At 40.7% G+C, this 115,580-nt stretch overlaps 2 protein-coding genes and 1 long non-coding RNA gene across 6 annotated transcripts; all 3 read left to right on the forward strand.

Moving 5' to 3' along the window:
• Positions 1 to 1,382: 1,382 nt before the first annotated feature.
• LOC116336521 (nuclear GTPase SLIP-GC-like) lies at positions 1,383 to 21,118 on the forward strand. Of its 4 annotated transcripts, none has more exons than XM_039608522.1 (20): positions 1,383 to 1,561; positions 1,677 to 1,721; positions 3,109 to 3,133; positions 3,347 to 3,433; positions 4,621 to 4,708; positions 7,774 to 7,993; positions 8,137 to 8,382; positions 10,115 to 10,327; positions 10,435 to 10,610; positions 11,307 to 11,391; positions 11,471 to 11,558; positions 11,701 to 11,822; positions 12,081 to 12,251; positions 12,344 to 12,492; positions 13,048 to 13,098; positions 13,414 to 13,531; positions 13,678 to 13,786; positions 18,504 to 18,634; positions 18,780 to 18,861; positions 18,992 to 21,118. In XM_039608522.1, the coding sequence occupies exons 1-20, from the start codon at positions 1,559 to 1,561 to the stop codon at positions 19,054 to 19,056; spliced, it is 2,274 nt and encodes a 757-aa protein (XP_039464456.1). In that variant the 5' UTR covers positions 1,383 to 1,558; the 3' UTR covers positions 19,057 to 21,118. The 4 variants fall into 4 exon arrangements, with proteins under 4 accessions (XP_039464456.1, XP_039464457.1, XP_031616287.2 ...); XM_039608523.1 differs by having other exon boundaries at positions 19,324 to 21,118; XM_031760427.2 differs by having other exon boundaries at positions 13,432 to 13,531.
• Positions 21,119 to 57,983: 36,865 nt separating this feature from the next.
• Positions 57,984 to 63,950, forward strand: LOC116326671. The gene is made up of 3 exons (XR_005611661.1): positions 57,984 to 58,046; positions 58,179 to 58,580; positions 63,588 to 63,950. It is a non-coding gene; the product is annotated as an uncharacterized LOC116326671 (long non-coding RNA).
• A 958-nt stretch (positions 63,951 to 64,908) lies between these two features.
• Positions 64,909 to 106,438, forward strand: LOC116333338. The gene is made up of 15 exons (XM_039608521.1): positions 64,909 to 64,963; positions 85,821 to 86,258; positions 94,169 to 94,612; positions 95,345 to 95,794; positions 96,286 to 96,518; positions 96,597 to 96,726; positions 100,169 to 100,612; positions 101,805 to 102,068; positions 102,177 to 102,431; positions 102,515 to 102,763; positions 102,895 to 103,152; positions 104,735 to 105,037; positions 105,132 to 105,401; positions 105,523 to 105,606; positions 105,731 to 106,438. The coding sequence occupies exons 2-15, from the start codon at positions 85,858 to 85,860 to the stop codon at positions 105,795 to 105,797; spliced, it is 3,852 nt and encodes a 1,283-aa protein (XP_039464455.1). The 5' UTR covers positions 64,909 to 64,963; positions 85,821 to 85,857; the 3' UTR covers positions 105,798 to 106,438.
• The last annotated feature ends 9,142 nt before the right edge of the window (positions 106,439 to 115,580 follow it).

The following is a 115,580-nucleotide window of genomic DNA, read 5'->3' on the forward strand; positions in this document are numbered from 1 at the left end:
GGTTTCTGTTCATCATCCAGGCATTCCTGTTGCAACCTTTCTGACCTTGCTTTATGTGTGACATAATTGTGATCTTATACTTGGGGTTTTTTTGTTCTTTGTTTTTTTTTTTCTTTTTGTAGCACATGAGCTACATTTATTCTTCACAAAGTTTATTATACCTATTTTTTTGGACCAACCAGCAAGTCTGTCTGTGTAAACACAGATTTTGAAGAGGGCACTCTGATTTAGCTTTATTGTCAACTTAACAAAAATAATACACAAAAAGAATCTCAATAAATCTTAAGAGCAACTCTGTTAGTTGGAAATTGGAAAAACAAAATAATAAAAAGGTTAAAAAAACAAAACAAATCAAAATCCTGAAAACATACATTAGATTTTTTGTTTAAATGTGCTTCAACTTGATCAACAGCAACTCTTTCTGCTGTTTAAAAGATAATAATGATTCAGTGGCTATAGCAGGTGAAGTTGTCTCATGCTTTCCAACTTTTTCATTGAAAGCCATTGTTTTTCCACCAGTTTATTCTTAGGGAGAGCTATTATGTTCTCTTTTAAATGTTGCAGTTGCTGATGAATAGTTGGAGAACAGGAAATACTAACAATGACAAAGTTACCTACCCAGAATTAGCTTTACTTAATTAGTTACAATTCAGTTATGCACAAATAATGTTACAGTTGCACATACCTGCATTGTAATTACATGATACACCACACGAGGGCAGAAGAAACTGCCTCTGTTTTTTATCTCTTAAGTTTTTTTTTTCTGGTGCCACTGCAGTATGTTGAAACTGAGTGCAAAATGCTGATGTAATTTACTAATAAAAGGAAACCAAGAGCTTACAAGTGTTGACAAGAGCAACAACATGCATCCATAAGAAATGATTAAAAGGTTAAAATACAAATCAAAATGCTAAATACATACATCAGATTTACTTATTCTAACATGGCTTTAGTTTTGCATGTGTTATTACTCATGTCCATACAAAGATGATTGTCTTAAAGTAAATTTAAGCCTGAGTTCAGGTAAGCTTTACTTTCAGGAAGCTTACAATGGTTACCAGTCTTTGGAACTGCTAAAACATAAAACAAAATAACATATGTATTTTGAGCTTAGCTTCACATTTGAAATTTTTCATCAGCTATTAAAGCTTCCTTTCAGTTGTAAACTCTGCCTCTTCAGCCTTATAATTAATACAGCCTGCTGACTGGGACATATGCAGAATAGAAATTACATAGTTTCATTAGTTTCATTCATTAGAAATTCTGTTTCTATTTCTCAAAGGCATTTTTTCTTTGTCTTTTTGCAGCCTGTGAGCCACTCCCATCCGCCCTGCAATAAAACCAGCCCTTCCTACTTTTCTCGACACTTGATTCTCAACACATACAAATCCCCTCATCGGCCGTGACAACTCCTTTGGGCTTCATCCAAAATATACATTTCCAGTTTCTTTTTTAAAAATTTCTGCTTTTGCACTCCAGCTTGAATTTGGACTTTGCCTTATTTTTGCTTTTACTACGTGTTACTGATTGGCACCTTGCTGCTGACTTCAAAGTTATCATGGTATTCACACACTAAAAACTATGTGTTACTGAAAACTATAATTTTGAAAAAATAATTTACTAGAATTTATACATTTTATACAGTTATGGATTTGAAACTGTCTCCATTTTTCTAGGAAGAACAAAACACAAGTCAGGAAATGGACAGTCTTGCAACTCAAGTAAGTTCAATGCAGTTTTATTCTGATGTCATATTATCTGTAACATAGATTACACATTCAAAATCTGAACATTTTACATGGTCTTGCCCTGAAGAGTTTTTTAAAGGAAACAGGACAAGGTAAGGCATGTTCAATTTAATTTGTCAGATGAGTGTGAGATTCCCCGGTATAACTCCATGGGTGGTAAAACCAAGAATAATGACTCTGTGTCATAAGAATAATGACACAGAGTCATAAGAATAATGTATTTGCCACTGAGCTAAAAGTAAATCATATATTGAAAATGAATCGGAGTTAAAAAGAAATACATCCTGAGAAATGATTTTGTCTGAATTTTTAATCTCAGTGTTTAAGTGATTACGTAATGAGGAAATTAGACCGTGACCGTTTGGGTATGATAAAAAGAGGAACTGTCAGAAAAGAACACAACAGGAAATGTATAAATTGGATGATAGAATTTGGATTGCCTGCTCATTGTTTTCTGACCTAAACTGGAATCGAGAAGAGGAAGTCAATGAGCCCTGTACAGTGTTGCGCAATTTCTTAAAGTTGGATTCCTTCCAGCCCAGGGGGAAGACGATTTTATCCGTGGCCAGGATGGTCTTTCTTCCTTTCCAAAACCCACTGCAAACAAGGTCGTAGATATTTAGCAACAGGATAGAGTACAGTATTGTAGGATGGTTAAGTATGAGGTGATTTTAAGTGTTGTAATTGAGCTGACCCTGCTAAAATCTTGCTTAAATAAAATTCCTATCTGTAGTTAAATTTGTGGACATTCGCTGTATGGTTCTCATACAAGATTAAAAGGTTATACTTTGATAACAGTTTAGAGTTCTTATGGGTTATTCTAGTCAATTAATAAATAACACACCCTTGGGACCTGCTGTCTGGGTCTCTAAAATATACTTAGCAAATAACAAGTGCCATAGATCTAGATGACAGCTGCCTTCAACATGTGGCTGTCAACTGGGTCTCACTAAGGGTTTCTGGTGGGTACCCAGAGTCAGAGGATGTGCGGGGGCGCCTGGATTAAAGCAGTTAGAAGTTAAGCGAGTCCTCCTCACTGCCGGCTTAAACCAGTCTCAGTTCACCTAATAAAATACCCATAGTGACATAAAGACTCTGACCCGTTAGATGGAGAGTGGGTCCAGACCTCCTGTACAGGGGTAACTGAAGTTTAACAAATTTTAATACAGTTTTTACTGAAAAGCAAAAAGCTGATTTTATAAATTGAAAATCAGAATTTTGACAATTTCATCACAGATTGGACTGAAATTTTACATTTCAGAGCATGAGGTAGGGATTTATTAAAAGCCTTACAATTTTTTAAAGACTAATGTGTTTTTTCTGTACTGTTTAAAAGTCAAATGTTTATGTTTGTCCTCAGGTTGTCCCATCCACATCTAATAAAGGTGAGATACATGTACAATGTTAATTAATTTTGTTGATCTAAAATTCATCCAAGTTTTCAAGGCAGTAATATTTTTGTGTGGACTAAATAAATCTGCTGAGAACATGTTTCATTACTGAAAGTTTCAATGCCTTCTTCTTTTTTTTTGTATTTTTAATATTTATTTATTATTTGTTGTCATCGTTCTCCTCGTTGTTGTTTTAAATCCACATAGGAAAGAGGAAGTCCAATCCTCAGGGCAAATCTAGCAAGCAGCCAGCAGCTAAACAAAAACGTGTGTCTACACCAGGAAAAAACTCAGGTATTTTAGTTTTTCTCTAAACCAGGGGTCTCAAACGCACGGCCCACGGGCCATTTGCGGCCCACGTCACCTCTACTTGCATATTGATGTGAAGAAATATATTTTTTTAAATTATTATACGAAAAATGATTTAACACGACGGCAGAGTGTTACAGGCTTGGCCCTTTAAGACTGTAGCCTCATGGGCGGTGTAGTCCTTGCTGCAGGGAGAATGTGTGGGACCGCCCCTCCCGCAGTGTGAGCGTGAGGGAGGGAGGAAAAGGAAAGTCAAAAAGTACGAGGTGCTACCGAGCAGAAACGGGAGATAGAAGCATGTAAATATAAAAATAACCACTGCAACCAAAAAGAGTGCCTGATGAGCCCAGTAAGCTATTAAGACTCGACTGTACACTGTTTTCGTGTTTTCCTCCGAAACAATAAAGTTCTGCTGGAGCAGCCTTTCAGTGCCTCTTTCTGTCTCTCGCTAGCAAAGTTGACCCAGACAGTAAAGCTAGTTCCCGGCTACGAGCCCGACATGGAACCCAAAGTATAAGTCAGAGGTCTCCTCACCACGGTTCGGAGCCGCGGACCTGGCCGAGGTAACAAGAGAGTGCAAACATGGTGAGGGCTGTGTTAGTTCAGTGAGAGATTTATTTGGAAAGAAAACAATTTTCACTGGCAGTCAAAAACTAATGTGTATGCTTATACCTGCATTTTTATTTTGTTAAATAGAAACAAAATTGTAGCAAAAGTGCTTCCACGTGTCTGGCCAGAAAGAGCTGTTTATTTGGTAGTTCAATGAAACTACTGTACTATACTGTACTATACTGCTGAGTGACTATCTTCTGCTCGTCAAATACATTTCATTGCAGTGTTGACCCTGTGCTAACTTGCATATGACAAATGAAACTTAACTGCAAGGCTTCAGATAGTTAAGAGTGAGAAAAAAAATGTGTTCATGTTTGCAATTTTGTCTTGTTACACAATATTTGGAATTAAATAAAACAAACAAAACACTCAATTTTAGGAAATATTAGAGGGTGTTTTCTTGTTTGGTTTTTGTTACTACTTGGACACTAAAGTGGCCCTCCAATGAGATGACGGTATCAGAAGTGGCCCGCGGCTCATTTGAGTTTGAGACCCCTGCTCTAAACAATGGCACCTCACATCTTCCACTGGTTTCTAATCTTTTACTTTTACATTGACAGAAGCAATGATACTGCCTGATATTAAAGCCATTATGGAAGAGGTCACGGCAAGACTACAAGTTCAAAATGAACTAAGTGCTTTCCTAAAGTGAGTATAAACTTGTATATATTCTATGTTAGATGAATCATAACCTAAGAGGTTGCTGTTACTTTGTTCAAAAGTTTCCCTGAAATTGGCAACAAAACAAAATAAAAAAAACTAAAAAAAACAATAGAATAGCTGTAACACTTTATGTTTTAGTGGTAATCAAGTTTTATTTAACGACACCAGCATCTAGACTTTTCCCTTATAAAATAGTGATAAAATAAAAGATTTGAATTTATGTAACTTAATAAAAGCAAAGACTAGTAAGTGGAAAAACATTTCCCAAAACCCATGAGGCAAAAGTAACTGAAATAGTGTAGAAATATTTAACAATACTGTGTGCAGTATTTGAAATTAAACATTTTAATATAGGGACATTAATTTGTAATGCAATAATAAGTTAACAGTGAATGTTTTCACATATGCTATGATACTATTTTTTTTACAATGCTGAGCTCATACTACTGTATATCTCATTATTTTTGTAGTATAGTGAATCTAATGTTTATTTTTGTGTTTGTTGTAGTTTTTCCAGTTGTCATTAAATCTAAACAGTTGAACATTGCAATAGGTGACTTACCCAGTGAGTTAAAACTGGATTTCACATGATTACATTCTGAATAATTTTATGTAAGATATTTGTACATTAACAGTGATTTTACATTAATATGTTTTTGCATTTAAACAAAGAATGTCTATAAGTTAATTCAAGTAGAATGTTATATTCAATATCAACTTTAATTCGTTTGAAGAAAAATATCATTAGTTCAAAAATTTCACTTCCAGAGCATGTTTATGGAGCCACAGCATTTTATATTTGCCCACCAGTAAATAGTTTTTTAACTATAGTTCGAAAGTTTGACCATCATTCATTTTGTATAGCTGTACACCAACTAATGGAATAAAGTCTAATTTTCTCAGTGTTGTACAGCAAAATAGCTATGACTGTCATATAGTACTGTGTGGCAGGGAGAGGCAGGACCCAAGATTGACAAAACCCAGACAGATTGCGAAGAAGAAAGGATCTTCTACTTTTTCATAAATATAAACCAGTTTATAAGCAATTCTAACCCCAGGTCTGACACCTGCATAAGAATTATGCTACACATATAGATATAATTATATAAGTTGTAGTATAGTAATATATAAATGTACCTGTCCACTGTTAATTACATTTCACGTGAAGGAAAGGGATCTCAAAGGAAAAGCATTCTCCAAACCTAATATAAAAGTGTGTTGTGTTGGGTTTAAGTCAACCCTGCTGGTAAACAGAAGCTGTTACTGAAAGCAGCCACACAGACACTAGTGTCCATTTCACTTGCAAGGGGAGCCTCACGGAGGGCAGTGTTGCCACTCGCCTGTCCAAGCAACTCACACTCCTCTCCGTCCGCTCAGTGTTTTATTGACAACAGAGGTTAAACACAATTCAGTTAACCATGTGACAGTTTTAAGCAGGCGTGTGTGTGAGCAAAGCATACACCTGTGTGTGTGTGTGTGTGTGTGTGTGTGTGTGTGTGTGTGTGTGTGTGTGTGTGTGTGACATCCTGACACCATACAAGGCATGATATTAATCTCTCCAGTTGCCCTCATACAGAGTGTGTCATGCAGGAACAGCAGAAGTGAGCATCTCGCTAAATTATAAAAACAGGAACTTGCAACAGGTCATATCTCAAATGAACATTTAAAGGTGTGAAATCTTGCACTTTAATAGAAGAGAACAGTCTGGTTTCTAAAGCTATAATGGAAAATTATAGCGTTGAGACTGATCCTCAGTCTGCACAAAGCTACATTAGTATTTTAATCAGCACACATACAAGCAATGGAACTAAAGCTGATCTAGCTCTTTTTACATAATGACAACCATATTAAGACACATAAAAGTATGGTTGTATATATCTAAGCACAAATGACAATCTTAAATTATTAATTCTGTCAGTTGTATAATATATATAGTGTATTCTTTTATCTATAGATAAAAAAAAAACATCAAGTAAAAACATCAAGAAGTCACAAGAAAAAGTTTAAACAAGGAACGTTTGTCCATCAAAATTATTTATTAATCAAATAGACAAAACACACCTTTAAAGTGGGAGTCACAAGTTTGTTTCCCACCTGGTATCCAGTAAGGGTCCTGGCTAGACCCCCTATGCTAAAAAACCAAGCCCCGAAATGGCTACATTCGCAGCCTGTCCGCAGATCGGACATGAGCATTTAACTACATGTTGTACTCTCTACAATTATGTGACAAATAAAGTTTGTTTGTGTGTGTTTAAGTCCTGTTCTAACAAAAATGACCACAAGTTGGTGGATACATTTTATTTCAGTCTAATGCCTCTTTGGTTAAACCTGAAGCTATCATCAGTAAAACTGACAATGTTTTTTTTTTAATTTTAAAAACTGTTACATAGAAACAGTTTCATTTCATATTTGCAGCCCTGTTTTATGGGAAAGAAACTACTACAGACAAACCACAGCACATAATATTTACATCACAGGTGTCGAACTCCAGGCCCCGAGGGCTGGTGTCCTGCAGGTTAGAGATGTGTCCTTGGTCCGACACAACTCTCCAGAGGCCTGGTAATGAACTAATCAGGTGATTCAGGTGTGTTGAGCCAGGTTGAGATCTAAAACCTGCAGGACACCGGCCCTCGAGGCCTAGAGTTTGAAACCCCCGATTTACATCATTACAGTTAATTACTATTTTTTTGCCATTATTACCAAATACAAATGAATTATTAATATGATTATTTCAGCATTATAATGTGCTTATAGTATCCAAATAAAAAATTAAACATATAAATTTAATTACCTTATTGTTAACAGGCTACTAAGGCACTATTCCAAATTCTAAATACTGCACAGCTAATGCTATTTTACTTGCAGCAGTTTTTCATACTGTTACCAAAATATTTCTATACTATTACAATTTGTTTTTTTTCTCATGAACGTTGTTGCAATTGTTTTCACATTATAAGTATATACATTTTAAAATTAGTTATTACATTGATATTTACATTTTTGATGTATTTATTTGATTTGATTAACCCATGTTTATTCTTGTTATTTAGGAAAAAAATAACAGAATTGGACAAAGACAAGAGGGTACAAATCGGTGTTTTTGGTGAAACCGGGGCAGGAAAATCCTCTTTGATAAATGCAATCATTGATGAGGAAAATCTTTTGCCCTCTTCTGATGAATGTACCAGTGCATGCACCTCAGTCATCATAAAGGTGGAGGCTTCAGTGGACGACAAGTATCAGGCACTCATTGAGTTTCTTAAAACAGAGGTAAAGTCATATGTTTATTGTTACTTGGAGCTAATTAATATGCTAATCCAAGAGCCTCATTACGACTACAAAAAGACAGTTTGTAGTTGCAATAAATTCTATATAATAAAACCAGTGTTATTATTATTGTTGTTATATTTTAGGAGTGGAACGATGAGTTGTGGTATTTGCTTCAGTCAGCTGGAGATAAAAACAATGAAGAAACAGCTGATGATGATGATGATGATGATGATGATGATGACAGTAATGATTACATTGAGAACAAACTGTCAGCACTGTACGGAGAAGAATGGAAAAAAAATTCATTTAAAGACCTAACGGAGAAAAAATGTTTCAGTGATATTCATGAACTTCTTAAGTCTGGGACGAAGACTTTCACATGTAAAACTGTAAGTCAAAAACTCTCTCTGTCTCACTTTATCTCTCTCTATCTATCTCTCTCCCTATAGTCAGATAACTGGAGGAATCACAGATAAAAAGTCATTTATAACATAGAACTCAGTTAGGAGGCTAATAAGCTAATAATCAGGTGAGGAAGTGCCCCACCGACTACCTCTGAGGTATGCTGTCTTATTGAGGGGGATCCAATGCAACTGGGTGTATACCTCACCTCTGCCCTGAGAGCACCTACCCACAGAGAAAATAAACCAGCAAACAAAAAATCCAAAAACAAACAAAAAACAACAGAGTCAGTTTCTATCTGCCCAAACCCTCAAAGTTAGTTATTAGATAATATTTATATATTTATTGTTCTTAAAGTAATTATTTTACCTTGTGCTTTAACTTGATTTTGTTTGGCTAGTACTAGCAATTTCATTTTCTGTTTTATTTTCTGTGACTTTTCATATATCTAATTTATTTTACTCCATTAATGTTCAGTGTTTTTTGACAGCTTTTTTTAAAAATCACTTTTAAACGTCACTTAATTTTACTTTACTTTTGACTTCTAGAGTCTTGTGGATTAAACGGTTTAGAAAATATACTAAAAGTGTATATGAACATAAGAACCTATTTTTAAATATCTACTGTAATCAGACTGGTCAACCTCCCACAATAATCCTGATTTACCACACTGGCATTTGTTGAGTCTGTGTTTCCACAGGCCCCACTAGTTTAGAGACTTATTCCTCATGAAGAACGAAAACAACACAAAACATCTTCAACCGGTCCTTTACTCGCTAACGAGGGAAGCTTGGTCAGTCCTTCTTGGTCCAAGTCCTTCAAAGAGCAGCCCTCCTCGTAGCCTTTTTATTTCCATTACAATTTACACAACATAACACAACACAAGCACCTCCCACCGTAAAACCCCACTTGGTTACAAAGATAAGGCACTATGTGTGTGTGTGTGTGTATGTGTGTGTACGTGTAAGCACGTGTGCAAGAGTGTGTGTGTGTGTGTGTGTGCACGCACGTGTGTGTGTCTTCCTGATCACAACTGTTTTTAACAACATCCTTGGTCATAAAGAGGGTAATCTCCCCCACACCCAATATGTGGCTCAATTCCTGTATTGGTTCACCATACACAACACAAGTGAAGCCATAAAAGGGCAGGAAGCTTACCAAACATCAAACAGAACCTTCACATGGGATGTATCTGTGATAAAACACTACAGCTTCCCCCCCCCAAACCCTTAACAGGCTGGGGAGGGGGACAAACGAATGTCTTTGATCACACAGTTTAAACTTTACAAATTTAAGAAACACAATGACAACATTCAACAATTTCACTCTAACAGCATTAGAAAAGGAATGTTTATTAAGTGAAGATTTTTGTTTGACTGTTTTATTATTGTAAATTATCACTATGACGTTATCTTGACGATACCATTGGCTGTGCAAAATCTGGTTTACTTCCTAGACAGGATATTTAAACAATTCAAGGTGATAAGTGTTGGGTTAAGTTACAGTAGTGCTCTGCATTTGGAAACTCATACTCAATTTCAGAAACAAAATCTTCATTACAATTAGTGCAGTACTTGATTATAGACATAGTTTCAGGACCTGTTTTTGAAAAATACTAACACTGACATTCTCTGGGATTTCTACAGGATTTCTAACCAGTTAGCCTGGTTAGTGTGATGTTGAAGTGCCACTATACATTCATGTTTTTTTTTATTGCAGGCTATGGACTTATCTGGCAAACTTACCCCATACACAATGAATAGCCCTTTACCTTCTCAGAGCAAAACAAGGAAAGGAAAGAGGTACTATTGGCCAATAGTGAAGTGTGTGACTGTCAAGGTGCCAAACAAGGATCTTCTCCAGCATGTCACACTTGTGGACCTTCCTGGAAGTGGTGACTGTAACAAGAGCAGAGATGAAATGTGGAAAAGGGTCATTTATTCACTTTTACTGCTTTGTTATCTTGAACCAGAAATGACATCTTGTCAAGAATTGATGATTAACTATTAATTGTTAATATGACTATTATTCCATTTCAGATTGTTGGTGATTGTTGCGTTGTGTGGATTGTGACTGAGATTAAAAGAGCAGCATCTAAAGAGACAGCCTGGAAAATCTTGAGCCGTGTCAGTAGGTTCATTGGAAATGGTGGCGAGTGTCAGCTTATTTGTTTTATTTGCTCCAAGTCTGATACAACTGGAATTTCACATGGCCGGTAAGTAAATTAAGATGTAAAGAATTTTAAAAAAAAAAAGAAGAAGAAAAGAAATTAGATAGTAAAGCATGTTGTATCTAGGTGCAGTGCAATTCCTTAAAGATGAGACAAATCTCAAAAACATGAATATTAATACTGAGCAGACTCAGAGGCAGGTACAAGTTTAGCACGTTTATTGAACCAGTGGGTGGCAAGAAGAGAGTTAAGTTAGCAATGGCAGTGCAGGGAAACATTTCCTTAAAAAAAATCTCAGAGAATGGATTACAAAGGGAAAGTTTGATTCAAAGAGAGTGACAGAGATATGCAACAGACTGTCTGGCTAACTGAGGGGAGCCCAGGACATGGAAAACAGAGATTTTTGAGTTTGACTAACTGCAACAGACAGTCCACAGTACATAGATTGGAGGCAGGTGTACCAGCCAAGAGCTGACTGGGGTCATGCCACCAAAACCTAATAGTGGCCTTCCCATTACACTCAGTGAGAGAAAGAAAGACAAGGGTGAGGAACAGCTGGAGAGCAATGAGGGGATAAAGAGAAAAAAGTGAAGAAAGAGGCATGGAGGCAGACAGTGGCATGATAGCCTTTGTACAGGGTCTATAAAGTTTTAGGAAAAATAGTATATCAATAACCAACAAGAATGTGCTGGTATTTCTCTCAGTGATTTAATGCTGGGTAACACACATGTATTCTTATAGTTTGCCAGGTGAAGTCCATAAACTCATAGTTAACAGAAACACACAAGCCAAGGAACAAGTAAAGCAAAAAATAAAAAATAAGAAGGTGAGTTTTATAGACGGAGTGAAAATCTAACCCAAAAACAATAGCAAGAAAGCTTAAAAATGTATTCAATTTTCTCCAGAAACCCTTCAGTGATAACTGTTTCGAAGTGTTCACAGTGAGCTCCCGTGAGTTCCTACAAAAGGAGCATCTAGATCCAGAAGAAACTGGTAGGTGAAGTTCCCTGATATGAGCATATACTAGACCTAAAGCAGATATCAAATGCTGCCGTTGTAGTCTAGCTTAATTTCAAATAATGGATATTTTTATTACAATTAATGTTAAAATGAATTATTCAATTATTATCAACAGAAATACCTAAACTTCAAAGACTTCTGAAAAATCTCAACAACCTTCACTCAGAGACAAAAAATTATGTGTCTGGAGCTTTTACGATTCTGTCTCTGATTCAAGATGCCAAACACAAAAAAGCAGTAAGATACTCAAGTAATAAAATTCTTCTATTTGTATTACCTTTCAAAAGCAAAGGTTAATAACTAATAAAAGATATATATATATATATATATATATATATATCTCAATTTTCACTGAAAGGTTTTGTATTTTTTATTTACTTTTTTCTTAAAAAAAATAAAAATAAAATAAGTTTACTGACAATGAATCTAGAACCGCATTTTCCATCAGGTATTGGCATTTATAATTTTGTTTTTCTATTATGTTTTGATTTTCAGGGTGATAAAAATGAAAATGTGTGTGCAGAACTTAAAAACACCCTGGGATGCAAATATGAACAAATCAAGAAAGAAATAGAAGAGGTCTACAAGACTTTTGAAAAATGCCTTAGCAAGGGGGTTGAAAACTCCAAAAAAGAAGATGAAAACAAATTGAAGAAGTTATTGGACGTATGTATTTATTTTAAAGATTGCATTAAAACTACTGATTTTGCCTTTCAAATGGCCTTATGTTCAGGAATTTGTTTTCTGTTTTGTTTCAGAAAGAGGATGGCCGTGGTTTTCACAGGACATTAAAGTCTGTTGTTGAGGGAGGTGGCGTCCACAAAACAAGGAAAGAAATAAACTTCAACGTGGAATTAGCTTCATGCCTGACTAACAGTATTGATGAAAAATTCAGCAAGATCTTCCCGTAAGAATCCTGTATATTTATACCTTCTTCAATTTCTTTTTATTAATGGAAAAGATGATCATAGTGTTAACAATGGTACTATAAATGGTAGATAATAATATGGTTTATTAAACTCTTACCCCTAATCCTAATTTTGAAGGGATCAACCCTTTTGAGGAAGCTCCCTACAGGGATAGTGGGAAGACTCATAAAGAAACCAAAATTAAACAAAGGAAAACATCTACAGACAATAAGAATTAAGACAACAACTCAAAATTTGGTTTAAAACTGGGCACAAAATTTATACCTACTGTGATGTACATTTATTCTTGATTCAAAGAAAATTAAAAAAATATATACATGTACATATTTATATATTGTTCAAGTGCAATGACTAACCTTGCCACCCATCCAACATGTGTTCTCTCCTCACTATACTGTTGTGCGTGACAGTACTTTTCCAGCCTGATTTATTTGGAGTTGTGATGATGATGATGGAAAGAATAATGCCAGTAACAACAATATGATTATTTTGGCACTTTTTTTTAATTTTCCCCTTGTTTTCTCTCCCATCAGGTGCGCCTCCTGGTCTGACACTATACGAATCAATCCTGCAGTTACATACAAGTAAATATACACTACACACAAACACACATTTTAAGTTAAATTATTCTTATTTGTCTAGTCTTATTTGCATTTAGTTTTGTTTAACCTCAAAGTCTTTGTCCATTTCTCTGGTGTTTAACATACAAGTACTATACAAAAAACAGAAAAAAGAAGGACCTAATATGGGCTTAAAACTTGTCCATCTTTCAAGCATGGAGAAAAAAACAAAATACTTACTAGTACTATTATTACTTAATTAATTACACAAAATATACATATACATTTGTATAAGTTACATCTTTTTTTAATAAACATCTCAATACTGTCATTATGAAGTGATTTAACATATTTCAGACCATTCAATGGATCCATTAGTGCATTTTCGCTTGGAACCGATTTACTGACTACTGAGTACAAAGATCTAAAACTACAACTGGATTTTCTCAAGATGGAGGTAAAAGTCTAAACTCTCCTTTTAAACAGAATAGTCAACAGATGAACCTAAATACTCCCAAAATAGCCTTGATTTGTTTTTGGTTTTTTTTGTTTTTATTTTAATGATTTTTTAAACTCATTTTAATCCATATTTATGTTTTTAAGGAAGAAAAAATTAAGGAGAAACTCAACGAAACCATCCGGATAGAAAAGAAAATGATCTACAACAGTCTGTTGGAGACAATTGAGACAAAGATGAAAGAATGCTATGAAGGTAAGAAAGGAGGTCAATGTATCACTACTTAAACATTTCATAATATAATCTGGGAAGTAATTATTTGACTTTTTACTTGTAAGTTTTTTTTTTCAATTACAATAAAATGAACTACCTATATTTTATATCAGTTTCATTATAATGTAGAGTGACAGAATATCAACCAAAAATCCATGAAAAAATAAAATAACATAAAATTTGTAAATTGATTTGCATGTCATTCAATGAAATATGTGTTTAATCCCCAAGCAAAACATCACTTAGTAAGGAGCCTTTGTTGGCAAGCACAGCGGTAAGACATCTTCTCAACTCACCTTTAATGAAACTCCTTAAATCCTCTATATTTCTTGACTGCAGCTTGGGAACTCCAAGCTTCAGGTTTTTTCTGTACATTATCCCATCTGTTCATTGCCGTCTTAGTGTAGTGAAGCTCTACTGTACCCTTAGCAGAAAAACAGCCCCAAAGTACAATGTTTCTACTGCCATGCCTGACAGTGGGCCATACTCAGCGCTTCTCTTCCTCCAAACATGATAGGTTGAATTTAATGCCAACGAGCTCTATTTTGGTTTTATCTGACCACAGCATATTCTCCCAAGTATTCTCTGATTCATTTAGATGTTCACTGGCAAATTTGAGATGGGCCTGTGCATATGTCTTCTAGAGCTGGAGGGCCTTGTGAGCACTGCAAGACTTCAGTCCATTACACCTTAGTGTGTTACTAATGCTGTTCTTGGTGACTATGGTCCCAAAAGCTTCCATCAACATGTGCCTCTGCAGTTTTGGGCTGGTGCACCAGGCAAGATTTTGCATGGAGCTTCACAGTGAGCGTGGTTAATGGCAGTTTTATATTTCTTTCATTTCTGAAAAACTTCAGCAGGGCAGCCAGGATCCAAGTGGTCCCAAATGCAGATACAGACAGAGGCACTGAGTTAGACTTAATGACAAAGCTTTAATAACAATCAGAACATTTTTACTTAAGAGTTCTGGACATGAACCGCGAACTATGGTGGGAGTCAGGTGCTTGATGTTGTGAACATGAAGTGGGAGCTATAGAGGGCTTCAGAGAGAGGGTCATGGTTCGAAAGGTGATGATCTAAATCACTGCAACAGAGGGACAATGAGTTTTCAAGAAACATTACCGGCCCAACACTAATGCAGGTTGGCAGCCGATCTGGCAAACACTTGTTGAGTGCGCTGGTCTTAAGTAATTCTCAACTAAATCTCAACTAATTCACCATCAGGTGTGGACAATAGGCAGGATGATGAGGTGGAGACTAGAGATGGCACGATACCACTTTTTTATGTCCAATACCAATATCATAAATTTGGATATCTACCGATATAAATCCGATGTAGTGTATTTTATAATCAATAAAACTGTACTTTTAAATATTTTGCTGCATTTTGTAAAAGTTCATACTTAAGTTTTAAAAAACAAAACACTTAAGCTATTCTGTTATACCTGTATGCAAAAAATACACTGCACCCAAAATATTTCATAGTCCAGCAATACTGATCAATCTAATAAACTTAAACCTGCACTCCCTATTGTGGTATTCTAAAGATTACTTAGCAGAAATATTAAACAACCCAACTAACAGGGTTGCCAACTCCCATAGGGGAAAACATAGGGAACCACCCCCCACCCTCCACCGCATGATGTTAAGCTACGTAGAAAATTATCCTGGTGTAGAAAGTAATATTAAATAAATTCTAACAACAGTTTATCAAGCTTAAACATGCTGCTGTTGTTTGTCCGCTGGTTTCCTTTCTGCTGCAAAGTGGGCGATATACAAACAAGAAAGACAGGACTTGCGACAGAATTGCCAATCAGCTGATCATTGATCAGTTTCATGATTGAAGTAGCAGCAGGAGAGGGGAGGGGGAGAGAAAAAAAGACAGTCGCTCTTGATATTGGTTGTTAAGCTTTACAAACATTCAGAGATAAACTTACACACTTGCTTTACTTCTCCAGGATAGTTTTCTCTGAGATGAAATGCCATGATTTGGAATCACATAGTGAGGCTCCAAATGCTCCACCAGACCGCCGACAGGTCTCGCACGCCACAGGTGCTCTGTCATGTGATGCATACTGCTCCGACCTGCTAAGGTCATGAGCTGGGTTACGCCATGTCGCAAGTTTTGTGATTGTTAATGGATCGGATTAAATTTTTTATTTCTGTCTGATATTCAATCCAGTAATTTAAGTCTGTATCGGACCAATACTGATACGTAATATCGGATTGGTCCATCCATAGTGGGGACCACAGCTTACTGAAAAAACACATCCTCTCACTCGAACCATGATAGTCACCTTCCCACCGAGCTTCTCGCTGACCTCCTTGTAGCTCGTTCTAGCTGTGTGCAAGCCTACAATATTGTCCCAGATGTCCTTTGTCAGCTCTTTGGTCTTGTCCATAGTAACGGAGAAAGTGGAATAGAAAAAATTGATTCTGTGGACAGGTGTGCTTAACAGAGGTTGAAAGAGTACTAAAATATTTTACTCAAGTAAAAGTACTATTACTTTGCTGAAATTTTACTCAAGTACAAGTAAAATTACCTGTCTAAAAATTTACTCAAGTAAAAGTAAAAAGTAGCTCATTTAAAATGTACTCAGAGTAAAAGTTACATAGTTACTTTTTTGTCAGCAGGAGGACAGCCTCTTCTGAGTAGTGCAAAACAGACAATGAGATAAATCTCAAAGTAGTTGTTTTTTAATTAAAAGAAAAACTTTACAAATTAAAGTGCAGTGGCAGTTAAACTGCAAGTCTATACATCAAAATGGATAATGGTCACCAAACCAACCAACCAAACTGTCAAAACCATATAATTCTTTTACATGAGAATGTGTTCTAAACTGTCAAATAAGAGAACAAGTACTGAATTGAGCTGTACGGCAGCTGCTATAAAAATGTGTTTTAATTTTTTAAACTTGGCCATGCTCTGTTAATTTTGAGGAGCAATTCAATTCAATAAAACTTTATTGATCCTGAAGGTTGACCCCGAAGGAAATTGGGTTAAGGCTGCCGACCTTTGCCAGCGCCATCTTACCCTTCTGACCATACATACATTACACAAACATCACATGGGGAAGACAGGTCAGAGAGGTATAACAATGGTGTGAAATGCACTTCACACACGTACACACACGCACAGTTCTTTGTCGCCAGATGCCACGTTTATTTTTAGTTTTTGTTTGTTGTGACAGTCCACAGTCTGACAGCTCCGGGCTCCGCTGATTCCCAGCTTCCCCCCCCTGCTCCTCTCCCGTCTCACTAAAGAAAGGGAAGGAAAACCGTCATCAGTCCAAACGCCATCAGCTGTTCTCACCTGCCTCTCCAGCACCGCCCCGTTGAGCTCACTGCGCCACTCCTCCCCTGCAGCCGCGCCCGGGATCACACCTCCGCCACACATGGAAAATGCACAACATGAGGAAAGATAAGGAGAAAAAAATAACTCCCCCCAGACTGAGCTCCAACAGGGAGATCAGTTTGAGAACAGAAAAAAACCACCTCTCTTCACATAGCACATGTTATTCTTTTGCCTGCAGTGTGAACATGTGTGGGTTAAGTAAGAAAGTAGCCGCTTCTGTCTTCTGTCTAATTTAACTATTTTTTCAAAATAAATTATTATTATTAACAAACAGGAAAAATGTAAGTAAACACATTTTCTTTTGGCAATTTACCAACCCAGTAAAAAAAATTTAAGTTGCGTGGACAACAACATGCCCAATAACAGCTTATGTCTTAACTTAATGTGATTAACTGGAGAACAGCCTTTTTGCTACCATAACAGTACAATTTTTAAAAGCTGCAAACTCGGTCTCTCTGGGCAAACACAGCTTATACTGCATAATAAAGCTGTTGCCTTTCTTGCACTTGAAGCCGAAATGGTCCCTTAAATACGGCCAGGGGTTCACATCGGTTTCTTCGAGTTCAGGATCAGCAGAATTCGACGGGGTTTCTTTTTTCGCTGGATCCGTACCACCGATGTCAGACTCCATCTTTATCGTGACCAGTTTGTTCTACTACCCATCATTCCCTGCAGTATTTCCGAAGCGCAATGTTGGGGTTTTTTTTTGTTTGTTTATAATTTACTCAGTAATGGGTGAAAATGTAGCGAAGTACAATACTTTTTAAAAAATATACTTAAGTAAAAGTAAAATTACTTGAAAAATGACTTTAAAAGTACAAATACACAAAAAAACTACTTAATTACAGTAACGCAAGTAAATGTAATTCGTTACTTTCCACCTTTGGTGCTTAATATACATAATGAGTTAAGATCAAAAGTATTTGCAATTAATTGATTAATTATAATCCGTATGCAACATGCACCAGATCTGGCTGGGTTTTAGGGAATCAAATACCCATTTCACTCGATGGCATGCAAATCAATTTAGATGTTTTATGTAATGTGGGTTTTTTTTTTCTAGATTTTTGATTGATATTCTGTCTTTCCACTAAAATTAAACAGTCATACAATTAGAGACTGTTAATTTCTTTTATTCATTCAGCAGAGGATGAAATAATTATTTCTTCTTAATGTATTCACCTTGATTGTGTGTAGACATTTTACTTGATTTTTTCTCTCTTTGTAGAAGCATCAAGATTTAGCAAAAAAGACAATGAATATTTACAATAAACAAATAAATAAATAAATAAACAATCATGATGATTCCTATAGTTATTCTGGCCCAATTTTATATCATTGTAGAGGCAGCAAAATGTGGTGGAAATGGCAAATTACAAGATATGAAGACCATTATCAAGAGCCATGTACGCTCAAATAAGGAAATGTATGAGGAAGCAAAAAATGCCATGTTGGAGAAGGTGGATGCTTTAAAGGTTTGTCACATTTTAAAATATATGTTTTGTAGTCGTTGCTATTGTTTCGTGTTCTTTTTTTGTCTTGTTTTAATTTGTTTCTGGCTGTTTTTGACCTCAGTATTAGTCTCTGCTGAAAGCAATAATGTTTTTGATGTTCAATTAGAGAACCATCCTGGAGGATCTGGAGAACGCCATGACAGAATCCATTGAATTTTCTCTCAGGACTGACAACAACTCACTCCCAGGTAAACAGAATATGTTAAAGTAAATAATTATTACTGAGCATTAAGTATTCTCCACATCGTTAACGATAAATATATATACAGAATGATAATGCTTTATTTTGTTTTAACCTTTATCTATTGATATTTTTAGATGTTTCAGAAGAGCTAGAGAGAGTGACAAAACATCATGATGAACTTTTAAGCAGTCAACATTAAAAAATGTAACTGGGTAAATACTGATAAAATGTTTTTGTGCTAAATAATGTGAACTGATCCACCCAGCAGTTGCTCTAAATCCATGGTGTATATACAGCTCCATTTTAGTGAAGCTGACTTTTTGTGAAGAACACAAAAACAACACTAGTGTGAACATTTTTTATGAACACTTCTTAGGCAAATTTTAGGGGGATTTTACTGTTTTTCCTCAATGGCTGAGCATTTATCTCTCTGATTATTTCAAAAAAAATATTTCTGATATTTCAGGTCACCCGTGATATCTTCAGTCACATTTTTCAAGTTGTTTTGTGTTCTCTCTTTGAATGTTATGCTGATGCTTACTTTTGACTTTCAGTCAAGTCTTTACATCTGAAGTCATTAGCCGTTTCTGGATACAAACTCTGCTTCAGGTCCAATTCATTAAGGCACTTGTGTTTTACCATGTTTTCATGCTTTGTATCCTGTTGTATTTAATCTGAACAAACCCCTGAAAAAAGTCGATGGTCATTGTTGCCATCTCTGGGTTTTATTAGCCCTATTCATCGGCAGCACTTTTTAAAAACTTATGATATAACTACAGCCCAACCCATGCAGCAGTGCAGTGCATTAATGACTAACCTCATATTGTGGATGGATTATCTCAGCTGTTCTCCTGACTGAAGTTTGGTCGGTTTACAACATCCTGCCATGCAATTGCATTTGTCCCGAACCATTGGGAACCCTCGCGTTAATTTTTAGCGAGTGGAAGAAGGTTAGCGTTCATCCTCCAGCTTCACTGTGCTAATGTTTTTATAGTATGCTAACCATAGCTGTGTAGCTAGCCACCACGTATCACATCATCATATACCAGCTATCCCAACTTCAGTAACCCTATAAAGGTCACTAATGTTTAGTTTTCTGTCTTGATTTATGTCGGAAGTGGTAGCAGAGCTCTACGTTTTAATTTTTCAGAAATCCCTCAGTCAGAATATGGTATAACTTCTTTAGGTTGAAACTAGTGAGCTAACTTCCTGCTAACTTCGAACTCTGTTAAACTTCATAAATGCTGTTTTCATGGATGCCTGGATATTAAACTGCTTTGTTATACTTAGTAGAGCAGCCACACTGATAATTTTAGTAAAGATAAAAGAATATAGACAGTTTTAACTCTCATTATTGCCTCAGTGTTTGTTTGGACCCAGAAGCAGGGTTCATATGCCATCGCTTAACAACACAGTTTCATATAAAGAGATATTTAGATAGTAATTCAAACCAGCAGTGGCAAGGTTTTAATCATAAAAGACTAAAACAAAATGGAAATACTATATCTAAAATCGGATTGCTTTTTTGCTTTTGTAGTGGTAGTAGCTTTTTAATTAGTTGTGGACTTGAGGTAGATAGAAAATTAGAGAGAAATAAAAAGGTAAAAGGATTACGATGCAAACATTCTTGGTTCATGTCAACCAGGGATATTTGCATTGTATTTCTGTTGTGGTTTTAATTTTAAGGGTCTAAACCAAAAGAAGATCCAGAGCTTCATGATTTTAATTATTTCATTTACTTCCTATGCTGTGTTTAAATATGTTATGTTTAGTTTTGCTTCATTAGGTGGGTACTTTATTTTTTTTAGGTATTTGGATTTAACCTTGTGCCTCATAGAACAAAGAATGACAATTTCAATTTGTAATACAAATATATGTTTTCTGCAATACAGACTTTGAGTATCATATGATTAATAAAACGGTAGCAAATAACTACTATCAACTTTTACTTAAGCTACAATATCATTTTGAATTTTGTTGTTATTAATCTATACTAATTCTAAATGTATGCATGTGCTTCGTTTTTGTATTGCTGTTATAATAAAATATAACTTGAGTTTAAAAGCATGTGTAGTCGCAAGAACAGTTTTTTCTAATCCCATGAACATGAAAAAGACATGTTTTATATTCATGGTCTCTGAGTACTGCTATTTATTAATTTCATGCAAAAACATCCTTGTTGTAATGTAGTGGAAAGTGGCATGGTGGAATAATAGAGAGAATCTCCCAATAAACATTGGATGCATTATTTTCTATTTTAATTATTGCAAGCTTTTGTTTTTTGTGTGAGATGTAGGCTACACCCATGTGGGAGTGGACATTTCCCTCTAGTCTAGCTGCCAGCTATTTGAAGATGAATACAGGGAGTAGTTGATTGGTGATGATTTCAGCTCTTCTATTTAAAGGGGAGAGAAAAGAAGTTTCAAGAGAGAGAAAATGGGAAGAAAGGAGGTTGCGGCACACAGTTGCAGTAGGTTGAAGCCGGTTAAAATTGGAGACTCAGGTGAGTAAAAAGGACATTTTAAAGAAAATGGCCTTTAAAATGTCCCGGACTGGTTTTACATTTAAAATAATCAGATAATACCACAAGGACAATTTGTTTTAATTACGATTTTTTGTGGATTTGTTTTGATAAAAGACTGTATTTGTTTAATTCAAGAGAACAGATGAACCTGTCTTGATGCTGACTTATCAGACTAAAGCTAGCTAACTCATTATAATCCGGAGAAAGGCTGAGCTTTAGGAACAAGCTAAAGAAAGCCTACACTTTTACACATCCCAGAGATATTTTCTCGCCTTAACAGTTTAATATGAGAGATTATGTGTTTGTGTTTGTACTGTGAAATATTCCCTATTGATTTGTGATAACCTTATTCATATTTATTTTAAATGAAAAAGCTTAGAGATAGGATGAGGAATTCAGCCATCAGGGAGGGGCTCAGAGTAGAGCCACTTAGTGATGGGAAGTTCAGCTCTTTTCAGAGAGCTGGCTCTTTTGCCACGGCTCCCAAAAAAGAGCTGGCTCTTTTGGCTCCCAAATGGCTCCTAATTTATTATCATCCATAGCCTCATATTTTAGCTTTACTTGGCAAATATGAAAGCTTTGTGTTTTACATGAGAAGGCTTATTATTGCCTAATTTTGTGTATTTGTTTTGTTACCAAAGCAGGCATTCTTACTTTTGTTTAATATTTTAATCAAACTTTTCATTTTAATTTAACACAAAAACAAAACACTGCAAAGAAATTCAGAGAACTGAAACAGAATCAAGCTCATTAGCCAAACAGCATGTCCTCAGTGCAGGTTGATATTCAGAAAAATCAAATGCCTCAGCTTATCCGTTTTTTCCTCTTAGCTAGTATCTGCTTCTTTTTTAAAACTACAGCCAGATGCTGCTTCGTTTACGGGTAACGGGTTATGTTTTTGCAATGCACTCACACTCTCCTCCTCACGGCTATCTATCGTCTCACTCACAGACTGAGGGGTAGTGATGTGCAGTAGCAGTGTGCGATACTGCATATTTTGGTGTCGATCCGATACCAAGTAAATATGGGTCAGTATCGCAGATACCCATACTTTTCAATAAATAAGCTGTATGCGTCATTGAATTACTAAATCTCAGTTAATTTTCATGACCTTAAGTTTTTTTTGTGATGTTTCCTTTTTTATTATTAAATAGTTAAAAATGAGGACATAATTAGGAGGTTATAATTTTAAAAGATTATAATAAAATAGAAAATTCTTTTTTATTGTGCCTGTGCACCTGCTCACCTGCACAGCATCTGCAATCATGCATCGCCGGCTTAAAAACTGTGCTCTGCTTGTGGTGTTGTTGTTGGTGGTGGTGGTGTCGTGTACGGCTTTAGCCGTTGAATATACTGTTACAGCAACCGTGTGATTATTGTAAGAATAAATGATGCTGCAAAACATGAAAGTGCCATTGGGTCTGCCGTGTGTGTGTGGGGGGGGTTAGACAAATCTTAAATAAAAAGTGCATGCAAACCAGTAAACAAATTAAAACAAACAAGTACTGTTGAGACACTATAATACAAAAATTACAATTAAAATTCTCAGCAACAAAAATAATTGCTTTAAAATATACACCGTCCATTAGTTGACCTTAATCCTACAGAGAATGTGATGATTTTATGGATAATTAAAGTCAGTCAAATATCCACAAACACAAGCTGAAAGTCAGTGATGCTGCTCGGTTTGCAGTCCTGAATATGACGGCACAAGCAGGATTCACTGCACTGTTAATGTTAGCTATGTTATATTGCTGCCTCTGTTCGGTGGTGTCGAGTAGTGGTGCAACGGATCAAAAATCTCACGGTTCGGATCGGATCACGGTTTTAAGTCACGAATCGGATCAATTTTTGGATCAATAGAAAAAAAAGACAAAACTTCGACTCGCCATTTACTTATTTAAGTATTTTTTGCCTATTAAAAAACATTCAACTGAAGACTCATTCCACGCACTTATAGAAAAAACAAATTAAGGTGCATATGGACATTATGGGCCATGCTGGGCAGCCTCTGCATCCTCTGCACACGGCCATAAACAACCAGAGGAGTCTGTTCAGTGACAGGTTGCTTCTCCCAAAGTCAAGGTCCAGCAAACTTAAAAAGTCCTTTGTCCCACACGCCATCAAACTGTTTAACTCCTCGCTGGAGGAGAAACAGGGACAAAGGAGGGGGGAACAAGTAGCTGTAGTGCCTTTTCACTGTGCAATAGTTTTTGTTAATAACCAACGGTGTAATACAGCGGTCCCCAACCCCCGGGCCTCGGACCGGTACCGGTCCGTGAGTCGTTTGGTACCGGGCCGCGAGAGTTGAGGCTCAGGCGTGAAATGTATGGTTTTCAGCGTTATTTTGTTATCGTTTTTATTGTTTTATTGTTACTGGGTCTTTTCACGTGTGTTATGAATAAATCTTCTTTTTTTTGGTACCGGCACTAGTTTTATTTTGTTGTTTTTATCCGCAACACCTTAAAGGCCGGTCTGTGAAAATATTGTTGGGCATAAACCGGTCCGTGGCGCAAAAACGGTTGGGGACCGCTGGTGTAATAGACTCACAATACTTGAAATGTGCCGTTCCCTTGTATATTCTTATTCCTATTTATTCTATTTATCCCTTTTGTATTTTCTGTATTTATATATGTGTATATTTGGTATATTTCTGCTCACATTCTGTGGGTGCTGTGCAACTGGAAACTGAATTTCCCGGAGGAACCCACCCAAGGGATAAATAAAGTTTCATCTAATCTAATGTAATCTATAGGGCAGTGCAGGGCTTTGTATCTACCGCTCCGCTGTGATATAATGAGCGGTCACGGTCACGTGGCTTTCCGTTGCCCTGAAGCTCCACCCATTTGTAGTTAGAGCAACAGAAGATGCCTGGGACAGTTCAGCCATAACTTTAAACTTCTCCTGCTCATACATGCTTGGAACGATCTTGTCACACTGAAGTGGACGCGCAACGAGATATCATAGCGTGGCTCAAGCACGTTCATCACAGTTTAAACCTTGTTTTGCACAACAGACGACGGCCTCCCGTCTGCAGCTAAACACCCCATTAGCCTTTAGCTTTAGCCCGGTCGGACTGGGCAGCAAATGGCTGCTTAAATGCCGCAAACTCCTCTACTCTGCTACTTGGATCGCTAGTGCTGACCATAACTAGCGCTTGACAGACTGACGACGCGCACCATACATATACTTTTTTTTGTTTTTCGAATCTTCGGATCACGTGCGTACCGAACCGTGGAGTGGGATCGGTTCGGATTTCGGATCAACCGTGATCCGTTGCACCACTAACTACGTATATATATCTATATATATATAGATATATATATATATATATATATATATATATATGTGTGTGTGTGTGTGTGTGTGTATATATATATATTATGTAGCAGTATTTCAGTAAGTGTCATAGTAATCCAGAAGTTAATAAATGTGCAAATCATAGGGTATTAAAAAAAGTTTTTTGCTTGTAACTACATATGGTAAAGTTGGTACAGCATGTGAAACTCAAGATCATAACTGGAAACAGCTCAGGGTGTAGTGAGATGTATAGATAGATACATACATACATACATACACACACACACAAAAACATGGTATGCAGGGTGCTCAGCTGCAGACAGGAAAGCACTGCAGAGGGTCATCAACACAGCCCAGAAGATCACTGGCTGCTCTCTGCCCAGCCTGGAGGTCATTGCAAACTCTCGGTACCTCAGCAGAGCTGGCAATATCATCAAGGACCATTCTCACCCCAGCAATCATCTGTTTGAACTATTACCGTCAGGCCGACGGTACAGGTCACATAAAACCAGGACAAACAGATTCAGGGATAGCTTCTTTCCCAGAGCTATCACCGTAGTAAAAAAGCACAAAAACAATTGAACCTGCTTAGCTATACCATACTGTCACTGTCATTATATTATGCTGCTATTCATACTGTCATTATATTAATGCTGCTATCCTGTATATATCATACTTACTATTGTTGAGTACTTACGATTGTTTTATTGTACTTTTTATATTTTACATTTATATTTATTATTTCATTTTGCACCAAGGGAGTGGCACTGCAATTTCGTTGTACCTTGTACAATGACAATAAAGGCTATTCTATTCTATTCTATTCTATTCTATTCTATTCTAACAAGAAAAAAAAACAAGATCCAACACTGACAACCAACCACCATTCAAAAAAGTAAAAAAAACCCAAAACATATATCAAGTAAAATATAATTAATCTGATAGCCTTGGTAATCTTCAAATCACAGGTTGCAGTTTGTAGTTTGCTTATTCAAACTGATCCAAAATTAGACAGTAAGTGACTCCTTTTCTGCAACAAACATAAAATAAGAGTTAATATGTTGACCTTTCAACATGACAAGTAAAAGTTTTTGTTGTACTGACCTTTCACTTGCATTTGATTCTAAAGACCTTGAAATGGCTTCTTGGAGCTTGGGGTCATCTCACAGGTATTCTTCCTCAAACATGCCAAGATATTTACTGCAAAGCCAGAATGTTTTGTAAATTATTTAGTTAAATTACATATAAATGATGTTGACATAATTACATTATCACAATGCATAGATTGGCCTCGGCATTATTAAAGTTGTGTGGGATCATCTTGACAGAGAACAGAACAAAAAGCCCGGTGAACTATTCCTGAACCATGCTTAAAGAAATTCAATAAAAAGAAGACATCACCATCCAGAAAGCTTGGTTAAGAGAGTTCAAGCTGTGTTGAAGACTAAAGTAGCTCATATGACATTTTTAATTTTAAGCTCATTAAAATTCTGTTATATCTTTGCAGGTGGTATCCTCTCTACAGGAGCTCACTCTGCAGGTGGGGGAGAGATATAGGAGAGGTAGAGAATGAACTCAACCTGGGTGTCTATTGTGTAGTTTGGGAGATGATTGGATGACGGGGTGGGTGCAGTTTTCTCTGCAGTGGAGTCGGGTGGGCTGCCCCGGACTCTGTAGGGCTGGGCGGTGCTACTGCTGTGGGCCCCGGTCCGGATGGGCCTGGGCCTCCTTGCCCTTGTGGGTTCCAGAGTGTGGGGGTGCCTACTGGGGTCAGCGGGGGAGTTGGCCCCAGGGAGGGGCCGCTTGCCCCTCCCTTTCTTCCCTCCCCATCCTCAGCTGCCTCCCTCTTCCCGCTCTACCACACCCACCCACACACGCAGGGCTTGGGGTGCAGGTATGTCACCAGGGTGCAGGGGAGGCACTCTCCCTCTGTCCCCTTCTGGCTGCCTGTGCCTCAATTTTATTCTGCAACCTAGACATCCACATTACTCACACTTTCACATAACACATACATATAGGGCCTTGGGGGCGGGCACGTTGTACAGCATCAAGAGGATGGTCGGTGTATTCCAACCCACCTCTGGCGCTGGTGCCCTACCCTCAATTTTAAATGCATATAGACACTAAGGGTTTTTTGGGAGGAGCCGTGCTGCTCTCTGGCAGGAAGCACCATGCCCTCCTGTGTTTTAAATAGAGATGGCACGATACCACTTTTTTATGTCCGATACCGATATCATAAATTTGGATATCTACCGATACCGATATTAATCCGACATAGTGTGTTTTTTAATCAATAAAGCTGTTTTTTTTAATATCTTGCTGCATTTTGTATAAGTTCATACTCAAGTTTAAATAAACGACAACACTAAAGCTATTCTGTTATACCTGTATGTAAAAAATACACTGCACCCAAAATATTTCATAGTTCAGCAACACTGATCAATCTAATAAACTTAAACCTGCTCCATCCTTCCTATTCTGGTATTTTAAAGAGTACTTAGCAGAAATATTAAGCAACCTAACTAATAGGGTTGCAAACTCCCAGCAAAAAAAAAGGGAACCACCCTCCACCTCATGACGCTTAATCAACGTAATCAACTTTAATTTGATGCAGTGTGAAAAAAAATGCACAGAAATAAATCATTTTTCAAGAATAATTAAATAGATTCAACATCTTTCTTCAACAGAATTGCAGACTGCACAGATGGTATCTTCCCAAAGGAAAAAGTAGTATAGCTTACTAGGGTATATTAGACTTAACAGTTACTATATACAGTAATGGACTTCTATACATTTTACATCAGATTAAAACTTTGGGTGTAAGATTCAGATAATTATTTATTAAAAGCTAGACATTTTAAATGAGAATAAGAAAGAAAAGTATGTCTTTGTGCCCCTTTTCCTGTTAATGGCCTATGGCCCCTGGCTACACTTTGCTAGATCCGCCCTGCACAGTTACCAGCCGTCAGCTACGTGAAAAAGGATCCTGGTGTAGAAAGTAATATTAAATAAATTCTAACGACAGCTTATCAAGGTTAAACGTGCTGCTGTTGTTCAGCAGCTGGTTTCCTCTTTCTGGTGCAAAGTGGACCAAAAACAAAGAAGAGAGACGGATTCGCGACAGAAAAGCCGATCAGCTGATCATTAAGCAGTTTCATGAAGTAGCGGCAGGAGAGGGAGAGAGAGGCAGTCGCTCCATATATCGGTTGTTAAGCTTAACGTAGGTACGCTTTACAAACATTCAGAGATGAACTTACACACTTGCTTTACTTCTCTCTGGGATAACTTCCTCGGAGATGAAATGCTGGTTTGCTAGCCAGGCTACAAATACACACAGCCACTCTATCAGGTGAGCACACTGCTCCGACGTGATACGGTTCTGAGCCGAGTTACGCCGTGTCGCAAGTTTTGTGAGGTGATTTTTTGATATTTAATGGATCGGATCACATTTTTTATTTCTCGCCGATATCCGATCCAGTAATTTACGTCAGTATCGGACCGATACCGATACCTAATATCGGATCGGTCCATCTCTACTGCAAACCTCTTGTAACTGATATAAAAAGCTCAGTTGATGTTTAAATGGTTTGACAGAGTGGGATATTCACATGGTTTTGGAGGATGCATGTTCCCTTACCAAGAAGCTGGAAAGCATTTGAAACACTTTTTGCCTTTCCTGGTTATAATCACCAATTTCCTTGTTATAACACCAGACATTCATAGAAATTCTATCAGGATAAGATAGAAGATCTTTATTGTCACTGTTACCAGAACAATGAGGAGTTTCTCTCCATTGGCAGCTTGTATCTGATTACATTCAGATTCTTAGGATAATAGAAGAAGATAAATAAAGATAAAAACAAGTTTCAGAGGTACCTACACAGGGAATGTGTGTAATGCACAATAAATGAAGTAAACAAAAGGATCTGCACAAGTTCTATACAGAAACAAATCTATAGATATATCTGCAGGTACAGTGTAAAGAGGAGGATCAGGTCAGTATCAGGTGCTCTGTGATTGGTGGGATTGCACATTGAGTAAGCGGTAGGAATGCTGGTTGCTGCTGTAAAAGAATACAGTTCTATAAATAGAGGCAGGAATTCTACTGTAATGAATACTGGTTAGAAATAAATCTAGTGCAAGTGTCCATGAGTGTTAACAGCACAGTTAACCTTCAATCAGGGTGGAGGTAGAAACTTCTACTGAGTCTGTTTGTCTTTGTTGGACCTGTAGAGTTTACCAGAGGGAAGGTGGGAAGTGAGTGTCCAGGGTGGAGGGGTCCTTGATGATGATGCTTCCTGCTGAAGGCTGCCAGTATAGATGTCTCTGAGGGGGGTCAGTGAAGTGCCGATTGACCGCTCTGCTGCCCTCACCACGCGCTGCAGTTTCCTCTTGTCCTCCACGGTGCAGCAGTTGAAGCAGAGGGTGCAGCAGGAGGTCAGAAGGCTCTCGATGGTGGAGCAGGAGAAATTAATTAGCAGGCTTTGGGGCTTGACATTGCTTCCTGAGGAAGTGCAGCCTTTGTTGTGCTTTCCCTACCTGGTGGGAGATGTTTGTGGACCAGGTGAGGTCGGCCGAGATGTGGACTCCGAGGAACTTGAAGCTCTCTACCCTTTCTACCTCCTCCATCAATGTAGAGGGTGGAGTGCTCAGATGGCTTTGTTCTGCTGAAGTCGATTATCATGTCCTTGGTCTTGGCTGTGTTCAGATGCAGGTTGTTGTGGTCACACCATTGCTTCAGATGCTGAACCTCCTCTCTGTAGCTGAATCATCGTTGTTGTCCATCAGTCCTATGATGGTGGTGTCATCAGCACATTTATAATGGTGTTACTGGTGTGGAGAACAGTCATGGGTGAAACGTGAGTATAAGAGGGGACTGAGGACACACGTTCAGAGTGAGGGTGGAGGAGGTGTGGCTCCCATCCTGACGTTCTGGGGTGTGTTGCTCAGGAAGTCCAGTATCCAGCTGCACAGTGAGCTGCTGGGTCCTAAGTTGCTGAGTTTATGAACCAGTTTGTGGGCTTGAACTGTGTTGAAGGTAAAGTCCACAAACAGCATTCTCACGTACGTGTTTCCTACTGTCCAGATGTGTGAGGGTTGTGTGAAGAGCTGTAATCATGGCGTCCTCTGTCCACCTGTTTGCCTTCTACAGACTGTAGCAGTGAGAGGTTGAAGATGGTGCTGAAAACCTCTGCTAGTTGGTCTGCACATGCTTTAAGCGCTCCACCGGCTGCACCGTCAGCACCAGCTGCTTTCCTCGCATAGACTCTGCGCAGTGTGGCTCTGACCTGATGCTGCTCCAGCTGGATGGGGGCGTCGTCCCTCTCTGTAACGCAGGATAGGTGTTGGTGTCACTGTTTTGTTGGTCAAAGCGGGCGAAGAACTGCTTCATGGTGTCAGGTGATGTGATGTGCGGGGAGTTTGTTTGTGTGCGATTGTCCTTGTAGCCAGTGAGTGTCTTGATCCCTGCCACATGTTTCTGGAGTGGTTTGTGTTAAAGTGTTCCTCGATGCGCTGTTTGAATCTGCGTTTGGATTCTTTGATGCCTTTAGATCAGACGCCTCTTTGTAGGTTTGTTGGTCTCCTGATCTGAAGGCGCTGCTCTCAGTAGAGCTGCACCTCACTGTTGAGCCATGGCTTCTGCTTTGGGAACACTTTGTCTTTGTTGTTGTTACACTCTCAGTGCAGATGTATGAGAGTACAGCAGATGTGTGGCCCTCCAAGTCTGTTCCTTCTGTGAATACACTCCAGACCATATTGTCCAAACAGTCCTGCAGGGCTGTGGTGGATCCACAGTCTAGTGTGGACTGTGTTACTTCTGGGTCTTAGAGACAAGGTTTGGATTTCTGAGGATGTTTCTGGGGGATCTAGTTTTGGTTAAATTATAGTTCTGCATTCTTCATCATCATTTCACTTATTTCTTGGTGTTCACATCTCATTTATTTCCCTTTCCTGATACAACTGTTAGTTCATGCTGGTTTAAATGAGTCCTAAACTTCATTGTATGTGACATTAAACATCTTAAATGTAACTTTCTGTAGCAAAGAAAGCTGCAGGAGCCCAGGTTTCATCTTCACACACATCAGGAGCAGCTGCTCCATCACAAACACCACAGAAGAAGAACAACACTGGATCAGATTTAATGTAACCGGCTGTTTTTATCTGGATTTATCTGACAGGGACAGAGTTCATGTTCATGGACATCAGGATAAAAACAGAAGATGGAAACCTGCCAGATTTGAGCTGCTCATGTGTCGTCCCTGGGCAGGTCACATGACTCTATCCAACATACAAAGACACACAGACACACAAGAAAAGCCAGAGAAACAAAGACAAATCCAACAATCCATCATACTGAGTTAAAGTGATCACAGGTCTGCTTTGTTGGAGCCTTCAAAGTGTCACATGTGGACTGTTCCTTTATTACTACCACTGAAGGCCACGCCCCTCTGGTCATGTGATCATGTGGTTCGTAGGAACACGCGTCTTCCTCAGAGGATCCACCTGTGCTTCCTCTCCTCCACCTGTTACAGTGAGGGAACGTCCTCCATGATGAAGGAGCTGCTGGAAAGTGCTGAGAGTTTCCTCCAGAGTGAGACCTCTGTCACAATTCAGAGGATCTACGGCAGCAGAGACCTTCATGGACACTAAAAGTCTCAAACACACAACAACAACATCACACGGACTCCACTCTGACATCACTGATCAATAATCAAACAGATCAAACTGATTGATCAGCCATCAGAGGAGTCGGATCAATGGAGCTGCTTCTGTTCCTGATGTTTGATCCTGGACCTGAAGCGTCCCTGCAGAGGAGACACGACAGCTTCACACAGAAACACAATAAAATAATAAGTGAAAGAGAACCAAGTGAAAGTGAACAAACAGCTGTAACTGTGAGCAGCACGATTCTCCATCCATGATGTTTCGCTGGCTCCAGGCCACACAGCTGTATCTGTCTGTGGGGCGTTTAAGGGTCAGGCTGAACTGTCCGCTTTTCACACGCTCGTCTTTCTTTCACTCTGTGATGCTGCTCCTGTTTGTCAGGCTTCTCAGGACGGTGCCACCACTCCACCTGAGTGTCCTCAGGCAGCCGGACAGACTCCGCCCCCTCCTCCACCTGACTCTCTGAGAGAGCAGCAAACACAGCATGAGGTGTACAGACAGCAGCAGGTTTCAGAGGTGTAGAGAAAGCTGAAGCCGATCAGAGCAGAGGACAGAGGCCACGTCCACACTGATACGTTTTCCTTCTAAAAGCTTCTTTTTCTCTCCGTTTTGGCCTCCACACTGAGACGGCGTTTTTGGTCAAGGAAAACTGAGCTTTTTGAAAAGGCAGTTTTCATGTTGCAATCTGGACTGCAGAAACTGAGCCCTTTGAAAACAACGACGCATTTTAGTCATATGATGCAGTCATGTGACCAATTAAACTAAGTGGGTGGACGGCATTATACAGCAGTTCTTTTGTTTGCTCTCAGTTTTGACAGCCCTGTTAAAGACACACGCGGGCAGATGTTCCTTATCTGAGACAGGAGAGGAATTTCTCTTCCAGGATGGAAACCACGCCGGCCAGAAGAACAAGGGGGAGGGGCTCCTGTCGCAGACCTGTCTCCTCCTGACAGCGCGTCACAGTCCCGCCCCACTCCACACCTGAACACGGCCTCCGTCGTAGCACCGCCAGATGCAGGCAGAGGGACACCCCTGCCCTGCTGTGGATTGCATCGCCTCCCACTATGCTGGCTTGTACGCGTTTCTTTTCCTCCTGCTCGCCTTTCATGCGTCGCCTTCCCATCTCTGCGCTCACCATCCCCTTTAACAGGTCAGCCTGGCGGCTGATAGGCTGCCTCGGGGAACGCCCCCACCTCCACAGGTGCTACTATTGTCCTCTTAGTCCACAGTGGATTAAAAGAATATTGTGCAACAACACTAAAACACACAATATCAGGATAAAACCTGATATTTAAATAAACAAACATAAATATGACAATAAAATCATGCAGGTAAAACCAACACTATGTACCAATGCACAGTCTGATCAAACTGTGTGACATCAGCATGTTTCAGCTGTGACATTAAAGATCTAATCAAACTAATAATGAATCACTTTGTTTGTGCAGCAGGAAATGTTCAGGAGCTCGTCTCTTCCTTCCAGCTGCTCTGATGGATCAATAAACCTGTGATCATGTTGTAAAGTGAAGGCTGTTTGTTTCTGCACTGTGTGAACTTGACACACACACTGAGTCAGTTTCTGGAGCATCCAGCACACAGTCTGACTGCAGCTCTGCTGGACCTGAGCGATCCCTCCGATCTTCTTTCTAATCCTGTCCATCCTGCTCACCTCCAACCAAACTCTCAGCATCTTCAGCTCTGCCACCTGCAGCTCCTCCTGTCTGTGTGCCACCGTCTCCATCACAGCAGGTCTCACTGCCATCTCCTCCTCTTCACTCTTACTGCTCTCCTCCTGTCATAAATCAGCCCTGACCTCCTCCTCATCTCTCCTTGTTTGTACTTTCTCTTCTCTCCAGACTCTCCTCCTCACTCTCACTACAGATCATAACTTTGTCTGCAAACATCAGAGTGTTCATCAGCACTGCAAACGGGCTCAGAGCCACCTCTTTGTGAGCCCACTGCCTGAGCCTGTGAGTATTTAGAAAGTAGAAGGACAGAAACTCCAGTCACTACACAAGACACAAATCTCTCACATCTCAAAACTCTCTCTCTCTCGCGTCACCCCTAAAACTACCCGGGTTTTTTTGGGGGGTTTTTTTTGCTTTTTTTTTCTTGCTATCACAGATCTGACCTAGTAAAGTGTAACTGAACATTAGTAACGTTATTAACACTCTCATGGCGTGCTTTGATGTTAGCATCAGCTAAAGTAAGATAATAAGTAATTGACTAAGTAATAAATATACTAAAGGTTTAGGGTTAATTTGATCTGAATCAGAATCCAGTGTTTGATGGAAATCGTGCCGGAAATGAAATAAAAGACCTCCAGAGATGATGAGAATGAGAACCAGGAGAACCAGCAGAACCAGCAGAACCAGCAGAACCAGGAGAACCAGGAGAACCAGGAGAACCAGCAGAGCTGTGGCCCAGGATGGAAATGGTTCTGTAGAGAAACACAAATTGTCAGCTGACCTTTGACTGAATATAATGAATTAAAGAATCTGCTCAGATTTAAAATGGTGAAACAAGCATGCTTATTGTGACAATATTAAAAGTTCAGTTTGAGTGATTGTGATCGTCTACAGCAGGGTTTTGGTTTGATGTTGACCTTTGACCTGCAGTGGGACATTTCTCAGTCTAAATGATGTGACGGAGCAGGTGTAGGTGGCGCTGTCAGACAGGTGGAGGTTGGTCAGGTTCAGGCTGAGGTCTCCAGTTTCCAGAGCGTCAGTCTTCATGGATGTTCGGCCGCTGTAACGCTGGTTTGGATCTTTCAGTTCGTCTCCTTGAAGACTTCCTTTTATTGATGAGGCGGCTGTGGGAACAGGTAGGAGGCTCCTGATTGGTTCATAAGGTGTGAATAAATGTGTCATGTAGCAGGAAGCAAAGCCACATCAGGCTTTCATGAATTCATGAAAGTGTGAAGTCTGTCTGCAGTGCAGTGGAGTGATCTCCTCCCTATGAATGAAGTTAGAAGTCTGGAAATTTAGGAAGCACAAATGTGATGAGGAGAAGGCGTGGAGCGCTGTGTCAGGCTCTGCTGTGGAAACCAGTGAACTTTTGCATGTTTTGAACTGGAAGAAGAAGCAGGATGTGAACTTTGTAGGTCAAAACAAAGCTCAGGGTCAAATTTGATCCAGTACTCATGTCATGATACTGACGTCCTGACTGCTGATCAGCTGATCGGTCCTTTCATGGTTTATCAGAGGACAAAGAAACTTGATTTAGTTTGGACAATCCACCAATCACAGAGCTCCATCAGAGACCTTACAGTAACTGCATTCACCAGCAGAGCTTTGATGGCGCTACTCTCCACGACCACTAGATGTCTCCACACTCTGTGCTGATCCAATGAATGATCAGAGCTGCTGAGCCTGTTTGCAGACCGAGGAGGAGCTCCTGGTGATCCGTGTGGGACTAAAAAGCTCTGATAACGTCCATCCAGCAGCTGATAACAGGGACATTTGGTGCCATGTCAGAGCTGCACAGTCAATCATCAGTTTGGCTCTTTAGTTTGAAGAGTTCAAAGCAGCAGCAGAGAATCTAAAGTGTGTCACACAGCACCAAGTTTCCTTTGGTCACATATGAAATGTGAGTCAAAGCTTAAGCTACACAACAACAACACACACAGCAGCTGATTGTAACATGAGCTCATCTGAAAGCCACCAAGAAGAATCCAGTGATTTGAAAGTCGCTGCTTTGGATTGTTAGTTTGATCTGAATCAGAATCCAGAGTTTGATGGAAATCTCCTCCTGAAACAATGAACCAGGTTAAAATACTTTAAATGAGTGCAGATGTATAATGTAATTTAACATGTTGATAATGGTTGTAGTGGGCTTGTAATGTAAATGTGTCTGATTAAATGTGACATTAATGGTGACGCTGCATAAACCTGATAAAACAGTTCTATTAGTGGGTCTGTGTGATCAGCATCAGTGGGTTAAGCTGAGGCCTTGACTAGTAGAACGTCATGTTGGTGTATGACAACACATGAGCCAACATCAGACTCCGAGCGCTACGATGCTAAAGATCAGAAGATCCAGTGTGACATCATCGTTACCTGGCAACAGCAGCCCTCATCTGACTTTATTGGAGGATATTTACACCAGCAACACTGTTTAGTTTGATATGACGGATTAACAACATGCTGTGATATCCAGTTCATCTGTAATAGATACTGGATCTAATCAGTCAGCAGATATTTGATCAGCTTATTTATAACTATACTAGAAACAAACACAACTGTGCTGGTGATTCATGCAAACTTGCATATCAGCCTTTGAAGGTTTTGTAGTATTGAGAACAAAGAGGTTGTGTTAGGGCTGAAAAGCCCGACTTGTTCTCCTCTGCAGGTCATCAAATGCACTACAGAAGTTACAAACAAAGCACGTGTAGTTGGGACAATTCTTCATTTACAAACAACAGTCACACAAACTACACAATTATTTTCCTCCAATTAGGACTTTTCACTTGCAGAAATGGTCCTGTGTGATTTCTAGGCTGTGATATAAAAACTAGTTCCTAATGGCAGCGATTCACTCAGTAAACATGTGTTTCCTTCACCAACCTCACACACAGATCCAATAAGATCAGGAAGTGGGCAGTATAGTACAATATGTGTTATTTTGTACTGTGCTGCCCAAACTAAAGATCTGCTGAAGTGTTGGAAATGATTCAGATGTTTATTTTGGACGATACAGCAGAAGATCAGACATGAAAGTGGAGATAACACAGAAGACCTGCAGCAAAGGGTCAGAGGTCAGACTGGGCCACGTGATTCAACAATGAGCCAATGATCATCAAGTAGTGACTAAAGCAGAGCCCTGACGTTCTGACATTTATCACACAGTTAGAACAAATGTCTGCTGATGACTTCATCTCATGAAATGACTGATAGATGTCAATTCATTGATCAGCTGAGCTGCTGATCTTCATCGTGCACAGAAACATTCAGCTTGTTTCAATCAGTAAATAACTCCCACTACTCTCAGTTTGAACTGTTCCCACTCAAAATGCTGTCAGAACAATGATCATTGTAGAACTTCACAAACATCACGTGTTGTTTTCCACATGTAAGATCAGCAAACATACAGAAACTTCCTGTTGCCACACACGGCCTCTAAAATCTCTTCCACGCTTTCTGTCTGAAGTCCACTCTCTGTGTCGGATCCACAGGAAACAACAAGATCTTATTAACATGGTTTTCAATGTGTCTCCTTCCAAAAGTCCAACCAATGAACAAATGTGTATATTTGTGGAGGCCGAACAAAAGCATGACACATTTGTCTGTTTCTATAAACTGGTGTCAAACACAAATATGAAGAGTTTCATTGACAGACTCCAAAATGCCCCCGCAGTGAATCACAGGAAATCCTACAGTGTGCAGAGAATCTTAATGGCTCCAACATCAACACATCCACAATGTTGGATCCAGTTCTACCTCACAGAGTTACTAAGACACACCCTCTGCCAGCATTACAACAGCTCCACCTGCTTCACCTGCCTCCTCAGCCTCTGTACACCTGAAGAGAAAAAAGAAAGGCTCCAAAAGCTCAAATCTACAAAGGATTCATGAAGTTTCATCCAACAAGAACATGTTTGCCTTCCACAGTGTGCTGTTAGACACCACTGTACCTCTGCCATTTCAAAAGAGCAGCTTGGGAACATTTTGGCTCCAAATACTTTGTGTTTAAGTTCCTAATCTTTGTTTTCTTTGTGAACAACATCTGGAGCTTTTTGACTCATAGAAACATCATTTTGTTCTTTAGATGACAGCAGATTGGGACTGAATAATCAGTCACTATCAAACCAATAAAGATGCTGATTTTACAGGAACTTTGTTGGAGAAGCTGGAAAGACATGAAACTGATCCCAAACCAGTTGATAGTGCTGATTATTCCAAATAAAGCTGTTTTCCATTTGAGATGAAATGACTTTCTGTCCTGATATATAATAAAGATGTTAGTTGTTTTTGAGCCCCTGTATTAAAAGTAGATCCAGTTTAAGTTTGATGTCTTTATGTCAAAGCTGCTCATGATGTTGAGCTGCTGATGGAATAAAAACAGGTAAAAATCTGCCTCAATATAAAAGCATGTAGTCCAGACTTAAATGTAGCCTATTGTTAGCTGAGGTCCACACACAGTGTTTGACAGTGTAAACTGCGTGAAAGGGCTGCTGGTGGAGCTCACTAGGATGAGCAGGTGACCATGTGCCACGAGGTGGAGAGCAGCTGGCCTGGCTTTGATTCTGACCACGCCCCTTTCTCTCTCCCTCTGCTTTGCTGTCACTTATCTTCACTGCTCTGTCCAATAAAGCTGAAAAAGGCCCCAAATCAAAGAAATCTGCTGCAGCCTCTGAAATGTCTTCTGTTTCCTTCCCGACGGCTTTTTCACCGTCAGCCCATCAGACAGTCCAGCAGCATTTATGATGATGTCATGATGTTGAAGAGACTGCTATGGTGGCCTCCCATGACCCCAGCCTCATCTACACTGAGATGCAGACATTTGAAAAGCAGACGACTGAATAATAGTCCAACACAACAGTCTGTGTACAGACACACACTGAGCTTTCATAGAGTCAAAGGAGTCAATCAAACACAGCTAGTTGAGTCATTTCTTGTGTGAGTCTAAAGTGAATCTAGTATTTGAAAGTCCACTTCCTGTATTTGTTGTTGAAGACTTCTTCAGCTTCTTCTCAAGGACATCAGCTGCTTGTTTGGCAGCAGAGGCAGTTAAGAAGCTTCCTGAAAACACTGAACAGTGAGTTCACTGTGGCATATGACAAATTCAGCTTTCTATGTGCAAATGTGTCTGTGTCAACCTTTCAAATGCTGTTGAATCCAAAACATCAGCGGCTCCTTGGCTGCTCACTTCATGCACTTCTGTCTTTGTGACAGTCCAATGACATCACAGCTGTTTCCACCCCAGTGTCTCAGGACTGGACACCTTTAAACATGTGGAGGATCAAACAGCCGTCCAGCTAAACATACATGAAACTATCAAAGCTGACAATCATTCCAATAACATCTAATGGTACATATATATAGACACAGGACTACAAGGAAATGGCTCTCAGCATCTGGCTGTGGGAACAAATGATCCCTGTTTGTCTTCAAATTGTGTGCATGTTTTAGACGTGTGTCACATGTAGAAACACAAAATGACACAAAGATGTGTTTGACACAACTGTGCAGCTGTAAGTTGTTTCTAATGATTCATTGAAGCTCTTCTAACATTCTGGAGACAATCAGTCCATGAATCTGTTCAACACCACAACAATTTGACTTCAATGTGAACGTTTGCCATTAAATAACCTTCTTCATCCAGCTGACAGCATCCTTCATTCTATGATATGAACAGTTCCTCCTGTTGATGACAAACCTCTGACATGATCTGCTTGAGGAGCTTTTTCATGTGAAGCTCTCTGAGCTCAGGGCTAAGTTGCTGTGTTTCATCTTTAAGAGCTGCTGCCTCCTCGCCGTTCTTCTTCTCCTAATGACACCATTTCTGCTTCAGATCTTTCACTGGGCCTAAAACAGATGAAGAGTAGATCTACTGCTGTTCACTGTTTGTGTCAATATGGAGAAATATGAAAGACAAACACAGCACATACAGAGAAATGTAGACAGAATGTGCAGCCAGTGCAGTAAATGGTCTAAATATCAGCTCTTTAGAAAATGATCCTGATGAACATGAAACTAACATCCAATGAGAAACACAGCTTCCTTGTTTCATGTCCAATAACAATAAATGAAGAGCTAATAAAGAGCTATTCTATTGGAAAATGCTGAGATGATTATTAGACAGAACCCAGCGGCTCACCAAAAGCCTGCATTGCAAATCTATATGAAAGTAATCTATGCTCATATATGGCAAAATCCTTTAAGTGTCACTGTGTTTTTCATCTGTGCTCTTGTTGGTTGGACAAGTTTGTAAATGACAAAGAGCTCAGTGGACTTTGCATCCATCAAATCCTGTTAGATGTTTGTTTTTCCTTCACAGCTTTGTGATGAAGGCTAAAGAACAGAGATATGAACTATTGCCAATATGAATCCTGATGCATGACGTGGGCACAGACCCACCAAAGCAACACTCAGCTCACCTCATTCCAGGCGCTTGTCTGCTGGAGACCATGAGCCTTGTTAGTCACACATTAGCACCGTGGTAGGAAACAGCCTCCATCATTTCATTAGATCTGAATTTGGACTGTTTCCCTCTGGATGAGAACCAAGTCTGTCAAATCTATTGATCCAACACAAACTATCAAACACATTGGCTCACAGTCAGATTGGCTTTGTATGGATGGTGTAACAGGGGCTGGGAAAGGATGCTGAAAGCTGAATATAATACAGAACAATAACAGGACATATAATCATGTAGAAACATGATCTTCAACAGGCACACTTCTATTATTCATGATCACAAAGAACTTGTGCAGCCCTGATATCAGCCCTAATATATGAGTGTGTTTGCCCAAAGATTGAAACAGCATCAACATGACAGCTGGAAGAAATCTTCTCTCAGCTTGTTTGGCAGAAGATCCCTGCAACAAAGATTGTAGCTGAAAGATGACGTGTGTAAAGTTTGTCTTTGGGAGGGTTGAGGCTGTTTTAGACCTTTGATAGTTTCAATCCAGTTCTGAAAGACAGAAATAAAAACAACATCATTAAGATCAGATCATGGAGCTGTTTCCTGCCTTGTTTCTAGCTTCACGTTACAAGACTTTACTACAATAAAGATGCTAACATGTATCTGTAGGAACAACATCATTGAATCTAGAACAACTGGAGCCAAACCAGTGGCTCTGCTGGGATCACTGGTGAGCCAACACTTCCTTGTTGATGCAGATTTCAGGGCTTCCTGTTGCTCCTCCGTTATAACTGTTCTCTCTTCTCAACACATGATGACACAAAGGAATCAGCAGTGATGAAGATGATGCTGAAGCACACATTTCACACATATAACAGAGCAGTGCAGTTACACACACCTCTGCTTGACATTAGGCCTCAAACAAAGACACAAAACACTAACTTGACTCTAAATAGAAGAAACTGGCAGCTTTTTCTGTTCTGTGCTTATTTATATTTGACACACATGCTTCTCTTTGTGCAAACACACATCGCACTATAAGGGTAACCTAGCACACAATGATTGGACAGCACAGTGATGATGCTGGGAGATCCTATACTGAAGCAACACAGAAACACTGAGAACTTTAAACATTGATTATATTGAGATAAGCAGCCGACCCAGTCTAGATAAAGGCGAGCAGCTGGGACCGCTGCTGCACCAAAAACAGGTTTCAGTGTTTCCATGTGTGTGTGTGATGTCTTTACTTATACTGGTCAATAGACTTTAGTCAACACATGATTGAAAGGTGTTACACATGAAATAAAAACAGTGTTTCATCTTTATTCCTCTGAAGCAGCTGCATTATAACCAATCTGCTCCTTTGTGGCCTTTAAAACAGCTTAAATAACTGTTGTTATATTTGTTTCTGCTCCTCTTGGACAGACGACTCTTGAAAAGACATTTTTGAATTTCAATGTGACTTTAACTGGATAAATATGGGATATATAAACATCCCTCTGCAACAAACTGATTCCAGCTTCTACCTCATGATAGGAATGTTTTTGTGGCTCAAGATGACCTGATATCTTTCATGATGGAGACATTTGACACATGTTTCACATATTAGAGACCAACAAGTTATTCATAGCAGTTTAAATACGGGAGTCACTTTTGGGCCCAGCAGATAAAACAGAGCCAATATTTCCTTCTTTATTTAAGTGACGTGTGTCACAGATGTGACCTAGTAAAGTGTAGCTGAACATTAGTAACGTTATTAACACTCTCAGCTCGTCCTTGTTCCAGACCTGAAGATCCTCTTCTTTCATTCAGCAGCAGCTTCAGGTCTCTGATGGTCCAGGCTTGTTGTTGGGAAACAGCCCTGCTGGGATGATGGTGTCCTCACAGAAACAGTCAGTGATGCTGTTGATCTCCATCACAGAGCACGTCCCAGTCTGCAGTCTCAGTCCTGCAGGGCCTCGCTGGCTTCCTGACTCCACCCAGTCAACAACAGGAAGTGTTTGCAGGAACAAACTGAGGCTGTGGTCAAACAGGAGTTTTATCTCCTGGCTCTGACTCTCACTGCGGCCCCGCTGCTGTGTCAACATGTGTTTGTGCTAAACAATGATGGAAAGTGTTATAAATGACTTGTTGGCCTCTGATCTGTCACAAACAGCTGAAACGTGTCTCTCATGAGTCACATGAAGGTTTCTGACAGAAAGGACAAAAAGTAGCTGCAGTCAGTTTGTGTCATTTTTATATTTATTCATCTGGGAGAAAAATCTGAGGGACATTAAAATGTGTTTTCAACAGAGACAAGAACATTAATATAACGTCACAGGTAAATGAACATATTTCAAGTAAACAGCTGGACTGATCAGGTCCAAACACAGAGTGATCAACAAACAGCTGTCATATCTTTATATATAAGCTCTTTATAAATCCAGTTCACTGCAGTCTGTTTACTAATAATGTCAAACTGTTAGAAACACAGAAACATCAGAATCGTCTTTGTTGACATAAACCTGTCTGGGATCCTTTGTTGTTCTTTTGATGCAGAGTTACATTATAAATATAAAGAGTTATTTCAGAGTCTCATCAGTTTTCCTGCATGTCTTTATTGAACACATCAGCAGGGCTGAAGCTCTCATGTTAAACACACACTGATCTATGGACACGTTCATGTGTTTCTAACAGCATCATAACCAGGCTGTTATCAGCTGCACTAACATGATGTCACACACACTGAATGTAACAGTGACATCATCACACAATCAGCTGTGATTGTTTCACTGTCATCAAACTAGTCAACAGGAAGTAGAATCAATAGAAACCAATCATTTACTGACAGCATGTCTGATGGAAATAAGTGCAGATTATGTATGAAGTATAACTGCACACAGTAACTGTGTTACAATAAGGACTTAACAGCGCCCTCTGCTGGAGTGTTTCAGTACTGCGTTAACTAGAATACACCACCTCCTCCTCCTCCTCACACCACCTGCTACAGCTCTACTCTTCTATGACTACAGTCATCCACAGCACTGATGTGAGGTCACATGGTTCATATGTAAGGAGCACAGAGACGTGCTAGCAGCTGACCTCAGGTCAGTTTAATGACTGTGAGCAGCAGCTGTGTTATTGTCACTGTGACAGGGAGACACTCTCAGACACAGCGCTCATGTCAGCTTGTTCTCATGCAGGAGGATCAGGAGCTCCATGTTTGTCTTCATGTTTGAATCATGATGTGTTTGTGCCATCAGAGTCTGTCATGAGTACTCAGGGTTTCACAGCAGCTCTTCTGGATGCTGACGAGGACTCCAACCTCATGTTTCACCTCTCTGAGCTTCTGATGTCTGTGAACACTCGTGTTTCTTCTCTGGGCTCATCTGGACAAAAACACCTTTCTGTGTTTGGCTCCAGCCTCATTCTGACTGACAGGAAGTGTGTTATCCATGAGCTTCTTTGTTTCCTGCTGTGTTTCCTGTCTGTGGACAAACACGAGTGTTTCAGCTGAGGACTTGGTTCCTTCCACCTGTCCATACAGGACATCACGCTGTCTTTTCTCTTTAAATGCAGCTCCAGGTCCTTCCACGTGCTGCTCTGTATTTGTGCAGTTTGTAGTGTGTCCTGGGAAACGTAGCACACATGGTGTTCTTCTGGTGTTTCCTCCTTTCACTGAGTGTGAAACACTGACGCTGTGCTGTTGTTGACAGAGGGAGCTGATTCTAGCTGCAGCTGGACTCTGTCATCTAACTGAATGTGTTGGTGCTGATCACGGGGCTCTGAGGGGGAGCAGCAGGAGGACTCTGGATGCTGACGTCAGTGTATCTGTGGAAGCTCACACAGCGTGTCTGTCATTCAATATTGTGCTATATATTGTATCTATGCAAAGATGAACAGACTGTGTGTTCACTGGTCTCTGTGCTGCTGACTGCTGCAGCTCTGATGTCATCATCACTCCCTCCTCCACCCTCAGCAGTCCCAGCATGCTGCTGTGGTGCACCCCACCCTCACTCTACACCTGAGCCATAGACCACACCCTCCACCTCAATATGCACCACAGTTTTCTCTGCTATGGAAATGAGATCAGGAGGAAATCATCATTATTATTATTTAATAAATGTTCACATTAATGTGGGCTTATTTGTTTCATATTAGAAACATTAGTCGAGTGTTTTTAGTATAAAATGGTGAAAGTCCCTCTTTTTGCTCCTCCCCTCACCTGTGGATGGACGGTGCTGTTACCGTGGTGACAGCTTGGATGTGTTTCAGTCCTGCCTGGTTATCACTGCAGGAATCTTTCACATTTATTACAGGTAATAACTCTGATTTTTCTGTGTATTATGAACTAAATGTATCCTGATACACACAGAGATGGATGAGCAGAGGTCACATGATGAAAGAACAAACATGGAGTCTTTGATTTATTTAGATATTTATTGATGAATGCAAACAAACCCTGACACTGAACCATCGTCCAGCTTTCACAGAACAAACCTGATCACATGACCTGCTGAGCCAAACAGTGAAAAGCTCCATGGCAACAACAACAAACAGCCTCACATATGTTAACAGAGGCTGTTAGAAGCACAGAGTCTTTACAGTCTTTCTCCTGTTTGTACACAGATCTCTGCACATCTTCATCACAGTTACTCACAGACGTGCAGAGTGTGTGGATATCAAAGCTAAGTTTCCACCATGTTTGTAGTCTGTACTGGGACTCATGGAGCATCTCTCTATGAGCACTCAGTGCTTTAAACAGTGAGTCCCAGTTTAACCAGCAGCCTTCACACCACACATCACACAGACATGGAAACTTCAAACCCTCAGACTGAAGACACCATCATAAATAAATAGATTGTGATGAAGATGAATAACTGGAACAGTTTGCTGTGGTTTCTTCTGTTCCTGTCAGAAATAAGAGTCTGGCAGCACTTTGCTCTCCTTCCACATGTTTAAGGAGGAAGTGAAGAAGAGTGAGTGAGTCGTCTTCCTCTGTGGGCCCAACATCAGGCAGCAGCCACGGATTTTTAAAAACCCAGCACACTGATTCAGAAACACTGAGTCCAGGTGACCAGAGTCATGTGATCAGTGAGGTCTTCACTCAGTACGTCACTGCTTCAGGACCTGATTCAGAGGTTTATAAGGATGTGGATCATTGGTGCTGATGTTGTGTGAGAGCTGGTGAACCATGGGGAACATAAATAACAACCAGGCCATCAGCAATTCTACCCCCAGCTCTAAAACCTACATAATACACTATACATACAGTTATATAGGTTATAGTATGTTATATATAAATGTAGTTCATTTTAATTTGTAGCTTCACGCTTCATATGTTTGTCCACCAGATGGCAGCACAGAGGCCTGTGTTGGAAAGCTTTGAGTAATGAAGCGTTTTCAATCCAAGCTTCAGAAAGCTTCATGTGGTCATCAAGGAACCAACCAGGAAACATCTGCTGTGTGTAAAAACACCAACACAAGAATTCAGAATGAAGACAAGAAACTCAAAGCTCACACACAAAACAGGTGGAGCTAATTTTGTGACGTGTTTCTGTAAAAACACCACAGAAGTGTATCATCAAAGTTTCCATGTGAGCTGATGATGCTGCTGCAGAGTTTCTGTTAACCTCCTGTGACCCCGCCTCCTCATACAGAGACATCTTATTGGTTTATTCATTCTGCTCAGCACAGACCTGCTGCACCCTGGATCCCAACAAGAGCTCCAGTTGGATCCAGTTTGATCCAGTTTCTGCAGTAAATCTAATGACAGAGCTCCAGGTGCACCTGCAGAGTCTTCTTGTTGTTTCAACCATGAACTCTGTTAAATGCAGTAATCAAACCATCATAGATCACAGATCCTGTTTGACAGATGAAGCTGTCCCTCTGAGTGTCTCTAACACAGCTTATTAAACTCACTGCAGTCTGTCCTACCTGGACATCAGGACAGACATCAGGTAGTTTTAATGATCAGTGATAGAGTGTATAAGAAGATGGATGATGACATGTTTGTTACTGTGTCTAACTGTGAGGAACTGAAGCAAAGGCTGAGGACAGACCCTGGATTAATCTGAGGACTTTGGTGGTCCTGCTGATGTGTTCAGTCTGTGATTGGACAGAGAGCCGGGGTCCAGGACCTGATGGGATTCAAACCATCAACTGTGTTTATATCACAGCTTCACATTTCTTTTCTCTTAAACGAGCTTCATGGTGTTGTTCTTGGCTGGTTTTGTTTCTACACATCCTTCCACAGACGACACCATCATGAACACCAAAGGTGGTTCAATAAGTCCAAACTCCTCTGACTGAATCAAACACTTCCTGTGTCTCTTTGGTGTCAGGCAGAACATCAGTCTAACACCTCATTATTTCACTCTGACCTCCATGTTGGTAGAATGTGTTAGTAGAAACATATTGAGCTGTGTGGATGGACTCAAACGTGCTGATATGTATTAGAAACAGTTCTCTGTGTGAGTCTGTAGAGATGAAGAAAGAAGACACAAAGACACCAGCTGGGTGAAGTCCAGGTGTTTGACTTGTTCAGTGTAGAGCACTGTGACCTGGATGACTGAGAACCTATGAACCACTATGATGTTCTAGATCATAGACGATGGTTTCATCATGTTAGAGACTGTCTCCCAGTTTAACCTACCAGTGATGGACACAGTGATCTTGGTCCTGCTGATGTTACAGATTGATGTCAGGCTGATCTTTATTATCACTGATGGACAGATTCATTTGCTTTTTGTGTCGTTCAGACTTCAGTATCACTGCTGCGGGTTGGATGAACTCTTATACTGCGAAACAGGTTTGTGTTTCTTTGATTTGACATGATTCACCAGGAAGTTCTGATCAGTTTGTCTTTCCTGTCTCCTTTTAGTCTGAAAGAACTTGATTTAAAGGTGCTTTTATTTTGGAGTCCCCTCTGACTATAATCATGTATTTAATGTTATTGTTTGAGTGGAGCCTTTGAGTGGTTTATCTACACGGATCTATATTCATGAGGAGAGGAAAAATCCTGTTTTTATGACATTATTGTTCTTACTGATCAAACCGACAGAGTAAAGATGTTTAAAGGGTTTAGTGTGAAGACTGTGATCCAGGTCTGAAGGAGATCCACGTCAGCGTCCTGTCAAACCTGTCGCTCACTCAGGACCAAAACTCTTTTTATTTTCTGACATCACTTCCTGTGCTGTAAGTCCCGCCTCCCTCAGTTTGAGCAGCTCTGAGGTTAATAACACACATATAAGAGTCAGAGTTCAGCATCAGCCCACAGTCATGTTACAGGTGACTCCAGGCTGCCAGCACAGCTGAGACACTGACAGAGGAGCTGTGAGTGTGAATGTGATGAAGCATCACTCAGTGTTTCACATCCATCATGTTAAAAACACTCAGAAAGTGTGACTGTGACGTTTACAACAGTCTGACATGTGCTGTCAACCACATCATTTCATGTTTCTATGGTAACTAAATCATTAGGATTGAATCTGTTCTTGTTGAGGTGACCTGTTAGTGTTTGGACTCATGATCACGTCTCGAGATCACGTGAGATTTCAAACCACAGGAGAATCACTGTGGTTATAAGAGGCAGACACCTGCACACACACCACGTGTCTGCTGTTGTTGTCAGGGAAATGAATGGCCTCAAAATGTGGCCTTTAAGGCTGCAGACCCTTAATTGGGACACAGCCAGGGTCTGCATCCTTTGGAGGCTCCAATTGAAGGCTGCAGGATGAGTCGGATGTATCTTTCATGGCCCACTATATTTCAGAATTATAGTGTTAAATCATATTCTATAAGGATGTTATGTGTTTGTATACTTTCTGCCCAGTTTGACCCATTTAGCAGAAGTCAGAGCTTTTCTTGGTGGACAGACTTCCAGAGCGGAGACAGCAGCTTTTTCTGCTTCCTGATTGGGAGTCTGGAAAGATGTGCAGGGCTTGAATTTGGGGCGCATCATGTTGAGAACACACAAACAAAGGCAGCCGACACACAAAAGGCAACTTCTAAGTTAACCAGCTCACTGACAAAAACTGACAAAAACAAAAAGATGAAGAGCTGAAGAGACAAAACAGCAGACAGCAACAGAGAGACAGACCAATGAAGATGCAGTAAGAACAGATACAAACAGACTGACGTGGCTCTTAAACGGCCTTTGGGAGGTTTTCAAAAAGCAGATGTAGGAAGCAATAATAACAGGCTGATTGTTTTCTCAGCAGGTTCTCCATCAAAGTATTGTGAATTCAGAAGCACCTTATACACCAGTGTTTATCTGTGCTGCCACACTGGGAGATATTTGTAGGACTGGCTTAGACTGGTGGAGAGGATTTTAGTTGTGTTGATGCAAGTTTGACTTGTTTTAAATACAACAAGTAGTACAGTATATTAATAACATGTCAAAATAAATCTATACATTAAATCCTTCGTGATGTGAAGACATTCAGACATGCAGCTGCAAACTGTCGGTGCAGTGTAACGACTGAGTAATGTGAGTGAGCAATGATATTTTGCTGGTACTTGTTTTGCGTCTGCTCGATCTTTGTATTGGTGAAACCTGACAGTGTAAAGCTTTTGACTGCACATTTTCACTCTTTATATTTGTGCCCTTGTGTATATCACGCTATTTATTGTTGTTAGTGTATTTATAGAATTATCTTTCTATTTCAATCATTTATTGTTTTCCGTTTCTCAATTAAAACATTTTCACAGTCCATTAAAACAAGTCCACAGAAGTGGTTTGTGTCATCTGTCTGCTACTACAATGGCGCCATCGTGTGGACAGCAGCAGGACCTACACAGCTGAGGAGGAACTACAGGAAGTGTTTCTTTTAAGAATGAAAGTAGCTTCAGCTGGGAGGCTCTGCTTCACTGCTTCGCTGCTCAGGTATGTTTTCACTTTAGTTTTAAAGATGTTTGGAGGTCAGACTCCCGCCGTTTCATAACATCGTCACATTCAGTTATTTACGGTATATATACGGTAAACGTTTTTTTTTTTTTTTGTTTGTTTTCTATATGGCTGCCTTTATGTGTCAGCCATACCGGGCTACTCAGGGGAAGGATTATTGTAACATTACAGCAGACAGTGTAACACCGAGAAATGTATAATGTTAATAACAATAATCAATTAATACATCCATAAACCATTCTAACAGTACTGCAGGGACTCTGACAGACACAGCTGTTCGAGTTCCTGTTTTTCCCGTCACGGTTACAGGAAGTGACCAAATCAAAGGCCAGCGATGTTTTTGACTTCCTAGTTCAAACTTTGTGCAGAAAAGTTTAAGTAGTGAAGTAATACCATTTAAAATCAGTAATTAAAAACTACAGACATTACAAAACAATAAAGAAAGTTTATGTTGTTTAATGTTTTTTGTGAAATCCTGGAGATCAACCAGTAATTATTCAGCTCTTATCCCAGAGTGTTTTTAATAGTGAGAAATAAAACAGATTGTCACGCCCGAAACGAGGGAGTGGACTCAGGAGCAGACAAAACTCGAAAGCACTTAAAATAAGATGGCTAAAAACATTTATATTTTGGGTAAGGTTAGAGATTTGTTAGACTACAAGGCGATGCACACTTTATACTTTTTCCTGTATCTTAGTTACTGTGTAGAAATTTGGGGGGAATGCATATGTAAATACCATAAAACCTCCATACTTATTACAGAAGAAAGTGACACAAAGGATTCATATTCATGTTAAATACAGAGGACAAACGCCGAGGTGAGTAGCGGCGAAAAACCATGAAAAATGGCAGCACTCATCCATGACCATGACATAGATCTGTTCACATAGTCTTCATCACTAACAGCACATCCACATCACTGTCTTATAAATGACAGGGAACATAGAAACCATTTTAAAGTGAACGGGGGGGCTTTAAACATGAAAATTAACTTTTAATACAAACATTTACACCATATTCAAAGAAACCTGGGAAATTATTGCATTAAGAAATTAGAGGAGCATCTGGATCCTTAGAAGGAAAATATAAAGATGTGATGGGTGGCTCAAGACTTTCGCACTGTGCGGTGTAATCAATGCTAATTTCTGTGGCTTATTTTACACGATGAGTTAGTGACTGTAATATACATTAAAATACTGTTGTTTAATACACATATGTAATATTATTTTTTCTTTACATGACATGAGAACCACAGATGATTTCTTCTTCCTATTCAAAGTAATTTATGAATGTTTAAAGTAGTAATTTTCAGTCTGCTCTAAAGCTCACAGATATGATGATTACCTGCTCTCCTCCCTCTGGCCTATGTCCCTCACTGACACGATGGACTGAAAACTACTTAACAATAAACATTTAGTAAAAAACAATAAGAGGAAATGATGAAACATGCAGATCAGCTGAGTCTTTTCAGCTGTTATAAGGTGCATTAAGCGAAAGAAAACAGTCAGGTAACTCAAACTTTACTCAACTCATTCTTCTTGCTTCCTCCACTTCTGTACCATTGATTCATTAATGTTGAATTCTCTCGCAGCTGCTCTATTCCCATGTTGTAATAGTCTGAAATATCTATCATGACTGATAGAGAAATCCGCTTCATAAGCATGTCTCTTAACAGAAGCCATTTTGGGGTCTTTATACAAACACAATACAGTAATATTATGTTAAGGCACAGTACGTATCACTCCACGAGGCTCCTGAGTACGGTAGCCATAATGCTCCAACAGTGCATCAAGCGGTGCAGCTTCGTAGCTTACCAAAGTCGTACTAAAACATTTTGACAGATGTTTGAGCACCGAGTACCATATAAAATCGGTTCGTGTAAGCACAACCAGAATTCATACATAAGGCACGTTAAAGATTTTAAGAGCACCTTATAATCTGAAAAATACGGTACTGAAAAAGTTTTTGTCCTTAAAGTGCTTCACTGAGCTGAAGTTTAAGTTGGTGTGTTTTTTTATCAGCCACAATAAAGGCTCGATTTTCTTTTAAACTTCAGTCTTTTTCTCCCGTGTCTGCCTTTGGGTCTCTTCTATTTATGCACCAGCATTCCCCACCGTGACACATTTCTTTTTTGTGTTGTTGATGTTTGGGTTTTTCTTTAAAGAGATTTGTGATGTGGAATCCTGCTGTGTGGCCTGCTGCACAGTCATGACCCCTGAATGACTCCCTGCATGTGCTGACCTACATGAAAAGTGAAAAATGATTTAATTATTGGTGGGATAAAACAAGGACACATTCAAACCTGTCACTTTAAACTTGGTAAAAAATATTTTTGCTAATAATAATGATAATGCATTTTATTAATAGGTGCCTCTCAAAGCAAACACAGGGATATTACATTACTGCATCAACTGAAAATATATACACAGTTAAAAAGGAATAATATAACCAAATAAAACCATAAAACAAAGCTATAAAAATTCACTATGGCCATAGTTGGAATAAAGTGTTTGCAAGTGTGAACAAACGTGTTTTGACTTGTAATTAAAAAGCAGAGCAGAATCTGGAACAAGGTTAAGGAAAGTGAAAGTCGTTCATCTGTTCATGTTTGTGTAATAGTGCAAACCCACAAAAAACATGGAAGAAACATTTGTGTCAGCAGATCCCTTAATGGCCGTGGGTCTGATTAATGACAATGGTTTTTGGATGTTAACTGTAAAATATTTCAAAGCTGGGGGAAGAAAGAAAATGAAAATACTTAGAGGGGAATAAACAGCAGTCTTTCCACATATCAACCAATCTGAACTTCTGTCATTATAGAAGGTATATAACAGTAAATGATGCGATACTATGTATTGTATACCATGGTGCTACATGGCAACCTGTTCTGTAAATGCTTGATTTGACCATTTTGCAGGTGACACAACAAAACCAGTCATTTATAACCGTGTCTTTGCACTAAAGCTTATCTACTGTTTGGCTTTTGGTCAATTTTGGCTCATGTACAGGTTGAACAAGGATGTGTGTTACACGGTGGAAGCTGTGCATCATGATGTTTGTCTTTAACTTTTGTTATATTTGTTTATGCAGAAAAAAATGTCATGTGCAAATATGAGGACCTGGGAGCCTTCTGGTTGGACACAACCATCTTTACTTTTACTTGGTCAATGGTAAGCTGAAGAAGCTTTGAGTACAGCGTTTCAAATGGTTTTTAGATTTGTCTAATCTAAAACCTATTTTATAACATTTTCTAGTTTTTAGATCAAAATGTCAGGATTACAAATTCCTGCCTACAATGTCGAGCACCAAGAACATGGTTGTATATAACACATATATATTACTTACTTATTTTTCTATGTCTAGAGTAGACCTACATAAAAAATAGTGCATATATGATATTGTATTTAATTCAGCTCAGTGAAACGGTGAATCAATGAAACAACACAACTTTGCTAAAATATGCAATTCAGTAAAGCCTGTTTTTGGATCAGTAGTCTGTAGGTAGAGAACATGCCCTCTCCTCTGGAAACATGCACATGCTGACAGATTAATAACCATGAAGAAGCAGGACAAAGAACAAGGAAGAGCAGCTCCACTGTTTTACGTTAAAATCTCCAAGATGTGAGTTACAGTGTTTGGAGTTTATATAAACTCAGCTTAAAGCTGAGTAAGGAGTAAGTTTCAGATGTGTGGATACTAAAGAATGCTAAAGAATAGCTGAGCTATTAACAGTCCAGAAAAAATAAATGAACATATTAATAAATAATCATTAACATGAGAATGTGACACATGCACATAAAAAGAGATTATTTGTTCTATTTTTTTACTATTTATTTATTTTATTTTATTCTACTTTAAGTTATTACGTACTGGAAAGACATAACTGGGGGATAGGAAAGGGAGGGAAAGAAAAACAGAGGGGAAGAGGGACAGTGAGAAAAGACAAAAAATCAGCTGGATCACCTGCTGAAAGGAAAAAGAAAAAGGAAAACAAGTAAAAAGAGAACAACAGGACAGGGAGACCACAGCAACAAGTTTAAGTAACTCCTTAATCATAATTATGCAAATTCTCATGACCATTGATCAATGTGACCTCCCAGCCCATTGTTCCTTCAGTGGGCTGGTTTCAGTCATTATGCAAATGTACTGTTTATAAGATTGGGGAAACCTGCAGTCAGCTGAGACTGAAGAAGTCACTTGGATGAGTGACGAAACGTTTCTCCCACTGAAAACGCGACGTCCAGATGAACAGATTCAACTTTTGGAGATTTACTTACCTGGATGATAGAGCATGCATCCAAGTAACAATCTGCTAGAGAGTGTGGGGAGTGATAGCCCCTCCAGAGGCCACTCAGAGTGTGAAAGCTCAAAGAGGACCACCAGAATGGCAGCTGCACCACCCTCCTGGAAAGAGCTGAGGAGATGTGTGTGTGTGTTATAAGAGTGTGAGTAATGTGGATGTCCAGTTTGTGGAATAAAATTGAGGCACAAAAAAATGAAATTGGAATTAAGGCCACCTGTGCCTCAAAAAAAATCGAGGCACAGGCAGCCAGAAGCGGACAGAGGGAGAATGCCTCCCCTGCACCCTGGTGACACACCTGCACCCCAAGGCCCTGCATGTGTGGGTGGGTGTGGTGGAGCAGGAAGAGGCAAGTAGCCCCTCTCTGGGGCCAGCTTCCCTGCTGACGCCAGTAGGCACCCCCGTTCCCTGGAATCCATCAAGGCTAGGGGGCCCAGGCCCATCCAGACCAGGGCCCACAGCAGCAGCACCACCAAGCCCCACAGAGCCCGGGGCGGTCCACATGACCCCACTGCAGAGGAAATTACACCCACCCCATCATTCAGTCATCTACAGTACATAAGACAATAGACATCCAGGCTGAGTTTCTTCTCCACCTCTGATATATCTCTCCCCCACCTGCAGTTTAGATTTAGATTATTATGCGAGCAACTAAGAGACACTGTGTGTCGAGTAAGCAGTGAGGATGCAAAATGAGAAAATACACAGTAATTATCAAAACTAGAGTTACAAGTTTCTTTGCAAAATAATAAAGAAAAAACATTTAAAGAAGAAAATAAAATCAAAAACCAGAATGCTGAAAAAACTAAAAGTCAGAGACTGAGGATAAATTATAAACACTTGACACATCAATTTAAAACAAAGCCTAGCAATGCTAGGATCAGATCAGGAGCAACATCAACATCAAAAATATATATTAGTCTGAATCTTTGAAATAAATTCAATTTTGTTTAAATTCTTATTTTTTCAACAGAAATCCAGGAAATAAAGGAAACATGGCTTGTACATCTCAGTCCGCTGTGGAGTACGTCAGGGGGGCCAGACTCAAACTGGTGAGAGCATTAAAGGGGCTCACTGTGATTGTGGAGAACCTCTACCAGAAAGAAGTTTTCTCAGAGGAAGAAGTCAGTAAAATAAAGACAGCAAGTGACGACTTTGACAAAACCAGAGAAATTGTGGACTCTGTCATAAAAAAGGGGGAAGCAGCCTGCTATGAGTTCCTCAGGATTATTGACATAACAAGAAAGAGATCTACAGAAAGGCCGCCATCTTTTCTGGAAATTACACAGTCAGATTCCTCTTCAGGAGACAAATTTGACCTGAACTACTGGATCAGCTGCTTTTCCTTCAAGGACGACACCAACATGGATGTAACATATTTACAAGGTATTTTTAAACAAACTGAAGTCTGATTTCTCGTGATCACACTCATTTATAATGCAGTGTTGTTCAGTGACACATGAAATTACTTTTTAATTAATTTCTCCTACACCTCTTTTCTTTCAGGCCCTAAACCGTGTCACAGATACCAGCAAAAGTTGAAATTCAAAGCTCAGAAGATTTCAGAAAGATCATGGACCCGAAGTAAAGCAGTCCTGTTCAACAAGCAGACATCTTTGTCCTACACTTCACTTGTGTTGGACACACAAGGACAGGCTTCAGCATCCAAAATAAAAAAGTCAAAGATCAAGAAAAGCAGGAAGCTTCGCACTAAAAAACTCAAGGCCTACATACCCGAGGACAAACCGGGAGCCTCTCCCAGTGAACTGCTGAAAACATATGAAAGAAAAATCCTTTTAGTGGGAAAACCTGGAACTGGGAAAACAGCTGTGGTCCATCAGATGTTGAAACTGTGGTCAGAGAAAGATAACAGAGATCTAGATTACATGTTCTACTTTGATATGAGAGAAACACCCAACATCACAGAGGTCCATAAACTGGAGGATCTTCTCTTCACAGTGTTCTGTGAACCAGATGAAGGCAAAGATGAGGTCTTAGAGGACATAAAGAATAATGCTGACAGTGTTACCATCATTTTTGATGGAGTACCAGATGTCCCCTCTACATCAACCCAGTCTGCAGTGATGGAGCTCATACAGAAGACCCTTCTACTTGAAGCAAAGATCATCATCACCTGCAGACCAGAGGTGGAGTCAGCAGACTTCCTGTTGGATTGGGACTGTCTCAGAGTGGAAGTGAAAGGCTTCAGTGAGCAGGGCATCAGAGAGTACTTATCCAAGAATCTGAGTGAGGATCACTTCAACAAAGTCTTGTGTAACCTGGAGTTATTCTCTCTTTGCCACGTCCCCATGTACGCCCTGATGGTGGTCGCCTGCTTTAGCTTTGAGGGCTCAGATTTCTCTCCACATCCCTGCACAGTTACCGAAATATACCTCAATATTCTCCATGTCTGCAATCAGAGAAATGTATGCCAGACAACAAATAATGACTCCAGCCAGTGCAATGCAATACTGTCTTTAGCTGAAACTGCTTTTTTGGCAACAGAAGGAAAAAATGTGAACCTGATGTCTCCACCCCAGATTGACAGATGTGCTAATTTGGGCTTTTTGAACAGACTTCTAATTCAAGCCGGTCCAGTTCTAAAGAAACCCTTGTTTGCCTTTCTTCACTACACCATTCAGGAGTTTTTTGCAGCACTATGGCTCCTGAAGGATCCAGAAAGAACCAGAAGTGTTGTCCAACAGTGTCCCAATGACAACATCAAACACATGAAACATTTGGTCCCTTTCCTGTGTGGACTGTTGAATGAGAAGAACACTGATTTGTTACAATGTCTGTTTACTTCTCAGCAGCTCAGAGAGACGTCTGGCTGGTTCTTCAAACACTTGGTGACCACCTTTGTAGATTGTAGTGACACTGAGGACTGTGAAATAGACTTGCTGTTCTTATGTCAGTGTCTCTATGAGTCTCAGTCTGCTGAAGCCTGCATTTTTCTTCTGGATAAACTGGACTACTGTCTTGATCTGAGCGGGGAGACTCTTGATCCTCAGCAATGCTTTGCCCTGTCCTATGTAATCAGCCAGAGTAAGGAGAGGAAAATACAGCTGGACCTGGAGAATACAACAGTATCAAAACAGGGAATGAAACCATTACTAGGATGTCTGAGCAAATTCCAAAGGTAAGTAAGAATATGTAGTTTGCATGTTTACTCATAACTTACAAAGTACACTTTGAATTACTCTCCATTTAAAAGTTACATGTGTATCTGAGCCTTTCCCTTTTGTCTCGATAAATTTACACATTCTTTTTTTTTAACTACACAATTCTCACTTGTAGCGATCATACTACCACCTTGCTTCACTCTTGAGCTGATGTTATCAAAACAAGGCTGTGGTCAAACTCCTGTTGTGATTTTGGATGGACCAAAACATAACAGGCCAGAGGTATTCTGTTGGATGTTACACGAGCTCGGGGATTGCTGTGCAGCAGGAGCAACCCAGGGCTCAGCGTAGGAACTGACATGGGTTTCATCCTGATACCTAATGCCAGTCAGGGTGCTGTGGCCTAGCCTGTAGAGATCTGTGCATGTCTCCATGGATGTGCCTTCCCTGACCATCAATGACCCACCACCAACCTTGATGTTACAGGCAGCATAGCCTTCTCCACAGCTTCTCCAGACCCTTTCATGTCTGTCACATATGCTCAGAGTGAACCTGCTCTCATCTGTGAGAAGCACAGTGCACCAGTGGTGAACTGGTTGATTCTGGTAATCTATGGCAAATGCCACTCTGGTCCTTGGTGCCAGGCAGTGAGGCCCACTAGATGATGTTCGTTTGGTCAGAGACATTCACTCCAGTGGCCTGCTGGAGGTCATTTTTCTATTGCTCTGGCAGTAATACCCTGCTCCTCCTTACATAAAGGAGCTACTGGTCCTGCAGATGGGTTAAGGACCTTCTGCAGGCCCGTCTATCTCTGCTACAGTATCTACCTGACACCTTGAATCTTCTCTGTGGACTTGAGACTGTTCGGGGAGACAGACAACCATCTGGCAATGGCACATAATAATGTGCAATCCTGGAAAAGTTAGACTACCTGTGCAACCTCTGTAGGGTCCGGGTATCACCTAATGCTACCAGTAGTGACACTGACCCTAGGCAAATGCAAAACTAGTGAAAAAATAGACAGAAAGATGAGGAGGAAAAAAAGAAAGTGGCCTGTAAAACTATTCCTTTTTCAGGGGTTGCCTCATTGTTACCCCTCCAGTGCACCTCTTGTCAGTCACTAAGATCAAACCAGCTGAAACTGATAACAGCCCCCTCTGCTACTTAATTTATTGGAATCTAATGAAAACTAAGCTGAGCAGAAAAAAATGGGAAAACTTTGAAATTATTACAGAAGTAAGAATCTTTTTTTCAAACTCAGTGGAACAGTAATTATCAATTGATCGATTAAACATACTTGTGATGAGTCTGAGTTGTCAATACAGACTCTTGCTGTTGTTGCGATGCAGAATCTAGAATGAAAAGAACAAACATTTTAAATTTGTTTCTGGATTAATAAACAAAATACACACCGTGGCTGTTAAGATCTGATAACTAATACATTTCCAACTGTAGGACTCACTCCTTATCATGGCAGCTGTGGACCATTTGTCTTCTCAGTGAGGCGGAGGTGGATTACATCAGCTTACTTCACTTTGCTGAAAACCAGCTGCACCTTTCAGTAAACAGTCAAACACAACTCTATGACCGAGCTCGAAAAGTCCTGCAGAAAAGTGCTAAGAAGGTTAAAGTCTGCCTCCACTGGGATCACAGAACTTCTGTTTACCAATCTGTGCAGGATTTTCTCTTACAGTGCTTACCCAACATCCACTCACTCAGGTATACTGCTCATATGCATAATAATCTATTTATAAGCACATGTATGTTTCATCTGTCTTTGATTTCAAATGTGTTGTGTTGTGCTTACGGAAATTATTGGATTGAATTAAAATACTGACTATAAATATTTTTGTCCTCTTGGAATCTGCAGTTTCTTTCAGTCATCAGAAAATCTCTCTGATCAAACCAAGTTCTTGATGAATCTCATTACTGGAGCAGCAGAGAGAGAACAGCAGACGGGAGAGAAGACACTACAACGGCTATCATCAGTGTGCAGATATCAAACATTTATTTTTAATGACAGTTACAAGGACAAGAGATACAAATCTAACATACTGCTGGATCTGTGCTCCCATGTGAAGGAGTATCAGACTAAAACAGGTCTGAGTGTCCTTCCATCATTACAGTCAGTATTTTCAGCTCCTGCAGTCTGGTTCATAGATCTCTCAGAGAGAAAGACCTCCATCCTCCTGGAGGTGCTGAAACTCCAACCAGAGAAGAAACAAGTGGAGCTGACAGACTGCTCACATGAAGAGAGTGAAGTGAGGAGTTTGCTGCAATGTCTGCCTTATATCTCACAGCTCAGGTAAATGAAACATTCATTGATTAAGGAAATTATATCTGTCTACCTTAATTTGAATTTCAAATCACAGGATTTGCTTTTTTATTTTTAAATAAAAAAATTGTACTTAATAATTTTTAATCTGTACAATTTCAGTTCTGTGCCTGACTTACCAGAACCTTCAGAAGAAACCAGGTTCTTTAGAAATCTGTTCTGTGCAGCAGCAGAGAGTGAAATGCAGAAAGGAGAGACAATACTGGAGCTGTTATCAGTGTGCAGATATAAAGCATTTCCTCTGAAACAAAATTGGGGCAATTTCCTAATGGATCTGTACTCATATCAGACTGAAGTAGAATTTAGTCTTCTTCCATTATTACAGTCAGTATTTTCAGCTCCTGCCTTCTGGTCCATAAACCTCTCAGAGAGAAAGACCTCCATCCTCCTGGAAGTGCTGAAACTCCAATCAGAGAAGAAACGAGTGGAGCTGACAGGCTGCTCACATGAAGAGAGTGAAGTGAGGAGTTTGCTGCAGTGTCTGCCTTATATCTCACAGCTCAGGTAAATCACATGATGTAAATATCTAAACATTATAAGCAGCACAGTGAATGGTTTTTGCAGATAATGAATTTAAATTTTAGAAGGTTGTTCTTTCAAGGGGGTTTCTTTGGAAACACAGGTCAAACAAGCTCTTTGAAATGTATATTAGACTTTCATAGCCCCTGCGGGCAGTATATCCTTCAACCTCTCACATCCTGTGAAGTATCTTTGTAGTTTCTAGGACTGCGCTCTTCTGGACAGAGATCTCCGATGTTGTTATTGTGATCTGCTTGAGCCACTCGCCTAGCTTGGGGGTCACTGCACCACGTGCTCTGATTACTACTGCGACCACTGTAACTCACACCCTTCACATCTTCTCAAGCATTTTGTATTCCTTCTTCCTCATGTTGCTGTCATTCTGTATCGCCACATCTATCAATATGGCTGTCTTCCTCTGTTTGTCCATGCTATGATGTCTGGTTGGTTACCCATCACCAGTTTGTCCATCTGTATCTGGAAGTCACACAGGATCTTAGCTCGGTCATTCTTGACGACCATAGGGGACGTCTCCCATTTTGACCTCGGGACTTCCAGGCCATAGTCAGCACATAATGCGCCCTGCTGTTATGTGCTGGATTGTCTCAGGGGCATCTTTACACAGCCTGCACCTGGGGTCTTGCCTGGTGTGATAGACCCCAGCCTCTGTGGATCTTGTTCCTGTGCTGCCATGATTAGTGCCTCTGTGCTGTCTTTTAGTCTAGCTTTGTCCAGCCACTTCCTCTATCTGCCAGTGGTACATACCGTGCAGGGGTCTGTCCTTCCATAGTGGTTACTCCTCTTGCTCTTCTTTCTTGGACTTGTGCTGCTTCAGATATTCGCTGAGCATGCAGGGTGTTGTTGCCATCTTTCTGATGTACTCGTGAATGTTCAGTGTGTCATCGTGGACTTCAGCCAGCTTATTATCTCAGCAGGGTACCTGATTACGGGCAGGGTGTAGGTGTTGATAGCCCAGATCTTTTCTTTCCATTCAGGTAACTCCTCAGGACTTCCCTGACTTTCTGTAGGTACTTGGTAGTTGCTGCTTTCCAGGCAGCCTCTTTGTAGTTCCCATTTGCCTGTGGGATTCCCAGGAATTTGTAGCTGCCCTCGACGTCTGCAATGTTGCCCTCTAATAGTTTGCCCTTGTTACCATCCGACGACACTTCTCCAATCACAACAACATTCTGATGTCATTGCTGTATATCCTGGTTGTGTGGATCAGTGAACTGATATCTCGTTCACTCTTGGCATACAGCTTGATGTCATCCACGTACTGGAGGTGGCTGATGATCTGTTCCAGCTCTACTCTGTAGTTGGTATCTGTAGCTAGTCTTGTCAATGATCTGACTGAGGGCATTCAGGCCTATAAAGAAAAGCAGTGTGGACAGAGCCTCTTCTTGGTAGATCCCACACTTGATGGTGACATGCACTATGGGCTTGAAGTTGGCCTCCAGTGTTGTTCGCCACATCCCCATTGTGGAGCATTGAGTCATAGGCCTTCTTGTAGTCAATCCAGGCAGTTCACAGGTCTTGGGCGACTGGTCTGTCTGCCAATAACTGGTGTTTCGCTCCCTATTCTTGCCAATTCCTTTCTGTGCCCTGGTTATGTATCAAGCAATGTGCGTATTCACCTTATAGTCAATTTATATATTCAATTTTATTTATACAAGGCAAAATCACAACAATAGTTGCCTCTAGGCACTTTATATTGTAAAGTCAGCCCTACAATAATACATACAGAGAAAAACCCAACAATGATTAGCCACTATGATGCCGGACAGGAGCTTCCATATGGTAATGAGGCAGGCTATTGGCCAGTAGTTGGATGGAAACCTATCCCTTCTGGGAGTCGTTTGGGATCAGGATGTCCAGCTTTTGTTAGCCATTCTGGTTGTTCTAATCAACCTGTTGGCTTATCTGTGCTGCTAGATGCTTATGGAGTGCAGTCAGCTTCTTCAGCTGGTGGTTCTTCACAGCCTGGTGCTGTCCAACTCTTGACACTGGAGACCCTTTCTTGGATGTCTGCCACTGTGATGGTTAATGGACCCTGTTCAGGAAGGTTGCTGTCGTCTGCTCTTAGATCCACTAGTCACTGACCATTGCCATTATGATGTGACCAACTCAGATCCTTGTTGATGTTAATGCTCAGGAATCTGAAGCAGCGACTCTCTCTCCACCTCTGCTCCTTTGATGTGGATCGGGGTGTAGCCAGCTCTCTGCAGTCTCCTGTAATCCACGATGAGATCCTTGGTTTTGCTGACGTTAAGCAGCAGGTTGATGCGGCACCATGATGTCAGGGCTCTCACCTCTGCCCTGTATGCTGTCTCATCTCCATCAGAAATGCAGCCGATGATGGTGGTGTCATCTGCAAATTTGAATATGGTGTTGGAGCTGTGTGCTGATGTACTGTCGTGGGTGAACAGGGTATACAGCAGGGGGCTGAGCACACATCCCTGGGGGGCACCTGTGCTGAGTGTGTGTGTGGATGAGTTGATGCTGCCGATCCAAACCACCTTAAATCTGTCTGTCAGGAAGTCCAGGATCCAGCTGCACATGGAGGAGCTGATGTTCAGGTTACAGAGTTTTCATGACGAGTCCAGATGATTGATGCTGTTGAAGGCGTAGGTATAGTCTATCAATTCAATTCAATTTTATTTATATAGCGCCAAATCACAACAACAGTCACCTCAAGGCGCTTTATATTGTATAGTACATCGTACAATAATAGATACAGAGGAAAAACCCAACAATCATATGACCCCATATGAACAAGCACTTTGGCAACAGTGGGAAGTAAAAACTCCCTTTTAACAGGAAGAAACCTCCGGCAGAACCAGGCTCAGGGAGGGGCGGGGCCATCTGCTGTGATTGGTTGGGGTGAGAGAAGGAAAACAGGATAAAGACATGCTGTGGAAGAGAGACAGAGATTAATAACAGATATGATTCGATGCAGAGAGGTCTATTAACACATAGTGAGTGAGAAAGGTGACTGGAAGGGAAAAACTCAATGCATCATGGGAATCCCCGGCAGCCTACGTCTATTGCAGCATAACTAAGGGAGGATTCAGGGTCACCTGGTCCAGCCCTAACTATATGCTTTAGCAAAAAGGAAAGTTTTAAGCCTAATCTTGAAAGTAGAGATAGTGTCTGTCTCCTGAATCCAAACTGGAAGCTGGTTCCACAGAAGAGGGGCCTGAAAACTGAAGGCTCTGCCTCCCATTCTACTTTTAAATACTCTAGGAACAACAAGTAGGCCTGCAGAGCGAGAGCGAAGTGCTCTAATAGGGTGATATGGCACTACAAGGTCATTAAGATAAGATGGGGCCTGATTATTTAAGACCTTGTATGTGAGGAGCAGGATTTTGAATTCAATTCTGGATTTAACAGGAAGCCACTCAAAGGAAGCCAAAACAGGAGAATTTATTTAGTTTCCTACAGTTTATTTTCAGTCTATTCACTGCAACTGAGAAATAATGCTTACCTCTTTAGCATTATGGAGCCTAACTTCTTCAAAGGGATAGAAAAGGTGATAGAGAGAAGAGACAAGAGAGAAGACAAAAGGGACAAGATAGGAGAGAGCAGAGAGAATCTAATCTGTTTTTTTCGCGGATGATGTGGTTCTGTTGGCTTCATCGGGTGATGGCCTCCAGCTTGCCTTGGAACAGCCCGCAGCTGAATGTGAAGCACAGCTAGAAAAGCGTCGAGTGCCCACTCCGGGTCGTGGACGAGTTTCTGTCCCAACTGCATGAGTTTAAGTATCTCGGGGTCTTGTTCACGAGTGATGGGAGAAGGGAGCCGGAGATCGACAGACGGATTGGTGCTGTGGCTGCAGTGATGCAGACGCTGCACCGGTCCAACCTGGTGAAAAGAGACTGAGCATAAAAGCGAAGCTCATAATTTTCCGGTCGATCTACGTCCCTACCCTCACCTAGGGTCACGAGCTATGGGTAGTGACCAAAAGAACGAGATCATGGATACAAGAGGCGGGATTGAGCTTCCTCCAAAGGGTGGCTGGCCTCTCCCTTAGAGATAGGGTGAGAAGTTCAGCTATCCGGAAGGGGCTCAGAGTAGAGCCGCTGCTCCTCCACATTGAAAGGAGCCAGTTGAGGTGGTTCAGGAATCGGTAATACAGACCGGTGCTCTCTCTCTTTCTCTCTCTCACTCTCTTTGGAGCAGCGGGCCACAATTTTGATTCCCGCCTAGGGGCGTCTGTATCCAATAAGGGTCACGAGGCTGGAGGTTAAGCGAGCCTACTGCAGACATGAGCACTAGACAGAAATATGAAGGCATACCGGCTGGGACGTCGCCCTGATCAACAAGGTCCGTGTCAGGTGTTGAGGAACCAGGGCAACCTGATGAGAAGTGGTAATAACAAGGCATCAGTGGGCAAGAGACGAAAGTAGGACGCTGTTGGAATGCTACTATGCAAGTAACCCTGTCAGAAGGGGTTACATGAGTAGGATGAGGGACCTATGGAATCTGCGATACCCAATATCCACATTGACAGAGAAACAACTAGGAGCTCAATGTTCCAACATTTGAAAGAAGGGACTGCTCTCACAGCTAGAGACTGACTAACCAATCGGACATAGTGGTGGTAGACAAACAGAAGAAGACGGCCCTAGTGATAGATGTAGTGGTTCCGAATGACACGAGAAGCTTGAGAAACACCAAGGGCTCAGAGAAGAGCTCGAGAAGATGTGGAGGCTGAAGGTAATAATGGTCCCAGTGGTAATTGGAGCACTAGGTGCAGTGACTGCCAAGCTAGGCGAGTGGATCCAGCAGATCCCAGGAACACCATCGGAGATCTCTGTCCAGAAGAGCGCAGTCCTAGGAAAACCTAAGATACTGCACAGAACCCTCAAGCTCCCAGGCCTCTGGTAGAGGACCGGAGCTTGAAGGATAGACCTCCTGCAGGGGTAAATACATTGATGTATTTACATAGATGTAATCAAATAATTACTGAAGGTTTGCTTCTGTTTATTCCAGTATTTATCCTCGGAAGTCAGATCTTACTGATCAAATCCGGTTCTTTGTGAATCTGTTCTGTGCGGCAGCAGAGAGAGAACAGCAGACAGGAGAGAAGATACTGGAGCTGGTAGCATCAGTGTGCACATATCAAACATTCCCTTACAATGTCATGTACATGAATAATAATAAGAAGAACAGTGAGTGTAATTTCCTGCTGGATCTGTACTCCCATGTGAAGGACTATCAGACTAAAACAGGTCTGAGTGTCCTTCCATCATTACAGTCAGTTTTCCAGTCAGCTCCTGCAGTCTGGTCCATAAAGCTCTCAGAGAGAAAGACCTCCATCCTCCTGGAAGTGTTGAAACTCCAACCAGAGAAGAAACAAGTGGAGCTGACAGACTGCTCACATGAAGAGAGTGAAGTGAGGAGTTTCCTGCAGTGTCTGCCTTATATCTCACAGCTCAGGTAAATGAAATGCTCTTCACATAAGGGAAGGGATTCTCCGTCTCCGTTTTGTTTATACATAAAAGTAAAATATTAATGTAAAGAAAGCAAGAACCCTGTGGCTCAGATGCAACACCTCAGACACAATAATACACAATGAATGAGTTACTTGAAGCTGCACTTTATTCACTGACTTTGTTGAACTTTACTGAGCATGATGATGATGATGGTAGCAGCTCTATAGTGAGCAGCAGGTGAAGATTTCAGACAGCAGAGAGTCTTCATCACTTTGTGTGTCCACCTGCAGATGTAGAAGATGTGTTAGAGCAGGATGAGTGTTTGTGTTGTAAGAGTGTGAAACAGTGTTGAGCTGCTCTGATGGAAGATGTGTTTAACATGGAGCTTCATGTACATTTAGGACATGGAAGAGATGGAGTCCATCTGCAGTGTGTGGCTGTTTTTATGCAGCTCACATCAAATCATCACTAAATATTTCCTTCTTATTGTTCCAGTGTTGATGCTTGGTGGTTACATGAAGCAGTCAGGTTGTTTGTGAGTCTGTTCTGTGCAGCAGCAGAGAGAGAGCAGCAGACAGGAGAGAAGATCCTGGAGCTGTTAGCATCAGTGTGCACATATCAGACATTCTCTGTTCATGACAGATACATGGATGATGAAGATAGGAAACATCAGTGTGACTTCCTGTTGGATCTGTGCTCCCATCTAAAGGACTATGAGACTAAAACAGGTCTGAGTGTCCTTCCATCATTACAGTCAGTATTTTCAGCTCCTGCAGTCTGGTTCATAAAGCTCTCAGAGAGAAAGACCTCCATCCTCCTGGAAGTGCTGAAACTCCAACCAGAGAAGAAACAAGTGGAGCTGACAGACTGCTCACATGAGGAGAGTGAAGTGAGGAGTTTGCTGCAGTGCCTGCCTTATATCTCACAGCTCAGGTATATTATTACATTTTCTCAAACTAATTTTACGTTTTAAGTTTGTCTAATTGGAATATAATGTAAATTAATGTAATTTGCAGGGAATAATACATTTACTTAATACAAGAAGGATAAGATGTCTTTTTTTCTATTCTCTCGCTTATTGAATTTTGAGAACCTCTGCAAATGACAACATCACCAGAATACTGTGCAGGGATTGAATATTTTAAACCACCTTACTGTCAGTTACAGACTTCAGTAAGCACTTAACTTCAAAAATAGAAAACTAATTTCAAATTTTCTTTGTTCCAGGTTTCTTTGTGTTTTCGATCTCTTCTGACAAAATCCTTATTGCAGAACAAAATAAAGAAATCAAAAACAAAACAATCAAAAATATCCCTAAAAGTAACATTTAACTAACTATATACAGTCTGTAGCACTAAACCAGTACCAGACACTCTTACTTTACAAATTCCGATCTCAGTGGTGAAACAAAGTCAACCAAAAAAAATAATAAAAAAAGATTTACATTTTCCTGATTCTGTGGGAGAATTTAACCTTTCCATCATATACATATTATGCATCAATGTAAATTAAATGTAAAGCCTTCTCTATACTCTCCTTTAAGTCCTGCCAATTTGGAACAACACAGGGACATTCCAAAGGATGTAGTGATGATTGGCTTCATCTTCTCCAGACTGTCCCCAACATCTTGTATCCTGATATTTCTTTTGTGCTGGTGTAATAAAATATCTTATAATTTTCTTCCAGCCAAACTCTCTCCATGAAAGGAAACATGACGTTTTCCATTGTGGCCCACAGACCTAAATTGCTAACCTCCCTCCAGCATCTTTTTGTCGTTTCTCTTTTGTATATGCTGCACTGCTCCCTTTTAAATTTTCCAATGCTATGTACAATTTAAAATTTTATTTTTTCCCAATTTCTATCTGTTCTAACCTCAGGATAACGATGCTCAGAGCCTTTATCAGAAGGTTTAATGACCACTTTCTGTAACGTCGACAGTCAGCCACATCACATACAGGAACCTGTTCCCAACATAACACTCTGACGGGAATAACCCCGAGAAACTCTGAAGGTTCAGGCGTGCAATACCCCCAAGCATACATTAACACTAACACCCTCTACAACACTATCCTATCCTAAAATAAACATCGTGGTGATCCCTGACTCATGGCCATCAAAGTTAGTCTTCATTAATTGTTCCACATATTTTCTTACTTGTAGGTATCTGAAGAAATCCTTTTTATTTAAACCACACTGGTTCTTTATGTCCTCAAAACCTCGCACAGCTTTCTTCCAACTCCCAAAATATTTTTGAACCCTTTCACACTAACTGAATGTTTTTCCAGTTGCATTAGGTGTAAAATCTGAGTGGAGTGCAATCCATCTCAACGATCTACGCTACTCTGACAAACCATTTTTGACAACTATCTTATTCCATATGTTGAAGGATACTCCCAGCTAAGGATTTAACTCCCAGCTTAAATGTATTCTGGTTTGTTATCATTTATTGTGGCTTGTGATGGTATTGTGGGTGATGTAGCGCATTCTGTGTCTTTCCATCTTACCACATATTGAGGATTGCATCAGTTCAACAGAGTTTTTATCTGAGCAGTGTAATAATAGCTCTTAAACAACATAGGGCTAAATCCCCTGAATCTTGGGTAACTGTACAGTCATAAATCTAATCAGTGCTCTTCTCCCTTCCCGTATAAATCTTTGTGGCAAAGACCTGACATACACACAGGGTGCACACACAGAACTCTTTATTGTGACTTTACTCAGCAGTTTCACTTTTAGGTCTAACAGGTAACTCGAGGAGGGGCTCTCGCCACTCCTCTCTCTCGTCTCCGCCATCACTGTTACATAAGCAGAGCAGAGAGAGTGATTAATTCCAGCCCACACCTGTTTCCCCTCCCACCTCGACCTGAGAGCTCACTGTACCGCCCCTCCACGGCAGCAGGCCAGAGACCACACCCCCGCCACAATCCTGAGTTTTCCCATTCTGTGAAGTAAATGGCCTGTATTTGTATAGTGCTTAGTCCATATGGACCCCAAAGCGCTTTACACATCCAGTCAACCATTCACACACACTGGTGACACTGGTGATGGCAGCTACATTGTAGCCGCAGCTGCCCTGGGGCGCACTGACAGAGGTGAGGTTGCCAGACACTGGCGCCACCGGGCCCTCTGACCACCACCAGTAGGCAACGGGTGAGTGTCTTGCCCAAGGACACAACGACCGAGACTGTCCGAGCCGGGGCTCAAACCGGCAACCTTCCAATTACAAGACGAACTTCCAACTCTTGAGCCATGATCGCCCAAGTCTTTGTCTGTCACTTGAACTGCGAGAAGTATAAATTCAACAGTCTTGGAAGCACAATCATTTTAATAATTTCTGCTCCTGTAGCTAAACTTGTGAATGTGATTAACTGATTCTATTTTAGTAATTAAAGAGCCATAATTTATAGATTTTAATTCAGATAAGTGTCGAGGCAGATTTACTCCCAAGTATGTCAGAAACTTCAGGTCCCAGTCCAAGCTCAAACTTTTGTAATGGTCTGATTTGGAGGATAGTTGAAGATGGGAACCTGTTTTTCTCACGTTTAATTTGTAACCCGATGATGGTCCAAAATCATTCAGTGTATTCATTAGTGCTGGGAGCAACAGGTCTGGTTGTAACAGATATATTATGACATCATCCACAAATAATGCTCATTTTTGTTCCCCTCCCTCCAAGTGTATAAGCTTTATATTTTCTTTTTGTTTTATCCACTGACTTAGAGGTGGCAAATATACTGCAAATAGTAGTGGACTAATCAAGCAGCACCCATGTTCTAGTATGAAATCATTTGAAAGATTCTCACTGATTTTGATCCTAGCTGTGTGTTTACAGTGTAGTGTTGTGTACTTTTAATGGATGTTTTGTGGAAGCCAAAATACTCTAGCACCCTGTATGAGACGTCCCACCTGACAGAATCAAAGGTTTCTCTGTGTCTAGCCCCAATATTGCACCTTCTATTCTTTTTATCAATAATATCACATGTAACGTGCACCTAATATTATCCTGTGACTGTCTCTGTTTTATAAACCCAGTTTGGTCTAAACCAGTTATATCTGCAAAATTGTTTCTAGTGGTCTGGCCATGATATCAGTAAACAGTTTATAGTCTGGATTAAGGACCGTAATTGGTCTGTAATTTGTGCAGTCCAGGTTATCCTTTCCTTCTTTAGGGATAACTGAAATGAAGGCCTCCCTCCAGGAACTTGGAGCTTCTTCTTTCCTCAGTACCCAGTTAAATGTATTTTTAAGGAGAGGGATCAATCCTAAAATGCCAAAGCGTATCCATCCGTCCCAGAAGCCTCATTAGTTGTCAACTTTGAGATTTCTGAATTGATTTCTCCTTCTGTAATTTCCTTCGTTGATCCACAATTTTGATCCTCAGTAACTTTAGCGGTAAATTTAGTGATTCTAATAATGTATTAATCTGTTCATTTTTTTTTATTTAACCTTTATTTAACCAGGAATGTCCCATTGAGATTAAAAACCTCTTTTTCAAGGGAGTCCTGGCCAAGAGGCAGCAAATTTCCAAACAAATACATACAAACAAACAAGATTAAAAATTACACAAAACAATTACACATTATTGAGGCAGTCTGTAGGGCTTTGAGTTTAGTTTTAAAAACATTTAAAGACAACAGTTCAGTCAGTTTCCAGTCTTTCTGTAACAGGTTCCACGAAAAAGGCGCAGAGTGGACAAAGGCTTTCTTACCCAACTCTGTGCGGACAAGGGGAACAGACAGCAGCAGCTGATCATTTGAACGCAAGGAGTAAGAACCACTATTTTTCCTTGTGACCAAAGTACAAATATAAGGAGGCAGCAATCCAAGCATAGCTTTGTAAATAAAAGTGTACCAATGCCCCTGTCTTCTAATGGCCAAAGAAGGCCAATTTACTCTTAAGTACAAGTCACAATGATGGGTCAGATATCTACAATTGGTGATAAACCTCAAGGAAGCATGATACACCGTGTCCAACATTAGAAGGCATGAAGAAGAAGCATTCATATACAGAATGTCACCATAATCTAACACAGATAAAAAGGTTGCAGTGACAAGACGTTTTTTACTGCAAAAGAAAAACACTGTTTATTACGGAAAAAGAAACGAAGTTTCAGCCTCAGTTTCTTTACAAGTCTCTCTATATGTGGTTTAAAGGTAAAGGAGTCATCTATCCAGACACCAAGGTATTTATATTCATGAACTATCTCTATGACATTTCCTTCAAGGGTGGACACCACTGGAATAGGCTCTGGGACCTTCTTTGCCTTAGAAAACAACATTAGCTTAGTCTTATCAGCATTGAGAACTAATTTTAGCTGGATAAGTGAATGCTGGAAAGCAACAAAGGCTTTCTGTAAGGTTTCAATGGCCTGAGTAAGAGATGAACCATAACAGTAAATAACTGTATCGTCAGCATAAAAATGCAAATTTGTGTCTGAGACATTTTGACCCAAGTCATTGATATATAAAAGAAACAGAAGGGGACCCAAAACTGAGCCCTGTGGCACCCCTTGTGGACAGCAACAAATTCAGAACAAAGACCTTCAAGTTTAATGCACTGGGTTCTATTATTCAGATAATTTGAGAACCACGCTATTGCATGTTCTGACAATCCAAGGCTGAGCAGTCTGTTTTTAGGACAGCATGATCAACAGTGTCAAAAGCTTTTGAGAGGTCAATAAAGAGTGACGCACAGTACAATTTCTTATCAAGTGCCATAATAATATCATTTATCACTTTCATAGTGGCAGTGTTAGTACTGTGTTTTTCCTGAAGCCTGACTGAAATTTAGAAACAATATCATTAGAGTACAAAAACTCCTTCAACTGGTCACAAACTAGAGATTCCATGATTTTGGATAAAACACACAAATTTGATATTGGCCTATAATTAGTCAACACTGATGGATCACCTCCTTTCAACAAAGGCAAGACAAAAGCTGATTTCCAAACCGATGGAATTTCTTTGGTTTTAATTGAAAAATTAAATAGAATTGAAAGTGGTTCTGCAATATAATCCGCTGCCAACTTCAGAAAATAAGGTTCCATCAAGTCTGGACCAGGAGGTTTTCTGTGATCCAAAGCCTTTAAAGCTTTATGCACTTCATAAACACTAAAAGGTACAAAGTTAAAACGGTCTCCAGAAAACATAGAGAATTCTGGGCAAGAATTTGTTAAAAAGTTTCTGCAGAATCAAACAAGGAACCCACTGATAAAAAGTGCTCATTAAAGCAATTCAAAATTTCAGTTTTATCATTAATTGAGACTGAATCTTTTACAACAAATTTAGGAAAGGTTTGAGTCATTTTGTTGGCAGAAAAAGACTTGATTACTTTCCAAAATTTCTGTGGATCGTTGAGATTCTCAGTGGTGACAGACAAAAAGTATTCGGATTTGGCCTTTTTAAATAAAGAGAAGTGCATTTATTTCTAAGCTGTTTGAAAACAGACCAATCAGTGGTAGTATCTGTTTGCCTCGCCTTGTCCCATGCTCTATTACGCTTGTGTATGTTATCTGCAGTGTGTCTGCGAGAACCAGGGATTTTCTCGGCCTTTAATTCTAACTTTCCGTAAGGGGCATGTTTATTAACAATTTCCATAAAACTTTCCTTAAAATATGTCCAGGCTAACTCTACATCTGGTAATAGTCCGATTTTTCCCAGTTAACTACTGACAAATCATGATGAAAAGCCTGTTCATTGAATTGTTTAAGATTCCTTTTACACACTATGCGCGGCTTACATTTTGGAATTTTAGCATTTCTACAAACAGCAACAACACAGTGATCACTTAGGTCATTACAGAAGACACCAAGCGAAGAGAATTTATGAGGTACATTTGTTAAAACCAAATCAATTAATGTGGACTTTTCAGGGCATTTAAGATTTGGCCTGGTAGGAAGATAGACTAGCTGGGTAAGATTAATTGAATCGCAAAATTCTTTAAATTCACCAGAAGTTGCATTTAGCCAGTCCCAGTTCAAATCTCCAGCCATTAGTAGTTCAGTGTAATTTAATTTAGCCAAAAGATGCTTTAGTGAAGATAATGCCTCTTTTGAAGCAGATGGGGGCCTGTAACACCCAACAATGGTTATCGAAAGAGTATTAGCAATATCTACATTCAAAGCCAAAAACTCCATTTGTTTGCATATCGATTGGGACAGAACAATCGAGGCATTAAATCTTGATTTGACATAAATAGCTACACCGCCTCCTTTTTGGCCTATCAGTACGATATACATTGTATCCATATATGTTAATGTCTTCATTGGTAATAGATTTAGTTAACCAAGTTTCAGAAATTATAACAACATCTGCATCTGTAGATTTAACCCAAATTTTGACCATGTCCATCTTCGGTAGTAAGCTGCGCACATTAAGATGAATATATTTGACACCAGACATTATTTTAAAATCAGAAGGAGTCTGGGAATATTGCAGTTCAGGGCCAGGATTTGGTTGCACATTTCCTGACAAAAATAGAAGCAAGACAATCAACAACCTCTGTTTCACCTTTGATTTGGGTTCAGAACTTTGATATGTTGAACCCGAGCTGAAGCCTCCATTAAATGGGCAAATGAAATAAGTATGCAAGACCAGAGTAGACTGAAGTTTAGGGAAGTCTCTGGGCAAAACAGGCATGAAACTAATGTCATGATCCAACTGAGTTGGTAACTGCTCTATTTTTTGCAACATTATAGAGCATGTGCCTTTTTCAGAGTTCTCTTGCAGATAAAGATCATTTTCAGAGATTCCCCTGCTATGTGTCCATATGCAATTGCTTATCCGAGGGTCCAAAAAGGCCAAGAGGAATATATATATAGTAAATACTGCCATCATCCACAATTTTAGTACTTAACAAATTGAACAGTACAGACCTGTGGGTGAAGCAAACCAGTTAGCTCCAGGAAAATGGCACAAGGCCAGACCTAAGCCAGTTAACTCCAGAAGGACAGCGCTTGGCCAGGCCTGAGCCAGTTAACTCCTGGAGGACAGTGCAGGGCCAGATCTTGGCCAGTTTGCTCCTGTGGGAAGATGCTGGACCGGGCCTAAGCCAATTAGCTCCTGAAGGACGGTGCAGGGCCAGGCCTAAGCCAGTTAACTCATGGGAGATGGTACAAGGCCGGACCTAAGCCAGTTAGCTCCACAAGGATGGCAAAGGGCCAGGCCTAAGCCACTTGGCTCCTGGAGGATGGTGCAGGGCCAGACCTTAGCCAGTTAGCTCCTGGAAGATGGTGTAGAGCCGGGTCTAGGCCAGTTAACTCCAGGAGGACGGTACAGGGCCAGGCTAGGCCTGTTAGCTCCAGGAAGAGGCATCCATCAAATTCCAGAGCATCTACCAACCACACATTTTCCAACAATCCATGCAATATTAACTGTCAGGTTAAGAAATACGTTAAAAAATTGTTAAGAAATACGTTAAGAGATACGAAAAAATACGAAAAAAATCTTTTAAGAACAACTAATTACAGACAACTGATTTCAGACAGACACGTAACAAACAAAGAGCATGCTGCCATCTTGGATTCATACATCTCCATTTTTTCCTGGGAATATCATTTCTTGTAATATTTTTTAAAACACTGGTCGGTCTTGAAGCGAGATCGATCAACTGTAGACCAGACAACAAACGACGGAGGCCCAGAAAAGTACAATCAAACGATGAGTTTATTGACAACGGAGAACAACCGTCAGCATATGGCTTATTTGCTCTGACCAAAATACACTGAGTTCTGGTTTTATAGCATAGAGGATCACACCCCCACATACACGTCAATACAGGTCAAAAATACATTATGTCCAGTCATTGTTTACAGACAAGGGTACATCTTGTACATCTCTAATAACTATGAACAGACATATAACTTCTCTTTTTGATAACACCTTCCTTTTAAGGTAATAACTTCAAGCTTCAGGGCCTCTAAGGGCTAATAATGGACCCTCGTCCTCAATCACTAAGTAGACTGAATTGGCGCAGGTCTCAAATAAGAAGCAGAAGACACTTGGGCCTTCGCTCAGGCCTGTTGCTAGATTTATGTGTATTGTAAGCATGCATGAAATTAACCTGCTATGTTCTCATCTTCCCTCAACATGTATCACCTGGACACTCTCACCAGTGAAGCTTAAAACCCTCTTGGATAGAACATCAACTCTAAACAAGCACAGTTATGCATTGTGTATAGAATGAACTAAACCTGTGAATAGAATGAATGTGACGACAAACATATTCAATCCAATATGAACCCTGTAAACAATATTACTGATAAAATAATACTGTAGAACATGTTATTAATGCATTTATCATAAGGCAGAGTATATGGCAGCAATAAAAGAATCTCTAAATCCCAACATTCCCTCTTTTGACATTCCAACAAGGAATGTCACCACACTCATGTTGTATCACTCCCTGCCCCACTCTATGGGTTCTAAGTTCATCTGGTAGATGCCTCAACCCAGCCAGGGTTAGGAACCCTCGCCATTACTTTTACCAACAATCCTCTGACACAAGGAATGATACAACAACTAGCGATGACCAGTATTCCCAAAAGTACAGTCAAAGAAAACATTACTGACATAGCCACACCTTTCCATTGTCCAAACACAGATGTCATCCAGGACGCCAGCAGATTTTCGATACCTGAGTGTTCATGCATAGTTTTAGACAAAGTTTTCAAGCTCTCCAGAGCTCGGGTTACTGAGCCATCTGGGGCAGTATTATTAGGGATAAAGTGCAGCACATGTCTCCGAATATGGCGCACACGCCTCCCTTCTCATGTTAAGGGCCATTCGATTTCCCATCAGCAAACTCGGACCCAATTGTTCTGCGAACCCCATCATGGCATCCCTGGTTAGGTTAGAGAATCTCAGCAGATTGCAATGAACATAGTTAATGCGATCAACATTCTTATTAGGTGTCACCCAAAGAAATATACTTTCAAATCCTGCAGCTACCGGATTTACCAGTCTATACTCATCTGGAACTCCCCTGGGCACTCCAATAGAGTCTATCCAGGTCGGAGAGTTTAACCTAGGGTCATATGCATGTGTACCCTGGGTCCCTCTTTTGGCCAAAATATGTCTCTTACGTCTGGCGGCTAAGGTACGTGTGTTGTGTTGTGGAATAGCCTTTACCTGGTTCCCAATAAGCATGAGCGGAGCTCCCAATCGCACCATCACACATGTCCCTACGCTTCCCATAGGAGCACGAGTATTTTCCCCACAGTAATAATAGAGCCCACTTCTTGACCATGTTCCAATTATCGTGCTAGAGTCGCTTACATTGTTGGTGGTTCGTCCCGTGAGTGTGACAGCACACCAAGTTGGGTCGATCTCTCCCACCTTGTACTTTTCATTATCTGTAGAAAGCTTAAAACATGTGTAGTTATCTTGTTTTGGCATAAATGGTCCCACTGCTGTCTGCTTTGAAACGGCAGGGAAAAGTCTGGACAACAAAGTACAGTTGCCAGTAGTCACTGCACTCCTAGTTAACTGTAACATACAATCATAGCCCCACTCATCCTCTAATGCAATGGTGCGGGCTCTATAAACAAACATGGCCTAGCTGACGCACAGGCAACACAGTCAGATACATGTTGTTCTCTAGCATTTTGAGCCACCCAATCAAGCCAGAGGTTACTGTCCTTGAAACCCGTGGCGCGCTTTATCAAATCCTTAGGCTTTAGTCTAGAGTAATCTGTTGTCAGAAGTACTCTCCCTTTTGGTTCCTGTTCCTTTTGAGCTACTGTTCTCGAAGTTACCATCTGATCAGTCAGAATGGTGATTAAGCTTTCTGCGAGCGGCTTAGACTTTGCATCAACTAAATTTACCCTAAGCATATCATGGGGTGATTGCAGACCCATACATCATACGCTCTCCAGCTACTACTAGCTCCTGTACACTTAATGACGTCACAAAAATCAAATGTGAATGAGCTGGTAGACCCTTTAACATAATTCAACTCTATGCCATTATTCATGCTGAGACACTCATCACCTTTACCTGACACCTTGCGCTTTTGTGTTTTTTACCGATCCCGTTTTGGCAACTACAGTCTCAGGAAGTGCTGGGCTGGACTGGCCTCCGTGTTCAGACAAGTGGTCCGGAGTGCCCTGCAAAATATAGACAATAAACAACACAGCCATAGTTAATATCATTGCATACAATAAACATGTAGTTGTAAGGAACATTCTAATCAGTTTTCTCATTACGTGTCTCTGACTCGTGTGTTTGCATCATGTTATATAAACTTTGTATCCTGGAATGAAACTCCCCTGCTTTTGTGGAGTCCTCAACTTGTCACCGCTCCTTTCTGCTGGCGTGGCGACCTTCTCAGCTGCTGCTCTTCTCTCTTCGGCCTCCCAGGTAGACTACTGGTTGGCCCATTGCACAGGTGAGAGGATTTATTTTGCCTCTGCTCGTTATCGTTGACACCTGTGTTAGTTGAAGAGGAGTTTTCCTCTCCCAAACTCTCATGTGCTGGCGCACACTGCGACCAATGATACCAGGTATCGCCTTTCCCTTTTAGTTGAACTGCTCTAGTTGTTCTGGCAATGACCTCGTAAGGACCCGTCCAGCGTGGCTCCTTCCACTTCTGGAGTTCCTCGTGGGCTCAAATTCAGTTCCTTGTTTGCAGACTATAGCATAGCCTGCTTTCGATCCTTCTTCATCACGATGACAGCAGCCATCTATGAACCAATCCTCAGCTCCAGGGATAGGTTCTGCTTTTAAATCTTCCCTGACTTTCCCTTCAACTTCTGCTTTCTTAGTACAATCATGAGGTTCTCCTGATCCCATTAGATCTGCCATATTGATTCCTTCATGTGTAAATGTCAGATTTGGAGCATCTAAAACTTTACTCAGTCTCTGTTGTGCTAATGATGTCATAGTGAACGCCTGCGAGTTCACATATGCCACCACACTATGTGTAATCAGAACTTTTAGTGGGTGTTGTCTCACTACATGTGCTGTTTTCTATATTATTTTGGCAACCCCTGCTGCATGCTGTGCGCATGTAGGGTGCCTTGCTTCTGTTGGACTCCACCTTATGCTGACATACATAAGTACCTGTCTTTCTTTATTCAATCGTCTTCCGGGGGTGAGAGACCTCTGCACAGCTCAGACGCCAGTTGCAAGAGCTCTCTAACATTAGAATCATCAGCTGTGACTTATATGGTATTATTTCGGTACTTTACACGTCACACAGTCTTGAACATTGTTTGTATGGGGAGTTCCTCTTTTTTGTGTCTATATCTATTAATATGCCTTGTGCACTAAAACTTCCTGTTTTTCAGTCTGGCTGAGCTCTTGTTTGTAAGTCAAAGGTAGCCTTGCTCTACAAGCCTTCATTATTAAAGTACACATTAAAAATATTTCTTTTATTCCTAACACCAGTCCCCCTTTTTCATTTCTCACTCGAGAAATGAACTAATTCCTAATTTATCACATTTAAGTTTACTTCAATCCAATCCAATTGAATTTTATTTATATAGCGCCAAATCACAACAAAAGTTGCCTCCAGGCGCTTCATAGATTCAGAGAAAAACCCAACAATCTTGTGACCCCCTTTGAAGAAGCACTTTGGCAACAGTGGGAAGGAAAAACTCCCTTTTAACAGGAAGAAACCTCCGACAGAACCACGCTCAGGTACGGGCAGCCATCTGCTGTGACCGCTTGGCGTGAGCTAACAGAGGCTTTGAAGAGAGAGACCTAATATTTAATAATCCACATTTCACTGTTTTATTCTTCGGTTCAGATGTGGATTCTGTATTGTTCTTGCTTTGTTACTATTGATGTTTAAGTTGTTTTATTGCTAGATTTGGTTTGTTGCTGTCTGTTTGGGAGCTGACATAGTCTCTATGGATAAGGGTGTTTGGCAGGGTAGCATCAGGAGAGAAGCTCCAGAGAGGCATGTTCCCTGTTAAAGCTAAAATATAACAAAAGAGATTATGCTAAACAAACAAAACCTTTCAATTCCCCAACCCTATCTGTCTCCTCAACGGGTTGTATGTTTTCAATGTTTCCTTATTATTTTGTCATAAAAATAAATCAAACAAATAACTTAAGCTGTGTGACGGCACCTTGCGTTTACGCCAGGCTGTGAGCTGCCCTAAATCTACTTGCTACACCCCCTTTTTTCACCTAGTTTAATTTTTTCAATCCTAGTTTAAACTATTCCTGACTTCCCTCAGTGCACACTATAAAGTGTAAAAGATACAATTAGCTTTCTCCTGGTAAAAGGTCCTACCTTATTTTCTCAACCTTTGGAAACATCCTCTATCGAGTTAACCCATTTCATTTTTCAAACTTAGGCCTGATTTCTTCGCCCCTTTAACGGGTAGCGCATATCCGGTCTGAACACTGTGTTTGGGCAATTTACTTAATTGTTGCAGGATTTCTATGTTATGTAAAGTTCCTCTCATCCCTTTTATGCTTCCATTATAACCTATGTCTAACAAGCTTTTGATCTTCTTTGTAATATAAACAACTAGGTGTCTTTGTGCTCTGTTTTTCTCCTTTCTCTGGTTGGTTCCGTTCGGTCTGGGGCTTCCAGGATTCTCGCCCCCCCTATGGTCGCTGTGGTCCTGAAATCTTCTCCTGTAAAAGATAGAAAACAAAAAGCCTCTCTCTGCTACACCTCACTAATCTACTGTGTTCATCTAAGGTTCCTTTAATCATTCAAAGTTGTTTCACCATATCATGTTCTGGGCTCTGTCCTTTATATTAACTTTACTTAATCTCCATGCCCTTCATGTGTGTGAGCAACACTTTTAGTTTTATTAAACACGCCCTGGATAAGATATAAACCATCACCATCTGAGCATAGAAACAGATCAAAAAGAACCACAAAACAATTTCTATATCTAAATTATCAAAAACCCCAAACGTCATAAAACGATCCTAAAACCCCTTTCAAATTAAACTTTAAATCCTGTAACTCCCCCCTTTTGTGACACATCTTATGTGTTACAAACTCAAAATCCTTCACTCGAGCTTAGGAGATTAAAAGAAAAAGGTTAGTCATATCATATTAGATATTCATGCTCCGGCTCTTCAAACCTGTGTTTAAGGAATGAAATCAAATTAATCATTATGTCAAATCTTTTCTTGGCTCCATCCACAGCCTGCATCCTTGGAACTTCCTAGAAACAAAAACCTGTATGTTAACCAGAAGTTCACATTTCATACTCAGTTTTTCCCCACTTATGATCCAACCTGTGTTATAAGAAAGGAAACTTAAAACAGAACAGTTATCAGTCATGTGTTTAACCTTAGTCCAGTCTTTATCTCAGTGTCCAGTCGGTCCAACCTATGGTCTGCCTCGTCCGTCCAGTCACCATCCATTTACACACATTCACTCACATGCATTAACATCAGGTCTTGCTGATAGTGTGGACTCCCTCGCAAATAATCAGAGTCTTCACTCTCAGCAACATGCGCTCATTCATTTGTTTTATTTTGTTTTTAGGAAAATAGTTCTTTCTGCTTTTGGACTGGATTGGCTCGCGGCAATCCTTTTAGACAGAGACTTAGCCTTCTCCTCTGCCCACTGTAATCTGGAAAAGATCACCTTATCTTTGTTGTCCTGAGACTTTTGTCAGCGCTGTTATTCACTCTTTTGCAGGCCTGCTTAGAACAAAAATGAGAAAAAGAGAGCTGATTATTGGCTCATCAAAACACAAAACAAAATCACCTGACAGGTTTTTCTAAGTGCACTGTTACAAAAATGATGGACCCCCTTAGACATGTGCATGTTTGATAAAACTCCCTCTATTAAAATAAGAAAACAACACAAATCTAACCGATAGAAGTAACCCATCACTACAACAACAACCTCAACAATCTTAAACACAGAACATTTTGCCACAAGTTCTTCAGGGTCCTGACACTCTCAGGTCAACTAACATCACCTCACCTGCTCAAAACACAGAAAATCTCTTTAAACACCACACAACTTGCACACCATCAACACTAAATTCTAAATTTTCTCTTCTGAAAACTACTACACACTAAGCGAGTTGGACAACATGATAAACAGACTCCTATGCTAAACCTGCTATCTGATCTTCATGAACTCTTTTGTATTCTAAGGTTAACGCATTTTCTATTTGTGTGTGTGATTGTGTATATGTTTCTTTTCGTAAGACAGTGAGTGTCTCCCCTCTTTGGCTCATCACTCGTCATTGTTAATGACATGTTTGTTTAGCCTTTCCCCCTCTGCCCCAGCGGCTTTACCCTTGAAGTCCCGTCTCCACCAGTGAGTCCAAGCTCACAGGGACTTAGGTTCAAGCAATCGTGACTGCGCCTTGCCTTAGGTTGTCCCAGGGTTTCGAGGTGGGATCTTACCCGTCATGGGCTGTCCAGCCTTCCATGCTCGCCTGATACGGGGCCAAGTGGGCACGGGTGCTATGAGGGAGGGACACACTGACTCTGGAAATCAAAGGAGTGTAAGCTGCTTTCTTCATTTCATCAGTATATTAAGCTATCTCACTTCTGATTATTCCCAACATTTCACCTGTAACAATTTGTGTACGTGTGTTTTCTATTCATTAATGTAATTGTTAGTTCATGTATTTATTTTCTCAGTCTTTCTTTTTCTAAAACATGTAATTAATATATTTTATTACTTTTTCTTAAGACATTCAGTCTCTAATTGCTCTGTTTTCATGCTGCAACGTCTCTCCCCAGCTATAATCAGACTTCCTGTTTGACGCACACACACTCTCTCAGGCCTCCTCTATTCACGCACTCCCCTATGAGTTATTATTACTTATTTATTATTTTGTACAAATCACACAGAATCATTCAAATCAAGTACTCACAACATTCACACACTTAGAAGCACTCGAAATACGCTTTCCTAAGAGTATTTTATCAAACATGCTTGCTTAGAATCAGAAAGAGCAAGTAGACAACACTCAGTGCGTCTGTCCTCTTAAAAAGAAGAGAAATAAACACATATGGGACAATTCTCCCCATCTTAGACAAAATGTGACCTTAAATGTCCGTTTCCAAGTCATGTTCTTCTCTACACACGACTCTTGGCCTCCAGGGCATAAAACTTTGAGCATAATCTTTTACTTTACCAGAACCCTCATACTAAGACTAAGACTGCTATATGTGCACTTCTTTCTTTGACAAAGTTGTATTTTGTATTTTCTTACTCAGCTGTATATAGTATTGGTATTCTATTTTATTCTATTGTATATATTATTCTATTCTACTTTATCTTATTGCATTCCAGTGTTTTCTAATTTCTACTGCATAACTTTGCACTTTTGCTTTAACCAAAACAAATTTCCCAGCTGTGGGACTAATAAAAGTCATCTTTATCTTTGACTAGCCCTAACCTAAATCCTGTCTCATCCACTGCTGAAATTCTAGTTCAATGAACACATGTGTTGCAGTTTAAAATTAAAAGAGGAAGTAACTCACACCCAAGAACTGTGTGTGTGTGTTAATGTCTGTGTCCCTTTAAATAAAAAAAAGGTGAACACATGTGGTGAGTTTTCCTCAATTTACACAAAATATGACATTAAATATCCTTTTCTAATTCCTGTTCTTCTTTAAACACCATGAATGACCTCCAGGTCATAACCTTTGGACTTATAACTCTGATATAAGTCCACACAGCGCACCAAGCACAGAGAAAATTCAACCTCAGTGCTTCAGAATTCTCCTCAAAATTCGGAAACTGTTTCTGTCATTTATCTGCCCAAGAACTTCATCATATGGACCTCGCCGGGTCCAGTAATCTTCAGCACATGTATCTCACTGCAGCCAGTGAAGATTTAAAAACAGTTTATTGTCTCAGTTTACCCAGTATTAACTTATCAGGTGGACCGCAGCCGATCCATACATCTCAACACAATCGTGTGTTGACATTTACACAACTTATTCTTTACTTGTTATCACAACACATCTAGTAATATCATCAGAATTACTTCAACATGGTAAACGTCGATTTTCCTTCAAACTCAACTTACTATTAAAACTCAAGATCACAGCTGACTTGATTCTCTGAAATCCTGAGTCAGTTAAACACCTTGCTCAACTCACGGTGTCTTTTTCTCGGACCCCTTCGTCCGAGCTCACTCTTTATACCCCGGCATCTCCACCGGAATGTTACGAGATCTTCATAGACCCAAAAGTAAGCATATTATTATTTTCCTAGGTAAAAGTGAAGCCGTTCCTCACACAGTAATTCTTAATCCAACAGCCTCTGTGTTTTGAAACTAAAAAGAGGAAGGAACAGCGCCCAATTTTAAACTGTGCATGTTGTCACTGAACAACACAGACACAGACACAGACCCAGGGCAACTCTTCCTGGATCATTTATCAACGTTCGAACAAACACAGTCCGCATTGATTATTTTCTGGACCTCAGCAGATCCACCAAAATTCATATAAATATATCAGCCATTAACCGATTTATTTCTTTTCCTCAGACCACCAGATCTGTTACTTCAGCACAATAAACACTGATTTTCCTTCAAAATCAGTTTACTAAGAGCCACAAAACCCATTTCTGACTCGATTTTCTGAACTTCTGTATCACTTAAACATCCTGACAACACCAGGTGTTTTCTGTCGGACTTCCTCGTCCAAACTTAATCCTTTTACTTACAAATAAGCGTCTCCCAAAATGATCCTCTTGATCATTAGCTATTCACCGAGCCCACAACTCTCGGCAACACCACCTGACATATGCCCACGCCGGAGCTCCTCTTTGAAATCTCAAAGAGGTACAGGATTCTCCAATCCCGTGAGTTTGACACTTATTAAACCATAAGCTGACCAATAACTCTTATATTCTTCTTATTCTTAAACATGCATTGGTCTCTTTTTCTTTTTTACCATGAAATACCATATAACCTTTTAACTCAGCACTGTCTGTTTCTCAAAGTTTCATTATCCTTGCTTCAAAGCTTCTCATTACTTCCAAGTTACTCATTCATTACTTCGACATTTTACTTTATTCTTGAGAATTCAGTTTTACCCCTACTGCGCCAATTTAGTAGTTAAGATCATCTACTCAGCGAACAGATAATTTAGAATTCAGCCAATTTGCACAAATTTGCTTATTGAACAGGTTTGTGCGTACCTTTTAATCTTTTTAGACCGGTCGTCTGTTCACCTCATATCAGATCCAACCTTCGGCCACATTAGTTCTCTCTGATTTAATCTAGAAACTTCACGGTCTGCCGTACACAGAATCTCTTTTCCCTTTTCTTTGACAAGAGATACTCAAAAATTCTGCAGATTCTCTCCACTCAGGAGGAGGCTCACAGCTTTATTCTTACTCTGTTTCTGGTTGGATTAAAATAACTCTTATATTAGAATCACCCTGTCCAGTGATACTGTATTTCAAAATCACCAAAGGCACGCTCACAAAACAGGAAAATGCTTCAGCAGCCTTAATGGGATCCCCGTGGGCCTCTCACTGTCTATTTCCAAGCACCTATAATGAAACAACGGCACAATGAGCATGCCTTTTTGTCTATCCCTCATTTAATCAATGTGTCTATTCTTTGTTAACATTAAAAGGGGAAGTGACCGCACCCAAATTTTAACTGCGCACTTTTCCCCAGCAAAAAGAACGGGAAAAGAGACTTTTACAGCCTCTCTCACACACAGCCTGCAGCCGGCTGGCACTTAAATCATTGCAGACAGTTTCTTACGTCACGGTTTCCAGCTGTATGAGTGGGTCCCTACAACCCGGATATACACACCGCTGCTCGTCTTTAAGAGACGTCAACAGGTCTGCAAATTCTCCAGATATATCAACAAAAACACAGCTTTTCTCGGCCCACGGTGGTCCACAAATGCACAGGTAATACTTTTAATCGTCTCTCATAGCTCACAGTATTTATTCTCAGAGTTACTTCAACACAACAGACCTTAGTTTCACTTTACTGCTCGGCTGGCTTTACTGCAAAACCTCAAGCTCACGGCTGGCTTGAGTTTCTCTTAGCTCATATATCAACTCCTCGGACCTTCGTGTCCGGTATTTATCCTTTTTCTCTTATTTAAGTGTCTCCCTAACAATGATCCTCTGCGATCACCAGGGCTATATCTGAGGCCACAAAATCTCAGCGGGGCCCCTCCCCTAGTTTAATACCCAGGAAACGTCTTTCCCAGGGGTGGAGTTCTTCAGCTCCGTGACTTTTAAACACTTATAGAGAGGAATAAAGAGATTATTTCCTTAAAACAACATCTCTAGTTACTTTTAGCTCAGTACTGCTTTTTCCAAGGCGACCATGAATGCAACACTACTCTTAAGTTTCACTTTCGCTGCAAACAAAACTCAAAACAGAGATCAACAGATGACCGCTCGACTACCTGTTTTAGAATTTATAATCCACTACAGCACAATTTCTGTTTAAGAGGTTTGTGCCTTACCTTTTTATTATGTGGGCCCAGTAGTCGAGCTGTCACCGTGACCTCTGTCGTTCGATTACCTAATCCGGGCTCGACCTCCGCCGACAACAAACACCTGTACTTCTTTCTGCTGATCGTCAGTTGCCCGCATCCTCCACCAAATGAAGCGAGATCGATCAACTGTAGACCAGACAACAAACGACGGAGGCCCAGAAAAGTACAATCAAACGATGAGTTTATTGACAACGGAGAACAACCGTCAGCATATGGCTTATTTGCTCTGACCAAAATACACTGAGTTCTGGTTTTATAGCATAGAGGATCACACCCCCACATACACGTCAATACAGGTCAAAAATACATTATGTCCAGTCATTGTTTACAGACAAGGGTACATCTTGTACATCTCTAATAACTATGAACAGACATATAACTTCCCTTTTTGATAACACCTTCCTTTTAAGGTAATAACTTCAAGCTCCAGGGCCTCTAAGGGCTAATAATGGACCCTCGTCCTCAATCACTAAGTAGACTGAATTGGCGCAGGTCTCAAATAAGAAGCAGAAGACACTTGGGCCTTCGCTCAGGCCTGCTACTAGATTTATGTGTATTGTAAGCATGCATGCAATTAACCTGCTATGTTCTCATCTTCCCTCAACATGTATCACCTGGACACTCTCACCAGTGAAGCTTAAAACCCTCTTGGATAGAACATCAACTCTAAACAAGCACAGTTATGCAATGTGTATAGAATGAACTCAACCTGTGAATAGAATGAATGTGATGACAAACATATTCAATCCAATATGAACCCTGTAAACAATATTACTGATAAAATAATACTGTAGAACATGTTATTAATCCATTTATCATAAGGCAGATTATATGGCAGCTATAAAAGAATCTCTAAATCCCAACAGTCTCTTCCGTCTTATATTTCATCACATTAGTGGAAGAGTCCCTGACTTTCTTAAATATTATTATTTGAAACTTGTTTCATCATTTTATATTCCAGTAATTTGCAGAATTATTGTTTAATACTATCTTTGTTTCATATACAGCAATAGTTTTTAAACCTCTTCTTCTAGTGTGCAGTTTACTTCAGCTTCTTCTCATCCAAATTATTCTGATGTTGTTTCTCGTTTTCTTCTTTTCTTTTCTTTGTTTGTAGCTGTTTGCATTTTTCCTATTTTTGCTTTTTAAAAATATAATTTGCACTTTTGTTTGAGTCACACCTTCTGGAAAATGAATGAAATAAAAATTTATGAAGTTCAGCTTCCCAGATCTGATAATTTTGGCTTTCCAAACCCTCTCTGTGAGTAGAAATGTCTAGACTACACGTAACATCTCTCTTGCTCACTCACAAAACCTTAAATATGTGAGGACGAATCGCCCGATACGCACAGATCACGTCATGTGCCCACGTGTGCTTTGAGACTAATTTACAGATGCACAAATGCAAGCTGCGTTCGAGTCCCAGTGTGAAACAAATGTGTACAAATAATAGTTTGTTGATCACATCATACGCTGCCTTCTTAAAGGGAAGGTTGTGCCTGTAACATTTCAAATTTTCTTAGTTTTATGTTTTAATGAAAAACATTCCAGCATAGAGAAACTGGTACTGTTAACAGCAACGGTCCCAGAGTCTCGTAGTATAGACATAAACTTTTGTTGATCATAAATTTGACTTTCATTTCATCCTGTGGAGGGCTGTAAGTTGACTTAATACAAGAATGATGCTGAACATTAGGTCAAAATGGTATGGTTCTCCCTGCAGCACGGACTACACTGCCCATGATGCTACATCCTGTAGCATTCTGTCTATTAGCTTAGCACAACAACAACAAAAAGGCGCTCTCTCACTCAGGAAACACGCAGAGACAGAGAGCGTCACCCTGTAACCATGGCAACCGTAACGCTGCCGCCTGGAACAACAGAACATAGCTGTCAAACAAACCCAAACAATCCTGACCCGCGACAATATGAAACAGGAAAGTACCGCCGTGTAATCCATTTATTTCAACAAAGTAACTGTATTCTAAATACCACCTTTTTAAACGGTAACTGTAACGGAATACAGTTACTCATATTTTGTATTTTAAATACGTAACGGCGGTACATGTATTCCGTTACTCCCCAACACTGGTCCTGAATATCATCTTTTAATTAGCACACATTCGATTGAATGGCTCGGGGTGATTTGGGCATGTTGGAAGGACTTCAGCTGTGTTCGGAAAACAGCACAGCTTTTACAGAAAGAGAAACTAACTTTTTATCAGAGAAACTAACTATTTGGGGACTGTGCTTATATGCTGTTTTGCCTTGTCTAATATATTGGAACTAAAACTTGCAGTAAAACTTTATTTTGTTCAAACTACACAACTAATGTTTATTAATCTTCACTATCATGATTTCAGAATCAGACCTGAGTCTTCAGAAGAAATCAGAATCTTCATGGATCTCTTCATTGCAGCAGCAAAGAGAGAACAGCAGAAAGGAGAGAAGATGCTGGAGCTGTTAGCATCAGTGTGCACAAATCAAACATTCATTTTTGATGGCAGATTCATGAATGATTATAAGAAGAAATATAGTCTTGACTTCCTGCTGGATCTGTGCTCCCATGTGAAGGACTATCAGACTAAAACAGGTCTGAGTGTCCTTCCATCATTACAGTCAGTTTTCCAGTCAGCTCCTGCAGTCTGGTCCATAAAGCTCTCAGAGAGAAAGACCTCCATCCTCCTGGAAGTGCTGAAACTCCAACCAGAGAAGAAACGAGTGGAGCTGACAGACTGCTCACATGAAGAGAGTGAAGTGAGGAGTTTGCTGCAGTGTCTGCCTTATATCTCACAGCTCAGGTAAATGAATTCTACTTTACATGATTATTTCTTCATATGACGAGATGCTCCATGACGTCAGCAGTGGAAACATTTTTAGTATGTTAATTTTAATACACAGAGGGCTGAACAATGAAGCAGGTCCATCATAAGTAGGCTTTCTTTGTGTTAGCTGGCTTGATGAAAGCTAAACCTGCAGTCAGAGATAACAGCTGTCACAATGTGGGGAAAAACTTCACTCAGCTTCAGTCTCTGTCCACATAAAAGAGCGCTCACACAAATATATTCATTCAGATTCACTTCTTCATAGGTCTTTATCATGCATTCATGTGCTCATGTTTGTGACTGATGAAGGCGGCATTCGATTGGTCCATTTTGTGTGGAAGAAGAGAGAAATAACAAATCAAAGGCCCCGGTTTATTTGTAAGCTGACAGCTGCACATTAGAGCTGTAAGAAATATTTAAAAAAATTATTATTGAAAAAATATTTTAGAATAGAATAATCCTTTAATTGTCCCACAAGGGGAAATTTGGTTGTAACAGCAGCCAGAAAGACACATATACAAACAAACAGTACACAGGACACAGAACAGAAACATACACAATTTTTTTTCTTTCATATTTACGTTAAGTACAATGGTTACTATAAACAGAGTACTGTACAGTTATTAAATAAAATTAAAAAAAATATGAATAAATATTTAATATGAAGGTAATATGAGCAGTGTTACAGGCATAGCCCTAAAGACGGGAGCCTCATGGGCAGTGTAGTCCCTGCAATTATGCAAGTTTCTTTTTTTAAAGCGCATTGTGTTCTGCGTCCTGATTTGCTGTAGACCATTACCAATCAATCTTGTGCCGTGTCTCCCGTACAGTACGGACTGCATTCAGCTTGTCAAATTTACATAAATCTTCGATCCTAGCTGTGTGACTCTGCTGTAAGTAAGATAAGATAAGATAAGATAAGATAAGATAAAACTTTATTAATCCCTCGGGTGGGTTCCTCTGGGAAATTCGGTTTCCAAAAGCACAGCACCGCAGAAGTTACAGAACGTGAGCAGAATATTATATATATACACGTATATAAATACAGAGACATATATAAATAAAATATACGAACGGGGTAAATAGATAGAATAGATAGAATAAATAGGAATAAGAATACAAGGGAATTGCACATTTCAAGTATTGAAGTCTATTGCACCGTTGACTATTAAAAAAAAGTATTGCACAAAAGGTATTGTGTAGTGAAGAGGCACTACAGCTTAGTTATTGCCCCCTCCTTTGTCCCCCTGTTTCCCCTCCCTCTCCCCTCCAGAGAGGAGTTAAACAGTCTGATGGCGTGTGGGACAAAGGAGTTTTTAAGTCTGTTGGTTCTTGTCTTTGGGAGAAGCAACCTGTCACTGAACAGACTCTTCTGTTTGTTTATGGCCGTGTGCAGAGGATGCCCAGCATTGTCCATAATGTCTAGCAGTTTTTTTAGTGTCCTTTTCTCTGCCACTGTCACCAGAGTGTCCAGCTTCATGCCGACCACAGAGCCAGCCTTCCTGATCAGTTTCTCCTGCCTGGATGAGTCTTTCTTTGCTGTGCTGCTCCCCCAGCACACCACAGCATAGAAAAGTACTCCAGCAACCACTGACTGGTAAAACATCCTCAGGAGCTTCCTGCAGATGTTAAAAGACCTCAGCCTCCTGAGGAAGTAAAGTCTGTTTTGGGCTTTTTTATACAGGTGCTCTGTGTTGCATGACCAGTCCAGTTTGTTGTCCACCCACAGCCCGAGGTACTTGTACTTGTTGACCACCTCCACCTCCTCCCCCTCTATCTGAACTGGCAGTGGACCTTCTCTGGACCTCCCAACCAGTCTTTGAGGTGTTGAGTTGCAGGTGGTTTGTGTGACTCCATGTGACAAAGTTCCTCACCAGGCTCCTGTACTCCTCTTCCTGGTCATCCCAGATACACCCCATGATGGCTGTGTCGTCTGCAAACTTCTGAATGTGGCATAATTCAGAGTTGTAGCAGAAGTCAGAGGTGTACAGGGTGAAGAGAAGAGGGGACAGCACAGTTCCCTGTGGTGCTCCTGTGCTGCTGACCACAGTGTCCGACGTGATGTTCTTCAGCCTGACATACTGTGGTCTGTCAGTGAGGTAGTCGGAGATCCAAGCGACCAGGCAGGGGTCCACCTGCATCCTGTTCAGTTTTTCCTGGAGCAGACAGGGCCGGATGGTATTAAAGGCACTGGAAAAGTCAAGAAACAGGATCCTGACCATGCCTTTTCCCCCGTCCAGGTGTGAGTGGGCTCTATGTAGGAGGTACAGGATGGCATCCTCCACTCCGACATCCGCCTTGTATGCGAACTGTAGTGGGTCCTGGGCAAGTTGTACCTGTGGTTGGAGGAGGTTGAGGAAGAGCCGCTCTAGAGTCTTCATAAGATGTGACGTCAGTGCCACCGGTCGGAAGTCATTCAGCTCATTGGGCCGGTTCATTTTGGGGACCGGGATGATGCAGGATGTCTTCCATAGGGCGGGCGCTCTCCCCGGTCGCAGACTGAGATTGAAGACTCGTTGTAGCGGCTGCCCAAGTTCAGCAGCACACGCCTTAAGCATCCTAGGACACACCTTGTCTGGGCCTGCTGCCTTTCTGGGGCGAAGCGAAGCGAGAGAGGTAGGAGAGTGGGGAGAGGTCTGTAGTAAAGGTGAGGGTGAGGGTGGGGGGGTTGTGGGCTGGTCAAACCTGTTGAAGAAGTAGTTGAGTTCGTTGGCCTTCTCCACAGTCCCCCCCACTGTGTTGTTCTTGGTGTTGTGGCCTGTGATGATTTTCACACCATCCCAGGCCTCCCTCATATTGTTCCTCTCCAACTTCTGCTCCACCTTCCTCCTGTAGGTGTCCTTTGCTTCCCTCAGGCAGCGTTGCACCTCCCGTTGTGCTGCTTTCATCTCCTCCTTCACTTTGCTCCTGAAAGCCTTCTTCTTCATGTTGAGGACAGCTTTGACTTCCTGTCTTACCCACGGTTTGTTATTAGGATAACACCGTACCGTCTTAGCAGGGGCGACCGTGTCCACACAAAAGTTGAGGTAGTCCGTCAGACAGTGTGTCGCCCCCTCTATGTCCTCACCATGTGGGCTCAGAAGCACATCCCAGTCTGTGGTGTCATAGCAGTCTCTCAGAGCATCCTCCTTTTCTGGGGTCCATCTCCTGATGGAGCGCGTTGTGACAGGCTGCCTTTGGACGAGGGGTGTGTATTGTGGCTGTAGGTAAACCAGGTTGTGGTCTGACTTCCCTAGTGGGGGGAGGGGGGTGGCTCTGTTTGCATCTCTCACATTGGCATACAGTAGGTCAATTGTCCTGTTGCTCCTTGTGGGACAATTCACAAACTGGTGAAAAGCAGCCAGAGTAGAATTCAGTGTGGCATGATTAAAGTCTCCAGATATAATAATGAAAGCCTCGGGGTGTTGTGTGTGCAGTCTTGCTGTAACTGTGTGTATTTTCTCACAGGCAGCTGCTGCGTCGGCCCTCGGAGGGATGTAAACACACACACAGATCACATGACTGAACTCCCGAGGTTAATAATATGGCCGCAAGCTAACGGCTAGCAGCTCCAGGTCCGGACGGCATACAGATACTTTAACGGAGACGTGTCCACAGTGTTGCCAACTTAGCGACTTAGTCGCTATATTTAGCGAGTTTTCAGACCCCTTAGCGACTTTTTTTTCTAAAAAGCGACTAGCGACAAATCTGGCGACTTTTTCTGGTATTATTGGAGACTTATTTATGATGACATTTTGACGTGAAAACGCGTGCCACTCTTACTCTCAACAAGCAGCGGTGCTGCCGTGGGCACCTCACCCGTGCCAAAGCACTCACAGGTGGAGGATAGTCCTCCCCCAGCTGCTATCAGGGCAGGAGATGTTCACACCTATGCGTTCAAACTGCAAATGAATCGCGCATGAGCGAAGCTGCTGCTCCCGCACTGACTGTAACGCAGTCAGTTCTTCTTTTACTCTTATGCTGTTTTGTGGATCACAAGCTTTAAAACTACTTATAAACACACACACACAAAGTAACTCTACCAGAGTGCCAATTTCGGGTCACTTTTGCCGGTCCAAACCCAGATAAGGGAGCAGGGTTGGAATTGTGACATTAAAAAACAATAATTACTAAAAGAAATAGAATTTATTTAGAACTACAAATTAAAACTGCATTTAGGACGTTTTTTACTCACTTTATGTCTCTTCCACGATATTATTTCTCTCTCCAACAACGTATGTTACAATTACATTAGCGTGACCAATTATGCAAATTAGGCGATGACTTCATTTAGCGACTTCTAGCGACTTGTGGGACACCCAATAGCGATTTTCCTTACTGAGGAGTTGGCAACACTGCGTGTCCAGGGTTGCAGGATCTGTTGTTAACGTAGACAGTGAGTCCCCCACCTCTGCTTTTTCCGCTGGCCTGTGTGTCCCTATCGGCTCTCACGGATGTGAAACTGCATAGGTCTACGTTAGCCTGTGGCATTAGCTCGGTTAGCCACGTCTCCGTAAAGATAAACAGACTGCACTCACGGTATAGTCGGTGGTTGTTCAGAGCACACAGTTCATCCATTTTATTCTGTAGCGAGTTCACGTTGCCCATTATCACTGTCGGGATTGATGGTTTGAATCGCCTCCGGTGATCCGCTTTCCTCACTCCAGCCTTGCAGCCTCTGTAGCTCCTCTTTATCTCAGCCGGGATATTGTGTCTCATCCTGGTCTGTTCCTTTGTTCTTAGTGCCAGCAGCTCCGCTCTCGAATAGATGAAGGAGCTGGTTCCAGAAGTTTTAAAAAGTGCATTATCCATCTCGTATCGCTATATCTAAGAGTTAGAAGTAGAGTAACTAGAGGAAGGTGAAATAAAGTTTGAAAGCCTAGTCTAAAAAAGTTAAAAGTTAAGAAAAGGTGCGGTGTTGAAAGAGCTACTTGGAAAGGCTGCCGTCAGTCCAGCGCCATCTTAACTTTTTTTTTTTTTCTGTACTGTATGTTTGTAAGTTTGCTCCCCAACAAACACAATTATGTTGAAAAAACATTTTGCACCATCAAAGGCTCCTGCGGTAGCACTCAACAGGCAGAGGAAGATGCTAATCATTGCACACAAAGTTGGACTTCTGGACATGCTAAAGGAAGGTAGAAGTTACAGCATTTTTCAGATTATAAGGCGCATTAAGCAAAACAAATCAGTCAGAGAAGTCAAACTTTACTCATTCTTCTTGCTTCGTCTACTTCCGTACCATTAATTCATTATTGCTGAATTCTCTGCAGGTGCTCTATTCCCATGTTCTGAAAACAGGGTTTGATCTTTGGTTTCATTCTATAATACTGGACTTATTTTTCTACCAAGGTTTGAACTTTGTGTTTGAACAAGAGAGAAAAGAGTGAAAATGTTCACGCCTGTCTGAGAAAAGCATATAAAGCATGTAGTGAGGGTAGGGCTGCTCGATTATGGCAAAAATGATAATCACGATTATTTCCACTGAAATTGAGATCTCGATTATTTGACGATATTTATTTAACAATAACAATGTATTGAATAATGGCTTTAAAGATGTCAAAAAATAATATAAAATAGTGTGCAAATACTGATAACAGTGCAAATGTTTGCAATATAAAAAATAAATGAAAAACGTAAACATCTGTGTTTAGTGAACTTCAAAATCCTGCATAATACTGGTTGTTCACTGTGTTAATTGAGCAGTGGTCTTTGGAGAGGAAAACGTTACCGCGTTTGTTATCTCCTTGTGTCTCTGGGAGCTGGTGGGATATTTAGTCGCGTTGTACAGGGTAGCGTGAATGGAGGTCTGTGAGGATGAAGCAGGTGTTTTCAAGAGTTTTTCTCTATGTTCCTTCATTGTCTGATCGTATGTCACTTTGTGAGCGGTCTTCAAATGATTGAATAAATTTGTAGTGTTGCTCTGTGGTGCAGCTACGACACCGTAGCAAAGTTTCCACACTATGTCTACTTGATCCACGCCTGACTCATGAACCCATAATGTTTCCACACCACTGAAGTCGTTTTACCTCTCTTTTCAACCAACGGCATTCTTTCTTCAGCAGCCATTATCCTCTCCTCACCAAATAACTTCTGCTTAGCTTTCCGAGCTTTCCGCAGTGTTGCCAACTCATCAGTAAGGAAAATTGCTATTGGCTGTCCTAGAAGTCGCTAAATGATGTCATCGCCTCATTTGCATAATTGGTCACGCTAATGTAATTGTAACCTATGCTGTTGGAGAGATAAATAACATCGTGGAAGAGACATAAAGTCAGTAAAAAAACGTCTTAAATGCATTTATAATTTATTTAGAACTACAAATTAAATGTCTTTTAGCAATTATTGTTTTTCAATGTCACAATTCCAACCCTGCTCCTTCACCCGGGCTTGGACCGGCAAAAGTGATCCGAAATAGGCACTCTGGTAGAGTTACTTTGTGTGTGTGTGTTTATAAGTAGTTTTAAACCTTGTGATCCACAAAACAACATAAAAGTAAAAGAAGACCTGACTGCGTTACAGTCAGTGTGGGAGCAGCGGCTTCGCTCATGCGCGATTCATTTGCAGTTTGGACGCATAGGTGTGAACATCTCCTGCCCTGATAGCAGCTGCGTGAGGACTATCCTCCACCTGTGAGCGCTTTGGAACGGGTGAGGTGCCCACGGCAGCACCTGCTGCTTATTGAGAGTAAGAGCGATATGCGCTTTCACGTCAAAAAGTCGTCATAAATAAGTCTCCAATAACACCAGAAAAAGTCGCCAGATTTGTCGCTAGTCGCTTTTTCGAAAAAAACGTTGCTAAGGGGTCTGAAAACTCGCTAAATATAGCGACAAAGTCGCTAAGTTGGCAACACTGGCTTTCCGAGCTTCCCTCGGGTCCTCTTAATTGTTGTGACGCGTGTTCGAAACGCAGAGAGGTGCGCTCGATTTGCCACACGGAGCAGCGCGAGAGGAGGAGCTAATAATCGGCTCAGTCATTTTTAATGATTGTTGAAAGCCCAGATCGTAATCACGATTAAAATTCGATTAACTTAGCAGCCCTAAGTGAGGGCTTTTACAGCCTTCAAACATCTATAATAATTGTAAAAAATAAAGCTGACTACTTCACAGATTTCACCTATCGCGATAAACGAGAGACCGCTGCATACATAAAATAATGACGCCTCTGCCTTTCTAAATGGAGGGATAGTAACTGCATGTGTAAGCGTGTAAAAACCACAAATAGTAAGACGTGAAAAACGTGACGTGAAAAAAGACGCACAACTTTTGAGGTTGCGTGATGAACCCCGTATTCCTCATCCACTAAAACGCAAAAAAAGGAGTTTTTAAAAATCTCAGTTTTCGATTAATCAAAACAGCGTTTACGTGTGGACAAAAGGCCCAAACACATAGAAAAAGCTGCGTTTTCCAAAATACCTGTATAGGTGTGGACGGAGCTTAAAAGAGGTAGTAGTGTATTTTATTGCTACAATTGAATTATTACAGTTTACTTTTATTTGTTTAATTGTTTACTAAAGGTTTGAGGTGGGAAATAAACTGCAAATCTAGGGGGTATTGTTATGGTGAGTAACCTTCAGTAATAGTAATAAATCACACAGCAATAGTACATTCATTAGTTGTATAAAGCATGATAATATAGTAAGTAATCCAAAGTATTCAGAATACGTTACAAACTACATTTTGGGGCATGTAATCTGTAGTGGGATACATTTAAAAACTAACCTACCCAACACTGGCTGTGAGTCAGTAACAGTCTAAATACTATGTTCAGCTGCTAATAGAAGACGGCTTTAAAATGGACTTATATTATATACAGGACACACATGGAAAAGATGGAGTCCATCAGCAGTGTGTGGCTGTTTTTATGCAGCTCACATCAAATCATCACTAAATGTTTCCTTCTTATTGTTCCAGGGTTGATCGTTGGAGTTCAGATGTTGATGAAGCAGTCAGGTTGTTTGTGAGTCTGTTCTGTGCAGCAGCAGAGAGAGAACAGCAGACAGGAGAGAAGATCCTGCAGCTGTTAGCATCAGTGTGCACATATCAAACATTCCCTCTTCATGACAGATACATCAGTGATTATTATCAGAGTGATTTCCTGCTGGATCTGTACTCCCATGTGAAGGAGTATCAGACTAAAACAGGTCTGAGTGTCCTTCCATCATTACAGTCAGTTTTCCAGTCAGCTCCTGCAGTCTGGTCCATAAATCTCATATACACAGACTTCGCCATCCTTCTGGAAGTGCTGAAACTCCAACCAGAAAAAAAACAAGTGGAGCTGAGAGTCTGGCCAGAAGATGATGAAGAGAGTGAAGTGAGGAGTTTGCTGCAGTGTCTGCCTTATATCTCACAGCTCAGGTAAATACGACATGATGATTTTCAAAGGACTTTGCAAAGAAAAGCGCCTGGACTTTTTAAGTTGCTTGAAGACGTTTTCACCTCTCATCCCCACACACACACACACACACACATCCTACAGCTTGTCCAGAGAAACAGCAAAGCATTCCCAGGCTGAGAGATACAGCTGAAAGCAGATATTTGCATACACTTCATAAGAAACACAAAACATTTGTTTCTTTACTCTAATTTAAAGTTTGACAGTAAACTTTTTTGTTGTAGATCAATAAATAGTAACAGATTTTTTGTATTTGTGAAATGTGAAATATTTGGATGCATTCTTTTAAATTACTTTCCTCAAAGTCAGAAGTATACATACACTTCCTTAGTGTTTGCTACAATATGGTGGTATTCCCGTGATTTTATACTTGTGGATGAAAGTGGGACCTTCAGGCATCTGGAAACAGGCTGAGCCCCAATGTTTTCTCTGATGTCCTGGTTGCTTTCTGGTGATTTCCCCGTGATGTTATAGAAAGAGGCTCTGTGTGTGGGCTGTGCCTTTATATGCACCCACAGCTGTGTCACCAGTTTACTCAAGTGGACTCAGTTAAGCTCAGAATGAACTCATCTGGAGTTTCTTATTGTTTAAAGACACAACAGTGTATGTATACTGGGAGTCCATCAGCAGTGTGTGGCTGTTTTTCTGCAGCTCACATCAAATCATCACTAAATGTTTCCTTCTTATTGTTACAGTGTTGATGATGATGAGTGGTCAGATGATGAAGACAGAACGAAGTTCTTTGTGAGTCTGTTCTGTGCAGCAGCAGAGAGAGAACAGCAGACAGGAGAGAAGATCCTGGAGCTGTTAGCATCAGTGGGCATATTTGATATATACCCTTTTAATGTCAACGATGATGATGTTGATGATCTGAAGAAACATCAGTGTGACTTCCTGCTGGATCTGTACTCCCATGTGAAGGAGTATCAGACTAAAACAGGTCTGAGTGTCCTTCCATCATTACAGTCAGTATTTTCAGCTCCTGCAATCTGGTTCATGAAGCTCTCAGAGAGAAAGACCTCCATCCTCCTGGAAGTGCTGAAACTCCAACCAGAGAAGAAACGAGTGGAGCTGACAGACTGCTCACATGAAGAGAGTGAAGTGAGGAGTTTCCTGCAGTGTCTGCCTTATATCTCACAGCTCAGGTAAATGAAATGCTCTTCACATAAGGGAAGGGATTCTCTGTCTCCGTTTTGTTTATACATAAAAGTAAAATATTAATGTAAAGAAAGCAAGAACCCTGTGGCTCAGATGCAACACCTCAGACACAATAATACACAATGAATGAGTTACTTGAAGCTGCACTTTATTCACTGACTTTGTTGAACTTTACTGAGCATGATGATGATGATGGTAGCAGCTCTATAGTGAGCAGCAGGTGAAGATTTCAGACAGCAGAGAGTCTTCATCACTTTGTGTGTCCACCTGCAGATGTAGAAGATGTGTTAGAGCAGGATGAGTGTTTGTGTTGTAAGAGTGTGAAACAGTGTTGAGCTGCTCTGATGGAAGATGTGTTTAACATGGAGCTTCATGTACATTTAGGACATGGAAGAGATGGAGTCCATCAGCAGTGTGTGGCTGTTTTTATGCAGCTCACATCAAATCATCACTAAATGTTTCCTTCTTATTGTTACAGTGTTGATGCTTGGTGGTTACATGAAGCAGTCAGGTTGTTTGTGAGTCTGTTCTGTGCAGCAGCAGAGAGAGAGCAGCAGACAGGAGAGAAGATCCTGGAGCTGTTAGCATCAGTGGGCATATTTGATATATACCCTTTTAATGTCAACCATGATGATGATGATCTGAAGAAATATCAGAGTGATTTCCTGCTGGATCTGTACTCCCATGTGAAGGAGTATCAGACTAAAACAGGTCTGAGTGTCCTTCCATCATTACAGTCAGTTTTCCAGTCAGCTCCTGCAGTCTGGTCCATAAATCTCATATACACAGACTTCGCCATCCTTCTGGAAGTGCTGAAACTCCAACCAGAGAAGAAACAAGTGGAGCTGAGAGGCTGCTCACATGAAGAGAGTGAAGTGAGGAGTTTGCTGCAGTGTCTGCCTTATATCTCACAGCTCAGGTAAATGGAAATTTTCTTCACATGAGTTAAATACAGTGGCTTGCAAAAGTATTCGGCCCCCTTGAACTTTTCCACATTTTGTCACATTACAGCCACAAACATGAATCAGTTTTATTGGAATTCCACATGAAAGACCAATACAAAGTGGTGTACACGTGAGAAGTGGAACGAAAATCATACATGATTCCAAACATTTTTACAAATAAATAACTGAAAAGTGGGTGTGCGTAATTATTCAGCCCCTGAGTCAATACTTTGTAGAACCACCTTTTGCTGCAATTACAGCTGCCAGTCTTTTAGGGTATGTCTCTACCAGCTTTGCACATCTAGAGACTGAAATCTTTGCCCATTCTTCTTTGCAAAACAGCTCCAGCTCAGTCAGATTAGATGGACAGCGTTTGTGAACAGCAGTTTTCAGATCTTGCCACAGATTCTCGATTGGATTTAGATCTGGACTTTGACTGGGCCATTCTAACACATGGATATGTTTTGTTTTAAACCATTCCATTGTTGCCCTGGCTTTATGTTTAGGGTCGTTGTCCTGCTGGAAGGTGAACCTCCGCCCCAGTCTCAAGTCTTTTGCAGACTCCAAGAGGTTTTCTTCCAAGATTGCCCTGTATTTGGCTCCATCCATCTTCCCATCAACTCTGACCAGCTTCCATGTCCCCGCTGAAGGGAAGCACCCCCAGAGCATGATGCTGCCACCACCATATTTGACAGTGGGGATGGTGTGTTCAGAGTGATGTGCAGTGGTAGTAGTTTCCGCCACACATAGCGTTTTGCATTTTGGCCAAAAGTTCCATTTTGTCTCATCTGACCAGAGCACCTTCTTCCACATGTTTGCTGTGTCCCCACATGGCTTGTGGCAAACTGCAAATGGGACTTCTTATGGTTTTCTGTTAACAATGGCTTTCTTCTTGCCACTCTTCCATAAAGGCCAACTTTGTGCAGTGCACGACTAATAGTTGTCCTATGGACAGATTCCCCCACCTGAGCTGTAGATCTCTGCAGCTCGTCCAGAGTCACCATGGGCCTCTTGGCTGCATTTCTGATCAGCGCTCTCCTTGTTCGGCCTGTGAGTTTAGGTGGACGGCCTTGTCTTGGTAGGTTTACAGTTGTGCCATACTCCTTCCATTTCTGAATGATCGCTTGAACAGTGCTCCGTGGGATGTTCAAGGCTTGGGAAATCTTTTTGTAGCCTAAGTCTGCTTTAAATTTCTCAATAACTTTATCCCTGACCTGTCTGGTGTGTTCTTTGGACTTCATGGTGTTGTTGCTCCCAATATTCTCTTAGACAACCTCTGAGGCAGTTGTGGAGCTGTTTTGCAAAGAAGAATGGGCAAAGATTTCAGTCTGTAGATGTGCAAAGCTGGTAGAGACATACCCTAAAAGACTGGCAGCTGTAATTGCAGCAAAAGGTGGTTCTACAAAGTATTGACTCAGGGGGCTGAATAATTACGCACACCCCACTTTGCAGTTATTTATTTGTAATAAATGTTTGGAATCATGTATGATTTTCGTTCCACTTCTCACGTGTACACCACTCTGTATTGGTCTTTCACCTGGAATTCCAATAACATTGATTCATGTTTGTGGCTGTAATGTGACAAAATGTGGAAAAGTTCAAGGGGGCCGAATACTTTTGCAAGCCACTGTATCTGTAAGAAAATATGTGCTGTGAAAATAAGTGATGGAAATATTTGAAGCTCCATTATTTGTAAAGTGACGATTTTGACTTGTTATTTTCTATAAATGTCAGATGACCTTTAATGCTGAAACAGGACAACAGGATCTAAAATAAAGACATTCTCATTAAAAAGGTTGGATTGGAGTTAGATTTGATAGGTGTAGAAATGAACTGATTTCATGTTCAATTCAATAAGTTGATGTAAGTTGTGTGAATGAAGGTGATCATGTGACTGAGCTCATGCAGCAGAGTGTTGGAGTGCACACATGTGTTTGATGGAAACTTGAATGTTTGACCTGCAGCAGAATCATGAAATGATGTGAAGAAGAACGTAGCTCAGTGCTGACACATCAGTCCTGTTTAAAGCTGCTCTTAAAACATCCTTTACACCTGAATCCATCATCGCTATGGAAACAACATGAAAGCAAACTCAACGAGTCCTTCAGTGAAGTAACTCAGTAAATGAATAAGTCACATGAAGCTGCACTTTATCTCTGACTTTGTTTTGCTGAGCATGATGATGATGATGGTAGCAGCTCTATAGTGAGCAGCAGATGAAGATTTCAGACAGCAGAGAGGTGTGTGATGTCAGCAGCAGTTGAAGCTCCTGTTGTAGATGTTGTTGTTCTACTCTGTTTCTGTATTGTTGATATTTAGTGTTTTACTCTCTAAAGTCAGACAGCTGCTCTGATGTGTTAAACAAGGAGCATCATTATATACAGGACACACATGGACAAGTCCATCAGCAGTGTGTGGCTGTTTTTCTGCAGCTCACATCAAATCATCACTAAATGTTTCCTTCTTATTGTTACAGTGTTGATGATGATGAGTGGTCAGATGATGAAGACAGAACGAAGTTCTTTGTGAGTCTGTTCTGTGCAGCAGCAGAGAGAGAACAGCAGACAGGAGAGAAGATCCTGCAGCTGTTAGCATCAGTGGGCATATTTGATATATACCCTTTTAATGTCAACCATGATGATGATGATGATCTGAAGAAATATCAGTGTGACTTCCTGCTGGATCTGTGCTCCCATGTGAAGGAGTATCAGACTAAAACAGGTCTGAGTGTCCTTCCATCATTACAGTCAGTATTTTCAGCTCCTGCAGTCTGGTCCATAAAGCTCTCAGAGAGAAAGACCTCCATCCTCCTGGAAGTGTTGAAACTCCAACCAGAGAAGAAACAAGTGGAGCTGACAGACTGCTCACATGAAGAGAGTGAAGTGAGGAGTTTCCTGCAGTGTCTGCCTTATATCTCACAGCTCAGGTAAATGAAATGCTCTTCACATAAGGGAAGGGATTCTCTGTCTCCGTTTTGTTTATGCATAAAAGTAAAATATTAATGTAAAGAAAGCAAGAACCCTGTGGCTCAGATGCAACACCTCAGACACAATAATACACAATGAATGAGTTACTTGAAGCTGCACTTTATTCACTGACTTTGTTGAACTTTACTGAGCATGATGATGATGATGGTAGCAGCTCTATAGTGAGCAGCAGGTGAAGATTTCAGACAGCAGAGAGTCTTCATCACTTTGTGTGTCCACCTGCAGATGTAGAAGATGTGTTAGAGCAGGATGAGTGTTTGTGTTGTAAGAGTGTGAAACAGTGTTGAGCTGCTCTGATGGAAGATGTGTTTAACATGGAGCTTCATGTACATTTAGGACATGGAAGAGATGGAGTCCATCTGCAGTGTGTGGCTGTTTTTATGCAGCTCACATCAAATCATCACTAAATATTTCCTTCTTATTGTTACAGGGTTGATCGTTGGAGTTCAGATGTTGATGAAGCAGTCAGGTTGTTTGTGAGTCTGTTCTGTGCAGCAGCAGAGAGAGAACAGCAGACAGGAGAGAAGATCCTGGAGCTGTTAGCATCAGTGTGCACATATCAAACATTCCCTCTTCATGACAGATACATCAGTGATTATTATCAGAGTGATTTCCTGCTGGATCTGTACTCCCATGTGAAGGAGTATCAGACTAAAACAGGTCTGAGTGTCCTTCCATCATTACAGTCAGTTTTCCAGTCAGCTCCTGCAGTCTGGTCCATAAATCTCATATACACAGACTTCGCCATCCTTCTGGAAGTGCTGAAACTCCAACCAGAAAAAAAACAAGTGGAGCTGAGAGTCTGGCCAGAAGATGATGAAGAGAGTGAAGTGAGGAGTTTGCTGCAGTGTCTGCCTTATATCTCACAGCTCAGGTAAATACGACATGATGATTTTCAAAGGACTTTGCAAAGAAAAGCGTCTGGACTTCTTTAAGTTGCTTGAAGACGTTTCACCTCTCATCCGAGAAGCTTCTTCAGTTCTAAGGTCAAATGGCCGAGAGTCCCAGATTTAAACCCAGTGGGAGTATCCCCCCAAGGAGGGACAAAGGACCCCCTGGTGATCCTCTAATCACATGAGCCGAAGTGTGAAAACGGGTGTGGGTCCCAATCAGCCAGGGTTTCGGGTGAGCTCATTGTGAAACCTGGCCCCACCCTATCATGTGAATTCCTGAGGTCAGATGGCCCAGGATGTGAGTGGGCGTTAAGGCGTCTGGGGAGGGAACTCAAAACTGGATTATAGATGGCAGACAGTTGGTGTCGTAAACCACCGCCTCTGTTGAAAGATGGTCGCTCACAGTGGACATAGATGGCCTCTTTCACTCCTCTTTCAAACCATCTGTCCTCTCTGTCCAATATGTGAACATTGGCATCCTCGAAAGAGTGACCTTTATCCTTAAGATGCAGATGGACTGCTGAGTCTTGTCCTGTGGAGGTGGCTCTTCTATGTTGTGCCATGCGCTTGTGAAGTGGCTGTTTGGTCTCTCCGATGTAGAGGTCTGGGCATTCCTCGCTGCACTGTACAGCATACACCACGTTGTTAAGTCTGTGTTTTGGAGTCCACTGTGAGCGACCATCTTTGAACAGAGGCGGGGGTTTACGACACCAACTGTCTGCCATCTATAATCCAGTTTTGAGTTCCCTCCCCAGACGACTTAACGCCCACTCACATCCTGGGCCATCTGACCTCAGGAATTCACATGACAAGGTGGGGCCAGGTTTCACAATGAGCTCACCCGAAACCCTGGCTGATTAGGTCCAACACCTGCTTTCACACCTTGGCTCATGTGATTAGAGGACCATCAGGGGTCCTTTTGTCCCTCCTTGGGGGGATACTCCCACTGGGTTTAAATCTGAGACTCTCCACCATTTGACCTTAGAACTGAAGAAGCTTCTCGGATGAGAGGTGAAACGTCTTCAAGCAACTTAAAGAAGTCCAGACGCTTTTCTTTGCAAATTCCTTTGACTACGATGACCTGGATGACTGAGAACCTTCACAGAGACATGATGATTTCATTTGCAGAACTTTTCCAGCATGTTGTCTGATTCCATCTTCACTGTGTTCCAGCTGTGGTCCAGAGTTCTTCCAGAGTGTGTGCACATCCATGTCTGTAAGATCCAGAGAGGAGTCCCAGCAACTGGAGTCTCTACTGCAGCTGCTGGGCTTCCAGCTGCTGCTAACAGGAGAGTTACCCAGGAAGAGCTGCTGGTCTGTGGGGAGAGTTCTCAGACTGTGTGGCTCTAAAGTGGATCTCATCCTCACACCCAGCAAGATGTCTGCCAGAGGAGGCGCTCTTCTCTTTAGACACACAACACAACTACACCGTCTGAGGCAGGAAGTGAAACCATGACTCTCTCTTGTTCTTTTAACACCATTTGTCTTTGAATCTTTTGCTCTTGGTGTTCATCATTTCTGCTTTTTTGTCTCGTTGATCTTCAGGCTTTCCATCGACATGTCCTTGCTGCTGTCTCAGTGGGTAAGAAGAGGCAGAGCAGCCTGTCGGCTGGCTGTTGAAGAGCTTTCTCTTGAGCCTAAGAAAGCCCGACCATCACACAGAGTATTGTTGAGGGCCGTCAGTAGTTTGGCTTCCCTGCTGAGATACTGGACAGTCGGACTGTTAGACCTGACTGAGACCTGCATCCCTGCTCAGGGTCTCATTGCTCTGCTGCTCCATGATGGTCCTCTAACAGTCAAGTAAATGTCTTTCTGAACATCACAGGACAAATAAAATGTAGATTTTTACTTTAAAGCTTATTTTATATTTATGATCTCTGCAGACTGAATGAAGAGAGCTTCCAGCAGCTTCTGTCTCTCCTCCATGAAACCCAGGACAAGGACTTGACTTTGTCCTTCTTGAGTAAGGTTGGTGGAGACCTGACCTCCTGCTGTCTGAGCTGGGAGCTTCTTCACTATCTGCTGCAGCAGCCGTCAGCTCAGACCATCACTGTGAACCTGAGAAAGAACCTGTTCTTACAGGAGGAAACCACACGTCTGCTTCCCTTTCTGGACAGGATTGTGTTTAAAAGGTGCTGAATGTAGTTTGACCTTTTACACAGTTTCTGCTGTTTAATCAGGAGGATTTGAAATGCTGTCTCACCTTTAACCAGCACTTTATGGATCCTTTAAACAAAGGTGGAAATAAACTGTTTGTTTTCAGGCCCAGTCCCAGCTTTGTGATGACCGCCATCAGAGAGCTCTACAGAGCTCACGACAGTCATGCTGTACCCAGTTTGCTGAGGTCACTCGGTCATGTAATCAACCTGAGCTGCAGAGAGCTGGACTCAGTGGACTGTGCTGCTCTGATCTTCATCCTCAAACACGGAGACAGAGTCAGACTGAACCTGCTGTGGACCTCCATACCAGCAGAGGGAGTAGAGTCCATCCTCCTCATGCTGGACAACGTTTCTCATCTCAGGTCAGATATTAGAGCTTGTTTCTCTGTGCTGCACCTGTGAGTGCTGAACAACACACTGCACTTTATTGTAACATAATTACACTGCTTCATAAACAAGCTAACATTTTACTGTTAGTGTGAGGAAAAGATTATTTGAACAGCTGAACAAGAAACTCAGGGTCACCATAACAAACACAGACCAGTAAACAGGATTAAACAGTAACTGGAGTCGTTGTTGATGTTTACAGACAGTAAGCTGGTTTGAACAGATGGCTTTGAGTTCAGTTTTCCTGATCTCAGGAGGAAAGGAACTCCAGAGCAGCTGAACGCTCATAGTGGCGACATGTATGAACAACAATGTAGTAAAAATAAAGCTTCATATCTTATATATCATAGCTGGTAAGAGACGGTAATTACACTCTGATGACACAAACAACATGTTATCACTATAGTATGTGTTCTTTAATGAGGACCACATGTTTATTTCACTATTTAACATTGAGGGTTTCATCACAGATGCCCCGCCCCCGACTGTTGTTTAGTCTCTGAGACTCACACAAGCTTTTCTTTAGCATTAATTTACACACAAGGGCCGACTTATCACTGAACACCTGCAACTTAGCATTAGCCATCCTGTTTGTGGGTGTCATACACAATATGCAGCAAAATTTCTGGCACAACTTCACCTACCTCCAAGGTGCATGGAGAGGATGAAAGAATTCACAAATCAGGAACTCCAGCAACACTTGAGGTCATCAGATAACCCTGATGAAGGCCACAAGCTGAAACGCGTCGATACACAATATGCATGAATTATTTACAAAGTTCATAAACTTCAGCTTTGGAATTTCTCATTAATTATACAGTTAATTCTTTAAAAATATATTATTGGAAATAACTTCTATGAAGTTTACTAATGAGGCCCAAACATTTCTGGTGATCTTCAGTGTTTCCCAGACTGCAGCCTCTGATTCGTTGCTTCTGATTTGTGTGTCACGTTTGTGGTTTTACTAAATGGTATCATTAGCATTACTGTCATTTTACTCTTAGTGAATAAAAATTGGTCTAAGTTTACTTTTTATTAATTACAGTTATTATAAAGTGTTGTCATTACACCTCCTGGGCTACTTTTATCAGTTGCTCAAACAATAAGCTGAAGGCTGGAATTCATAAGCTCGTCTGCAGACACATTTGAATTGGGTCCATTAAAATAATCTGCAACACGCTGTGTTTCTGTGGCTTCCTGGACACAAAGGAGACATTTACTCTTCATCACTGCTGACAAATGATGCCTGTAATCTGATTATAATGCAGTAAATTATGAACAACAAGTTACCAGATAAACTGAGTCCTTTTCATTTAAAGCTGTTATCTGTTTACATCCACCTGCACAATCAGCCCAAGCAGTAAACTGGGCTCAGTGTGACTTTGTCTTAATAAGTGAGAGTGCTGTGCATAAATCCAAAATCTAATTACAATAATGTATTTGCTGCTAGTTCATAGATGCTGTTCTCAAAAATCCTTTAGTTTTAAAGATCAACTCGTTTTATTGAAGCCAGCATCTATAATTTTAGTTTTTCTGTCTCCATGCGTTTCTTTCCAGTGTTGACAGGAACCAGCTGCTGAGGTTCATCCACTGCTGTGCTGCCTGTGACGTCCAGCAGGAGGCAGCGTCAGGCCTGCTGAGGACTCTGCAGCACAGCTTGGATCTGTCCTGCTCCTCCTGTGTGGAGCTACCAGAGGAGGATCAGACTGAGCCTCTGAGTCTGACTGCTGATGACTGCAGGGCCGTCTCCACCATCCTGACACAGGGCAGCCGGAACACACAGCTGGACCTGCGAGACTGTGAGGTGGAGGACAGCGTGCTGGACCTGCTGTTTCCTGTCCTCCACAGGGTCCGCCTCAGGTGGGAAAGACCACCGAAGACTCTGAACCAGAGAGAAGCTGGTTCACATGGTGTTGATGCATCCTGACAGTTTCTCTTTGTTTCTCCTGTTTAGAGTCAGTAAAACTGTCCTCCTCCAGCTGCTGTGTCTGGTTCCTGTGAACAGTGAGAGGGACACAGTGAGGCGGGCGGTGTCCCTGTGTACAGCCCTGGGTGGAGAGCTGGATCTCAGTCACAGCACGCTGGATCAGAGGGTCTGTGGGGCTTTGGTCCAGATGCTGGACTCGTGTGATGGGCTGACAGAGCTGGACCTCAGTCACTGTCAGCTCACTGACCAGCTGCTGCTCCCTCTCATCACACATCTGCACAAAGTCCAAGTCCTGGAGTGAGTGTCACACACTGATCCTGCTCTGGGAGGCACCAATACCCATCAGCCTGTTCACACACACTGCAGTAATATAATGTGCAGCGATCACTTAGAGCCACTTGGTGTGTTTGTGTTACAGTCTGAGTCACAATCAGATCACCGATGCTTCGACCGATGTGTTACTGCAGCTGCTCTCCATCAACCCCTCCATCCACTCTGTACGGTGAGCCAACATGAAGAAGTTTCTCCTCAGACTCTCAGAGGAGTCATTCACAGCCTGAGCTCACGTGGATTCATGTTGTTCTGTGTGAGTGACGTCTGCTCTCTCTGCTTTGGGCTCTTTCTAGACTCTTCAGCAACAACATCGTGCACAGAGCAGCCTTCAAGGAGCACACGCAGTTTGAGATCTGGTGAAGCACTCGCCATCATCATCATCATCATCATCATGGTCACCATCATCCTCGTCATCATCATCATCATCAGGGAGATGTAGTTTTATGGTCTCAGTAAAAACTCTCCTGTCATAGTTGCTTCATACTAATCTGTAATGTACAATAGCAATAATAGGTCAGTAAGCGTTAATAACTACTTTAGAGTATTTTCTTTTTCATGTCGTGATTAAAATGCTTTGTTTTATTTAATTATGTAGAGATGAGCACATCTCAGAGTTTCTTTCTGAAGTTCTGCAGATTTTTATTTTATGGAGCTCTGATTGAAGCCATCTAGTGGTCATCCTAACATTTACACATCAGGTTGTATTATTGTCATTAAAATATTTCCAAATAGTGAAAAAACAAAGTGAGGCTGTAACAGTTACATTGTACAGTTGTGAGTTGTCTTTGTTTATTTTTGGTACTTTTGCAATATTTGATGCACTTGCACACAAATGTTGATTCCATGAAATACAAACAGATACTGAAAAGTGTAACAGCTGAATCTTTTATTGAACAAATAATGAACAAGTTCTCACAATCATCTCTTTACGATGGAATATAATGTTTAAATGATTTGCCTGTGTATAATAAAGCACAACAGAACATTTCTGAAATGACTCAGGGCACCACAATAAAAGACATAAAAGTGAGGGGAGGAGGCAGATTCACAGATGTGTTTAAATGTCTGCAAGCCAAACGTAAAGATGAAAAGGAGAGTAGAAGCATTCCTGCATAAAGCAGCAAAGAAGTTTATTTAGCAACATGTGAATAATGAATGTGATGAACAGAGGTCATCTTTGCTCATGACTCAGAAACAAACATATGGAACGCCAGGACTGCCATAATGAATTAATTAAATACACCATTAAATAATTAATTAAATGTGGCAATAATTAATTAACATTGGAAATAATTAATTACATAAATATTTACGACACATGTAATTAATTAATTATTGCCACATTTAATTAATTATTTATTTATTTCACATTTTAATTAATTATTTCCACATTTAAATAATTATTTAATGGTGTATTTAATTAATTCATTTTGGCACAGTTGGCTCCTTCAGGTCTCACCATGAAATAATTTTATCTGTCAGCCTCACCCATCAAACTCAGGGGGCGGGGTTAACGCTGATCGACTCAAAACCATTGCTTTGGCCTGGTGGCCATTGTTTTTAGCACACAACAACCGGCAGAACTGAACTTTGAAAACCCTGTTTGTGTGTCACCAAATACGTTTTAATATTTTTTTAGCCGAGAATGTAGTGGTTTAATCTTCATATGTCTGGTCGGTTTGTCAAGATACAGCCTCTTTGCAAAAGTGCTTCGATGATTTCGGAGATGTCTGCCCAGTCTCACGGCAAAGCGTGGGATAGACCCGCCGCCCGCCAGCAATCGAGCTGTTGTTACCACGCCGACAAAGCGCAGGCCCCGGTACACAGCTGTAATAACCCCGCTGACACTGACTTCTTTTACTGAGGTTATATTTATCGGGTGTTATTTCCTGATGTTCTTATGTGTCCTACGTGTTTCAGTCGCCAATTCTGAATTATAACTAACATTAAAAACGTGTTTAAGGAGGAGAGAGAGCAAATAAATTCGATTAATTTGATTTGATTTTGATTTGATTTGATATACCTTTATTAGTTTCACAAGGGGAGATTTCATAAGGCTGCCGACCTATTGCACACAATGGCGGCGCCATCTTACCCTCCGACCATACATGCATTACACAAAAACATCACATGGGGAAGACAGGTCAGAGAGGTATAACAATGGAAAATGCACCACATGAGGAAAGATAAGGAGAAAAATAACTCCCCCAGACTGAGCTCCAACAGGAGATCAGTTTGAGAACAGAAAAAAACACCTCTGCACATAGCACATGAAAAAAACTCTTAATACACCAAAGAAACACATGACAAGCAACAGGGGTGGGTAAAGGGTGAGAGACAGCCAATGTAGACAGTACATCCGGGCCTGCAGCCTATGCGCTGGTCTCCTTGATCCACCATCAGCATCGGAAGGGAATAAGCGTCGAAGGCGTTTGGAAAGGGAGGGGGGATGAGTGTGTGCATATCAGTGTATATGTATGTGTGTATGTGTCCAGAGTTCAGCTGAGACAGTGTCCTTCGCCCTGCCAGGCTAAGTAAACAGTCTTCCAGCCAACCCAGGTGGCCTTGCATGGAATGGGAAGAACAGTCTAAACACAGTCGTTATCAGGGTGTTGTTGTTCAGCTCCAGCCCTGCGACCACAGCTGGCGCCGAGAGGGTATCCACATGAAGTGATGGTGCTTTTTACTTTAGTGCGAACAACTCGTATGAATTTCAAAGCAGTTCTACACAGCACATAGTGCACACTGTGGGAATTTATGACTGTGCGTAAATCCCCCCCTATTATTGGTATGATCTGAGCTCAGGCACTAAGCAACTGAGCGAGGGGGCGGGGGAGCTGCTGCCTGCGAGTGCACTGTTGGAGAAGTGCAGCCAGGCAGACAGAGGAGAACTGAAGTTTGACCAGGTACCAAAGCAAATCATTCATACTGTACAAATCAAGGGTGTAGATTTGGCATGGACGGAAGGGACATGTCCCCACCAATATCCAGTGATTATTGAATCACTGGATATTGAATTGTAATTTTAAATGGTTTAAAAGCATGTAGAATAGCATATGTAGGCAAGTATATTTGTCCCCTTTTATCAAGAAGCAAAGACAAAAAGGAAAAAGAAAAGAAACAGGGCAGAGTTCGGTGGTTGAATCATCCGTCCCCACCAATGCCAAAACCAAATCTACGCCCTTGGTACAAATAATGTAAATATGACGGTGTATCACGAAAGATTGATGTCAAACTGATCACTTGACCCATATTACGTTACTTGCTCTTCAAGTGAATCAACAAATGGCGAAATGAAAAGCCGAACAACAACAATGCTGTTTCTTTAGAGAGTCTTAGATTACATGTGTGTTTATTTCATATTTTCAGTTGTTTCCCTCCACGGCTAAATAAATCAGTTTCAGTAATGTACTGATATACAAGAATGGACATAAGGAGCTTCTTTCAAAGAAAAAACTCAGGTAGATGTTATTTTATATATTATGCTTTGTATGTTGTTCAGTATATTTCTATGCAAAACAAGAGGAACTTCAATACACAGCAGTATATTCACAGTTTAAACCAGATATTTACATACACTTTAGGGAAAACACAAGAACATTTTTTTACTGTACAACATCAGTTTAGAGTAAACTTGTTTTGTTTTGGATAAATATTGAAATATCTTTTGAATTAGTTAAATGACAAAATAAAGAGAGACAGAGCTGTCTATATTTATCACTTTCATCAAATTTAGGAGTACATATACACTAAGTTTATTGTTAATTAATAAGAAAACTCCAGACGATTCCATTCTGAGCTGAAGAAGCTTCTGATAGGTTAGTAGAGTCCATGTGAGGAAATTGGTGGCACAGCTGTGGATGCATATAAGGCAAAACACAGAGCCTGTTTCTGTGACATGTGAAAATCAAGAGATATCAACCAAAACACAGGGAAAAGAATTGTGGAGCTCCATAAGTGTGGCTCAATTTTGAATACAATTTGGTGCCATTTCAATTAAGAAATACAGACAGTTTCTCTCTTTACTGTTAAAGTTAACAAATATGTTTTTTATATTTATCAATCTAAAAAAATAAACATTTAGTCTGATTTGATGTTACAATTAAAAAAGTGTTTGTGTTTTGATCTGAAGAGTATGTAAATATCTGGTTTCCACTGTATATTTGATGATTGTCAGCACAGAGAGGGAGAGAGAGGAACAGAGAGGGAACAAGAGCAGGTGAGACAGACATGTTAGTCAAATGGTTGTTTACCAAAAGTATCACCGTATCATAGGTACTCATGTATCTCGTACCTAGGGTTTCTTTTTAGGTTTGTTATTTTTCAAGTTATATATTTATTAAGTTATGCAGGCTTGTTTGCACAACAAGGCTAAATAATTATATAAACTTTTCAGAATCTAAATAGTGTACTTTGGTAGAATTAAAAAATAAGTGTAGTGCAGGTCTATGATGATTTTCAGTGCTACTATCATCTAGTTCTGATTCTGGTTCTGTCTTGGTTACTGTTGTAGTCCTGTTTTAATTCCGGATCAGTTCTGGGTCTGGTTGAATTGTTGGTTTAGTCCTTGTGTCTTGATACAGCCCCAGCTTTGTTCTGCCTTGCTGCTTAATTAAAAAACTAGTTTAAGGTGTCCTGCACATGTGATATATATTTTTCCCTATATGAAGTCATTCTTTTTTGAACAAAACTCAAAACAGAGCCTATTAATCTTTCAGTCATTTCTACCCCCCCCCCAAAAAAAAAAATCCCACATGCATACTACCCTTTAGGGCTAAGCCCCAGGTGTTTCAAATGTCTGGCTCCGCCTCTGGTTCTACAGTCCAACACTGGTCTCTCAATCTCCCGTTGGAGAGCCGCGAGCTTCGCCATGCTTGCGTTCTGTGATGTTGTCATTCTTTTGCTCAAGGAGCCGATTCTGAGAACTCACAACAGTGTGCCTCCCCGAGATGTCGTCCAATTTGCTCAGAGATGTTATTCCGAGCTAGCCCTTCCGAGATGTAATCAGTTTGCACTCAGAGGTCTTATTCTGAGTATTCACGGCAGCCGTGTGGTTCTCCAAGATTTTATCCGTGCTGCACTCAATGAGCCCATTTTGAGAAACTCACGCCTCGTCCCATCGTTTCAATCCCAGCGGGCAGCCTTGTGGGGGTTTGAACAGCCGGTTCCGCTTCCTTAATTCTTCGATAGGTCAGGGCCAAGCCAGCTCCGATCAGCCAGAACCCTGTTATCATGGTTCCGAATAGGTAGATATCTTCAGCACTCAGGCTCACCCGAGCCCAGACTTCTCGTTGAGAAAAGGGTGTCAATTGCATTCAGAGACCAGTTGATCAAATCCATAATTCCTCTTTTAGGTTTTAGAAAACAAACTGTGAGAGAGTGTTCCAGGGAAAAGTAATACAAAAAACACGAGACTAGACAAGGACATAAGAGGCTAAGCAGGGAAGCTAAGGGAGAGGAGGAGAGGAGGAAAAGTGCGACCGCCTTCGTCAAGAGCAAGAGCAGAAAAAAAAACAAACAAAAAAAACAACTGATCTTTGGGTTTTTGTTCAGTAATCAGCTGACCTGCGTATAAACGCATAAAAGAGAAAACGTTGGTGTTTCCGTCATGTAGTAACTGCTGGCTTTAACAAAGGTTGTTCGATACTATGAAACACATACAGACTTCATGATGTTTGGCTCATATTTTTATTGTGAATATTAATCATGAGGGTAAACGGCCCTGTACACCACGGAGCGAGGTCAGCATCTTCACGATATCTTCAGCTCTCTGAGTTAACCCAGAGTTTCACAGCTGACTAACTGTCATCTACGAATATGTCACGGGTCATATCAATATGATTTTACAGAAAAGCATCCTTAATACTGCCAACTATTCCAGAGACGTGAAAATCTACAGCATAAAGAACACAAAAATATCGCAGTCTAACCCAACACTGTAACAGAGATGAACCGTCAGTTTGTCGCAGATCAAAGTGGAATGAAAGTTGTAAATAAAACAGTGAAGTAAACGTGACCCGACAGACAAAACCTGAGTGAATTAAGTCCAGCGTTTAACCACTGAGAGCTAAAACTCAGGTGAGGTTTCAAAGCTGTGTTGGCCGCTGATAAAGTGGGTTTGCCTATAAAGTGCTCTGTTGGGAAACAAGCTCCAGCAGCTCTGCGCTCGGGAAAAAAACTATATTTACTTATCTTGTGCAGAAAAATGCGCTGACATTGCGTTATATCGAGCACCGGCTGCCCAGTTAAACTGTGACTATCACCAGGTAACGTGGGCGTGTTCCTTGAATTAGCAGCAGGTGTTAAACAACCGCTGACAGGTGAGGAGGAGGATGCATGCAGGTAAACTGACTGAGGGTCTGTTGAGCTGATCGCTGGTTTCGTTAGAAACATGTCAGCTCGTTCTTTTGTTACAGAAGCACAGACACACAAGACCAGGTGGAAAGAGACGATCGTTTGGTGAAAATGAGAATCTGCGAATGCAACATGTGGAACACGGAGAGTGGAATATGTAAACAAACCGGTTAACGTAACCCCCCCCCCCCAAAACAAACAAATACACACAAAATAAACAGTTAAGCTGGAACACCGGTGTTCTGGGAATCCATCCTACCAGTTGTTTCTATGCATGTGCACAACACGAAATTCACTGGCAAACCATCCTACCTATGTGAATATAAGCTACTAACATACTGTGATGGATAAAATTACGTGCCAAACCGTCCTACCTTTGTAAATGTGACGTACAAGCATACTTTAACAGCTTTAATTAAGTGGAAAATTGTCCTACCTTTGTGAATATGAGCTAGAAGCATAATTTTACAGCGAGAATTCAGTGGCAAATCATCTTACCTTTGTTAATAACAGCTAGAAACATACTCTGACGGGTAAAATTACGTGCCAAACCATGCTACCTTTGTGAATGTGACCTACAAGCATACTTTAACGGCTAAAATGAAGTGGCAAACCGTTCTGGCTTTATAATTATGAGCTACAAGCATACTCTGATGGGCAAAGTTAAGTGGCAAGCCATCATACCTACTTACATTTGTGCTGGAATTACTCTGTGACAACAGAAATGTGCATGAACTACTTATGGTAGGACGTTTTGTCAGAACACCGGGGCTGTGAGCTCGGTGCACTCTGCATGCTGACTGTTAGCAGAGCTAGTGAAATCCTGACCAGACGTGAAGATTACGGCGCGACATTCGCGGCTAAAACACTATTAAAAGTGTAGTTGGTGACAGAAAAACGGGGTATTAAAACTACACCACCACCATTGCTGCCTGTGATTTGAAATGCATTCTGGGATACCTGGCTGCCTCAAGTCTACACAAGCAATCGATTATCTAGGATCGACCTGTCTTGACTTACTTTGCACGGCAACCAATCAAATGTTAGAGAAGCTGCATGGCAGCGTTAACCCCGCCCCCTGAGTTTGATGGGTGAGGCTGACAGATAAAATTATTTCAAGGAGAAAGATGAAGGGGACAAAAGTGCCAAAATGAGTTAAATAAATAAATAATTAAATAATTAATTAAATATGTCAATAATTAATTAAATATGTCAATAATTAATTAAATGTGTCATTAATTAAATAAATGTGTCAAATATTAATTAATTACATGTGTTGTAAATATTTATGTAATTAATTATTTCTGATTTTAATTAATTATTGCCACATTTAATTAATTATTTAATGGTGTATTTAATTAATTCATTATGGCAGTCCTGGCGTTCCATACAAACACAGCTAAAGCAGAAAAAATGAATGAAGTGTTCCCTGCTCTAAATGCAGCTTTTTACTGTCCCCAAAGTTGATTCTGTCCATCTGGATGTAGAGTTTTCAGTGGAGAAACATCTTGTCACTCATCTAAGTGACTTCTTCAGACTGTTGTAACTGCAGTAATTGCTGTGACAGAGCTAAGCTGACTCATTTACAGAATCCTTTTCTTAGAGGTCCTGAGTGAATTTGCACACAACAGCAAACATCCAAGTCCAGACTTGCTGTAATTGATATTAAGACAAAAGACAGCCTTTATCTTGAGTGAGTGAGGACTCCACCTATAATAGAACAAAGAGGGCAGAAAACTACTCATATGAATATGACATTCTTGTACCTCCATGCCACAGTGGCCCAATTCTGATCATTTTCTCTTCATTTTAATAAACTGAGCCGTTTACTCTTTGGTCCCTAAAACATATCACAAAAAGGTTAATCAGAAACATCTAAATGAGCTGTATGTAAGCAGCAATACTGTCACGGTCATTTTGACCCAGCGGTTGAAGTTTCCTGTGTGTTCTTGCATTGTGTTGAGGATTACTCCAGGTTTCCCAGGTTATTCTGTTCAGCGTTGTTTATTAGATTTACCCCTGTGTGACTGTGTATATAATGATGCGTGTTATTGTGCTTTGTCCCCACTCCTTGTGTCCCAAATTTTCCTCTTTCAGTCCTGATGTTTGTCAGTGCAGCTTGATAACTCCATCTACTGTGGGCTACATATACTTGGCTGGTAGCTCCATAGTGTTGCAAAGAAACTATTCAATGTGCAAATTTAAAATCAGAGGCTCTTCTAACACAGGAGCCATGTTGAGTTTAGATCACAGCGACCACCGGCAGTCTGAAATGGAATGAAGCCCATTGACAGCCAGCAGGTCTAAACAGGAACGCAGCCATTTGTATGCGTGGCAATGATGTGGCTGCAGCTCACACAGGATTGGTTCAAACTAAACATCAGACGCATTTCACAGAGTTCACAAATAAACTCACGTTTTTATCTTTGAAGATCATCATAAAGTAGAATTGATGGTCCAGCAGACAGTAGCAGGAGGTTTGAGCCCTTCTGATGCAGCAGAAACAGGATTTGGAGGAAGATGTTAATAGATTAGAAAGAATTGTACACTGTGAATCAATGCAAGTCTTTCTAGATAGACAGATCTTTAATAATCCCTCAGGTAGGTTCCTCTGGGACAGTCACAGATAGAGACACCAATTCTGACGTCCTTTGAAAGTTTTCATCACTCGTCATGTACACAGATGTTAATTCTACATATTCCTAGTACTGAACTCTAAATCAATATGAAGAAAATGCTCCTACTAATCTGCAGATATGTTGATATCAAATCCTTTTCCAGCACATGGATAAATCTCTATAAATCTTTCAGTCTGATCAGAATGGGCACAGTGTTGTTATTGCAGCACTCCCTGATGTTTGAAAAGCTAAATGTCCATTTTAAAGTGGTTGTGTGTAGGATTGTGTTTCCTTCCTTTGTGCAGTTCTTACAGTAAACATGTTTGAATGTTTCCTGTTCCCCTGATGCTTCTTCCTGTTGGATAAAGTTGGTTTGAATAACATGTTCTTATAGGTTTCAATGAACTTCAAACTGGGATCCACTTACAAAACTGTCTCATTTTATTGGAACGATCCACATTTGCATCCATTCACGGTACATTTGACATCTGAACACGTTTGTACACATGATGAAAGGACAGATGGTGTTTGTGTGTCCTTCTTAAACTTAGTGTGAATGTTTCATCATGTAGAACTACTTAGAACAAAGTCTTTGGGAACATTTGGAGAACACGTTTAGGAAAGTAACATCCTGGTAGAACATTTTCTTACAGCAAAGCAGAGCTGCAACATGACTGTGAGGATTCACAATAATAAAGTCACAATACTTTATTATTATGAAGACTAAAGTGCACCTTAATGCTGCCAATGAATACACATGTTCTTTGTGAAAGCATGAGCACAGCTGACATGCACCACACTGACCCCACTCGCCCCATTTCTTCATCCACTTCTTGCTCTTGTGCTTGAAATGAGACGCAGACGCAGCAAAAGTCAGAGGCTCTAAAATCCACAAAAGGGGCTTGTTAGATCAGGATATTGATGTGATCCATAGAAAACATGGATAATACACCACTTTATTTGAAGACATCTGTAGCACTGCCTCAGGATGTTTCCACAGACTCCTCTGTGCACCTAAAGAAAAGGTCAAAGGTCAGCAGCACATGTAGTTGGGACAATTCTTCATTTACAAACAACAGTCGCACAAACTACACAATTATTTTCCTCCAATTAGGACTTTTCACTTGCAGAAATGGTCCTGTGTGATTTCTAGGCTGTGATATAAAAACTA

The sequence above is a fragment of the Oreochromis aureus genome, linkage group 3 (genome assembly GCF_013358895.1).
Source record: "Oreochromis aureus strain Israel breed Guangdong linkage group 3, ZZ_aureus, whole genome shotgun sequence".
Taxonomy (NCBI): Eukaryota; Metazoa; Chordata; class Actinopteri; order Cichliformes; family Cichlidae; genus Oreochromis; species Oreochromis aureus.

Excerpts from the sequence above, each read along its gene's own strand:
- LOC116336521 (XM_039608522.1), top strand. Across the intron at positions 7,994-8,136 it reads TTGAGTTTCTTAAAACAGAG|GAGTGGAACGATGAGTTGTG; the intron begins GTAAAGTCATAT and ends GTTATATTTTAG. Across the intron at positions 11,559-11,700 it reads TCTAGATCCAGAAGAAACTG|AAATACCTAAACTTCAAAGA; the intron begins GTAGGTGAAGTT and ends TATTATCAACAG.
- LOC116333338 (XM_039608521.1), top strand. The coding sequence starts at position 85,858 with ATGGATCTCTTCATTGCAGCAGCAAAGAGAGAACAGCAGAAAGGAGAG. Across the intron at positions 94,613-95,344 it reads CCTTATATCTCACAGCTCAG|TGTTGATGATGATGAGTGGT; the intron begins GTAAATACGACA and ends TTATTGTTACAG. Across the intron at positions 102,069-102,176 it reads ACACAACTACACCGTCTGAG|GCTTTCCATCGACATGTCCT; the intron begins GCAGGAAGTGAA and ends GTTGATCTTCAG.